Source organism: Streptopelia decaocto, assembly GCF_964273445.1.
Source record: "Streptopelia decaocto genome assembly, chromosome: 5".
NCBI classification, from domain to species: Eukaryota; Metazoa; Chordata; class Aves; order Columbiformes; family Columbidae; genus Streptopelia; species Streptopelia decaocto.
In genome coordinates, this window is record NC_138659.1 from 52,531,434 (window position 1) to 52,635,623 (window position 104,190).

Genomic DNA, 104,190 nt, shown 5'->3' on the forward strand with positions numbered 1-104,190 from the left:
GATAGAAAATTACGTATTTAGACTTGAAGAAATGCCAACATATAGCTCAAGGAAAAGGGCTCTAGCTTTTTGAAACAGTATAATCAATCTGGCATGAAAAAAGTGAGAGTCAGATTGGTATAACATCTACCCATTCATCAGGCTCCTGTGCAAGCCAGGAAAGCACAGACTCTGAGAAGAAAAATGCCTCATCCAAATAAGGCAGAGCTGTCTGCTAGTGACATAGTCCGGATGCCTTCTATATGAACTAACACAAACCATCAGGAGAGCTGCTTCTGTGTGGCTGAGGAGCTGTCATCTTTCCATCAATAACCAAGTATGATCATCTTCGCAGGATTATTCATGCTGAGTTGCACACAAATGCTTTGCTTGTATGCGTGTTGCATGAAAATCTCATGTTACAAGAAAAGCCACTTACTTATGTCCTGGGTTACCCTCTGCATCTCTTGCAGTATGAAAGAGCAGTGAAAAAATCCCAGGCATTGTGCCTGAACAGTAAGCATTTTTTTCTGCACGTGGAATATAAAATTATAGCAAATATTTTATTTATTTTTTACTCTAGTAAAATGATACTGCTTTTTAGTCTGACTTGTCAGGATCTTCCTTTGTTTAGATCTAACTTGGTATGACTGAATCCTTTAGAAATAATAGATGTGCTTTGGAACAGAAGACAACAGCTCAGAAGAAGGGCATCTCTCCAAACAGCCTTGCTTCTGCCTATTGCTGAGTGGAAGTGGCAGGCTGTCTGCTGAGTTTGAAGCTGCTGCTCCCTTATTTTGAAGAAAAGTCTTTATTTCTTGATATATTGATAACATTCATATCCACTACTTTAATGTGTTTCAGGGAAAGCCAGATCTCCCTACTGACGTCAAGAGAAGCAGCTGAAAAAAAGCCAATAACAATTTTGGGTTTTAAAGCAGGCTCTCCGGCTGTACAGGAAGGAGATTTCTTGTTACAAGCACAAATAAGAAAAAAAGTCATTTACAAAGAAGAAAGTAAGCAAATTAAATCATGTCAAAATTATTCATGTTTTACTATTTTGTTGGCAAAAAATGATCCTTCCTGCAGCAAGATTTCCAACTGAATTATTAGGAGATTTGCTTGATTAAGGACTACAAGATGTGACTTTTGCTCCAAAACTTCATTTTGGTCTATTAACATTGTGGGTTTTTCTCATTCAATTAGAAATACCCAATATATATTAAAAAAAATGAATACTACATGTACTGCATCTTACTGTTCTCTTGCAATAATTATAAACATCTATCCAAAACACAGTGACATTTAGTACTTTTGTAAAGGAGCTAAATTAAAGCAAGTGGTGACCTTTTCCTACCACCTGTAATAATCAAGTATGGCTCTACTGGCTTCCTAATCCCCCTCCATGCTCTCCTTCCAGATTTCTCCTGGAACAGGGAATTAATGGCTTGAAAGAAAACAAGGAATTGTGGTGAGGGAAGGAGAATGTGCTGTGGTGCTCGTGGGTGAATAAACAGTGCAATTGAAAATATTTTGATTAAACAGAGATGCATATCTCAAAGCAGAAGAAAGCATGAGCTTACTCAACTTGAATTTTTACGAAGTGGTTTATTTTTGTTTATCTTCACTGGGGGCTCCCATAAGTCTGGTTACAATTAATTTTCAGTTCAAAGGAGATGCTCTCATTTGCTCATCAATTTTTCAGGAAATGAAGGTAGCCCGGTCATTCACACCCAGAAAGGAACCTCTGCCACAAACCTGTCAGTTACTGTAAGCAGCTCCTTTAAGAGAAAACTTCTGCAAAAACACAAGATACACAAGGAGTGGATCAGACCAAGCAGAAATACATGTCTAAAGCAGAAAAGAAGCTGAAATTTTGAAAGTTACTTTTAAAAACCCTTCTAATTAATATATATACACAGAGCCAAGGCAAATAATGGATCTCTTTGATGTGCCATCTCCTACAGATATGTTTTTCTCTAGCAACAAACCACACATATCAAACTCTACTTGCAACGGAAAAGGTGCTGGGTCTGACTAGGGATCTACAACTCACTAACAAGGCCTCCTATACCACCTGTAGTTCTTTAATAGTTTCAAGTTGCTAGTCACATCAGTTCAACAGGTGGCAACTTCCATGCACGAATTATGGTTTCCAGTTGAAATTTTCCCATTTGAGTAGATGGAGAGACCCAGTTATTTGAACTTACAGATGTTGCAACAGTCCATCTCCCTTGGAGCAACAGAGAGGGGGCTACAGGATAGCCAGCAAAGACACCAAAAGGTGAGCAAGTGTAGGCTTAAGTGACTTGGAAGAGTGCCACTCAGATGCCACCAAGATGCCCTGCCAAGTCTTTGTAGATATAGTATGTATAGAAACCCATCTGAAATTTTCCAGAAAGTTTCCACATGACTGACATCTTCTACAGGTCAACCCCCCCCGCCCCGCAACAAACAGTTCATGATTTCATCTCTCTGTTCCCAAGCAGACCAAACAAGAATAAACGCTGACCCATCAGCTTTTCTCACAATACAGAAATTGTCATTTATGGCCACCTCTGCATTTTTGTCCTTTGGATAAAGGATTTAATTCCTCTGTACCAATATCTGTCAGCACACACCAAAACCAGTGATATATCTAAGTCTAAATACTCAGCACTGTGTGCCTGTGTACCTACAGCTGAGCAAGCTATTCATTTGGTAAGCCAAATCTGGAGCCTCATTCTGCTCACCCTCAAGAAATGCTCCATCATCATTCCACTGCTTATGTTCTCGCTCTGCCATCCACAGAAAGTCTGGTGACTCAGAAGTGACTCTTGGGCAAGAGAAAAAGGAGGGCACTACAAAACAGGAGTACAATACAAGAAGCCTCCTCAAAACCATGAAAGATCTTTTTAAAAAAATCATTTGAAATGAGGTGGCCATAGAGGAAAACTTCTTTCTTCTTCCTTCATGTTGCATGAGTTCTGTTAGCATGGGAGGGAACTCACTCATCTTTAACATCAGTTGGAATGCAGGGTTTACTAGACTGAATGCCCTCATTCTGGCTGAGAAATAGTTGTCATTTTAACCTTTCTTTACTTCCTTAAGTTTCTATCTGCTCTCTCCATGTCATTATGATGAGAGATAGCTGAGTCCAGTCCCAAGCAATCATTCTGAGTATGTATTTCAACATTGTTGTGGTTAATTAACTTGTCAGATAGCAATCCAGGAGCAGTTGGATATATAGATCCCTCAGGCATGCTGCGTATTTTATCGTTGCCGTATCTCTAATTATAACCATAGTTGTGATTAAAATTCAGAAATTCACATTTTTACACCTCGCTCTTTCCTTGCCAATCCTAACTTTCATTTCAGCCTCCTCTCTCTGGCTCCAGCAGTAAAGAAAACAGACATCAGTGGTGGGGAAAGCCTGCCAACACAGGAGTGAGCCAGTGCTGATCCCTCTTCCAGTAACACGTCCTGGCTGAGCATGTCCAGGCTAAAAAGTCATTACAGCCAAACTTACACATCCTCAAAAGCAGCTAGTCTCACTAAGTACTAAAATGAACAGCACTTTCATCAGAAGCTTCTTGAACAGACAGTCTTTAGATTAATGGAGAAATTGGAAGTAGGTTTAAAACCAGCTTTTCCTTATACTGAAGGGCATTTCTCATGCTTAGTTGCACTAATAATACATAACCCATTGAAATGCTCTTCCTTTCAGAGACTTATTAGGGACCTGAAGTGGGGGAGTTCAGACCAACAAAGCTGAAAGAAGAAAAAAATTTAAAAACAAAAAAAAGAAGAGAGAGACAAGAAAAGGATACAAAGCAACATCAAAAAGGGCTTGTGCAGAACTTAAGTGCCTAATCCCAGACTCCCCTTGCATGGTTGCCTCCTAGCACTGGAGAAAACTCAATTTGACAGATACCTACTTTTTCCACTTCACAATGCCCAGGTGCCCTGAGCTGCACCACTTTATACATCCAGAACTGTCTCTGCTCAGACAGAGCAGAGGAGCTGAGCATCCATCTCTGCTTCCTCCTGCTCTGCACTCAGAGACAGGGCTTTAGCTCAGCCAGGTGGCAGAAATCCCTCAGTCATCATACACTTGATTTCCAGGTCTCAGAGATGCAGACATATACCATGGTGGTTCCTTCCATCTTGTAAAACAAAGAATGAGGTGGAGTCCCCTAAATTCATTATCACTCTGATGCTTAGCTTCTAGCTGTGGGCAAGACAGCTGTGATTCTGAGCAGGATGTCTTTCTTACTAGGCGACAGCTTCATCCTTCATGAGGGAACACTCTCCATCGCACCAGATGAAGCCATGACACTATTCAGGGAAGCACTCAGCATGCTCAGGGCACTCCAGGGCAAGCAGGGAGTCCTGGTTCTCTCTCTGCTGCCAGAAATGCTTGTGTATATCACTGTTCAAGTGCCGAACACAACTCATCTTGGGGGCAGGAACCACAGCTCACAATTCCCATCTTCCTCATGAATGCCCTAAGCATTAACTTGTAGTCCTGCTGGTTTTTTTTGTCTCTTTATATTCATGCTTTCTCTCTTTTAATTAATTTTGGTTTGGTGGCACACGTCCAAAAGGAGAAGGGAAAGAAGGTCTTTCAGGATAAGTGATTACCTTGAAAATAGGACATGTGGATTCAAATTCTCTCACATTAAGAAGGGAACTGAATATAAATTCCCTGATTTCTTTGCAAGGGCTGTAACCACCCATTGCCATGGGAACAGTGCACACCCGACACACCCAGCAAACCATACCCTGTGCACTGAAGGAATGGACCTTGGAACAATCCCCACAGAGAGCCAGCACCAGGGTCCTGCAGGAAGGCTTCTCTCTGAAGCTTGAAGCCCACAGTAGGACATTTCACTCAGGTAATTATCCAGGCAACTTCTTGCCGAGCATGTAGACTTTGCATAACCCTTTCCTCATGCATTCTGACTGCTTATCTAAAATGTTAAGGAAAAAAAAAACCACACAAAAAAAATCAGTGATTTTGTCTAAAAATAGGTATGGTAATAATGACAGTTTCAGGATTGAGCCAATATGTACAAGTGCTACACTGACCTTACAGTGTGGGTAAAATGGTCTTATACCTGATTTAGTTACTTTTTTTGGCTGAAAGTGATTTTCCCTCATAACTTCAAGTGGTGCTAGTATTAGGTCTGAGTTACTTAGAGATAGTCAAACTGCAAAAACGTTGTCTCGGGGCATGATCTTTCTGAAAAAATGCCATCAGATGCTCACAAGCTGGGCTTAGATCACGTGCTGAATTTTGTAGGCTGCTGTGACGGTGTCAAATGATGACCACTTCAACTTCAGGCATCCATAGTGAAGGCCTAAAGGCTGAAGAGGCTGTGACCCTGCCAGCTTTTTAAGTCCTACTGTCCTGTGTGCAAAAGATCAAAAGCAACTGAAATGCCAATTATTGTGTTATGTCATGCTGATTCAATACACAAATATATGTATTTTCACTTCAGCTTTTCCTATGCTTTGAGAAAAGTGCAATTTACAATTTAAAGACCATACAAACAAAAAACTATGAAATTAAATTTTCTGTGTCCAAAAGCCAAGTTTGTTCTGGTTTGCTACTTTTCAGTTCATTTACGCTAACAGGATTTTTAGAAGTTCAACATACCACCACTGTCCTGTAATGATATTTTACAGTATGGTAAGATAAGTTGCCTTATTTTTCTTCTTGTCCCAGAGTACATAATTCAGCATTGCATGTTTCATAGTCTGAGTCATAAATGTTGAAATTGATTACACAGAGGCATTGGAGCAGTCTCTCATTTTGCTTGCTTGAAGATCCACTGAAATTTGTTGAGACATTTACAATTCCCATGAAACTCAGGCTTCTAACTTGAGGCTTTTTATTTTCTCCCACACACTGTCAGGACAGCGACTCCAAGGACACAATACATGTTCAGAAATCCCAAGAGCACTGGAAACCCCAGATGTTCACTTCTCAGAAAATATGTGATGAACATTGCTTAAGCTGGCTTTCTTCTAGCAGTGAGCAGGTATTACCAGTAAACACACATATGCTAATTCTCAGTACACTGCAAGCTCCGTGGCAGTCCCTGTTCCTCTGCCTACAAAGAACGTTGGTATTTAATTGTCGTGGTTTAACCTAAGCTAGCAATACAACCACAAGAGCCTCTCACTCACCCCCTCCTCCACCTCCCAATAGGGGAGAGAATCAAAAAAGGGAAGGGAGAAACTTGGATTGAGATAAACAGAGTTTAATAAAATAACAAAATACTAATACACTACTAGTAAATACATATATAAAATAGAAATAAAAGATACTCAAGGCAATTCATCATGAACACACTGAGCAGTCAGTCCCAGGAAACAGCACCTGGTCCCAAAGAGAGAAGGAAGAAGAAAAAAGGCAGAAAGGCTCAGAGGCCTCTGCAAAATCACAAACGGCCCAACTAAAACTCTCGATTCAAACTCCCATGGCTGTACCCCAGAGCAAGCAACAGCAAGAGAGTGCAGAGGAACAACCCGGCAGGTCCTGACTCTTCTTAAAGATTTAGTATTATGCTAGTGGAATGGAATACTCTTATTGATCAGTGTTGATGTCAGTCAAACTCCATCCCATCTCTGCCCTGCCTTCCTCAATGCCTCACACCTGTAAGCAGGGCACTCAGTGTCCTTGTCTCTCAGACCAGAGCAATTAAAAACATGAGCTCTGTGCTGGGGTATTATCTTCTTGTTCTCAAACTAAGTCCAAATAACAAGTGTGTTAGCTATGAAAGATTTCTAAATGCATGAAGAAAATTAACTCATTTTCAGTCAAACCAGCACATTAATGAAGTTTCTGGATGCTGAAATTACTTCTTTTAACTCTCTAACCCCCCTTTTTGGTAGCAGAAGAATGCAGTTAGATCCTCCCAACCCTTTCTTCTCTAGGATAAGCACCACCCCTTCCCCCTTAGCTCTCTTCTTCTCTGTCATATGATCAGCCCTCGCCTCAGTCCCCCATTTTAATGGCTCACCACTGAATTAATCTATTTGTCAATAACTGCACTTGTTCAAATATATGTATATTGCTGGTCTTCCTACTGGAAGTAAGCCCAAATACAATATAGTGCAAGATGCACGACATTAAAGTGCCTTTTTTGTTATTAAGGAGGGATTTTTTTTCCTTGCCTGTGGAACCAGCTGCAGCCAACTCAACAAGAGTTAATTGGTGCCCGTGTTGAAGTCCACACAGAGATGGAGTAAATCTACTACAGGAAATGCAGGGCTGTTTTTTGTTGTTCTTCATACAGGTGTAACTAACCAACTTGATGCTCTACACCTCTACACTAAATCCAGTGCCAAAGCAGATGAACATTTGTTATTTGGGAACAGAGATCAGAACTGATACTTGTCTGACTTACCTAAGACACCCCCAGTGCAGGAGCTAGCTAATGTATAACTAGTATCTAACAGGAAGGGTGCAGCTCAAGGTAATATGGCTAGAAGAAAAAGGGCACTAGCATCACCTCCTTGAAATTCTTAATATGCTGCCTGGGGAAAAAGTCAGTGGAAGACTTTAGGAATTTCTAAACATGCTGAGTATTTCAATACGTGTGTCGTGTTATATATGATAGTGCAGATCTTCCACCTGTAAGTAGTCTGCAAACTTTTAATGCAACGCGTAATCATTTTCTCTTCTGCAAGCTGACAGGTGCTGAAGCAGGTACTCTGGGGCAGATCGAGGGAGCTGATGGAACAACCTCAGCAGCCCACTCATTAGACCTCCTACATGACCAGGACTGGGCAGGCTTTTCTGCACAGTGTGTTCCTATTCCCCAGCCTCAAAGGGTGAATTAGAATACACCTAATGAAGACATAGAGGAAGCTTCAGCTAGAAGGAAAATCCTCATTCGTACTTCACTGGGACGTAAGTGTGATACATCCATCTTTTATTAAACCAAACACAAGAAGGATAACAATGTTCTGCAGTCCAGGGCCAGAACACAACCCTTACAGTAAATAGAGGGTTTCAATACATTTATTAGAAGGATCATCTTTTAAGGAGCTGTAAAACCCCCACTGTCCAGACCTAATGCCCTCTGACGTGTAGGGAGACACATTTTTAAAATTCTTTGTCTTATCTCCTAATGAAGGACCATCCCACACATGCCCCATTATAGTTTGCTGGGTTGCAGCTTACTTTGTGCATGTGTCACACCTCACAACTCTCTCCTTATTTGCAGCACTATATTTCAATACTGCTCTGATCAATTGGCTCCCTGTAATAACCTTGGAACTTGCACCTTTGAAAAATTATACACGAAAACTCTCATCTTCAGAGTGGTTTTGAGGTGGGCTGGAAAACACTCCTTGTCACAGATGAGACTCAGGAGTTTTTCATTTGCTTTAATGCAGTACAGTATCAGTGGGGAAAGAGAATAATGTTGGTATCAGACAGTAAATCAGGCTTGCTTTGCTTGCTGCATGCTTTTTAAAAGAGGAGTGTTGCTGGTGGTACAGATGTCTATACCACACAGTAAGGTGGGGAGGGATTTACAGTGAAAATGAGTAAATACTGTTGTAAACCTTTTACACCTTCTAGCCTAAGGTCTCAAAGCAATTCCCAGCTGCTGTGTAGCCTCAGGGTCTCCCAAGGACACAGCAGTCCTGAGCACAGTGGATCTCACAGTGCTGCCGAAGTGGCTGCTTGACCCCACAGCACGTGACTGTGAACCCCTCTCTGGTGCTGAGCTGTTTTGGTTTTAACTCTGGCAGGAAATAGTTCAATTGCCTCAGGGCAGAGTTATCCTGTTCCATGGGCAGCCTCCTAGCCTGCTGTAGGAGTTTTAAAGGCTTACTAAGTAAATATCAGATTTCATATTGTTTCATCTACCATTTCCCACTCCAGTCCCAGGGCTAAGACCAAAATCAGTGATATAACTCTTCATTTCTGATCAGATTGCTGCCAGTCTCCTTTCCCACCTCTCCCCATGTTTCCAAGTAACAAGCATTACTATTTCCCTAGCAGTCACCCCAAGTCCACATCAGCACGAAGCCAAGTGAGGCCATGGCATGTCTTCAGGAATAGGAGGAACACGAGAAAATGAGACCAAGGACACTCGCAAACAGGGAGAAGGTAGAAACTATTTGTCTGCTCCTGGATTTAAAGAGCCAGGTGCCAGGACAAAAGACTACAGAAAATGTCCTTTACAAATACAGTAAATGAGAAAGGCCAGTGGGGACAAAGTGGCTAGAGACAGTAATAGTAGCTAACTAGATGGGGTGCTGCCTAGCTGTCTGAAACCCAAGGGTTTGTCTGTGAGATATTTTAACTTTCAGGTGCATTGCTAGCCTTGTGTATTATGCTGATATAATTCATACCATACACAGATAATTATTTTCCCTCTCTTCTACTATGCATAACTTTTACACATCATTCTGTTCTTCATTAGGTCTTTTTTCTAGAAAAAGTAGGTGAAAGTAGGTAAAGGATAGAGCTGCAAAATCTTACATACCCACTACAAGTGGACTCTTGTGAACTTAAAAATATTTTGCAGGTGGACAATTGTTTTAGTGCAAATTTTTTCATTAGGAAAACCTTTTAGCATTTGAAATGGCCACTTCTAACATTTTCCTAATTGATTTTTCAGTTCAAAATTTTAAAAAAATTTCTGTTAGAGTCATTTTAGCTTGGCATCTCCAAGTCAGCATCTCCCCCCCTTTCTTAGCACATCTCTGTTCTTTCCCTGCTGGAGATAAGCTGGGGGATTTGCATGCTATTTTCTCACTGACTCATTTTCCAAATATGGCCGTTAAACAAATACTATTTCCACAGGCAGCCATCCCCTTCAGATCTTTCATAATAACAAAGTTAATTTTCACTCCCCCCTGAAGCAGCCACCCACCCCAGCAGATATTCAGAAACAGAGTCAAACAAAGCCAGAAACCTACTCAGATCCAAATGTCTCTTGCCAATGTCCTCCTGCAGCTAAGGCTGAAATTAATACTTTATCTATAGTAGGAAGCAACGGAGAGAGCAAGACCATGTTCTGCTGCTTTAATTAGCTACACTGAAAGATTAATAGAGCAGTGACAAGCCCTGGTCCATTCTCGCTATGTTTACAGTCAACCCACTTCTACTATAAATGTTGTTTTCATGTTGAAACAAATTCAAAGGTGACATTAACTAGGTGTTCCCTGTGTACAGCACAAATCACTGTGGTTTTGCAGTTGGCCCTGTGGGACAGAAGAACTTGTCTCCCTGACTTGTTCTGTTCCCGGAGGAGGTTCATGCTGGAAAGGGAGCAAAGACTTACCTGGGGATCCTGAGAAAATCCTGCAGCTGCATTACTTCAGCTTAGCTATGGATACCACTGGAGAGACCCTCAAAACTTCTTGAGTGGGGTCTGTTTTTACAAACCTGCAACCTGTGGCAAGTAATGCACAGAGCATTAATCACAGAGGAAAATACACAACAACACTCTTTTTACATGTTTTGCTTGCAATAAGAAAAAATAGGTTCAATATTGCATATACTAAAAAAAGAACCTCGAGATTTAATCTAGTCTGCTTTATGTGAACATGGTGTTTGTGGAACAAGTCCAAACTTAAAGTGAGAAAACTTAGAACTAGGTTCTCCTCCAGAAGGGTCTTACCTTTTCCAAATTCTTGCCACACGCAGTCTTATCTCCTTGATCCTAATATGTTGGCAAAGGCAGCAGCGAAGCTGACTTCAGTTTGAATTTCCTTGGGAGTTACACGTGGGGAGAAGGGGTACTGACACCCTTAAGCAGGATTTAGTGAGTGCGTTAGCTGGCCTTACATAAAGTTCGGAAGAAGACATAAAAATGAAAGTTTACATTTAATGTTTAAGAAAAAAAGTTACAGTTGTTCTCAGGCATAATATCAAGATAGGTTTTAAACAACTGAAGCAGGTCTCCACAGAGGCAGGAGGCACAGGGGAAAGCAAACAAAGAAACAAACCCACAACAAACTAAAAAACCAAAAACAGAAGAAAAAGCACTTGGTTATGGAGAAGGGGATTTCATGGGCAAAACAAACATCATGAAATGACTCAAAAATGCTGTACCAGTGTAGAGCATGCATCCTTGCAGTTGTGGAGCATAATATGAGAGAGGTGTGGAGGAACATGATCTGAAGGTAAAACCAACAGAAAAACACTGTGAATAAAGACAGAAGGAAAGAGAACAAAAAGAGAAACCAACCTATCTATCTACTTTCTACTTACTGGGATTAAAAAAAAAAAAAAGCATTCTTAATCAACTGCAGATAATCAGGCCACTTGTAGAATGAATCTACTCACACACCTAAAATAACCCTCCTGTCTCTACAGCATCAGGAGTCTCACTACCCTAGGCACTGCAGATTTCCACTTATATTACAGGTGTTGCCATTCAAGAGACAAAATTAGCCAACTCCCAGGGTCTCTTCTGAACTGGAAGGCAGAGGGGGGGCAAATCAACTAACTTGCCCCTGTCAATCAGGGCAGAGGCTGGGGAGATGCTGCAGCTCCCTGAAAACCGTCTGGAGTTTCCTGCCACCTCACACGAGGCGGGACATGAATTTTCCAGAGTAGGGATGGTCTGGGGAGGATGCCCCATGCTTTGGTGGTGTGCTAATAAGGAAGGAGTGGTTAAAGACTAGGACAGCTTTGCATGCAGAAGTTAGCAACTGCACGTACCTGCGACACCAGGTTTAGCAGCAATTTCCATTCTGCTGACAGCAGCACTAGGAGAGCTGGTTGCATAGAAATTAACCACTGTAATTTCAGGCAGAGCTGTTGCTATTAAAAGGACAAAGACATTTTAATGATGGACAGAGAAAAATCTTGTGTAAGAAGATAGGTTTGATAGGAGACATAACCTGAAAGGCTGGAAACTGGTAACACAATGCAGCTGGCTTCTCAGATGGGACTTCTAGTGCAGAGAACAAACCGAACTGTCACTGTTGCTGGTAAAATTAATAGCAAAAGCTCATTGGCTTCTGCTACTTGAAATGAATTGCTAACAGAAGATGGTGAGCAAAATCCTTCCGCAATTTAAACAAATATCTGTGACATGTATCATATATAATGAGTTTAAAAGTTGGAGGTCCAGCATATTCCGATCAATAGCTCCTGAATATAAGTAACTGCTTTGCTCCCTTTATTCTGCTTATTGCCAGAGAGCAGGCTATCAGGTCAATTTAGCTTAGTTTTTCTCCATAACCACCTAGCATAAATGCTATCAAAAGAGTCCAGCTGTATCACTGGTTAAAAGCAGAAGATTGCTGAGATTAAGGATGGTTTTAGAAATCTTTACCACATAAGAGAGCTAGAGCTGCTAAGTGGTGTTTGGTGTGTCATCCTGCCTGGGTACAGAGTCATGCTATTGCATGAACACCAACTCCTAAAGGTCAGGGCTGATGACAGACTGCCCACAGACAGAGTTTCCAGACCTTTAGATAACTCCCTACACCTCCCCCACAGCTATCACAGCTGATCTACAGCAGCTGTCTTCTGCATTTAAGCTTAGTTTTTATCTAACCACTGTAAAGGTAATATTTACAGTTCAAAATCCTGACTTGGACATATCTGAACCCAGAGAGTGGCTGCTTGACTGATCATTAACAGTAGTATATTCTATGCCAACAGCTTAGGTCTCAGCTATTGTCTTTGTGCAGGAAAAAGACCAGATATTAATGAACATGGAGAACATCTAGAAAGCCTTTTTTTTTTTTAAATTCTGCTTTCTTTGGCTTCTACTTTGATCTACAATACAGTGAGATATTTTTGAAATATTCTGTATTTTTTTCTGTTTAATAAGATATTTTCCAATCACTGAACCCTCTTCTTTTGCTGCTGTCACATTCGCAGTCTCTCCTTGCTGCTGAAGGTCTCTCAGTGCTAAGGTACAAAGTTGCCTTATGGCCTTCCAGTATTGGGTTTTACCACTAAATTTAGAAAAGGAAATGTCTGGGGCTTTTGGGAAATTGTCAAAAAGTAATTTTTCTTTGAATGAAAAGCACAAACTCTCCATATGGATTTCACCCTTTACAAAAGCACTGGGTGTGGGTGAAAGCTAAACAAGCTGTGAGCCATTTGATTCTGGAGAGCCATGGGGGAACCTTTCCATTCTACCTCTGTTTTCTCCATGTCCCACTCTGAACGTGGGTCTAGCACACATCCGCATTGCTCTGCTGGTAGCAATCAGCTGTATTGTGTTGGTGCTCCCCGTTCTTACTCAGAATTGCTCTGGCATCTGGGCATTGCTGGCTTGCTCACATATGGAAGTCAGAAGAAATCTTCTTACCACCTCTCTCTATGAATTTTGTAGAAGCAGAACTGGAGCATCTGAAGTGCTGCTTGGAGGGGATCTGTGACACTGAGCATTCTTAATGCAACCTTCACAGCTTATCATTCACCAAAGCTGGATTTCTCCTCCTTTTCTAAATGTTACTGATGCATGAAGAGATATAAATTCTGTTTATCTTCAGCTCCTCAAATTCAAAGTGTATATGTGCCTTGTGGTCTGTTGCATTAGAGGTGCTTGTACCTGTAGGCTTCTAGAGATGTGTATGATTGGTCCTGTACTGAAGTGGAAAAAACACATTTGACTCTCAGAATAGATGGAAACAACCGTCACCCTCTGTGGGGACTACATTTAGATAAGTTCTCTTAGCAGCTGGCGACAACCCACTATGCTTTTACTCTTGGGACATGGTATCTTTTCTTAGAAGCTATTAATAGTATGAAGCCCTATCTAGTGCTTACTTTCTCACAGAAATGTTTTTATATTTATAAATTTATATAATTTATATTCACAACGATGCAATCCTTACCACATTATTTTCCACCACTACCACTCCCAAATAAATATTCTTATTCCAGTGGTTGCTTGTGGGCAAATAAAAGCAGACTGGACAACATAGCTGCTTCACAACAGGTAGCTTTCCTTTCCCATGACCTGTGCTCCCAAAGTATTTAGTAAAAAGAAACCTGTGAATTCACAGACTGAGTCTTGCACTACATTTCACAACCTCAGTATCAGCTTGATGGCCACACCAAGAAGCCTCCTCTCTCCTGCCATAGCTAGGACACCTTTTTTTCTGTCTGTAATTCTATGGTAAGGCTCTAGGATGCCCTTCAAATTCTTTAGTAACTCAACACTAAGAGCACCTGGAACTAACTCTAAACTTCCTAGTAGTAAAATGTGAGGACATTTAAGAAACAGTCATACCTGCTGGTCACCTATTTTAACTTGAGGCATGGCTTGGCAGCAGTTAAGATGGGTGATATTAAAAATGTATTTGTTGGTGAAAGATAACATACTTGGAAATACAGTGTTTTATATATACCCCATGGACAAACATACTGTGCACAATGGAGCATAGCATAAAGGTAGCCTGGCTAGCAATGACTCAAGCTTGTACTTCGCCTAAAACCCACAGCCAGTGCCTATCTGCTGCCAGTTTCCACACTCATTGCACGGAGCTGTCAACAGTTTGGACAGCGCTGTACCAATGCAGCAACTGTGCTGGCACTCAAGTGGTTGCCTCGTTGCTGCTCTGTGGGGTGGCTGCCCGGTATTGCCTTGTGCTGGCACGCTGACCAATTTCGTCCTCATGGTGTTATCTTTGATGCTACATATTTGGTAATTCTTGGCCCCACCTGCTGTTGTGCAATTGAAAGAGCTGCGAATTACGAGAGCTGAAGGCTGAATTTCTTACAGGTTATTCAACTTTGGCTTTAGCCAGGCTCCTCCTGTGACTAGCAGTAGATGACCTCAGAGTGAAGAAAACTAGCACACAGCCCTCTCCCTTGGAAAGAGTAGTCTCTCCTACCATGTCCATCCCCTTCAAAAAATCCAGCAGATGTTATGAGGAACTTAGAAGAGTTTAGCATCTCTTCAGCTTCTTTAAGCAGTGATTATTGTACTTTCCTCACGTTGGGAAATGAGCCTATATTAGGGCTCATAGTGACAAAGCATCTTAATCTGTTTCCTGATGAAAGAAATGTTTAATCCTGAGAATTTATTTGCCATAGAGTAGGTCTTGGCCAGGAGCTGCAGGCAGAAATGAGTGTTTTGAGGCTGAACGCAGATGGTGAGCAGTTCACCATGTGTGGTCACTGAAAGGGTTTTTCTGGGCACTTTTCTCCAAAGCCAGGGGACAGACCTGAACAGATTTCAGGATGCATTCTGATTTCATGTTATTGTTACCTTGAAAAGTTATCTTGCAGTTGCAGCTGAATGTAGTATTATTTCTTGAGCTAAGTTTCTCTAGTCTACTTTCACCTATAACCACGTTGCCATGGCAAAGCACTCCTGCATGTGTATGTTTTAAATACATGACCTACAAAGCACTTTGGATTCCTTTGATGTGGTAGGCATCTCTTTTCCAGGTGATTTTCTTGTTTCAGATACAATCTGTAAAACAACTGAAGAACATGTTACCAGAAGGCAAATTCATATTTCCACAACAGCATCACTAAAATCCTATGTACACCTGTTGCATGTTACACATGTGAGCACTGTTTAAGAACTTGCCTTTTCCTATGCTCAGGCATCTACATTACATGTCTTTGGTTTCATGCTGTTATCATGCTGCAATATAATTCCCTGTGGTTTTCATAGTAAGTATAGAAAATGAAATTATTATAGCAGCGTTTGGTTGAAAACAAGAACAGCGCAGATTTTATCCTTCATAGTATAACTTCTCTAAGTTATAGTATTATTTATTTATTTATTTGTTCTTGTGTTAGCACAAATTTCCACTAGGCTGTCACAATGACCAAACATTTTTGATTTTGTCTATCTGTGAATAAATAAAAAAATGTCAGGTTAGATAGGTAATGGTCTGAACATGCACATTCATCCTCTGAAAGTATTAGCCAGACACCTCTTCGAAATAGCAATTATTCAAAAATTGAAAAACAAGTTACATGTTCCTTACCTCAAGCAGATAGCAATGTTCTTCCATTTATTTGTAAGGTACTCTGGAAGCAGCTTTTCACTCTAAGAAATATTCTGGCAATCAACAGAACATGAAAAGAGGGGGTAAGTTGACTGCTGCAAGTTACCGAACAATTTACCTGTACAGATCCATGCTTTTTTCCCCCTTCTTGTTCCCGGGATTTTCATTACCAGAGAACAATCTGAGCTGAACATTTGCAGAAAGACAAGGTTATAGAAGAAGTCCATGAAATTGCTGTTTAATGTTATAATGCAATCAACCCTGGAGAAAAAGAATATGCATAATAATGCAGGTGCTATTCTGGATGCTGTTTACTTCCAAGGGATACCCATAGGAAGTATATCCCTTTCTCCTTCCCTTCTAATGGACTCAAATACATTCTAGAACTTAGGGAAAATGAATGGTGTCCAGACAGTCAATTCTGGATGCTGTACCATAGAAAATCTATGGAACTATTTAATATATGCAGTATAAAAGCTCGGACATAGTCTATACACAATCCTATATAGTAGGTTTTACAATAAATATTAGGAAATCCATTATTTTCAGCTACACTAGCACTTCTTAGATGTAAACTAGAACAAGGGACATTTTTTGCAGTGATAAAATTCTTTTATATCAAGGCTGGTGACTGTCAAATTGTTCACATGAACCAGAATCAAGTTACTGTGTTGAATTTTGTGAGTCCCGTGGAATTAAACAAGTAGCCCCTTACATCCACAAGTAAATAATTTATTTCTTAGCATGAGTCATGAATTACCTGTTTCAGAAGAGGCCATTAGATCTGCTGTTCAAAGCCATTTTTCTGCTGGGAGCTCTTCATGAGTGATAAGCTTGTTTACAAATTTAACATAAACTAGCAAAGCACAGGAGCAGCAGAGAACTCCCTGAGCCTACTTTTTAAGATCTTCAGAAATCTTGATGTGGGGTGCAGCGTAAGGACAAGATGAGCATATAGAGTAGTCTCTTTACATTTGCATCACTTCTAGTAGTTTATAGGGAGAAGCATAGCAACAAAACACCTTTAGGAAGTCATCATGATTAAACATACCACTTGGCGAAAGACAGGAACAGAAAAATTAAAGTAAGAATACTGGCCAGTAACAAGCCCTGCCAGTTACACAGATGTACTGGGTCATTAAAATCTGTAGAGGCTACTGGCAGCAGGACTGCAAGTCTGCAGGGGCACTGATACATACATGTCATGCATCTTCAATCACTAGTGGATGAAATTAAACCCAAGGAATTTAAAATGACCCCAAAACTGGTGTTAAGTACAGCTTTTCTTAAGAATAGGTTCATTATTGTAATTATTTTCCATATCTATAAATGCACTGTAGTTATTTGTGTACTGCAGGAAAGGACAGAACTTTACCTATAAATAGTTTAGAAAAGGCAGACAGAGTGTTTTTGAATATAAGAATGTTTTCCTGTGTTAGTTTAATGGGATAGATGCCAATGCTTTTATGAATTATGAATGCAGCAGTCTTCTATCCAAATGAAGATGTTGGAAGTCTGCCACTGGAATGAGGTGCTCATATTACACACTGCCAGCACATTTCTGTTTCTTTAATGAAAACTAGATTTCTAAATCACTTTTATTTTGAAAAACATTACTCTTGCCTAGAATGATGTTGCATAGCATATTCTCCTCTGGAATAAAAGAGGAGAGAAAACAATTTGAATCACAGTTCTAGCAGGGAAATTCATATCCTGTGCCCCTGATGTAAATAGCTGTTTATATACCACCTACCTTCCTCCTTCTATAAAACATAATTCAGGTTTATCACTGATCAGGCATTTGTTAGTAGTCCTGTGCATGTTTTTGCCCCACAATGATTCTCTTTTTAGCTACCTGAAAGAAAGTAATTCTTTAAAATAACTTAATAAATTAAGCACCAACATTTTTAATGGACATCTTGCTTAAGAAACCATTGGTCCCTAAGTAGGAGCAGAACTTTACACTTAAATATGATTCAATTTCTGTTTTATAAAGAATGTAGTAGCATTTTTTTTTTTTTTAATCCCAACAAATGACTCTAAGTCTCAAGAACATTTTTAGAAGAAAGGAAAGTATTAGTCTATGACCTTTTACAAATCTGGAGGTCAAATATGCAACATGAGAAGGGTTCAAAGAATGCCAGCGAGGCTGCAACTGCTGCTGCTGTGCAGGTTACAGAGCAGCCAGTGGTGCCACCTGACTGCTCCTTGCCTATCAGGAAACTGCAACATTACTAACAACTCCCGCAGAAAACACATTTCATTTAATCATATGTACATCTTGCAATATACTAGACATACCTTCACATTTTGTGTTCACAAGCAACAGTTATCTTCTTCTGCTAGAATCTAGACTTTTACAAGAGGTTGCAAAATGCTATTTGTCTCAGGACGTTTTAGTTTAATCAGCAATCCTTTCTGTCATTTCCAAATCTGAACTACATTTCAGATCTCATGTGGTGGCATTGCAAGTTTCACAGCAGCATCTCAGATAAAAGGTATGAGTTTTCTTGAATAACACCTCACCATTGTTTTGTTTGCAATGACCCAGTATATAATATGAAGACAGCTAGTTCACACAAAGGGCTCATTTATAATGTTATCTTCTAGCTTCTAATTTGCATACACATTTTGCATTACCTTAGAGTTAAAAAACCCCAACAACATAATAAAGGGTAATCAGAAGTGGACAGTACAATAAATACTACTGTAACCCTATTAACTCAGAAAAACATCAAAAAGGGAGAGAACAAAAAGGAAAAAATAAATCTGACATGATGAAAAGCAGTGGAATTAGGTTTTAAAAAAACTGTGGCAGAAGCTCTCTGGCATTGTTAAGCAAAGAAACATACTTTTTAAAAAAAGCCTCAAATAACACAGTCACACTGTGTAATCCATCTGCTTATATTTTACTAATGGGGTGCCAAATACATTCAACGTTAGTGTTAGGCAGGCTTTGCACCCATGAAAATTAATGATAACCCTCTCACAACAATAACGAGAAAAAAATTAGGCCATGTGAGTACCTTATGATTTTTCTTTGAGGCAAAATATTACTGCATTCCATCTCTACTGTGCATTTTTGTGAGCTGACAGTATGCTTGCATGATTAAGATATAAAGCTAGTAAATGTTTTAATTCAAACATTATTACAAACTAGAGAGAAATCAGATAAAACCATAGATTTTTTTTATTGCACAAAATAAATTATATAGAAACAATGCAACAAAACAACTCATATTGTAGGCTGCACAACAGATGTTACAACATGAATATATTTATTGCTTTGAGAAAGGAGCAATTCAGTGCTAGTAAGCAGATTAGTTATACTTCTTGCTCATCTAGATTTTTCATAAAATTAATCCAACTGGGCTAGAGGCATCTTGCAGCATACGGGTCAGACCAAATAGTCATTTGTTATCAGCTGTTATAAAGGTGCTGTGGACATCACTGACATTAGCATGAAGCACTCAATTTAACATCACTGGTACTGAGCCATACAGGTAGTTACATAATTAGAAAGATCATTACATGTCAGATACATTTACACACAAGATTCTCAAAGGTCAATTTACAGAGTTTGCATGAGCTGTTGTTCCAAAATAAATCTTGCTTACAAATGTTGATGGAGCTTCAAAGAGGCACACTTCACTCTGTACCAAGAGGCAGGACCATGGAGTTTTGCCAGAAAACCCATAGTACCAGCATTTCCCTCCCCAATTGAAAAATTGCTCACTAGCGCTAACTCAGAGGTTTCTCGTTTTTCCAGGGCCACACTCCACTTCTAAGGATTTTAGCACACATTAAAAAAAAAACCAAACCAACAAACATTCCTTTGGTAGAACTGGGTGAACTTTACAGTGTTTTTCTAAATACTTCAAAACACAACATATTTGGTTCTTTAGAAGCTATAAGACTGCAATGCTGGTGTTGCACTCATAGCGCAAATGGATTTAAGTTTTTAAAATGCTGCTTTGTAGACCCTGACATGTTAAACCCCAATGAACTAATACAGAAATCAGCTCCTCACAAAAATTATGAAAATGGACAATATTCAAATAACAAACTACATCAAAACCTGATCACTAACAAATCTTTGTGAAGTGTGCACATTAATGAGATAGTGGCATTACACATGTTCATATTCTGAGTGAAATTCTCCCTGAATTTGACAATTATGTAAGTATTTCCTCAGCTAAGTTTATAACACTACTGGAATTCTACTGCTAGTGTACACACTTGATGTTGCAACACTTACTTACTTACTTATGGAAAGGTTAATATAGTAAGATTAAATTTAAACAATATTGACCACCTGTGAATGGAAATTCAGTGTGGAAGTGGGAAGTCTGGGTTAATTCTCAGTGACAAAGGTATTTAAACAAAGTAGCTCCACTGAGGTCAGGCTGAAGAGCTTAACTCAGCATCAGGCCCACAGAGTAGATGCCTGTAGAATGCCACTGAAATAATAGATTTTGGAATGTACAATAATAACTACAAATAAATGTGGTTGCCCCTCTATTTAATAAAATGATTTGCTTTACTGTTTTCTTTTTTTTTTCCTCTGAAACCGTGTTAATTCACTATGTTGAATTCAAATACAGTTGAGTGAGGTTTCAAATAGCCAAAAAATATTACAAGAAATGGGTTATTCTGAATTTAAAAGTACTATTTGTACAAATGCTTAGAAACTTGAGTGATGCATGTTCCAGGCATGTACCCATCAGTAGTTTCCATTGGAGGAAAGCAAATATTAAACTTGACTAATCTGGCACACTTTTTCATCTGGGATAGTGTTTTTTAAATACTGTATGTAAAACTTAGTCATTATTTTGCAAAAATATTTATAGGTATAATGAGATACAACTGAATAACCAAATATACCCTAAACCATCACTTAAAACACAAACACTGCAAAAGATTATTTTTTTTTATAATTATTATGAAGTAGAAATATGGATGAAGCTAATATCAAAGATGAAAAACAGCACCACCAGTCTAATGATTTTCAATCAGCTTTCTGACCAGATAGAAAACATATTATCATACAGATACAACTGATTAACTTAAGAAATGCATTTAGCCCAGCTGCACTAACTATACAGCTTCACACAGAAAAAACATTCCATAAATCAACAGAAAATGCATTTGAGCACAAAAAATGAAAATATGTAAGTGATTCTCTAAGCAGCATTTTGTTTTTTATTTTTTTTCCAAAACATTAACATAGATAGATATTGGACTGATTAAATATCTACAAGTGCTTTTCCTTTACAAAAATACATATATTCTTAATAGTAGGATAGACTGTCATTAACAATGACCTGTTCTTTTTTTTTCACTTCAATTTGAATGACTTAAAAGCTATATTTTACAACCACAAAAAGGTTTATTTGTAATATGATGTTATCACTTTTGACAAAAAGCTTAACACATTTTACATTTTAAAACAAATTAGCAACATAACATCACAATATATTCTATGAGCTCCTAAGTACTGTGAGGGCTGTTATATTAAGAACTGGTAACTACTGGTCAAATGCAAGGAAGCATTAGAACATGATTACTGCTCACCATAGGCTCCTTTCTTATCATAACTTGGATCACAGCTTTTATAAGGACACTTAGGCCCCCATCCCAAAAAAAAAGTACATTGAGAGTAACTCTACATCATCTATTCAGTAGCCTGGAACATCCAACAATTCAGGCTTTGCATTAAATTTAAAAACCACAAAATATTTTCCTTTCAAGAGTTAAGTCTGCAATAAGGGAAAAAATGATGCATTGCTTCAGGTTTATTCTAAGCAGCTTGTACTTGAGAAAAAAAATATGATCAGTAAGGTTTTAGAATGAACTATTTCAGTCAGCTAAATAATTAAATTGTCCTATTACTTTCCGGTTTAGTTAATCACTATCCTGGAAATCAAGATACTTGGATTTCTTTATTCTTTCTATTTTATACTGCACAAATAAAATAATCCACTTCTTGCTAATCAATAGTCTCACACCAAGGACAGCAATGCCATTTACTAAAAAAATATCTATAAAAATTTGTAAAACATACTCAATATCTTCTCATTATCCTCCAAGTCTGCCCTCTCCACCCTCCAAAATATCACTGAGCTACAACTAGAAACCCCAAAAGTCACTTGGTAACTATTTTGTGCTTTGGAAGGTTTACAGGACTGACAGCACACTGAAGTTTTTGAGTTCACAGGCCAGGTATAGCAGACCCATCAGCAATACAAGCCTTTGTGCTTTTCTTCGTGAACATGAGCTGTGACTCGAAGAGCTACTCTAGGTCTGTTAACTCAACCTTTATGCTACTCCTGTTGGTTTTTTTCCTTTTCTGTTTTGCTTTGTAAACTGTTATGTGTGCCTAATCGTTTGGTTTGGTGACCCAGACAGCTACCACTAGTTAAGTTCTGCTTGACTGATTCCAGGTGTAACTCTTGACTACTGTACTCCAGGAAAGTGTCACTGCCTTAGTCCAAGGCAGTTTCTGGGTGGCTTTACCTTTGGTATTAAATAGGTCCCTTAAAACTATTAGGCAATCAGATTATCCATAAAAATAGTTGTTTTTTTTTTTTTTTTTTCTTTTTTTTTTATGAACAAACTAAATATCTGACAACAAAGAGTAATTTTAAAGCAATTAGTATGTGACATTTTTCAGTAAAAAGGGAACAATTTTCTTTTTACCGCATCAGAATCAGGAGACAACAGCAACAATGTCTGCTATACTCAGTATAATACAAACCAGAATTTTAGGAGTGGAATACCATCATACCGTATGTGCCTCACACTTTGCTAATAAATATCTTTACTATAACTTCATTTGTAATACAAACCTCAGTGTGTTAACTAGCAGCACAAATGCTTCACTCTTGCTGCAATTTTGTATATTGTATAGCAACCTACTCTCAACTTTTACTTTGCTTTTCACTCATTATCATGAGGAAAAAGGAAAACACACAGTAACTACTTCTGTTCACCTCATCCTGTCAACTGACACATTATTAAACCTAGTTAGAAGGATTTGCTAAAAATATACGTGAAAGCTACTTCAAAGAAAAGTACGCCTAATGGCTCAGATAAAGATGCAGAGTCTAACTAATGCCTCTCTTTGGTTAAAATTAATGTAATTACAAAAACTTCCACTTGTAAACATCTTCAACTCCCGAATGTCTCCTCCATCCTGAGCCCACAGAACTGGGTCTTCCCACCCGTCTGCAGAGCTCCTCCCTTGCACTGCCACACTCCAGAACTGTACGCATCTAAATCACTTACTAGAGAATGAAACAACGTCCTTACTCAACTGTAGTAGCAAGCTACCTGAATTCAAAAGATGATTTATGGCACATACCCTTGATGGAAGAATCTGTCAGGAATTCGTCAATTAATCAACTTCCTATTCTGGAATCTGATGTTTTAATCTGACCTACAAACGGTGTAGACAGTAGTTTTAAAAAGAGAAAAAATACATCAACAGGTAGATCTGCATATGAATAAATATGTATTACCATTATAAGATCATCTTTTGGAGGACATTCCTGTAAAAGGATGTGTCAGCTGAAGTCTGAAGACCAGACTGCCCATATGTGATAAAACTAGTGGTAAATGAGCAGCTGGAAGATTTTCACATTTCCTTTAGGGTGAATCAATGCCCCTGTGTCCTGGAATTCATCCTGGAACATGCCCCGGTAGGCTTCAATCCTTCTTCAAACAAGTATCTTTAACTGAACACCTTGTGGAAGTATTACCTTGTTCCAATTGGTTCAAAATGCACAACTCTGAAAACTTTGCTGAAATCCAAGAGAACTGCCTGATAAACCAAACCTATGAGCTGATCCCTCATGTGCAATTTCTCCTTTGTAACTCCTCAATGTTCCTACATGTTAGGCATGAATTGGGGTGGGGTATGAGAATGTGCAAAGGATGTGTAAGAACCCAGAATTACATGATAGAGGGTGCCTGAACAAACATTTTAACTGAGACAAATAATAAAATAACAACACAAAGTAAAACAAAAGGGGAATATCCTGCAAGATACATGCATGATGAAATCAAATAGATGTCTTCAACCTTTCTAGGTTAAGTGAAGAAACTGGACCAAGCTCTTGATTTAAGCAATTCTGGGTATATATATTTGCTGTGGATAGGCATTCAAGTCTTTACTGCCTTTGGTCTTTTCCAGGATTAAAAATGAGTTGGATCAGTCCATGCAATTGACCAGTATTTTATGTAGCCCCTCTATAAACAGGGTTCAATCTATTTGAGACTTAAGCCTGGCTTTGAACAACTGTCTGTTCTCTAGTATTTCTACCACATGTTCTACCTGGCTGAGCTGGATGCTATTCATTTTGGTGCAAGTCCTTCCAAGAATATTTTTTCTGGGGGGTGAATGCCTCTTGGCATCTTCAGTGACATGAAAATGTAAAAAACCTAAAAATGGAATAATACAACTCAATGATTGGCTCAATTATAGGACTAAACTCTGGCCTATTTTAGAAAACAGCAGAAAAGGAAAAATTGCTTACTTCTCTCACAAAGTCATGTCTAACAATTATACATGGGGGAGATAAGATGGAACTCTGGACCATCACTTTGTCTGCAGTGGAGAACAAGAGCCTAACTTGTATCTAAAGGTAATGTGATTAATCTCTTTTCTCTTACAGATAAACTAGAACCATTTTCACTAACTGCAGAAGAGAAAATTAAAGTCAAATTGTTGGGGCCTAAGGAGAAAAAAGACCAAGCTTCAGAATTCAAGGGTTCCTCAGGCGGAAAATGAAATAATTTCGACATAAAATTAATTATTTTCATACTGAGATAGGTCTTTTCAATTTGAAATTATCTAACAACACATTTCATTTTCGGCTTGTTTCCTATGAAAGAAAGCTTCTCAATACAGCATGTTTATGAAAAAGCCCTGCTGAAAATACTAGGACCATGGATAAAATATAGAAGTAAATATTACCCTGCCAAATGCTAATAATGGGCTTAAAAGGTATTCTGTATTAATAATCAGGCACTTTGCTTTATATAACATTTTAAGTAAAGTCAAAATAATACTTTTTAGAATTTTTTTTTTGCATAATAACTGCAGGCTGGCTGAGTATGCACAATATACCCAAATTCCAGAAGCTTTCGTGTGAACAGTACCTACTATAGTGATGAGTCATTTAGATTATTGTAATAATCTAATTTGGTATTTCATCCAAATAAAAAGATATGTTTATGTGACTAGGCCCTTAGCTACAAGCAATATAGTAATGCATGATGGAAGATACACTTCTTGATTAATCATCTAATTCCATATTGTTTAGAGCTATTATAGGATCTCGCTTGTAAGTTCTGGCTTACAGTTTGTTACTAGACAAATGCAGCATACAGCTATGCTCAGCAAAAAATTGCCTATGCTTTTCATTAATGAGTTACACTAGAGTTAAAAGCAGATACAAGTTTTTCACTTTCAGGAGAAAAAAAAAGCACCAAATGTGCTAAATAAGAAACAGGAAGATTAGGTAGTATTGTGGAATTTTTTAGGTCTTATTCCTCTGCAGCTAGGTACTGCCAATATGGGAAAGCCATAGAAACACAGTGGCAGCAACCCTTATTTTTTATGCCTGTTCTTTACAACCATGCAGTGGTAACACTTTGTCATGGAAATGCTCAGAAAGACTCTATACAGTAACCTGCTCTAGGATGGCATATGGCGCAGTTTTAGTGGAATGCTTAGGTACTCATTACACTTTATCCCATCTTTGGCACACAGGAATCAGTACATGCATTCTGATATTCCTATGCTGTTCAGATATTCTTAATTGGCACAAATGAATTAAATATGCATATCTGTAGACACATGGCACATACATATCATACATAAGATAAATTTCCTGTGAAAAAGGCAATGCCTGTGTTATACAAGCTGCCCAGTTAAGATATGTATTTCACTGGCACTTCTCTGCTACAAGAGCTATTAATCTATAACAGCGCTCTGGCACCGTGCCATCAAATCAGAAATGCATGAAGTGTAGGTGGTAGATCATATGCATTTAATGCCATGATTCTCCTCTGGGAACATTAAATCATATCTGTCAGTATCTCCCATGCTTCAAATGAAGATTTGCCTTCTGTAATCTAGCTTCAAGTTGCATCAAGAAAATACCCTGAATTAAACCAATGTCCAACTTTGATCAAGAGAATTCATGGTTCTCTGAATTGTGAATACAGGAAGTCATTAAACAGTCAAATCTTCTATTAGTTGTCATTCAGAAGCAAATACAAAGCACTCCCGTTTCAGGGGTTCTGTCAGGTGGATGCAAACTTCTGTGTAAAGTAACTGAAAATGGATTAAAAATAATGTATTCTTCTCTTTTTAAAAAAAGTTCAAACTTGTCAAAATGGCAAGTGCAATTGTTGAGAAAAAAATTGTCCCCTGAACCAAGAAGAAATTATGCTTAAGAGTACTACCATTAGTTTTGTGATAAACCGAAACAGGCAAGTGAATCTACAGTGAAAATTCTGGTATAAAAACATGTGAAATATATAAAACCTGTAAGGTGTCATTTGTATGTGCATCTAAGTATTTACAATTCATATCCTATTTCTACCATACAAAACAACTGCATATACTAAAGAGAACAATGATTGGCAATTAGAATGCATGCTCTGCTCTTCCAAGCTGCTCCTTGAGGAGGACTTGTATTAATATATACACAAAGAAACTATTTTTCACTAGAGTCTCTGCAGAGAAGAGCCCTCCTTACTTGGAGTGTCTTCTTGTTTCTGTCAAGTAGCACATCACGAACTGGGTGGGCAAAAGGACAAGCGCTTCCTGCAGCCAGCACGTGCACCCCTTCCCATCTACCGCATGGGCAAACCAGCACCTGTACCAGTCAGCACACTGTGCCTAAAGAAAGGAGCAGCAGGTTCCTGAATGCTTTGCTTCCCCAGGTTCACTGGCATCTGCACAATATGTGCAACCTTGACCTGCAATGGCAGGTTTCCTAAACAGACTGCTACTGACAGCACCTTTATTTCTGTACGTCATATGGGCTTTGGAGTGCAATTATAGAAGTCAACCCAACTGTATTAGATTCCTCAAGTCATCAATGTTGGAACTCCTACTAACATTAAAGGGGCCAGATTTAATCCACAACATGCTTATTTATCCTACAGAAACATACCAATGTACATGAACAAAAATTTACAAAGGAGTCTTGCATCTATCTTTCGTACTTGATCCCAAGATAGAATTTTTACTTTGTCTTATCTAAATACGTTTAGTTCACTCTACAGGTAGCTTCTGAAAAGTTGATTTGGTTCCTTTTTGCTGTATGCAGAAGGCGTAAGAAAGTAAATAGTTATCTACAATACTAGGCATGTATTAAGTAGAAATTACATAAAGGTACTGAACTATAACTATCCTCACAAAAACTGAAATGAAAAACTCAACCGATTTTTAAGCAGAGCAAAGACAATGGAAGACTACAGAAAACATATGCATTACTACGCTCCCTGCAACATTACCAGAAACCTCAATAAACATTCTATACTAGAACCATTACACCTGCAATACCTAAGGCAACAATCACTTTTTATCCAGCACTACCAGGTCTTAGGGAAAAAGACCTGAACAATTATTTTGGTCAGACTGCTTATCTTCAGTATTGCATTACCTATAATTTTATGGAAATAATTTTATTATGTGACTTTAATTAATGAAAATTCCTATAATGGATTCTAAACTCCAGATAGTCACAAGAGATATATAATCTAATTAAAGATATATAGTGGTTTTGTCTTAGCATATTTTACACCTCCAATCAATCTTAAAAGGAAATGTTTTCTGCGCATTTTTTAATTGAAAGGCAACAATTATGTAAAATTTTGCCTTGGTTGTAAACTTATAGTGAAATTTATTTGTTCCATTTACATTATTTTAAACTTCATTATTATGAAGACTTTATTAGAAGAAATGTAATCTGACCAGAAGCTGTTTTCCAACAATAGCTAGTACCCCAAATTCCCATCTTCAGGGAAACCATAGAAAAGTGCAATCACAAAGGCTGCGATGCTTGTAAGTAATATTAGCAGAATCTATTTAGAAGATTTAAAATCGCTGCTTTGAATGACCATATTCTACATCTCTTGTTAAGGGTAAGTAATCTTCATTCACTGCAAAAGGACTGTTGCACACTCATGAGTGAGCTATACCTGGACCCATGAGAAGCTTATCAGAAAAAGGTAGTGGCCCAATGACCACTTTTCTAAATATATTTTCTATACAAAATATTTTCAAGGTATAATCCTAGTTATTTGTACAGTACTCTATGATTTAAACAACAATATTCGGTAAAATAGTGTGTGAATCTGCAACACCACACGGAATGAGCACTCTGCCATTTTGCTAGTGTAATCAATATTAGGACCAGGAAAATTTTCTAACACGCAAGCAAAAATATTCCATAGTTTTTGAATTTTGACTGTACACTTCATGATTTTGGCTATGATTTGCAGCACACTCGTAAGATACACAAATATCTTATGCACATTTCAGTAGCAGAATGGCACTTGGCTTGCTCTAATAGAAACAACAGAGATGCAACTGACAGTTTTAAGAAAGACAATGTCCTTATTTGCATGCTGAAAATCTGCTTGTGTCCCCCTAATCCAGGCACATCCATTCATTGTGCAATCTGTCGATGGGTAAACAAATAGTGCAGGATTCATCTCAGTGGGAGCTGGCCCTTTGGTCTAACCGAAGTCAATTCTAGGTCGATACTGAAGTACCATAGGGTAAGACTAAAAACAAAAGCAAGAGAAAAACAACAACAAAAACAGACAAGAAAACATGAAGATGTCATTCATAAAATTTACAAAGAAAATGCAAGTACAGATTGCTTTAAGAATAGCCAGATCTTATCCCTAAGACATACGTATATGCCAATCAGTTCTATTTACATGAATCCATTTCAACGGTTAAATCCATACCTTTACTCCAAATCTATATTTAATCTCCAAGTCAGCTAGTTGTAGTTATTCATCATTAATATAAAATCCCTGTATCTGCTTTTATGTATTTCATTATTTATGTGATTTATGACATATATACTTTGTGCGCTCAAACAATTCCTCTTATTTCTGTGTTGCTGTGTTTGAGGAAAAACAATCTTGAAATTTTATACTTTCTAAAATAAAGTCCATTTATGGATTATGTACTTGGTTTTACTCTTCTATGTAGGGAGGCTCCATAGCTATACTAGTAGTCAGCACTAGTTAATGGGAGCCAGGCTACTCTGGTATTAAAAAGAAGGAAAAAAAAAAAGAAAAAGAGATGAAATTGCTGTCAGCCGATTTTCAGAGAGGTGAGGGCTAACTTCTCCCCCAAATCCAAACTCCTCAACTTCACATCTAGTGATACATTTTTATTAGTTCTTACTAGAAAAAAAATGGCAAATCAACTGCTTTGATCCCTGAATTGGACAAAATTCTTGTGGAACAGGGGGCAAGAGTGGGTGGGTTTCCAGAAAGTGCCATGGAACACCTGGGCAGTTGTTGCTGGAAGTTCTGTTTTACTGAGTGTCTTATTTATTCATTATGTAAAGCCTGATATTTTCCTCTTAACTTCATTAGGATACTGGATAGCATAAAAATCAGGAAAATCTTATTGTGTCAGCAACTGTATGTGCCTAACTACCTTTCCACCACAGGGGAGATGAACACAGCTAGTTGAAGTCTGTTTTTATTACAAATTTGGATTTATAAAGACTTACTACAGAAGCTGTTCCTAAAACCAAAAATATTTTACCACATCCTTCAAATGCAATACAGATGAACTTCTGTAACCAAAAAAGAAAGATACCACTGCAGAGACCTATACAGGTTAATACACTTTCCATACCATGGTAATGAAATGATCACTAGAACTAAATGTGATCATACTTGCTGGGGATTTACAAAAAGTAGTGCAGTGAAATCAAAATATAAACCCAGACATATTCAACAACAGCAGGAGTATTTAGGAGGGAAGACAGGGAGCACCATGTGTAGTCTGTATGTGCAATTAACCAACACATATTTGCAGTATCATAAATTATTTGGTCTCTGATTTTTTTGCATAGGATATGACTACCATATTATTTAAATGCTATTTCATGTTTTTCACTTTGGTTATATAAATTGTCTCTAAAAGTACTCTAATTGGAAGTGCACACAGGCAGAGACAGAGCAGTCACCTCACTGAAATTGCCATGTAAACCAGAGAGGCTCAGCATTTTTGCAAAGAGAATTACAGACCAAGTGTATAAATAAAATGCACTATACTGGAACAATACTAACTATCAAAGTGGGCGTGACTTCAGTAGGTCACTCCCATCCATGGTGGGGAGTGACCCTCTATCATTAACTTTTTGCTCAAGCAAAAATATTATTTCAAACTTCCAAAGTTTCTTTTAGAAAGTAATTAAAACCAAAATTCCCAGTGAGGAAACGGAAATATTGTTTCATATAGGTATGAACCAGTTTGATCAAAGAAATTTAGAAATCAACTGCAGTTTGCAGGTTCTGGATGTTTCGGTTTGTTACATTCTATAGATGAGGCATTATTCCATTCCTAATTTTAAAATATATGAAAGGAGTACAGTATTAGAAAAAAAGACAAATTTCTTTAATCCATTAAAAAGAATATATGAATTGCCATAAAGAGATGAAACCCATGTAGTCTCTTTTGATTCACACTCTTCAGTTTTGATCCCTTGTCAGTGTCTGCCCAACACTACTAGTTAGGATGAGATGGGAAGAGGTCGATCATCTTTCCAGACTGATGCAAGAACCAGCCTACAGAATTAGACCTCTCTATCAAAAAGATAAATAGCCTAATGTAAAGTAAAAGAAACCCATAAACCTTTTGAATGAATTATATTTATTCATTCAATAAAGTCTTCTTTGAATGAATGAAAACACTTTGGCCTTGCTCATGGAGTTTTAGCTCTTTGTAGTGAGGAATTATAAAAACGCCACAACTTAGATCACAACTGAAGTGCTAACAGGACCTTAATGACTGTAGTATGTACAGTTGTGAGTGCCTCTTACCTGATAAAAAGTGCCATCCTGTGAGCAGACTTGCGAAGATGAGCAGTTCTGACACCGAAACTGCGAAGGAGATGATTTTCTGATCAGATAAGAGGCATCCACAGCTGGACATACACATTTACCGTTTGTTTGTTTATTTATTTATTTATTTACATTTTCAAATGTAAAGCTTAATATAAATTAACTGATTTAAAACAGGTAAGACTTCTCTAATGAATACATGGATGCTTTTCCTTTACTTTACTTACTCTACCTCTTGTAAGGCCCATGGGCACGGCAGTAATAGCTCATGGTGAATAGCACCAAAGATGGAGGTAACAGATTTACTTGATCTTCATCCAAAAGGAGAGATTGTTAATTAATTACCATCACAACCTCAGTGTTATAACAAGATCCAAAACAGTCAGGAAAAACAAATCACAGAAGCCCAGATGTTACTGGATTTCTTATCAGCACAATGTACATTTTACAGGTTTTAGTTGTCATGTCTGACTTCATAAAGGAAAAGATGAGCACACACCTGACTATACTACGTGCATGTAAACACAACTTAAAAATTTAATCAAGAGTTGTCAACTCTTATGTTTATTTAATGTTAAAAACGGTAGTTCTGAGATTTTTGAAAAATTTTAACCAGCACAAATAATGTCCTTTTTGTCAAGATGATAGTTACTGTTGCTTCCAGACCAATGCAACTGCCAAAAGTCCATTTGTAGGCAAGGTCTGCAGGATTAAACATCATGAAAGAATTCCATTATCACTAAAGCTGTTGCCTCAACATTTCCTAATAGTACAGCCAATGCTAACAAAAATATAGGATGACAAGCCAAACACCCACTGGTTGCAAGGCAGTATTGGAAAAAATATTACTTAAAGCTCCCTTATTGGTACAACATTGAGATTTCAGCAATCATCAAATTTCACTGCAAATTACTTTCAAATTTGATGAATACTTGCCTATATATATTAACTCCCCAATTCCCACCAAAATCTACCCTTCCCCCTCTCCTTCAGAATAAGGCAAAACTTTAAGAAACTTCTAAATTGTTAACTCCACAGTGTGCTTAATCCTCTGTCTTCTCTGTCCGTGCCCCAGTGCTTTTTATTCCAAGAAATATGAAACTTTAAAAAAAAAAAGAGCACAGAAAGTTTGGAATTTTCTACTGATCAGTGCATTAACATACATTAAGTGCTTATCCTTTGTTGCACTCCAACATAGCCTCCACTGGTAGACAAAGACCACAAATCTACATATATTACAAAGCAATGAAGAGTGAAGAACAACCAACGGCCACACACGAATGTATAAAAGAAAAGAAATGGGCATATGACTTAAAACAAAACAAAACAAAAGAATATATATACAAGGCAATATAAGGGCTCCTAAATCATACTGAATATCAGACCCAAAAGAAATGTCTTTTAATAAGTTAAATATTGCAATTCTGAAACATGTTCATGCAGCAAAGAAAATCCATTTAGCTGTGTTATCTGTATGTTAGTGTTATACAGCACATCTAAAAACCATGGGTGTAGTATTAACAGAAACAATAATAAAACAATTACATTTCTATAGTAATGATTCAGTGTCACTTTCAATTTACTGACTGAATAGAACAGATTCTTAATAAAGAACTGGTGGATGCAGATTTCCCAACTACTGTAACTCGGAATGTCACTAAAAGCAATTTTGCATAAAAAGAACAGGTGCTTTACTTTTCAGACACTTGACTTAAAGCTCAGAGCAGAACTTGCATATAAACTTTGTACACCTGCTCTTCTTAAGTTTGAGAATCTACACAATATATGTGCTGCAGGGTTTCACTCATAGAGTTTTTCATAAGAAATCCAAAAAACACGTAAAATGCATTTTTAAATAAGGGTATTTTGAAGGGTCACAGAATATATTTTGGACAAACCTCTGAAAGCATGTATACTCTCTGTAATAAATACACCAAAACATCATTTATTAATAATGTAACAGCATTTACGTTTTCGCCTCTTAGTCTCCATCTTGTCATATAGATGAATTCCATAGTATGATCCTTCCCCATGATTTCTCCATTGCATAGTACATCCAGCTTAAAATATAACAGAGCAAACAGTAAGAAAAAGGGATGCAAAATCTTAATATCTAAATGTACTCTACCAACTACTATCATTATCAGCAATTCCATCAGACACGTATGCCAAACCTCGATAAATACAACATATGGACAAGAAACTATACTGTTATTTTTAATAGTAGTATTCCACTTTATTTTTTCACTTTTGTCTTTTCAATCAAGGTGTGGACAGAAGAAAGTCTGCTAAACTAGGCAGGAAATCTCTAGTAGACAACCACTCCCCGTATTTACCAATAGTACACCCTATCTGTTTGAAGAGAAACCCTTGTGTTGTATTTTGAAGGCCTTCCTGCTCTGTCAGCACTCTTTCAAACCCCCAAAAACAAAACAGAAGTACTGTAATTTTCTTTAAAAAAAAAAAAAATGAAGTAATTTTAAAATTACTTTATCAAGCACAAGGAAAATGCATTTCTGAGTATACAAACATGATTCTTCATTAACTGAAGGCAAAAAAAAAAAAAAAAAAAAAAATGACCCTGCTGTGAAAAATGACTGGTTTAAACTGTATTGTAGCATCTTCTACTCTCTACTGAAGAATTCTTTCATTATTATAGCTATAATGCTTTTCTGGTTTTTAGAGGGAAAAAGTAAGTGGATACTACGTAACACAAGCCACCAAGGCACTAGAGAGAGATTGACATAATTAACAAAACTAAATGACAACAGAATGGCTGATCAGCATGTCGTGGTACTGTGACAAAATCCTGTGTACAGCTCTGCAATAACCTGTGTCCTAACCTAACTCAGTCCCCCCTCTGACCAAAGCTGGGATGCTGCCGTTTGTGCTGAAAGCAGTTCACGGAGTCATTGACTCCTTAAGAGAATGGGCTGAAGAAATGGTCTGTGCTGAGGTCAAAACTCCTGTATCCCTGGGAAGAAGGGGAGGCAGAAGTCTCACACTTCCCAACTCCATTCTGTATCTCAACTTCTCTCATGTTAGGAAGTCCTCCTAGGAAATAGCCTTAGCCAAGATCAAATCACTCATGGAGCAAAGACCGTCTCTCCATCGAATTCCACCTAATTCCACAGAAAGTACAAATACGTATCTACATGTTGAAAGATTTAAATGGTATTGCTCCTCACTTCATAATTACTGAATAGTTTCTTATATCTAAAGAAAATGAAACTGCAGAGTAATTTGGTGTATATCTAGTTGATCTCTCCTTTTCTTCAGTAGCTACTAGCCCAAAACTGTATTAAATGAGTTTTTTATGAGCCACATGGAAAGAGAAAGCATTTATTTTTTACATAAAAATATCAAAACCTAATGTACCTGTTCCTTCACAGGTGAGTAACAAACTGAAGTTGCTAGAACTGTATGAGTCTTTGATCAGGAACTTTAGTCACTGTGATAAAATGATCACTTCTCATTAAAGGGCAGACAATATAACTTGGAATATTGAGCACTACTTAGTGCTTGGGCTAAAAAAACATTCCTCAAGTTCAAATATGATTACATTTCATAAAAACCTAATACTTTGCAAGAAAACAAAAATACAAGCATTGTTCTTTCAAATGTACCTCATAAGAACTTGGAAGTTTTAATTTTAAGCTGAGAAACTTTTTGATAGTTCCCACGGTCACTCGAGTAGAACAGCGGATAAATTTCTTCATTAAACCCTAAAGCAACAGTAACAAATCAGAAAAAACATGTTAGAAATTTTGGAGCATGTAAGCAATCTTTAGTGCAAGAACAGCTGCAAATGATATTTTTTTCAACCAGTAACCAATTTTACTGCACTTTCTTCTAATTCATAATGACACAATAGGTTCCTTTTTGCTCACTTTTTTTGCAAAATTTACATAATAAACGAGTTAACCTAACCCATCTTTGGTTCTAAAGAAATTTCCAAAAGATACAGAAGAGAGGAAAAAAAAAAAAGAAACCAAAACCACCAAAACCCCTAGAAAAACTTAAATAATCTATGTGTCTGTGTTAGTAATATTAGGGGTCAAACAGGTGTTAAATTTCTTAGAATTTCTTCAGACCTTGAATGCAAAAGGAAGTAAAAACATCCTCAAATAATCTAGGTAAAACACAGAGAAGCTACAAACCTGAGACATCTCTACTGGGTGTTTCGAAAAGATAGACCCTATTTCAAAGATATAGTGATTTCAAATTGGGTCCACCTTTTTGAAACACCCTGTATTATCACAGATTCTGTGATCCAGAACCTAACAGACTTGATTCTACAGGAAATCTGGAAACCTGAGATGCCTACATGGTGATGGGGATACAGATTTCTTACTGTATCTAGCAGACAGTGACAACACATACATTAGCTTCTTTACAAATCAAATCAAAACTTTCTTACTGTGTAAGAATTTCCAAAATTATACAGGTAACATAGTGCAAAGAAAATATACCGTGTTTTGTTAAATATTTTTAAAAATTTCTTTTAATTCTTGTATTTGTAATTTAATAAAACATAATTACAATCTAGGTGCATTTCTAAACATTTTTTTCTAGCCTCAACATTACTAGGTAATCTCCCCTTCATTAACAGAAACCAAACATCCCTGATTCTTAAAACAGAAGTCAGCAAGTATTAACTACCCTACTTGTTTTACAGATGGAAGCGACCTACCCAAGAGCACAGACAAGCCCCAAGGCAAGTGTGCAAGGGCATCAGTGTCAGATAAGGTTTAGAGCTTAGAAGACCTGAATCCCAGTCATTCAGCACACAACAGATCTGAAAAGCAGCTTCATACTGGCATGGTAAGACAGCAATCCTCGAGGTGTGAGGCAGCTCACCTACAGATAGTTTTTAAAGTACCTCTGCGGTATTCTGTAATCTGTTGTGTAATGCAATTATATACCATCAAGGCTGTAGACTACAAAACTATAATCCAATAAGGAACCATATTTTTTTTTTTTTACAAAATTCCAAGATGCATTGAAATGTTTCAAACAAAAGGACTAAATAAGCGTTGAAGTGGAGGAAGGTCACCATGTTAAAGTTTATTGTTAGTTGTTATAAAATTATTTGGTTCCTGTAAAATGCTATTCTGCCAACAACAACCGCACAGATTATCTTGACTACTCACTTTGACTACATTGTCTCCTGACTGCCCATTGTTGCGTAAACAGTCGAGGCAGATAGCAATCTGTGGGTCACTCCTGTGATAGTCTTTGTCGTCTTCATTTTCATCACACTCCTCATCTACTTTGGGTTTATCAGCTTTTGGGCTTTCATCTGTAAAATATGAAGATCATATTACTTAAGTGTGAAATAATGAAAATTCACAGCAACAAACATGTATTTAAAGTGATACTTCATTTTCAAGAGCATACTTCTCCTTCAAATTAACTTTACACAATTTTAATTCAGTGCACTCGTAAATTAATCCATTTATAAATCTCTGGAAAAAAAAGTTTTACTACTGAAATTTTAATGTAATATATGCAGACAACAGACTTCTATGCAAGAGAAAATAACTAGGCTGATGGACCACTAATGGTTATGGCTGTCTACTTCTGTTTGTGTCCGGTGATTAAAACCCTTCAGCTGCACATGCATCAAGATCACCCAACCATGCAAACCTACTCTATGGTGTGGTAGTTCACTACTAAAAATATTGCTTTTAAATAAAAAGTGGAATAACTAATCCCAACACTTGTATATCAAAGTAACATGGGTGCTGAAGTCATATTAACCATCTATCACAATAAACCAGTGGAGATAAGTTCCTGAAGTGTTACCATAAAATAAACTAAGGGAAGACAAAATTTAACTTTCATCCACTTTTGACCTGGTCTAAATAAAGTCATTGTAAAAACTCCACATGTCTCTCTCCAGAAGGATTTTATAACTGTAAAGCCATATACTTCCTTATTCCCCTTTAAAAATAAAAAAATATATCCTACACAATCACATATACCATGATATCTCTCTTCACTGATGGTGTTACATGTTCTATTGATTCCTTGTTTAAAAGTCTAACTCTTTGGAAAATCATTTCTTACTGTTTTCAAAGGTTTAGCATAGATGAATACTTGAATCCTAAAACTAGCAAGTACATCTACATAAGGTCACAATGTATGCAAATAATACCCATACAATGAACCATAAAATGCAGTAATTTTTACAGGTTTGGAATACAGTATACAATAAGCCTATTTATATACGTTTGTTGTAACGATTTTTTTCTGTACGCCCAACTTATTTATATTGACTTAAAACAAAGGTTGCTCTCTGTTGGAATAAAACATTATCACAAGTAACTTGAATAGGCTACTTTTGCATTTCATGAGGAACTTTCAGATCAAATCCTGCTGTTTTCCCGTGCTTACCACAAACTTCCCAAGTCATTTAGAAGAATTAAGATGAGAAGAGAGAAAGAAAACTCTAACAATTATGAAGCTATGCCTAAGTTCCTAGACACAGTAATTTGCTCACTTTATTCAACTGATGTATTCAAGATGAGTTTTAAACTATATTTATTGCTCTTCTTTCCTACAATTTTGAAATATTTTAGAATTAATTTGTCCAGAAGTCCCCACTAGCTATTGACAAGTTAACTGAATGTGTATCATACATCTGTTTTATTCCTATCATCTTGCTATGAACAGAATTCACAGTATAAAACTACAGATTATTTTTTTTTTCTTTTTGTGAAAGTCCAGGAAGCAAACTCTTTCAATCAAGCAGGTGCAGTCTACCTAGCACAAGCATTTACCTGAGAAGTGTCTGCCTATGATTCACAGATTCTTTGGCAATGCAAACACATCCACAACTCTCAACAGTTATTACTGCTGAGTAACAGAGGAAAATTTAGTTATGGAGTTTGAAAAGTCTTGAAAGGCAAACCAACTTCAGAACTATATAGAAGAACAAATTCCCAATCATAAAATCATTCCAGAGGCAGGTACAGACACAAAAAAGTCACATCTTTCAAGGTAGTTTAATAGAAATTCAAATGCTCCTCTATGTAAATAGCACCAGACTATTTACTAAAAAATCCTTGTAGATGTTGTTTCTACAAGCAGCCTCCAGAAATCAATCAATGGTCCACTGAGGCATGTTATTAAAGTTCAACATGATAGAAGTTTAAAAAAAACAAAACAAAACAAAACAAAAACCTCACCAAAATGGACTCTGTTCTCCAAGTCAAAAGCATCAAATCAGGAACAGAGAACAGGAAAAACAAACCAACATCTCATCCAACTCTGTTCCTCTATCCTGTAGGTGTAAATTGGTGTCTAATTTTTTTTCTCATCTTCCTTGCAAACCTTGGAATTTACTTCCTATGCTTTTCTCAGCTATTCAACATCAAACTGATCGCCACAGAGTCAGTCAGTGTAAATCTGTTTGCCCTCTTGCTTCTCCAGTTCAGACTGGAGAGGACCAGTAAAGCTTTTTTTCTCTGTACCATCGCATGTTTCCCACCATCATCCATGAATTCTCACTAGCAACCACTCTCCTAAGGGAAGTCACCAAGGCCTGAGACATGCTGTGTGATTTTTGGTTTTGTTTTGTTTTTCTTCTGCTATGTGAAAATTTTAAGTCCTGGGATTTATTTTTACAGATCTTAGATGCCAAGGTTGGGAACTGTGCCATGACCTGTGGTACAGCACATAACTGACAGACTCTTTTAAACTAGACTGGCATGGTACTGACAACTGAAACAGTCCCTTCTTACTGAAATTCTTCTCACCAAATCATTTTTGCTAAGGGAAAGTTCTAAATACTTGTTTATGGCAGAAAATAATTTATATGTTCATAATTTGTCTCAATGAGTTATCACAACTTTCAAATGGTTTGTAGAGCCAAATTTCCATAGCCAAATGATACAGTCACTAACAGAGCTGGATACACCTATAGCTACTTAAAATGCATTTTGAGAATTAGAGCCTTCCTCTGATTCACAAAACAATCCAGTCACTCAGTAACTGATCTCCACTAGGTTTACTACAAAATTACAGAAGGAAGGTAAGAACCAGAAGAATAAATTGGTTAAAAGTAAGTCACATTCTACAAATTTGCAAATTATATGCTATTTTTTCCTATCTACATATATGGCAGCAAATAATTTTCTAAGCAGTCAACAAATGTCTATATTTCATAAAAATATTATCTAATTATTTTAAAAACTACGTAGGTATATACTATACTGTATGTTGTAGTAAATGAATGTTAATTCTTATAAACTGCCCTGGAGTTCTTAATTTAATCATATAACAGAGAAAAGAACCTTGTCCCTTGTAATGAAAATCAACAAAACTAGTAAGAAAGAAAATGAAATGTTATGAAGTTGAAAAGAAGATATTATAATCAACTAAGTGCAGAAGAGTATTCCAAGACATTTACTTGACAGTGATCCTTTACTAAAAATACCTATTCCTTAAGCTTAGCAGAGCCTTTCAAAATTCTAAAAATTACCCAAATCCAATAAGCTCTGCTATCAAAACCTTGATGTCAAATTAAAGGGGCATAAAAACAGTTGGATGTCACCTCACTTAGCACCTCAAGAGTGAGTTGTCAAAGTTCATGGGTCAACTACCAAAAAAAAAAAACCAACATTGGAATCTATATAAAACAATTGTTTAGCATGTGTGGAAAACAGTTTTACTACTTGTCATAACTAATTCTTGACATCCTCCTACTTAACAGCTGGTCAAATTCAGTAACAGAAAATAATCTGTAAAAAACTCAACTAGTATAGCATCTTACTGTATTAAGAAAATCAAGAAGTCAAGTAGAAAATTGCATGACGGTTGAATGTGAGAGCTTAGGGAAATGCAAATAAAAACAATGGTAAAATAGCCAGTGTTTGTAAAACAACTGGTTAATGGATAAGCAGCAGTACATGAATGTCCAGACTACATTTACAGAGGTTTGTTATGAGTTTCTGTAGTATCTTGGAATGAAGTAAAATCAATGTACGTGCATAAATGTTTGAAGAAATAGGACTTAACAAGTAGTGCTACTTAACATTCAGATTAAGAGAGGGAAAAAAAAAATCATCACCTTGTCCATTTTCTTGAGGTTTGTTTTTCTTCCAAAATTCAATCTCTCGCTGCAGTTCCTCTAGCAAATATCAAAGAACAGTAACATAAATTTTTAAATCAATACTATCAGTATATAATTAGAGATAGCCATGTTCCCTCCATCAAACCAAAAAGGTACCCGAAACCAAATCAGAGACTTACGTTCTCGAAGTCCAGGAACCAGCTTAAATATAATTTCCTCTAAGGTGTTATCAAGCCTTTCAAAGGGAAAAAAAATACTTCACATTAGGTAGAAACTGGCACTTTTAATATTTTTAGCCTTTAAACAACAAAAACTTTTGAATAATAAAATGAATTGCATATTTTTGGTAAATACTACATCATGTAAAACCCAACTGATTTTAGCTTGAGAGACAACAGCATTAAACTTTACCTCAGCCAACTCTTAAATTGATTTATTTTAGAAATAACCACAGAATTCATTTTTTAGAGTATAAAGACAAAAATTAAGCAAAAGAGAAAAAAAATATACTCTAAAATTTTCATTGGTTTAATTTGTTACATGCAAACAATTGAGTTACTAAAAAGAACAAACTGGAAAAGTAGTATCCAATTTTAAGGTCCAGGTCATGAGGAGTAAGCATGAAAATTATAAACTCCATTATCACATTACGTGTTCAAGTGCTTTGGTAATAAGACTGTTATAAAAAACTGAACAGACTATTCCCTACTTATTACAATACAGGCAAACCAATCTTGGCAGGATAAAGAAGACCACAGAGCACCCATGCTGCTCTGGCCAGACAGTTCTCAGTACCCATCCTAAATCATCTAAACTATTTAAATGTGCTGTGAGTTTGTCTACCAGGCAACAGTACACAGCACAGGCATGTCCTCCGATATCCTTGTATTGATGCCAGAAATAGCTATTACGGTCCCTTCTAGAGGACACACAGCATTTATCTTTGTTGTTGAAGCCAAAATATTTTTTCCCCTTTCTCTGAATTTTACCTACTCTCCTATGCATTTAATTTCTCATCCACTTTCCAGTTCCTCCCCCTGTCTCACTTATCCTTTGGTTTCTCCTGCCTCTCTGTTTCCTTTTCCTTTCTCTTCTCTGCTCTCCACATCTTCTCTTGTAACTCCCACTGACTGTCCACAGCCTCAACAATAACCCACAACAAAACAAAGTATTCAGTAATGCAGCCAGATAAATTAAGTATATATAAAAATTGCCTTAATTTTTAATCTCAATAATGATGTATCTCTCTATGTATATGTATTAGCATACACACGTACATGTATTTGTACATGTTATTGATAATACACTATAGGCCCATTACAAAATATATGACTGTTCTCCATCTTCTGCTCACTAGCAGTGGCAAAGGAGGCAGAAGGCTGAATGATTTTACTGTTGAGGAATGAATAAAAGCCATTTTAATTGATAACAATTATATGCTTATAATAAATACACGAGCATTCCAGGTTCTATTCTTTACAGAAATTGTATTTGTAATTAAAAGTTTACAATTAGACTTATTAGCCAATAAGCTTGTTTTGAGTCTAATTGCCTGTTATCTATCAAAAACCAAAACAAGAACAAAAAAACAACAAAGACAGGTGAAACAGACCTTCCCTAAATCAAAGGAGCACTCAGAGTTCTTTCTCACCAATGAGAAGAAAAGCAAAATCATTGGATATCAGAGCACTTATCTTCTGATAGATGACAATATGGGTCTACCTTTCCAAATGGTATGCTATCTCTTCTAGTCTCTCAATATCTAATGCAACTAGATGGTATTGCTTTTTATGAAGTTCTCACATCACTGGGATCTTGGGAACCTGCCTTGCAAATGAAATTAATTTCACATTGTAAGCAAGCTCCAATCTTCATAAATTACTCATTCAGAGAAAATACATGAGGACTTCAAAAAGAACATCACTACTTTATATTCAAAATCTCACTAATCATTCCTCAGGAAGGTGTAATACATGCCCTTTTTTCTACTTTTTTTTTTTTTTAATTCCCACTTGTTGCTTCCTAATTCGTCTTCAAAGGTCCAAAAGAAAAGTCACTGGTCATGCTAATATAGCAAGAAAAATTGTGTACTTAGCAAACTGACAATGCTAACAGCAAGAACTGGCTTCATGCTCTAGTCAATGACTTCATTTTCTTTCAAAAGCCAAACAAAAAGAGCTATTTTGTCCTTATGAAGTATAAATATGGATTAATACTTTAAAAAATGCAGAAAAAATAACACTTATCTGATCTTTAAGTACAGGGAAACTAGACTTAAACTACAGGGAAAAAATTAGGAAATTATAAAATTATAAATTATAAAAAGATTCTCAGTTTTAGATGCATGTTACAGTGTATCTATTATCCACATCTACGAGAACTCTAACAAAGATCACTATTTCTGTGACTCGCATCACGTCTCAGTCTAATATACTCCCTGTTAACGCTGAAAAAAGAACATTTGGATTCAAGACACACCTCCTGCCACCCATACATCTTCCAGCCTCCAAACCAGAACGCGTAGAAAGAAGAACCAAGCATTTACGTCAGCTTTGTATAGTTTGGTTTTTGACCTCATCTACAATATTGAATGACTTATAAGATCAAAGGTGTTCCCTGATAGCTGCTAATTATCTGGTGTAAAGCAAATGAAGGTTATCACTCAGGAAAAATTGCATCCAAAGAAGCATGCTACCAACAAAAAAAAGAACCCTGCCTTCACGGTATAACCACCTCAGACCCAAATGAATATTGTTGACGCAGAATTCTGCTCAACCAGGAAAGGGAATTCTAGAATTTAACGCTCTTCCTGGATTTTCATTTGCGAGCTCCAAGTTGAATTTCAGACTTAGGCTTATAGTTCCAACAGATCCTAAGTGCTGCCAACTAAAAGATACATCTAAAAAAACTTCACATAATTATGAAGTTATTAAGAATTGAGTCTATAAAGTAGTTTATAAAGTTTCTCTCAAAGATCTCAGTTTAAAACACTACCCAGAGTGTTCAAGACCATTCTGAGAAAATGACTGCATTCTTGAGCAATGATTGAACTGGTCTCTACAGTCAGACTATAAGATCTACTAAGTTATGTCAGCAACATCCAAAAAAGATAGTTCCATTACACTGCTCATATGCTCTTCTGATTATTAGTTTAGCAAATGTTTAAAACTGTTTCATAAAATACAAACAGCAAACTAGTAGTTATATGCAATTTGTTGGCAAATAAACCCAACTACTGTAAAAGGAGGTTCAGGAAATAATTGCAAAGAAAACAGCTCTTCCCACATTTCTAGCTTATGGTCTCAACTTTTCTCACGCTTCTATCAATTCCTCCTTAAAGTATATTATTATTTTACTAAACATCTACTAGATGTTTCAAAAAATGCATTTTTAAGCTCCTATGAAATAGTCCTGTCAGAATAAAACATATTTCTAAAATGCTTTTTTTTTTCCAGCTTATTAGGAGCCTGATGCACTCTGCATAGAAGCTTCTGTTCCAGCTGACATAGCACCTCAGACACTGACAGATCAGAAAAGTATTTAAGGGAAACATCTACATAAACCCTTTTAGCCTCCCCCCTTCCAAAAAACATTCAGACAACAAAGACTTAATAACTGCCTTTACAGTTGCAGAATTTACTCTCTATCCTCTTGGTATATATTAATAGCTGAAGCATGGGAATTGCTCTGCACACATGTCTCCATTACAAAAATCAAAGCAAAATATGGCAAACTGCAGCAAACACAATGACATTAGGAAATACTACAATCCCTAGTAAATGCCAGATGTAAATATTTCTTTTAACATTGATGTAAAAATATTTCTTCCTAAATTCACATCAGCATTACAAACTAGTAACAGTGGGGAGGTTTGGCGGGTGGAAGGAGTGGTGGGAGTGAGGGCAGGGACTGGCTTCGTCCTTTTAGGAAAGCATGAAATTCTTCCACTTACGATGACATTTTTTGATCTCTCTGTACTATACTTGCCAGATGGCCACCACCTTTGTTTCAACATAACATTACTACAAGAGAATCCAGAATTTCCAGAAAAAAAATTGCTTAAACAAAGATGTGTTATTGCAATACAAAAAATACAAACTCTAAAGAAAGGGCATTTTCAGTATCAAAACTTTCTTTCATGAGTGTCTTTTCTTTAATCTGACAGCAGATTTCAGTTCAGATTGGTAGATCTATGCCCTGGAAAACATTCAGTTATCTGCATGATTCATTTTCTACACTAAGAAGAAAAAAAAAGCTGCATGCAGTTTGGAATGACCTAAATAATTTTTAAAAAAGAAACTCTGTAATTTAATTTCATGTAAAGAATAAAAGCTATTTGGTTCATTTATTTGTTTAACAGAGGTATTTATTAATTTATTTTTATTTGTACAATATACCCAGCCTTTCTGTGTCTTTCCCTTATCTTTCCTCCTTTTATTATATATGAAAAAACCTCAGTTTACAATGTATTGGGACACGAAAAATTGACAGAATCTACGGCCAAGAACTGTTGAAATATGTATTATACAAATAAGTAAAAGAATTCATTCCTTTTCAGGATAAAGATATTAAGATTTTTTTTTTAAATTATTATTTTTTGTTCTTCCATTTCAACAAATGTTGTGCAATATCATCTTACCTTAACATTTCTAGTGGATTGGTCTCATGCACTTGGTTGCCACACCTGGGACAGTCATTGCTGTCTTCAAAGTGTTGAACAATACAAGTCTTACAAACTGAGGGACAAAAAAAAAGGAGAGAAAAAAAGTAACTCGGACTAAGATCTAAATAATATTGCTTGAAAATGACCTAATGATATCAGCAAACTACTTCATGCATCAAAGATAAAAGAGTGTTATTTTAAAACAAACAAATACTCTGTATCTTATCCACTCATTGTTCCTCAAAGCCATAGCTAGTTCTGTTCTGCAAAGACACCGAGTTCAGCAGAACGGGTTAGACAAGCGACGCTTTAACGTATGCAATATTTTTACTACTTACAATTCTCCCAGCATCATAAAATGCAAAGCCCATACCATGTAGCACATGTAAAGAGCAGATTCTGAGAAAGGGCATGCTGGGGGGCTCTGGCCCAGTAGAGTCAATCATCACTTCAGATTATTTGAAAATTACTTAGGCGCATTATTTTCTTTCCAACAGCATTGCTGGTAACTGAAAATGCTATTGTAAATACTCTTTTAAGAGATAAGTTCACAGAAATTGTACACAGGTTCAAAGTGGCTGTTTCCCTTTTGACAAAGCTCCTTCAAAAACAAAGACAGAACTTACTGTAAACATTTAATACTTGAATCTTATAACGAAAAATCAGGATCATGACTATGGCAGGTATAAGAAACCCATAACAACAACATGAATTTAAAATCCAATAAACTGAAATTGAACTAGACAAGGTGCTACACTAGTGTTGCTTCCAAATGATTAATTGCAGACTGTAGATTTTACTGCCATTAATGAGAAAATGGAAGCTAAGATGATGAGAACAAATATGCCCACTATTATTATTGCATTATAACATTCTGGATGGGGATAAACTCTATCTTCTGTTTATTATCACTTCAGCTAAACTGAAATGAGAACTGCAAATTCATCAGTAAATGGACTGAAAAAATAAATGGACTGCTGCAATTGCAATATACTTTCTGCTGAAACACTGTAATTTCTTTCATCAATTACCTAAAGAACTAAGAGTACCTCTAAAAAGCTGGTAAATCCTAATTATATGACAATCTTTAAAGAATATTGAAATTCCTTTAACAAATGTCACCTAACAAGCAAAACCTATATTTATCTTTGCCATAGTATGCGCAGAACGTTACTACAAATCAGCTGATGCTGATAATGCACATGCATTAAACCTCCGTGGAGGTGTATTTCCAACTGCTTTGAAACACTAACTTAAGGACATTAACTTCATAGTTTTGGTAGAAATTACAATGAAGTTTCCATTTTCAGTCTGACAGACAGACATCAGAGCTTGCTGGTTGGCTTTGGTGAGAGATGTCCCCAAGCCAAGTGGCTCTAGCAGTGCTGGGTGCAGGGCAGATTCCGATTGTCGGAAATTTTTTTTTCATAAATAGGAAGAGGATATCTTCTCCATTAATAAAGGGTGAAGATATGATTTTCAGCCATGTTAACTACTTCCATTCTTGGCAATATTTCCTTTTCTAGAGTTACCTTCTTCCTAAAAATCTCTGGCTTGCTTGAATATATAAATTTAAATGCAGCTTAGCCACTATGTTTCCATATAGTCTTCTGTTTGAAATATTTTTAATGTTTTCCAGTGATTACAATGCATATCACTATCAATTAAGAGTTCATCTGAGCTATGGCTTTCATTCGCTGTTCAGTGAACTCTCTTCAGAAGAACTCTGTGCCACAGGATGGATAACTAGCACACTTACTTAGTCAGATGATTGACTCCTCAAAACCTCCCAAATACTAAACACTTCTAAACATAAAGCCTGCTAAAATCCACAGTAACGTAACTTGGATAAATACTTACAATATAAATTAATCTATGGAAACAAACTGAATTCCTCCATCTGAATATATTTATGTGCTTTCTTCATACCTTTTTTTGAGAGAAGATGGCAACCTTGGAAGCCATGCGTTGTCCAAGAAAAAGACCCTGTTTCCCTGAAAATAAGATCTACCTTGAAAATAAGCCCTAGTTACAGTTCATAAAAAACGTCAATTTAAATAGTGTCCGGGCAGCTATATATGTAAAAAGTTTTGGAGCACAAATTAATATAAAACCCTGTCTTATTTTTGGGGAAACAGGGGTTTAATGATTAATTAAGAGATTAATCTGGCATGTAAGATAGGTCTTTAAGTAGAATACGTACAGATAAAACATCATAAGGAATCAAGAATCTTAAGCCAGTCCTATATGGATGCATTCCTTACCCCAACAAACATAGGCATCTGGATAAAGTCTTTGTGTAGCCAGCTCAAATCATGAGGTCATCTTATACCATGAAAACCCCCTTGAAATTGTAAATCAATACTGTAGTAACCTAAAGCTACTTTGCTTTTTCTCATGTAAAGCTATGTGGATTTACCTGTCAAAACTAAATGTGATTTACTAATAGCAAAGTAAAAGTAAAAAATACATATAAATTCTAGCATTCAAGAATAATGAACTGATACGTGATACTCCTAGGAGGAGTAGGATCATCAAGCAGTATTTTAAGATATGATAGGTATAATCATCCTCTGTTATTCTCAATATAAAATACCGAACATTTTTCAAAGCCTATCACTTTGAAGTTTCAGAGAATGGGATGAAGTCTAAGTATTACGTGAAAAAGGTAGGAAAAAAAGGAATCTTGAAACACAATTAAATTACAGATAAACTTTAACACTTTTGGTACAGATTAACAAAATGAGGTGGTTCCACTTTACTGTAGGCCACAGTGTCACAGCAAACAGACAAGAGAGAACAGCTTAACCAACATGTACACAGCTTGCAGAATTTTGAGGTACGTGCTACACACGCCAGTGGAAGGAGGACCCGAATTTCATGGTTACACTATGACACTTTGGATAAACCACAATAAAAGTTAAATTCACATAAGTTGATTTAATACAGCTGATAAAAGTACTTGTGTGACATATGCAAGTTGGCTGGCAACTATAACATACTACACAATTCTATGTTTTCTGATACATAGCTATCTGGTCCACACACACTTCCAGATCTCTCTAATCAGCTGAAAAATACAGATACAAGTGCTGTATGTCATTTTATGTGTATCTACACACATAATCTTTCATGAGAAGACTCTTCTTAGGTCAATTTTTAAGTGCTTATTAACAAGGTAACTAAATAAAACTTCATATTGTGTTTTTAAGCAAAATATTCTACAGAAGAAAGTTTACTTAGTTACTTGTGGGACAAATTCCTTGTCAGAATTCATCCTTTGAATCCTTCCAAGAATCTCCTCTCTCAAAGTTAAACACTCTTTGATCCAGTGAGCAAGGGAGGGGCACAGCATATGCACAGCCAGTGGAACATCAAACCCATCTCAGTGATGGCACAGAGATGTAACAAGTTGTTTGGTATGTTTAATGAAGTATTTCATTAGCTACCTTAAACCTGCTTTAAAAGCACTTACTTTTAGGGAAAGTGCATAAAAACAGGACAGAAAACTTTTATGTACCTAACCACCCTTCTCAGAAACTATACGTGTGAGACTACTTGATTGTTAATTACCATTACCGAACACAGTCAGACTGGAATGCTTCCTGTTAAAAGGGAGAGATAATTTCAGCAAGTGGTGACTAAGAAAGGATTTCTGGGTTAAAATCTTCTGTTTCAAAAATAAGCAAATAAGACAGGTCTGCTAACCTTTAAGACCTGCTGCATGCTATTGACTGAAGAAGGAGCACAAACGCAGTGCGGCTTGCTTGTCTGAGGGTGGGAAGTTTTGCTGCAGTTAAGTTCTTTTGGGATCTCCTGGTGAAAGCATACATTTTTGGACTGTATAGTAAAATCTGAAAAACACTCTGCTTGCAAGGTTCTTGGTCTGATATTAAAAATTCCATATCTGGTCCTTTTCTTCCACAGAAGGGCATTTCTAAAAGTTCCCAGATTGCATCGGTTGTCAATTTCTTATTGCAAATGCTAGAGAGGCCAACTAGAGGAAGGTACCACTTGATTTGCTGTTCATAAACCAGGAAAAAACGGTGATGAATACAGCTGCAGATGGCAGGTTGCATTGCAGTGACCACAAGATGACTGAGTCCAGGATCTCAAGGAAGGACACAAATTGAAACAGCAGTGTTAGGGTTCTGAATTTCAGGAGATGGGACTTCAGCTGGTTTAAGCAGCTGCTAGTCAGATTTCTCAGGGAGGCTATCATTAGAAAGAAAGGTACTTTTAAAGAAAATGTATTTAGACCTCAAAAGCTAACCAGCTCATTGTACAGGGAATTTTGTCAGAAAAACTGCTTAGTGCACAAGAACTGCTTGGTGCACAAGCTTCTTAATTAATATGCAAAAAGAGAGCCCATTATAAGTGGAAACAAGTATAGAAAACAAAATGATAAAATTATTGCTCTGGCACTTAGGGACAAAATCTGGAAGGCCAAACAAAGCCCACCCATAGCTACAATTGATGAGGGACATAAGGACATTCTGCAAGTATGCTAGTTGCTGAAGGAAGTTCAGACAAAATGTGAGGCTGTTAACAAATGAGGGAAACAACTTAAGGAACAGATTATATAGAAAGGTTTGAAGTCTTCAACATCTTTTTTGCCTTAGTGTTTACAGGCAGAGCCTGATCCCAGATCTCCAGGCATAGCAGCATGATTTGGGAAGGAGAAGGATGACCAGCAGCCGGGGAGCAGTTAGTTAGCACCTACAGAGAAAAGCTGGATGTATTCAAATCTCTAGGACAGGTAGGATTCGCTAAGCTGAAAGCTTCTCACCATAATCATGGTGATTATGGGACATGCCTGATGACTGGAAAAGGGTAGTATGTCATGCCCACCTTTAAGAAGAATTGGAAGGATGACCCAGGGAACTATAGTAAACAGTCTCCCCCAACCCCCTGAAAAGATGGCAGATCACTTCAGATCCTTTGGAAACAACTTCCAAGTACACAACAGACAAAAATGAAATCAGGAATAGGCAATATTGATATAACAAAAGCAAATCATGGTTGAGGCTAATATGTGATCTAATAACAGCCTGTACCATTTGAACAGCTGTTACGGCAGTGACGGAGCACAGCTCTTCTTGGTAGTGGCAAACAGTGTAACAAGGGGCAATGATCACAAGTTGTTGTTTGGCAGGACACTCAGAAATACTTCTTCAGTAGGTAAACAGCTTAGCACTAGAAATCATAATTGAGAGAGGCTGTGGAGACTCCACACTTGGAGATTCACAACTCAACTATACAGAGCAATAGCTCGACCTGGTATAGTGTTGACAACTAACCTGCCTTGTACATGAAGTTGGTCTAGACAGTGTCCAGATGTCCCTTCCAACCATTTCTATGATTGTGTGAACAGTCTGATACTTTTTGGAACACTGAAGAATGTTCCTGAGGAAAGTTCATTTCCCAAGTTTTGTAAGTGCACATGGTACTAAACAACAGAGCAACTCAGGGCACAGATAATGGGACATACCCTTTCTCTCACATCTAGCCTGCTTTGACCAGTAATTCTTAAATATCCTTGACAATAGTGTAACAGGCTAGAAAAAAGGTCTCAGCCTATAAGACAAAACCATTCTGTTGCAAGTAGCAATAGAGAAAACAAAGTACTGAAATTGGGGATTAATTATTTTGCAGTAATATAAGCATTTCCTACCCAACAGAGACAGGAAAGTTTGTACTGCTATTGCCCAAGTTGCACTTATTTTTCCCAGTAAATGGTGGAGTTGTCTGTCCAAAATTTCCAAAAATGCCATCATAAATATCTCTTATTAAAAAGGTACACATTTCTCAGAGCAGAACTTTACTACTTAACATTCTCAGCAACACAGATTATGTGAATTAAGCACTGATTTGGTTACTATTGATCGTATTAGTGATAAAAATAACTTCTGCAACACTATTTTGAATTACAGCAATTAGTAGCACAAGACACATACCAAAAGACAGTTAAAATCATTGCATTTTGTGGCAGCTTTTCTGTGAGCAGACCTATGCAACTGTATGGAAACTCAGTAAAATTAATCTGGGGCCTAGGCAGTAACAGGGAGGTCTCAGTGACGAGCTCACAATCTACAAGTGAACAAAACAAACTGAAGATTCTGAGAAAAAAAAAGCTCCTGTCATTATCATTCTGTAGTGGGAGTGAAAGTAAACAAATAAATTATCTAAACAGAAAGATAGTGTAATACAAATATTTCTCCTAAGTCTCATCTGATTTCTGATGCAACTTTTTTTCCCCTCACCAAAACCTTTAAAAAGTTACTACTGTTCATTACACTTCAACCATAAAGAAATTAACTAACGTTGGAAGCTTCCTATCTTCTTTAAAGGGAAAGATAATTTAATACTAGCTAATACACTTCTCTCACTCCTCTCTTATTCCAGGGTCTTATAAGGACACTTTGCTTAACTTCTCTTTTCCTGAACTTAAATTCCTTTACCAAGTAGCCCAAACCAGAAGAACAGTATCACAAAACACATAATCCTTAGCTGATATTAGACTTGGAAAAAGTCAGTTCAACATTATTTCTTCTCAAAAACTAAACTAAAAATATTATTATTATAACAGTAAACAATATTATCTTTGTACTATGAAAAACATATAGGAATGATATGTTTTAATTTCTACATTCTTGATATACTGGGACATAACGCCATAAAGTAAAAATTAATAATGAAGACAGTAAAGTCTGCAACAATACCATGCAGAAATGGCAGGAAATACTAAGACAAGGCTTTTAACTGATTTTTAGTAAAGGTTTAAAAATGAGAAATATACCACAAAACATATTTTCCCTTAGTCGTCTTTTAGAATAATTCAAGTTTTATTTGGAAATATGCCAAATTCTCAAAGTCCAAGCAAACCATCTTCTATTCAGGAATAAATGTAAAAAAAAAAAAAAATCAAGTATGTAAGTAATATAGCTTGTGGAAATACGATGTCTGAGTCTGACAGGACCATTTATATGCTTAATATAATGCATACACACTGATATTTTAGAAGTATCAGGAGCAAAAGACAACCTGAATAACTTTCCCTGAGTCAGTTTCATTCAAAGAAATCTCCTCCCTAAATAAATATTTTGCCAACTTTAAAGTATTTCTATGCATTGTGTCATGGAACAAATTACAGAGATACGTACGCCAGTACCAACCAAACTGGTGTATCCATCATGCACATTGCCAACTAATACACTGGCTTAAGTTTCAAAAGCATAGTTATATTATCAAAATACCACACCTGACCTAATGATCTTATTTGAGATCAGCCAGGCTGCAGTGACATGTTTTGTGCTAGAGCCTCCACACTCAGCTCTAGCTTCAGGGAAAAAAATGGGGGACCTTTACTCCACAAGGTGTTAAGCAGAGTTCACGTGCCCTCAGGGTGACCCAAATGGCAGACCAGTGTCTAGGAAACCCCACCAGAAACTGTATAGCATTTCATGCAACACTTCAAACATGTAATGCTTCAAGGAAGTGTAACTTATGAAGGAGGGACATTTTGCAAAGGATTACTTACAGGTATGGAGGCATTCAGTTACTGTAGTTGGCTTGATCAGGTAGCCTTTACAGATATAGCAGGTGATATGAGGATTGAAATCTTTCACCAAGTGCTTCCTCTGAGTAGCCATTCGTGGGGCAGGAAATGCTGGCAGAGTGCTTGGGGCCAGAGGAGCAAGTTTGAGAGGTGTCGATGCCCGTGGTTCACAAGAGTTGTGGCGCTGCTCTGTGCAGCTGGACTTCTCCAGGCATTTGCTCTTAATTCTGGAGGTCTCACAGGGACATGGCTCATAATTCCAGCACCAGGCAAGTCATTTTCCTACCTGTAACACACGTGGAAAGAGAGAGGTGTGTAAACCCGGTAGCACACCACCGGCGACGATGCCCCAGAGGACAAGTGTCGCCATTAACTTGGCGGGGGCACCCGGGCTATTATTTACATAACAGCACTCGGCAGCCGAGGTCCGAGGCAGCGCCGCTGCCCCCGACAGGCTCTGGCCGCCAGTGGGACGAGCTGCCGGGCGCAGCGGGGCAGCGGTGACAGGTGCAGGGGCCGCTGCCCAGCGCCGGTGGCTCCGCGAGCGCCCCGCTGGCCGCTCCCCCGAGCGCGCCGCGTTCCGCAGGCCTCGGCGGGCCCCCGCGGGGCGGAGCCCTCCCCGGCCCCAGCGCCGCGCAGCCCCGCGGGAGCCCGCCGGCCGGAGAGGGCAACGGGCGGCGCAGCTCGGCGGCGGCCGGGATCTCCCCGCAACGGCACCTGCGGCGCCTCCTGGTCCCCCCCCCCCCGCCTTGATCCCCTGCTGTACCTGGCGCAGCCCAGCGGCCTCAGGCGGGCAGCCGCCCAGCGAAAGAGAAAGGGAAACGGCGTGCGCCGCCCGCCCCCTCCGAGCCCTCCCTCCTTCCCTCTCCGCCAGGCTGCCGCGGCCGGTCCCAGGGCGGGCGGGACGGGCGCGCAGGCGCTGCTCCCCGGCCGAGCCCTACTGCGCCACAGCCCGCAGTGCCGCTCCGGAGCGGGAGCCGCCGGGCGCCCCTGGGCGGCCCCGGTGCCTGGGCAGCAGGCAGAGCGGAGGGGACGGGGGTCCGGGGCCGTGGAGGTAGAGCGGGGGGGCAGGCGGGAGCGGAGGCGCTGCCGGGCACAGGTAAGCGCAGGAGCGGTCGCAGCGCAGCCCGCGCCCCCAGCCTGTTCTCAGCGGCGCGTTACTCGCCCGGCTTCGGCCCTTAACTCTGTTTCTTAAAAATAACTTACGCTTCTGCCTGTGGAAGGGTGAAACTGAAACTCTTTTTTTCCAATCCTTGCCCTCCCTCATCCCCCAAAGCTTTTAAAAGCAAATACTAAACCACTGGTCTAAGTTAGGCCCAAATGCTGTAAACAGTTGTGCATCCCTCTAACAAGGACCAACTAGCCAGAGCATGATAAACACAAGTTAAAGCTGTCTCCATGGTTCAACACATCTGCTGCTTGCTGCCCTGTTCTTAGAAGTACACCGTATTACCTAGAAATTATCCATAAAACTAAATCTGCCTTAATGGTATTTTTCTGTTGCACTCTTTTTAAAACGTTTTTTCTACACTCCTTTTAACAATAACAAAAATACAAGAAAGCATTTCTTGTATTAGCTGCAATACCATCATATTACCTGTGACTGTGCTAGGTCTTTGCTTTTCCATTCTGCATTTGAAATAAAGACTCATTTTGCATTGGCCTGCTAGTGCAGTCTCCTTTTGATCCTGCTGCAACAGCAGAAGGCTTTAATAACTTTGGACTGCATCTGCCATCCATTCCTGCTCCTGGAATATTTACCCTCCAGTAGATCTCAATTTATATTAATTCAATTGCCAAACTGAGTCAGGTGCATTGAAGAATTTACAAGGCAGCGGTGAATGCACGATAAACCTGACAGAGTAATTCAACAGAATGTGCATAATTTTTCTGATAAAACGTTCATCTTATATGAGATTGTTTCTCCACAACATGAACAAAAGTTTATAATACTAAAAATCTTTTGAAGCAGCAAGTAGTACAGTTTAACGAAAGGTTGTGTTTTGATGGTTTTGGCCTTCTATTATTAGCCGTTGTTTCTGTTATTATACCATAAAATACACACTGCCAAATAAAAGATTAGAGAATGCTAAACTCTAACAAAGTAGAAAACATAGACTACATATATATCTCATTTGAATATTTTAATTAGTCACATTCTGTCAGTTTAGCAGAAGTTGACATTTTTCAGAATGAGCATGAGAGTGGCCCTGCTTGAATGTGGACTAAGCATGATACAGTGTTATTAAGCTTATACATATATACGCATTTAAAACAAGCAGCTGCTGTTGTTCCTCTGGGTGTTTCAAAATGACTGGTAAAATTTGTTTTAAAAATACAGTGGATTCTAAGTGAGATTTCAAAGCATAGTTTAACAAATGTCCCTGTTGAAAAAAACAAAACAAAACAAACCCTCAACATTTTCTAAACAAATTTATAAGCTAGGCTTATGTTTACACAATAATGGATACACAGTGTTCTATCCAAGCACATTAAAAACACATAGTTACATAATTTTTTATGCTGTGTAACCCATACAGTGGTAATTGCACAGCAGTTGTGATACTTGCCAACACACACAGCTGATTGCATCAAGCTGAAGCCCTTCTTTTAAGGACTACCAGGTAGGTGACAGTGTACATGACTGTCCTGGTTTTGTTAAAAACAAGTTTCTCTTTCAGTGAATTTTGCCTGTCAGCTAAAGCCTTCATATTAACTGCATTTTCCTGGAGAACCAGACACATGTTTTGGTAAACCTAGCAATGGAATGCAAACTTATTGATAAGCATATGCAGATGGACATCTCGCGAGAGGGGCGACGAGAAACAAGTGACTAAGAAACTGACCAACTGTGTATAACATTCCATTCACGTGAATACTTCATATAAAAGTGGGAGATCACAAGGATCTCGTGCCTTTTACCCTTTTTCCCTTTTGCCTTTTTTTTCCCTTCTGCTTAGGGCCGACCTTAGGAGAGGATCTTGCTGGTCGTCCCTGAGAACTGAGGCCTAGTGAGAGACTGAATCCAGCTCCGCTTGGTTGCAGAGTCTAATCCAGGACTTTGGCGGCCGGCTCTGCAGTTGCTGAGACTTTCAAGATTGGTTTTGTATATTTTGTATTATTTTCTCTATTCTTATTAGTAGCATTAGTAAAACATCTGTAATTTTTTCCAACTCTCTTCTCTCTGTCCTTCTTTTCCTCCCGATCGCCTGTCCTTAGTGGAAGGGGGGGGAGAGGGAGGGGCAAAGAGGGGGAAGTGGGGGGAGAGGAGGTTAACAATACATCTGCCAGGGTTTTATTGTCACCCCGCAATCTTAACCCTCGACAATGACAAATTCTTGCCTTGTCTCTCTGCCGTGTAGAAGCTCGCTCCTGCTGGTACCAAGCTGTATGTATGAGATGCTGAGTGCCCTTAACTCTCACTGAATATGATGAAAGTTGAGGCATTCAGCACCTCTCAAGACCATCAAATAGAACAAATAGGCAGTGCAGAAGTGGCTCTCATTTCATGATCAGATCAAAGTAGTATAACAAAGATCCTTACTCCTACTTTATATCACGAGGAAGCTAATTATGTTAATAAATGCTTATGAATTAATTATAATTTCAAAGGTAGTTATCTCCTAGCATTGCATACAACAGGTTTATTTAAAAATATAGAGTGTGAGCATTTTGGTCTACTTGTAGCAGTTAAAAGGTAAGAGAGGAATAGTGTTTGAATCAAACAAGATGGTCATTTTCATATTATGAAACAGAATTAACAAAATAAACTGATTTAGAGTAAATATCATGTATTAGTGACAGCAAACATGGTATTGCAGAGAGGGTGATTATAGTCCAACTCGAAGAGCTGCTCTCATTTTTCCTTGTTTCTTAAACTTCTGACTTTCCTGTCAACTGACTCATACACAGCAGTTCTCAGTGTCCTCTAACACAGTACTTAGTTTTTTTTTAAAAACTAAGTTTTTTTTAAAAAAAGTTTTTTTTAAAAACTAAGTCAATTTTTACATATATGAGCTTGTCTAACATACAGAAAATAAAGGCTGCTTTCTAAGCATTATCAAAATAGAGGAGTAGTTTGTTGAAATCCCAGAAAAACTACTGGATCATCCTAATGTGAGACAGAGTAATTCTTTGCATTTGATATGAATAAAATGGATCTTTTTAAAGGAACAGCCAGGATGCACAAGAACTTGTGAACTCCAAGCATTTCATTAATTTTACTCATTAATACAGTTCCAACATTTTTGAAAAACACCTATGTTTTATGTCAGTTCTCAGGCAAATTCCAGACTGAAAATAAACATTGCTCAATACAGCCAAGTTCTCAGTAACATTTGAAATGAGTGAATAATTTTAATTCTACAAGTAGATCCACATGAGTACAACCTTACATCCCATGTAGGAGTAGTTACATTTATACAGTCCTAAAATTACATTCGGCCCTTTGAAGGCAACGGTGAGGCTGATGTGGCCCCCAGTGAAATTGTGTTTGACACTCCTGCTCTAGAGCTGCACTGGAGTCTGTTTCTAGCCAAGTCACCAGTTGCCCTCCAGTTATCCTAAGAGTTACTTGTATTTTGTAGATGGAAGAATTACCGAGAAATATCTGAACTGGGGGGATCATGAAAAAAATACCTACTTTTCTGAACAGGTATTGTGGAGCAATCTGTGTGATACTTAGAGGGAGCCACAGCACTCACCTTCCCTGAATACTGAGTCTCTAGACATCTGATGGAAATGCCATTTTATGACTTTTAAAATCCTGAAAACTTCACAGAATTGCTTAGGTTATAAGAGATCTCCTGAGATCATCTAGTCTAACCTCTCTGCTCAAGCAGGGTCAGCAGGAGCAGGTTGTCCAGGACGGTGTCCAGTTGGGTTTTGAATATCCCCACAGGTGGGAACCACACCACCTCTCTGGGCAACCTGTTCCAGCTTTGACCACCTTCGCAGTAAGTAAATGTTTTCTTGTGATCAGATGGGGTTTTATGTGTTTCAATTTGTACCTGTTACCTCTTGTTCTATCAGTGGGCACTACTGAAAACAGTGATATCCTCATCTTCATTCCCTCCCATCAAGTATTTATTCATGCTGATAAGATCCCCGCAAGCCTTCGTTTCTCCCAGCTGAGCAGTCCCCACACTCTCAGCTTCTCCTCATATGAACGATGCTTCAGTCCCTTAACCATCTTTGTGGCCTTGTGCTGGACTTGCTTCCTATCTTTCTTGTACTGAGAAGCTCAGAACTGGACACAGCACTCCAGCTGTTGCCCCATCAGTACTGAATAGAGAGGAAGATCACCTCCCTCAAACTGCTGGCAACTTACTTGAGATTACTGCATATTTACTCAGGTATGAAAAATAGATGAAATATAACCACTTTTGGGTCTTTTACTTCCACTAGAACAGTATCTAGAATAGAACCAAACACTAATTGGCTTGGATGGGACCTTTGGACACCATCTAGTCCAATACATCTGCTCGAAGCAGGTCTAACATTAAAGTTAAATCAGATTGCTCAGGGCTTCATCCAAATAAAGTTTGACTATATCCAAGGATGGCAGTTCTACAGCCTCTCTAGACAACCTGCCTTGACCATTGGAAATCCTTATTGGGGATTTTTTTCCTTAGGTCTAGTTGAAACTTCCCTTGCTGCATCTTGTGTACTTTCCTACATGTATTATAATTTACTAGCAGCAAGTAAACTTAATTCTTACTGTCATTGTCAATGTCTTTGCCCTTATATTGGGATCATGCATCATACTTCTTTGCTTTTTAGGCAGAGTCAGAACATGGTTTATTGTATAAACAATATTACTCTGCTCTGTGTGAAGACTGTCTTTGATTTGATAGGAAATGATAGGAATTAGGCCATTCTTATCCCCATCTCTAATTTGTTAAAATGATCAGCAATGAAGTTTTGATTTTCTACTGTAAGAGCTTTTCTTCATCCCTAGTGAGCTCTATATAAGATGCTGTATATTAGCGCATAATAGCACATCTGGGATATATACAGCATTTCTTTCTTTATGCTTACTCTTCTTTTATAGGCTAAAGTAGCAAAGCAGGTTGCAAAATGCTAATATCTGTCTTATGCCAATAAGTAAACAAGACAAATGCATTCAAGATAGATTCAAGAGTAAGGTAAATTTGTGTCACAAAGCGTTCCAACTTTCTTGAACTAATTCCAAGCAAATTTTAAAAAGAGAAATCGTAAAGTTCCTACGGGTTTTACAAGAATTTGCTGCTAGTAAAGGAGAAGAAATCAAATTAGTGGCTCTACCAAGGGAAAGATGAGCAGATCTGTATTTTTAAGTATTTCCTTGGCACACTAAAATACTGATCAGCCAAAGCACATGCTGTCTCTTCCCAGCTACAGAAACACAGAAAACAAGTAAGGAGCAAGGCTGTAACAGTGGGAGAGGGAGATTTTCACCACAAGAAAAAAAAAATCACAACTGTGAAATAAAATTGACTAGAAATTGTGACTTGCATGAAGGAGACAATTTAACTTTAGCCGCTTGTATGCAGAGGTTGAAGTGAAAAAACACCTGGCTTTAAACATATTATTATCTGACTATTAAACACACTGTGGGAAGATCTCGTGATCAGCTTGGCTATCTCCCTGTGAATAACAGATTTAAGAACTGTGGTTACAGGCTTCTGGGGTACTGCGAATTTTAAAAAGCAATCTGTACAAACTTCCCAGAGAAAGTGGGAAAAACTTTTAAATATCACTGGCCAGATTCTTGGTTCAGTTACTGTAGTGTCCAGCTGTATGAACTGTAATCAGCTGTTGCTTTCTGTTTTTTGTTTTATTTGGTTTTTTTTTGTTTGTTTGTTCGGGTTTTTGTTTGTTTTTGTTTGTTTGTTTTTAAGCACAGTAAAGGTACACTATAAGCTGCCATGTAGCCACACTGATGCTTCCTCTGAAAATGACCTTATTGACATTATTTTGGCTTCAAAGGCAGTTCATCATTATGGTATAGAGCCTTGCATTGTGCCACAACAATATTTTTTATTCTTTTCAGATGTAATTGATTTTTGGTGACAAGGTGGAGAGAGAGGTGTTTGCCTTTGAACCACCAGATGTTGCTCACAGGCAGTGGAACAACAGCGGGAAGGATACACGACCTGCAATCAAGAGGCTTCCAAGAATCCATTTGCCTCTGTGCTCAGTTTCAAAATGATGATATGCAGTGGGGTTATGAACTGTAGACAACTAAAATACTGGTGGTATCCTCAACCTCCTCTGGTTTTGTCTTACAGCAAACTATAGTTTCTATGCACTTTGGTCTCCTGTACTACATCGCCTTTAGTTTCTTATAGGGTATTGAAAAAGATGTTCTGTGGTTCATGATGTTCTGTCCCTTGACATGCAATAGGCATAATTTCATGGTTACCTGCAATTGTGGGAAACCACGGAGAATGACCATATAGTCTCTTACAGTCCTATGTTTTATATAAATTTATAGCAATTCTGTATAAGTACTTAGAGCAAGTAACAGTCACACATTTGGTAACAGCTAAAAGAAGATGCATAATTTGAAACAGCCCACCTTGGTTCTAAATCAGCTGCGCTCCATGCACCACAAAGATCTTGCATCTTCTGAATTACTTTTTTGGTCTCTTGCCAGTTATTTCACTTCCACTGCATAGTTCATTAGACTTTCTCTGAACTCATGGAAATCACACCTGTGTTGCCTTTTCTATTATTTAGGATCTCTGGTCCTTCTTGGCTACTTTACCTCTATTGCTATCTGATTATATGCTTCTGCCAGTTCAGTTTCCTTTTACTCTGCTCTCTACAATAGTGTCACCTGCTTATTCTGTGGCTTTTTCCAACGAAAATCTACTTGGGAATTAGTGTTCTTTCAAGTCTCCCTGCTACTGCACCATGGGGAAAAAAGAAAACTCGATTAGTGACAATCAGAGCCACATTATCAGAAAAATTCAAGTGGTGTAACATGCACAGGCCAGCCTGAATATAGCAGTTGTCTGTGTGGGCAAGACTATGTCTCCTCCATGGATTTCCAGGATCTGCCTACTCTATGTATGTATACTTCCAGGGGAAAGGTACCTCTCTATGCCAGTATAATCATAGGTTTCAAATTTTCTAATCATGTCTCAATTAAAATTAAGTACATGCTTTTCCACAAGACATCCTAATGGCTATTTCCTATAATTCAGTTACCTTTTTTTTTTTTTCAAATCCTTGTTTCTGTCAGCATTATATTGCTTCTTCCATTCTGCATATTATATGTTATATATTATGTATTTTATATTATATATGTATATATATATTTTTTTTTTTACTCTTTTTTCCCTGAAAATATCAAAGCCACATACGTCAACATATACAGCTCAGCTAAACAATAATGTGAAGTGTTCAAATACTTTTAGAAGAATGTCATCTTACAGTCTCTGGGAAATGGAAAACTGTAAGAACCCTCCAATGACTCCTGCTAAAATTGTTACTAACAGATTTTGTTTCTTACAGTTGAAAACTGGCAGGAATGCAAATCTAATTGTATCACACATGTCAAACAGCTTCACAATTATGCAATCTACTTGCACTGCAAATTAAAAACAAGACTTGCTACTAGATCTTAAGTCAAAACAAATTTAAAACTCCAATAAGCTCGGCAAAAGCAATCCTCAAGAAATCAGCTGATGCCCAGGACCAGCAAACAAAGAGGCTTGAAAGGAAATAGAAATGTAGCAACCAAATTGCTTCATCTTTTACAAGACAAATTCAAGACATTCACAATGTCTTTGGGAGTTAACTACTTCAATTGATTTTCAACAGAAGTTCTCCTTCCAGCTCTTTCAAGAATAAGATCTTTAACTTAACACAATGTTGGATGGACTCCATTTCATTTGAACTGCATGGGAAGACTCTCATTCATTGGAACCAACACGTTGTCTGCCAATTAAAACAGTAGGCTTCATTGGAGGAAACCTAACACAGATACTTGTGAATTTCATTTTTAACTTGTAAAATAAATATTGAATGTTTTTCTGGATAAATTGAGAGAAAATAAAGGGCAGACCAAGATACTCCAGCCTTAGCTTCACATCCTCATAGGACTGATTTTGTCAGCAATTTAGCATATATAGAAAGTCAAACTCTGTGGAGCAGCATGTTCCATGTGATCCAGTCCATTCAATCATATGACCATTGTCACAGCTGAATTTGGCTTACTGAGTTAAGTAAAAGACATTATCTCCACTTTTCCCTAAGATTAAGCAAAAAAAGTTCTTTATGTATTTTGGACATAACAGTTCACATTAACAAATTAGAGTTACTCCAGGTAACATTTTACTGAAAGCATTATCTTGAAATATTAATAGTTTTTATCCAATATGCTAATGGAAGCAGATTAAGCAAAACTGATACTTTTAATTGATTCTTCATTTGAATAATATGCCAGCTTTAGGGAGAGACAAGCTCAGGATTCTGGCCAGCAGCAATTCTCAAGTGAGCAATTGCTCCTCAGCCCGTAACTTGGCATCACATGCCAATTCGGCAGTCACATTAGCTTAGGAAGTTGACAGTGCTGGTTTCCCAACTTCAGTCCCATGACGGCAGTAAATCATAAAAGTTTGCATATGCAGTGCCTGTATCTCACATTATCATCACCAAGTTTTCTAAAGAAAAGATGTATAAACCAGTTCTCAAGTATGCAAAAAAGTGTTTGAAATTTTTTTGCAATTACAAAATCATGGCCTTCAGACTCTGCCTGCATGTAAACAGCCTACTCTGGGTTGATGTGCATTTAATCAGACTGAGCACAAAATCAACCAAAATCTGTGAGACTATGTTTACGATCCTTGCATCTTGAGCTTCCTTTTTGTAATGCTTGGAAGTCTGAGTTCAGCACGGTGCTGATGAGATCATATGGCTTTTAGCTGAGTATGCTACGGCAGTTTGGACTCTCTTTTTAGGGTCTATACAAGAGCTGGGCTGAGTGCCTCCCAGAATACAAAGAATATAAACAATCCTGCTTCCAAAAAGCTGTACTGTCTGCAGAAGTTCATGCTCACGTTACTAATTTGTCCAGTCTCATCAACTAGACAGGATCATGAACTACTTTTGTAGAAAAAAATTACGGTAAAAAATCTAGACAGTTCTTCAGGAGTTTACATGCTTTTGAGTCTAAGAAATTGGTTCTTAGGCACAATAGTACAGGCAAAACCCTTCTAGAGATGCAGTTGTTTGAGAAAAACAAAATAATGTCTGTTTGGGCCCTTAAATATCTAATGGCACTTACTGAAAATGCACAAATTGGATCATTCTATTAATATCCTTGCTTTATCTTTATAAAACCAGATCTTTATTTCCTCTTCAAAAAGCTGCCATTGAGCAAGAATCAGATTCTTGCTAAATTCACTACATTCTCCTGCAGGGATATCTATACTTAAATGGCAAGTGAACTCTGTTTATATTTCCTATGTAGGCCCCCATTCCATAAACAAGAGCATTCACGCTTCACTGTCTGTGCCCACAACCCATGCAAGTTTACAGTCCAACTGATTAAAGTGCTTGACTATCAACTTGCATCAAGCTTAGTATGTAAATCCAGGTAGCAGTGTACATATATATGTAACAATTACCTCCTTATATTTTACAAAGGTGTATAAAATCAGCAGAGAGCATGCATCATTCTTTACTATTGTTTCATGCCTCACTGCTATTTCTAACTAATCTGTATTGCAAGAGTTCCAAACCCTATAGTCAGATCAAACACTAAGAGATGCTAAGATATGAGATTTATCTCAGATATAATACCTCAGCTTGACGTTGCCAGCTGCCTTTTTTAACAGTATCAACACATTTAAAAAAATAACAAAACAAACAAAAAAACTGTTCACTTTCAAAGTTTTTCACAACTGGTAATGAACTGAGCTGCCTGTTAAATATGTTTCAATGATGTTTTTCTGAAGTAAATGATAAATTATTATAAGGATATCATACAATATCTGACCTTTCTACATTACTACAACCTATATACACTTTGCTGAGTTTTTTTAGATGTTGACTATTTTCTTCAGTGCTATGTTAAGCTTAGATTCTAGAGGCTTAAAGCTAGAAGGCTTCACCTGTCAATTTACATGGAAAGTCTCACTCCATTCTCTAATCTAATATCCTTACTAGGCCTTTAAGAATAAAAGGCATAATACTCTTAAAAATATTTCCCTTTATCACAAATGCTTAGATGGGAATATGAATTTTTGACAAGGTATTTGGCTTATGAGAACTTGTTCATACATATAACACATAGTCTGCTCCTATCATCATCATGCTGTCTATTTTATAATCCACATTTAAATACAAGACCTTAGTTACCACAGCTCAGTAGGAATAAAATTAAGGAGATTTACATTTTCCTGCTGAGAAATCTGGAATGCTGTCTAGTGTTTTATCTTTCTGTCTTTTAAACTTGTCAGAAACACTGGTGCCATCATAACCCTCCATCAGTCAGCAACTAAAATATGTATTTTGGGGCTATGTCTTCCACTAAGCAGCAACTTACCAAAATCATGAGAGGAACCGTTGTTACAAAATACATCAAAAGAGATACCTTCAAATACAGACTACCAATTTACATTTTTATCTGATATATTTTAAATCTATTGTACAAATTTATTCATTGCATCTGTTGGTCTCTGCATTTGTACCAGTGAAGCAATTCATACCCCACCCCCTTTGCCAAAAAAAACCAACAACCAAACAAAAACAAACCACAAAACCAAAAAACAACAACAACAAAACCCACAAAAAAGTGAATAGTATAAAAAATGCAAAAACAGTTGAAAACCCTCAAGGTGAGGTATTGAAACTGCTTCCTAATAATCTTATTTTATGTTAGTGTCCCTCTTCAATAAGGACAAAGTAATGAATTTTAGTACAGAGAGACTCAATAATGTTCCTGAAAACTACAATTTTTGGTACAATTGATGTGGTGCTAACAAAGCCACATACCAAAGATTGTTACAGAGAAGAAAAATGGAAAGTATATAGTTTTGCTGCAGATGGATTACATACAGTCACTTTTTTGATGAAGGAGAAAAATAGCAACATAGTTTGTTTGGAGTCTAGGACCACCTGTCCAAATCTTTAGAAACATGATTTTTACTTAGTAACAAGGCAAATATTATTAATTTTACAAAAAAAAACATCCTCACTATGGACATGACCTCTTAGAGATGTTATTGTCCAAACCAGTGGCACTGATGGAAACAGGAGCCAATTTAAATGGTACTTAGTGCCCAAAGAATAACAAACTTGTAACCGCTTACAAGAATACTGTATGTTATTTAGCACAGACAAAAGATGATGAAGATCCCTACTTTGATAAGTGTATCTTCTTCAAAGCCACAGAATACAGTAACATTAATCAGACGAGATGCAAATATTGACAATAAAGAGTGAAATAAATGTAACTGCTACTCTACCACATAATTTTATCCCTCTGTTTATGATTTTATGATACAAAGTGCCTGAAGAGCCACTAAGATGATTAAGGTACTGGAGCATCTGTCATACGAGAAGAGGCTGAAAAAACTGAGGTTGTTTAGCCTTGCTCAGGGGGGTTCTTATCCATGTAAATAAATACCTGATGGGGGAAGTAAATAAGACAGAGCAAGAGACCTATCAACAGAGAACTCCATCCTTGGCAACTTGTCTAATTGAGCCTGCTTTGAATAGAGGGGCTGGACTATACAGACAATGAGGTGGCCTGAAAACTGGCTGAACTGCCAGTCTCAAAAGGTTGTGATCAGCAACACAAAGTCCAGCTGGAACTCAGTCACTACTGAAGTACCCCGTGGGTTGATAGTGGGGTGATAACTGCTCAGCATCATCACTAATGACTTAGTGATGGGACAGAGTGCATACTCTGCAATTTTTCAGATGATGCAAAACAGAGAGGAGCAGTTAATACACCAGATTGTTGTGCCACCACTCACAGGGACCACAAAGTGCTTGAGAAATGGGCCTATGGGATTCTTATGAAGATCAGCAAAGGGAAATGCAAAGTCCTGCATTTGCAAGGAGTAGCCCCCACACCAGTATATCCTTGGGGACTGGCAGGCTTGAAAGCAGGTTCATCGTAGAGGACCTGGGTGTCCCGATGGACATGAAACTAAACATGAGTCAGCAATGCATCCTTGCAGTGAAGAAGACCAACAGCCACCTGGGCTGCATTATGAAGAGCATTATCAGCAGGTTAGGAGAGGTGGTGAGACACATCTGGAATGCTGTGTCTAATTATGGATTCCCCAGTAAAAGAGACATGGACATATTGGAGCAAGTCTAGTGAAGGGCCACAAAGATGACTTGGGGATTGGCACATCTATCACATGAGGACAGACAGAGAGTTGGGAGTGTTTGGCCTGCAGGAAAGAAGGCTTAGGGGAGATCTTGGTCATTGTCTGTACATTCTTGATGGAGAATGGAGGGAGGCATAAAGAACACTGAGCAAGAGTCTTCTTGGTGCCCAGTGAAAGGACAAGAGGCAATGAACATGTATTGGATTGCAGGAAACATTTAAACATCAGAAAAAAAAAAAAAAAAGGTTTTTACTGTAAAGTTAGTTGAACACTGGAATTGTTTGCCCAGAGCAGTTGCGGAGTCTCCACCCTCAGAGATTTTCAAAACCCAACCAGATAAGGTCCTGAGCAATCTGCTCTAGTCAATCTTGCTTTCAGCAGAGGCAGTGGACGAAGTGATCTCCAGAGATCCTTTCCAACCACAGTGATTCTGGGATTCTGTGAAATACTAACCAGAATTACTCGATAGGTTTGGAATATGCTCACTACATGCAGTTCTAGGCTACCTGTGAACTGAAAGTGTTAGTAATTCCAGTTAAGTCTGAACTGTAGCAGAGGTGTATGCCAGGTGAATGTAGCAGAGGTGTATGCCATGGTGAATGCTGGGTTCTTGTCTCACAGCCATAACATTGATCCCTGGTAAGTGTGCAGCATGGATACCAGGGATACGCTCAAGCATGCAATTGCTCTGTCGCCTCCTTGTCTTCATTGTCCTATGGGATCCATTGTTGTAAGCACCACAGTGTAAACTAAACAAAAGCTACTGGGTTTTCCTAAAGATCATTACAGACCAGTATAATTATATTACACAGCAGTTCTATGTCCATTCCCATTTCTCTGGACATGTCTAAAAACTTGACATGGAAAAAGCTTGCTTCTACAGGAGAACAAATCAGAAGAAAATCTAAAGGTTGAATTTAGTTAAGAACTAAAACAAAAGCTGATCAAAATACATTTTTTGAAAGAGAAAAGCAGATCTACTTTTAATGTAGCTGACTCCAGTAATTATGGAAGTGAACATATAGAATATACAACAGCATAACCTAGCCACACAAGGGTCCAGGGCAAGCTGGGTCCCATTTACTGAAACACCTGACTCTATTTTGATTGCTATTTAATAAAGCTGACTAGATTACACTTAGCACAAATATATCCAATTCAGCTAATACACCTTCAGCTGCAGTGGAAACACACCCTTTGAGAGTCCATCTAGTCTAAGAAGCCTCCAATCTAAAGTGTGTGAAGAAAAGAATACATTACTGAGCATGTTTTACACAAAGAGTAAAATATTTCTAGCTGGTTTCCTAATAAATTTCTGATGTCAGTAACACAGAGAGACATGACTGCCTAGGAATTAAACTTCCAGCTCTCAAATTCCAATACAATGTGTTAATCACAACTTTATTCTTCATCTGAATGTTCATTTGACATGCATTTAAACCAGACACCTAATATCTGAGGTGAGAGATTTTATTTTGAAAAAAATTGCCATATTGAACACTTAACCTACATACTACCTCATATCGCTGTTGATACTAGCTCCTGAAAATAATCAAGATATCTGCAGTTAGTTTTAGAACAGGATTGATAAGGAATTAAAAGGTTAAGTCTCATATTTTCAGCATATGGAGGCAAGTATAACATTTTGCAAACTAAAATGCTTGAAGATAAAAAGCTGGACTCTTCAGAATTTCATACCTTATATAGTATGTGTCTATGTATTTATAGATATGTAATTGGACACACTTGCAAAACGGGAATGAAACAGGATGTTGTGTCTCAATTGCATTTTTGCATTCAGTTTTAAGCAAGAGTAAATGACCACTTAAGATGACAAAGAACTAAACACATCAACTCATCTTTCCTTTTCATATTAACAAACATCTCATGAATGTGAATATCAGTGTTTCCACAGCCTAGTTTCAGACGATAACTCCATGACTTCCTGAAACAAGTTATTTTTGTGTCTCTATGATGTAATTAAATGTACTTTTACCTCTGCTGTGATGAAGAGGTTGTTGGTTAATACACATCTAGTACTGATAGAGTGTTTTACAGCTACACATTCATTATTAAAAAGGAAATAAAAATGCAGTTATGCTCATTTCCAAAGCAGCAGTTAATATGAACAATCACTGAAACAGAAATACTGTCTCACTTCGTATTTGTAATTAACTGAAAGTATTTTTGGTTGCAAATAAAATAATGTTATTACAGATTCAAGCACACACACATATTATATTCTGCAGTGACATTTAAAGAGAACATCTCCATCATTGCATTCACAGAATCACAAAATGGTTAGGCTTGGAAGGGACCTCTGGAGATCATCTAGTCCAACCCACCTGCTAAAGCAGGTTCACCTAGAGTAGATTGCACAGGAATGTGTCCAGGCAGGTCTTGACTGTCTTCAGGGAAGGAGACTCCACAACCTCTCTGGGCAGTCTGTTCCAGTGTTCTGGCACCCTCAGAGTAAAGAAGTTTTTCCTCATATTCAGATGGTACCTCCTGTGCTTCAGTCTGTGCCCATTGCCCCTCATCCTATCACTGGGCACCACTGAAAGGAGTCTGGTCCCATCCTATGGACACCCATCCTTGAGATATTTATAAACATCGATGAGATGCCCTCTCAGCCTTCCCTTCTCCAGGATGAACAGACTCAGCTCTCTCAGTCTCTCTTCATAAGAAAGGTGCTCTAGGCCCGTAATCATCTTTGTGGCCCACCACTGGACTCCCTCCAGCAGTTCCTTATCCTTCTTAAACTGGGGAGCCCAGAACTGGATGCAGTACTCCAGATCCAGCCTCACTAGGGCAGAGTAGTGGGGGAGGACAACCTCCCTCAACCTGCTGGTCACACTCTTCTTAATGCACCCCAGGGTAATGTTGGCCTTCTTGGCCACAAGGGCACATTGTTCACAGAATCACAGAATGTCAGGGATTGGAAGGGACCTTGAAAGATCATCTAGTCCAATCCCCCTGCCAGAGCAGGAACACCACATCCCTTCTAATACAGCCCGGGATGCCATCGGCTTTCTTGGCTACAAGGGCACAGTGCTGGCTCATGGTCATCCTGCTGTCCACCAGGACCCCCAGGTCCCTTTCCCCTGACTCATGGTGAACCTGTTGTCGACCAGAACTCCCAAGCCCTTCTCTGCAGTGCTACTTTCCAGCAGGTCTACCTCTAACCTCTACTGGTGCCCGGTCCTCCCCAGGTATAGGACCCTACACCTGCCCTTGTTAAACTTCATCAGATTCTTCTCTGCCCAGTCCTCCCGCCTGTCCAGGTCTCGCTGGATGGCAGCACAGCCTTCTGGTGTGTCAGCCCTTCCTCCCAGTTTGGTATTATCAACAAACTTGCTGAGGGTGCACTCAGTCTCTTCATCCAGGTCACTGATGAAAAGGTTGGACAGGACTGGACCAAGCACTGACCCCTGGGGAACCTCACTAACTACAGGCCTCCAATCAGACTCTGCACTGTTGATCACAACGCTCTGAGCTCTGCCATCCAGTCAGTTCATGATCCATCTCACCATGCATTCATCCAGCCTGCACTTCTTGAGCTTGCCTATGAGGAGTTTGTGAGGGACAGTGTCAAAAGCCTTGCTGAAGTCAAAGTAGACAACATCCACTGCTCTACCCCTTCTTTGCAGCACGGTTAGAAGTGTACTTGTAAAATACTCTTAATTCCACACATGCACAAGTACTGCAGTTTCCCAATAACTAGGAGGGAAGATGTCAAATAAAGGATACTGCTGGTGTCCCTAGTGCATTGGTAAGTGGGAGAGCAAAGTGCCACTCGTCCTAACTCCTGTAAGCACTCCTATGTGAGAAAATTCCAGCACTACATTATCTAATAAAAATGTTCTAGAAGCATGTGAACACTATTAAGAACTAAAGTGGACTTGTGGTCTACTGCTCTATTACACTTCTTAGTCTTGAACCCACAAAGATTGCATTATAATCCCATGGATGTTTCGTTATCTTTGGTTAGGTTGTGATGACCACTGCACAGGCAGAAACTGCTCATATAAAAATGCCAAATTTCATTATTTTTTCTAGTCCCTTCCTCACACCTCCCAAACCCAGGATGGTTAGATACTGTAAATACCTTCTACTCTGTCTGAAGTAGTTTGACACTTCATAAGCATTCAAGCGAACTCTTTACTTCACAGTGGAGTCAGTGACTCATGTCACTAATGACATGTTAGCAGAGATACAGAAAGAATAAGGTTTCAGTGCAATATTCAAACATTGTTATGGAAAGGAAACTGCCCACATGAGGAATGCTAGTCTGCTTACATCCCTACAGACTCCATGTCAACAAAAATAACAGCAACCTTTTTGCTCTATTCCCAAAACAGCAGTGCTAGTAAACCTGCAAAACTCTCAATAGATTCCAGCAAAATTTCAGTTTCACTAGAGACTAATGCCAAATGTGATCTTTCAGATCTCAATTTCTCTATAAAAGAAATGCATTATGTTAGACAGGAGTGGGTGGAAACATAAGACATTTAGGCAAAACATCCAAAAGACTCCTGCACAAGAAAATAAACACTCTTGTTTGAGAAAGTTGAGCATTACGCAATGTACAGAACTGTAGTCTGCTTTCTGCAGTAAAAGGAATGAAACAGAGCACTTACTGACCTAAGTAGAAATTTGTGTCCAAGACAAACCTAAACTCTTAGTTTTCAATTCATTCAAATCTTGAACAACTTCAGTGGGACACTCTGCTTAAATATACACCCTGAATATCTTTGATGTGTAGATTTCTTTGTCAATGTTAGAAATATTCATCATGCCCCCCATCATAGAAACGATGTGTTCAAAAGCACTAAGGTTATCTATAAAAGACTGTCTACTTCGTTCCTGACAAATATTTTGTTATTCAGATGCTATCTATTGCTTTTTATAGTTTAAGTCTCAAATTCTTCCTAGGTCATCCTGCTAAATAACTATACTGGGCCTGACTAGGCTAGAGTTAACTTTCTCCATAGCAGCTCGTATGGCGCTGTGTTACATTTGTGACCAGAACAATGCTGGTAACAGACTAATGTTCTGGCTATGTGTGTTTGCACAGCATCAAGGCCTTCTCTCTTTCTCACTACTTTCTCACTACCCACCATAATGAAAACTGAGGGGTGCCCAACATGTTGCAAGAGGACACAACCAGGCAGATGACCTGAACTAACCAAAGAGACATTCCATGCCACATAATGTCATGATCAGCCATAAAAATGGAAAAGAGGGGAGTTCAGGGAGGGAGAGGATGTGTTAAAAACATGTGACAGATGTTACGCATATTGTTTAACACACTGCTGGGAAAGGTTTCATTTATATGGCAATAAACACTATGTAAGAAGCCATATAGAATAATGACATGATCTCATAACAGATACATATTTATATCAAGATATTAACTTTTTTTTTTTAAATGGTAATTTACTAGATACAAATGATAGTATTTTTGAGTGCCATCTCATGGATACTTCTTACTTTTACTGCATTCATAGTAAAGCACCATTTGTATTACTGAATATTCTTAATGGCCTCTCTCTGAGCATGAAAATGCTGTATTACATCAAAAATAAAAAACCTCTTAGCAGTAGATTTTCATACAGAAATTTTAAGGATAAAATAGAAATAAAAATGTACAGGCTATAAGTTAAAAGTTGTTGCAAGCAATTTTCCCTATTGACTTCAGGGGGATTTGAACCTGTAGCTTTTGACTCTTAAAATAAACACTGCATCACAGTCACACATGTGAAAAACACTATGTAAGGCAGAACTAGTGTAATCTAGTTCTTAAACTGAGTATCTCTTACAGGGGCTTAAAGATTACTGTACATCTGAGGCAAAGCTTGTTCTTGCACAGCACTGGAATATAGTACAAAGATGACTTAAAGAATGTGGTTATTGACAAAGATGTTTATCAAATTTAATAAAATATTCATTTTCTAGCAGTGGTATGAAAAAATCTGCCAAAATGAAGAGAAGAAGCCTGAAAGATTGGAATTCTGGGAATTTAGGATTCCCAAGCATCTGTTACTTCTACTTACACAACATACACCCTTTTGTTACCTTATGGAAGCTAAGGCATACACTTTCACACAATATTTATTTTCTCTAACCTTATTACTTGCAAAATAAATATGAGACATACACTCAAGTCTGGCGTTCTTCTTTCAGAAAGAACTCTTCTGGAACACTGATCTTGGACCGTTCTTCACTTTAGCTAGTTTGCTTTTATCAGTTGTTAAAACAACACATCTTTTCTATGTTTATTATTAAAGAACATAAAAATATAAATGGAGAAGGGTTTAATACAGAACAAATAGGAAACAGTATTTTTACAGAAAACTAAGCAGATATCTAACCTACTTTAAGACCAAGATGTTATGCAAGGACAGTACATAGCTCTCCCTTGTACCCAAGGGCTATCTTTTGCAGAGCTACAGGGCTAGCTGTTGCTTTACTTCCCGTGCACATTTTGAATACTACCGACCACAAAAGAAGCTACAAGGTCACTTAAAATTTAAATAGCCAGGTATTTCACAAGGGATCCTGCCATACCTTTATAAAATGCTGACAAACCACACTTGAAAACATCTTATCTGTCTAATACATCTTACTTCCTTGATATACATGCCTCCTCTTCCGCTTTTACTGAATTAGCAAGCTGAATTCTGCCTATTGGCAGTTAATTGCATGCAGAACATTCTCTGCCACAGCTGGGCATAATTAAAAATCCAAATCTTACAGTAAAGACTGACTGCCCAACCTTTACTGTAATACATAATAAGTCAAAAAAGACCAGAGTGATCATCTAGTCTGAGCTGCACTAAAAGCAAACAAACAAAAAACCCCACACACCACAAACCATAGGACATATTTGTACTAATTCCCACCTGAAGTTCAATGGATTACTTTGACTAAATCATCCTTCTTAATTTTCAAAATTACCAGCGCCAAGGATTCTACCACAATTATTAGTAGTTCCAATTAGTAAAATAATAAGAATAATAATAAATCCTTAATTGTGGTCTGAATTAGTCTGTTTTTTATTACCTCATTTGCTAAGCTACAGTCATTTGATTTTCTTTTAATCTGAAGGATCTGGTTTTGAATATCAGTTACTTTATCTCAAATGTTTCCATTTAGTTTACCAAAAATAATATTAAGAGATGGCTTGGTTACTGGCTGGAAGTGCCACATTAGCTTTACTTTTACTAAGCTGTGTCTCTGGTCTTTCATGATAAAGCATGTGTCCCAAGTCCTGTATCCTTCTTTTAGGTCTTCCCTTTTCAATTTGTCTGCATCCTCCTTGAAGTGCAATTACGAGAACCAAGTTCGGTATTAGAGTAGTGATCACAGCATTAACAAAAACAGAGCAATGTAATTTGACAACTGCTAGATATTCCCTTTGCCCATTCATCCAAGACTACCTTCATTCTTTTGTCTCCCCTTGACACCGGCAGCTGATGATACTATGACCCTTCAATACTCTTTCAGAAGTCTGTGCTTTGGAAGGGAAGAATAAGGCACTATGAAAACAGAACATACGAACAGCTTCTACGTTGTGATTTCTCTTTTGCTATTTATCCTGTCCTTCCATTTTATTATCTCAGATCTATGAGGGCTCCGGAATATGCCCATGGAAATGTATTAAACTTCTATTTGAACTCATCTTATGTCGGGGAGCTTAATTACATTTACATGGAATATATTGATTTTAGAAATAGCCCCATGGGTTGTTTTCTGCTATTTGCATCATGAACACCTAAACACCACATACTTATTTCTGCAGTTTCAAGTGAGGAAGGATATGAATGTCCAGCCCTCCCCATATGCATTCTTTGGCTTCCTTCTCCTTTGTGATGCTTTTTTGATTCACAGTTAAGCTGTTCTCTAGCCTAACATTTTAATCAAATGTCTATTGTAGGGAAATCATTATTATATTACCTTAAGAATATTGCCAGATTTTATCTCCATTTCATTTCTGCTGATGTACTGGTCCTCATTCGAGGTTTTGTGTTACCTAGTTAAAATACTTTTGTAATGAGTTTCCCCTCTCTCTGGTCCCTGTCCTTTCTTCTGGTCACCCTGAACACAGAACTAACAAACTTCTACCTGCAGCATTTTATACCAGCCAAAGGGAGTGGAGCACCTCCCTTATGAAGAAAGGCTGAGGGAGCTGGGTCTCTTTAGTTTGGAGAAGAGGAGACTGAGGGGTGACCTTATTAATATTTATAAATATATAAAGGGTGAGTGCCACGAGGATGGAGCCAGGCTCTTCTCGGTGGCAAACAATGATAGGACAAGGGGTAATGGGATCAAGCTGGAACACAAGAGGTTCCACTTAAATTTGACAAAAAACTTCTTCTCAGTAAGGGTGACAGAGCACTGGAACAGGCTGCCCAGGGAGGTTGTGGAGTCTCCTTCTCTGGAGACATTCAAAACCCGCCTGGACATGTTCCTGTGCGACCTCACCTAGGCGTTCCTGCTCCAGCAGGGGGATTGGACTAGATGATCTTTTGAGGTCCCTTCCAATCCCAAACATACTGTGATACTGTGAAAGTTGGTACTTAGCGACAGCGAAATCATAACTTGAATTTCAGTTCAGTGGGCACTAAATGGGTGTTTCTATATAACAGTACCTAGGATATGGGCCTAGAAAACATATGGGGCAACTTTCCAGTCTTCTGACTGGCACTTACAAAGAGAAAACTTTTGAAATAGTACCTGTAAGTCCATCTATAAAAGACTAAAAATAATTAAGCTATTTCTCTTGGATTAGGTGACAGATTCCAGCCAGTCAACTTGTAATGCAAGTATACCTGGTTTTAGCCTGACGAGCTTTTACATCGCCAAATTCTGGAAATAATTACTAGACAAAAAAATGCAAATTTAATGCTACAGACATGAAAAAAATCTAGTACTAGAAAGTTGTCCTGACTTTGTGGCTAGTTTTCATATAAACACGTTTTCTTACATATAAGACACTTCAACATTTGGATAAAGCATGAAAAATATCTGAGTAGATACGCCATACAACAGAGTAGGAACTATGCTAGTCTGAACCTATTTAAACCCAGTTTTTCTGGTAAGAAATGATCTTTGTCTGGCAAGCACAGACTCAATGGAACTATTTTACATGCTATACTCTATACTAAGTGAGGTTTATCTTCTAGAGCAGTCACCTGAATTCCAAAGAAAATATTTAGAATTTCATACCAGAACTTGTACTCCAGATTCTTCTCCACAATCCTTCTGTGATTTCTTTTCAGTGTACACAAGTTTCTTCTTATTCTGAAATTTATCTTCTACCTGGAGTTTCAATCAGTGCTTTGTGCTTGCGAGATAAGCAGGAACATGCAAAGGAAGGAAAAGGAAAAAAAAAAAACAAAAGAGACAATGAAATAATAAAACCCTGAATACAGAACCTCGCTAACTCAGAAACAGAAGTGTTGCAGAGAAGAGCACAAGGATAGGACCTAAAAACCAAAATACTGAAAACATATGTTTACATGGACAGCAACTTCAGTCCCCCAAACTGAAAATATTTAGCACCTATTTGCTCACAGGAAAATTTTGAAAAAGACTCTTAGTTGTTAAGCCCACTCATATCTTGTGCAGATAATTCTAATGCAGTTCACTCCTGCAGGGACCTCCTAATTATGTAGGTACTTTGAACTGGTACCCTGCAAAGATCTATCTATGGCCTTTCCTCCATACAGCCTAAACATCTCCTCCTGCATCTGTGCATGTTCCCCCCCACTCCCCAAAAAAGTACAATCTGCTAAAGTAACTATACTATCATACAGGGTTTTTTTTTATGTTGGTAGCACTCAAAAAAGTTCTGGAGCTCCTGCTCTACGCTCTGTTTATGGGTATACTACAGTGACTAATTTTGGTACATGGTGAGACAAGAGCAGCAACTGCACAGTGAGCAGTTGGATTTCCTTGGCCTGTTTAGCTCTGTAGCTTCTATGGAATTGCTGCTTTTGGTGATCTATTTGCTATAGGTCCAGGCACTGATGCATGCAGATCTGGTGACTTCCAACTGAGTATTGCTCGTGACAACATGTTAAAATGAGCCATCATGGAGTATCAAGTTTTTTAGCCACTACTTAAAACCTGTGCAGCCCACAAGATTCATAGAAAGGAGTGATTAAAAAGAAAGATAGTATAGTTTAGCAGCGAAATTGACATGAGATGCAACTCCTGTCAGACATCTGACTGACTAGTCAAAATCACTAATGCTAACATTTTACTACTCACTTTCTGAGTAATACCACGCTAAGTTGTCTGATCTACTCTTGCCTACAAAGAGCTCCTGCAACACAAGCTCCTGAGACATCCAACAATACAGGATGCTCGGCAATGTTTATGGTTTACTTACTGTAGGAAAGCACGGGAATCAACATTTAACTGTCAATTACCACTTTCAATGAATGTGCAGTTTACTGCTGTGGACAAAGTAAATCTCACCCACTCCAATAAGCAGGATCAGGACCATCCCACTCACTGAGGTATGAAAGAAGAGAAGGTTCTGCATTGTCCAGCTTTAAGAATTGTGGGCTTATTTTTCTACAGTTACACTTGTTCTTTCCTAAACTCTGCCTCTCTTCCCACAAATACAATGTTCAGAACACATCCATAAGATCGCTGTCACAGCTTCTGAAATAACAGTTTGTTTGTTTTAGTAAAGTATTTTTAATGAATCTTGTTTGTTTTAATGACAAGAAAAGTTGCAGGCTGGGTCTACTAGCAGTGAGATATGTCTGTGCTGTAAGCTGACTAGAAACCATATTCTGGTGTTACCATGGCACTGAGGCACAGCTAATACACTGTGTCTTGATACTGCACTAACCACAGGCACATACCTTCTCAGTTTCTTCAAGCACAGACAGCAGGAGCTTATATCTGCTTAAAATCACATAGATGTCCCCAATGTATATTTAGTTTAAGAAATAAAATAGCACCTTTGTACCTCCAAGCAGCACGCCCAAGTACGTTACAGACAAATACACCTGTATGACTAGTGCCTCTCCCTGAGCCCAATTTGTCTACTACATTTCTTTGTCTAAATATACAACCTTAGGCAAAAACAATCTCTCATACATCTCCATGAAACCAAACTCAACAGAACTCCATATCTAGATAGGGCCTTCCAAGATTAGTACAACTTCAGTAAAAGTTACAGTCTTCAGAAGAGTTGAAGAAAAAAATCTGTGCCTTTATATACATGAACTATAACATCAGTTATATATTAATACTATAATATATATTTCCTATCAAGCAATCTAGTATAAAAGGCAGTTATTATTTTTTAAAAAAAAGTTACCCTAGGTGTTTGATATCATACACACACATACCCACTCATTCCTGTAGTATTTCAATGCTCCCCAAATAGTAAAAAAAAAATCTTTTCCATAACCTATTCAACAAGACAACACTGCTAGCCATAATTTACAGATACAGAAGAAGGAGACATAGAAGTCTAGGTCCAAGCTGTCCCAAGTACTCTTTAGTTCCATACAGCTGATGCAAGTTTTAAGATTCAACTTTTCAGAATGCTCAGGACTCTTAACAGTAAACAGCTCAGTTTCACATCATTTTACCTGTACTGGTGATGTCAGAACACCAGCAAATTTGGCTACATGTGTCTCACAAATGTTAAAAAATCAATGGCCACCTGTGAACTCCTGACCTATATTACCTGCTCAGCATAAAATAGTCATTTCGCATCCACGATGAGCAGAAACAGTCCTCCAAGGCAGTGTTCAGCTCTCCTAACCTGAGACCATTCTTTGTCTTCCTGCACTGCTCTGCACCCTTTCTACACCCTTTCTACACCCTACTGCAGACAACTTCTACTGATAAATCCCCAAACACTTTATAACTGTGCAATGAATAAGGGGCTGATGGGAAGAAAACCTTTTAAGAATAGAACTGAAGAGCACTACAATGGATAAATTATGGTCACACCAACAGCCTAAAATAAGAAATGTCCTAACATTTTAGCCATTTAGCCTTAAAATAGCTACATTAGAACAGTCTAATTTCTATACTTAACTGTGCCCAAGATACTGGAATCCTACTTCAGTCAGTATAAATCCATGCAGTGTGAGGTGTCAGCAGTCTGAATTCTGCACCTGCCAAACAGACCTCACATCTATGAACAAACTGAATCAATACCAAACCAGCAAGCACTGAGGGGAAGAGATGTTCTTTGCCTGTTGTTCTCACTGCTATTTGCTTATAGTAGAGAAAGGAAGGAGAAGGAGAAAAAAAAAAAAAAAAAGGTTTAGGAAGTATGCTCTTTACTGGTGTTGGACCCCTACCCCCCCCCCCCCCCGAGAAGGGAACCCCTCCAGATCACTCAGCATCCATCTCCGCATTTCCCTGTGCCCAGACTCTCCCTGAGGATTTTCTGACTTCCTTTAAGCTCTGCTACTTGCAAACAAAAGACACTTCCAATTCTCACTCCTCTGCAGAGCAGTCACGTCTTCTTTATCCTTCATTATATCTGTGACTCTAACAGTCAAAGCAGACCTAATCTCTTCCTTTTTAATACTTATATCAGGGTGCACATCAGGATTCAAGGAGGACAATGACAGGGAAACTGTTGCTCAACTACGTGGCTGCAGATGCTGTCTTTGGAAAATGCTGCTGCCAAACTCGCACCAGCCTCTTCTAAGAACATACATAAACTTAGATTTTTTTTCCTCAGAGGCTTATACTTAGAGCAAACACTTCTTTTTTTTGTTCAAAAGAACAAGAAAAAATACATTCATAATACAAGGGCAATCATGAAGTAAAATTTGAAGTCATGGCTTAATGATAAGGTTACAAAAAATTGTTTGACTGGGCAAAATGACAACTTTTCCCTAATCTTGTTCTTGGAATTATTTAAAACCCGACAATTTTATAAGCAATTCAAGACAAGGTCTATGGTAACTTAACTATGGTAAGTACAAGCAGTACTTGTGGTTAGGCTTTCCTCTATCTACAGCCATGTTAAATAGTGGCATGAAGTCAAATAGATCAACTGAAGTTTAAGTTACAGCAGTTTTCATCAGCTAAGGCTAAATTCTAAATTATTTTTATTTTTATGGATTCTACCTTGGATTTGCGAGACCCAAGACACTTCCTTGGAAAATATACAGTAAAAATGACATAGTAAACTGCTATCATCACTGGTCAGAAATACAGGAAATTTATTTTGCCAGCACATTGCCTATCAGTGTTATCACATATTAACTCCCCCACCCAAGGAGATGGAAACTGTAAATCCAAAGGCCCAATGTTCAGCAGATCTTTGCAAATATTCTTTATATATTAGAGATGCTTGAGAAATCTAGGTATAGGATAGTTAGGTGGGGAAAGCAAGGAAGGTTCTCTACTGCCAAGAAAGAAGTCAGATGCAGAGTCTGCACCTACTACTCCACAACCAGCGAACATCAAACTTGCTCCAGTAACTCCATGTGACCCAAACCCATTTCTAGTGCAGCAGCCTAGTAACTATCCAAGAAAGGAAGACCAGAGATTACCTTACATAAATATTAGCAAACTACTTTCTTAATGTGCACTGTTCTATTCATACTGTTCTTCTGTCAGTGTAATTGCACACATAGTAGCAGGATGTCTAGGTGCCAGAATGAATTCCATGACAACACTTTTCACCAGAAGATTTCACCTCTCTCTTCTCAGTCCTGATCACTAAGTCAGACCTGGAAACAAGGATTCACAGATCTTGTAGATATGAAAAATGAGAGACTTAGTGGTGATACTGTCTCTACCGCATGATGACACTCCAGCTAAAGCCTTCAGTCGTCTGGTGGTAATGACCCATTTCCTTTATGCCTGTGATGGAGCACTAACTCACAATTTCTCCCTATAATAATATTCCCTTTGCTTTACAGATGGTAACCACACTATTTCCCACAAATTACCTATTTGATTGCCATAATTACAATAAACTCAAAGCAGCTATTCCCAACTTGTCCTAAATGTACAGTTAACTGAACAGCAGAGCTGATCTAATGGACCAGTTGTACCAGAAAAGGAAAGCACCACTCTGGAGCTTGTCCATTTAACACAGTGGCCCAGCAGAAAACTGGGTTTTATTAGGTTCTTGCTGGGTAAGCTAAACTGAATTTATTTTGGGGTTCAATGACTGCCAGGGCTCAGTCAGCATTAGAGACAGTAGCAGTACTTCCCCTGTTCAGTAGTAGTGCCTACAGATGCCTTATGAAACCAAATCCTTGGTTCAAGGTTCGCTGCTGTTGTTCGAGACCTGAAGAAGGGATTGTATGCCCAAGAGTTCATGTGGTTTTCCCTATTGTATTAGTTGATGTAATAAGAGCTATTATACCTTGAGAAACCAGATGTTATAGAAAAGTGCCTCTGTTACAAGTTTGTGATTGGTTTCATCCAGCTTCATACTGAAGTCACTGGGAAAGCTCCTCTGCAATTAATGGAAATTTTGAATTGTAGACTAATCCCACATAAATTTACGTTCTATATTTTCAGCAATGAATTCACAAAAGTTACACATCAATAGCAGATTTTAAACACTTGCCTGTGTGAGGCACCAACTGTCACCGAGTACTCTATTTCAAATAAATCCATTTGCATTCTGTGATCATTGTCCACACAAAACATTTGCAAATTTTGGTAAATACATATTTAGCATGAAAGCATGAAAATTTACTTTATTTATGATATATCAAAAGAGTTAAGATGGAAAGCTGAAAAATATTGGTTTGATTAAGCAGCTCTTCAAAATTACTTTGTATGCAGGAAAATTCTACAGCCAGAATCAACCAAGAGTACTTAGTCAAAATATCATTTATATCATATAAAGGATCTTTTCTCTCAGCAGCTAGTACTGATGATTCTTCAAAGAAGTAAATAACAATTTTATAAAACCATGAATGAAAGAAACATCTTTAACTTCATTCAATCCACACATTCGCTATTTAAGAGCTGATCTTCCATCTGAAAAAAGAACTGTGTTTTCATTATGAAATTAATCAAGAGCCTGGTTTCTTACATATTCCATTATTCTTCTTCTTGAGGGAGGAAATAAATATAATTGCACTTGCTTTAATTACTGGTGGTGCTTCTCTAAGAATCACTCAAGACTTTTATCTCAAGATCAACTACTTTTTTGTGGTAGAGAGAATTTATCTGTCTGTCAGGTCTGATCAGTAGTAACTAGCCCTGAAATCTATCTTCTTAATATTAGGTTTGTGCAAAAGGAATCACTGGTTTTGCATTGTTGAAATTTGCCCTTTGATATTGGAATACATTCTTAAATAAATGTGGTTATGTTATACATAATTTTAATGAGCTTTTCTTGTTTTATGTTTCTAGCTACTGACATTACTTGCTGTTTATTTTATATTTATTTTGGACTATGGAAATCATGTTAGACAAAAAGCAAATTTGAGCAATTTTCTTATTAAAGTTCAAAATGGGTCGTAAAGCAGTGGAGACAACTCACAACATCAACAGCGCTTTTAGCCCAGGAACTGCTAATGAACGTACAGTGGAGTGGTGGTCCAAGAAGTTCCGCAAAGGAGACGAGAGCCTTGAAGATGAGCAGCATAGTTGCCGGACACCAGAAGTTGACAATGACCTATTGAGAGCAATCATCGAAGCTGATCCTCTTACAACTACACAAGAAGTTGCCAAAGAACTCAACATCGACCATTCTACAGTAGTTTGGCATTTGAAGCGAATTGGAAAGGTGAAAAAGCTCGATCAGTGGGTGCCTCATGAGCTGACTGAAAATCCAAAAATTCATCATTTTTGAAGTGTCATCTTTTCTTACTCTATGCAACAACAACAAACCATTTCTTGATTGCATTGTGACATGCGACAAAAAGTGGATTGTGTGCAACAACTGGTGATGACCAGCTCAGTGGCTGGACTGAGAAGAACCTCCAAAGCGCTTCTCAAAGCCAAACTTGCACAAAAAAAGGTCATGGTCACTGTTTGGTCATCTGCTGCCGGTCTGATCCACTCCAGCTTTCTGAATCTGAAACCATTCCATCTGAGAAGTCTGCTCAGCAAACCGATGCAATGCACTGAAAACTGCAATGTCTGCAGCCGGCATTTGTCAACCAAAAGGGCTCAATTCTTCTCCACAACAATGCTCAACTGCACCTCGCACAACCAACACTTCAAAAGTTGAACAAATTGTGCTATGAAGTTTTGCCTCATCTACCATATTCCCCTGACCACTTGCCAAACAACTACCACTTCCTCAAGCATCTTGACAACTTTTTGCAGGGGAAGTGCTTCCACAACCAGCAGGATGCAGAAAATACTTCCCAAGATTTCACTGAATCCCAAAGCACAGATTTTTATGCTACATTAGCAAACAAACTTATGTTGGCAAAAAATGTGATGATTGTAATGGTTCCTATTTTGATTAATAAAAATGTGTTTGAGCCTAGTTTTAATGATTTAAAATTCATGGTCCAAACCCGCAATTACTTTTGCACCAGCCTATTTAATTTTTTTATTCTATTACTTTAATGTGCTTTGTTAGTACACAAAGATTTTAATAGATGTAACACAATGCAAAAAGTCATCTGAAAAATTCTGTCTAAGAAACTTACATAAACAGATAACACTGAGACATTTTACATCACACACACACAAAAAAGGAATAATACAATACAATACAATACACAGATTTTGCACTCATAATTAATAAGGTGATATTTTTCCAGTATCACTAAAGAGAAGAACCAGAACTAGGAAGCACAACGTGAAATCTTCTGCTATCAAAAGGAGCTTCAAATCAGAAAATTAATATCTTGTTATAGGTCACATCATCAGTGTTATACTGTATAATTACGTCAGCGATTGCTGAGGAGACTCAATGTTAAGACTTGGAGAGCTGCTTTTATGAATCAAGCCCTGCTACTGATCAAGGCCCATAAGTGCTATCACTGTACTGACAAAGCTAAAATAGGAATTATGACCATAGAAGTAATTTCAATCTGCAGGTACTTCCTTTCTGCATCACAAATTCACAGACTATGAAAAATGCAGGGATTAGAAGAATGCCAAGACTGGAAATTAAGACTGTTACATAACAGGAACTTTTTCATGGGTTAGGACACTCAGTGAAAGCTACAAACTAACTGGGGCAGAATACATTTTATGTTCTTGTCTTAGGGCTTCTTTTTAAAAGCTCTTATTTACATAAATTATCACCATTTTAAAATGACTGAAAACAAAAATGAAATGCCTATGGGCAGATGAAAACAAGAATTAATCCCAGTGTGTTCCCGTACACACATACTACCTGTATTAATACATATTAAAATACCTTGATTTCTTATATGATGGTACAAACTCTTAAAAAAATGTAAATGTTAATGCATATTAAAATGTTTCATTTTATAGTTCTAGAGAGAAATCTCAGCTATTCTACTTCTGCAAATTAATTTGTCAGCTGCAGCCACTGGGAAACACATTTTACTCTCTCATCATCTATATGATCATACAACTACTGGATCACAGCTCTTCCAAACTAAGTTGGGTATTTTCTTGTTTCAGTAAAATAGAATTCATTAGTACTGACTGAAATTGCTACATAACAACTATATTAGTCCTGAAAAAGTAATCCACGAACATTAATGCTTTTGAAGACCATTGCAAAGAGAAATTAATATAAATGTACCAAATAACACTACACTGAAAATCCATATATTTCCTATACTCTGATACAGTGCCAATGTGAAATCACCCTCACAGGTGAAGATAAATTGCCTCCCTGTCATCAAGTTGTAACCGCATTTGGTTACTCGTGGAAGAAGTCAATTGTAGCAATCTCGCCTCTCAATAATCCGTGTAAGCTGTCTCTAACTCCACATCTCTGTGAAAGGAACCACGCTCAGGTAGAAAAAGAACTGTATGATTCCAAGTCCAGAATCTCTACTCAGGGTGCCACAGAGTGTTTTGGCTACACAATAATTTATTTATTTATTTATTTATTTAAAAGAAAGAAAGAACAAAACATTCTCAGAAAATTACAACCAACCTGTCCCTTACAGAAGTTCATCACATTTGAGAATTCCTGTGATATTTTTCCTGCTGAACTATGTTAAAACAAAACTGAAGTATTATTTTTCTTAGGGCTTAATTTTGCTCTTTTGTTGGTATTCATGGTCTCCCTCACAGGAGCTTCACATGAGTCACAAAAATGTGAATCTAGATTTGTTATTCTCTTTCATTCATACTGTTGTCTATCTAGAGTCATATTTTACTTATAGTGTTGGGTTTTGGACAAACTTCTATTAAAACTGCAGAAGAATTGTTTTGTTTTCTTTGCACTGGCACAGAAACACAGTAAAGATTCAGGCAAAAACATCTAAAATGAAAGCTCTTATTTATTACTTATTTCCATAGAGACCAGAAGCCAAATCAGTCAGGATACTGAAGTGCTGCAGATTTTACAAATACAGAATGAATGACAATGTGTTCCCCAAGAGCTCATTATACAAAAACTAAGCTGTAACAGGTGAACTAAACAAGTGTGCAGGGTGGAGTTTGGAAGATGGGAAAAATAAATGGGTTGCAAGCAATTCTACGGCAATTACAAACTACAAGCCTCCCTGCTGGTATCAGATTGTACTCACTGATTTCAGTTATCTGCTATCCACAAGCACAGAGACCTAGTTTTCTGAGAAAGCAGATAACTGCCAAAAAGTTGCCAGAAACAATGTATCTTTGTCTGAAAATAATTTTGTAATGCTGCTATCACTAATATGCATAGAACGAATCATACCCATGAATGAGGGAAAAAACACAGCTTCACCATTTAGGTCCCAACCCTATTTCTTGGTACATCTACATGAGTGATTTAGTGTGTAGGAAGGGGTTTTTTTAACAAGAATTTGCTTTGCGTAGAAGTGCTATGAGTACGAAGCGAGTTTCCTCCTTGTGGAAGAACCAATACTGACGATGTGCACAAGGGGTCACCAAAAGCATCCCACTTAGGTGTGGAGACCTGGTTCTTCAGCAGTCGCTGCTCCATGCCCACGTAGTACACTCTTTAAAACAATCGGCAAACTCATCTGCCAGTGAAGACTCAACATAGGAAACAAGTTCTCAAACCATAACACATTGCAGCAACTCAAAGCCTGGTGCCTCCCTCTTTGCGATGCATCAGTCAGCAGTATGACAGAGTCTTAAGGAAGTGAAGATCCTCCTAATAACTTTTACTCTCATCTTTAACCTCTTCTGTGAAAGTAAGTCTTCCCATCTTTTCCTAGTTAGGTGCTTAATGAAAATAGGATTATTATGGCAAATAAGCAGGTTGTTGGTTTTTTCTGTTTTGGTTTGGTTTTTTTTTTTTTGTTTTTTCTTTTATTTCAGCCAAACCTCAAAACACATATAAAACAATGACAAACAAAGGAAGAAAATCATTCCATTATAGGAAAGAAATGACCAATGCATAGTTGCAAATGAACAGTTTAGCCAGATGTTAGGAAACCTGCTGAGACATGCATGAATTGAACTATTAATAACGGGATAAATGGTTTCAGCTTTAGGTAACCAGTCAAAATTATTTGTTTCACATGTAAGAACTAATAGTGATGGCTATTGAGATCACAGTGCTCAAGTAACACTACAGATCTTTAATTTTAGGAGTGTCCTACACTTAGCAGTGGATAATTTTTATTTTATAAGCAATAATTAAGATGGAGACAGTAACACAGATATTTCCCACGTGCACACATACAGGCAGATATACACACTCTAGTCATAGCATGGGTGGAGCTCGCTGCCAGTGCTACACCTGCTCTGCTCATTAAGGGCTTCGATCTCAAAAGTCTCCAAGTCTGTCAAGCTGGTACCTTTCATGACACTACATTTACTGGAAAAACATAAAGAGAAAACCACAATGAGTGGAATAAGCTTCATTGTAGGAAATGTCTGAGGCACTACCCACCAACATTCAAGAACAGATTAGTTACAACTCTAATATACAAAGCAATATACTTTGGTATAGTATGAACTTTTTCTAACTATTTTCTTAACAGAAAATTTATTGAGACCAGTAATAGAAATTAAACTTCCCACACAACTGCAACAAATACTTCTAACTGAGGATTTGGGAGCAAACAAGCCTCAGGCCAATAAGTACTTTGTGCAAAGTTTTCAGCAGTTGAAGAAAGGATTCTTTCTGACATGAACAGTATGTCTTTCTACAGGAATAGTTCAGAACTTTGCTTGGGACTGCTGCATCTGTCTGGAATGGGTCTTTAAAGCAAAACCTGTCAAAAGGAAGGAATCTATTATTTTTTTTTTCCATTGGGAAGTTAACTATTCATTTCAGTTGAGATACCTGGAAGAACACATGAAAGTGCTGCTGGCACCAGTATTTCAGAGCACAGACTCTAAAAAGCAGGTGATTAAAAATTTTTGAACAAAGCACTATTTATTCATTTCAAATAAACATTATAACTTCACCTCCTTTTTTTTTTTATAAAAGGCAGTGTAAGATTTGATGTTTATTCATAAATTTATCATGCTAAGAACAGAGCCTATGTATCTCAACATAGCAAAAAACAAGATACGAAGTTCAGACATTCCACTTTTATCTGCATTGTCCTCCACTGTTCTAAAAGTTCTGCTGTGCATCCTACAGTAATCTGCTTATCAATACTAAAAATGGAGCTGCACAGAAGCAACCTTAAATCTATCCATTTTATCTCACTTTATTTTGCACATTCTGCAGGCTTAAAAGTGAAACCTAGAATTTTTCACTCCTACTTTGAAGCCCAGAGTGCATATAGAGTGGGAGAAAACAGCTGGAGCAGTGGTGAGCCCACTTTCAGTATTATTTGTGTTACTGCTTTCAGCTGAGGTCTGGGTGCATAGAATGCCATACACACTGTATGTTCTATCTTCTTGGTAAGGAAACTAAATAAAAACACATGAATGCTATTTGACTGTTGATTTAAATGCACAAATAAAGCAGCATTTTTTCCTGTTTGTTAACTTGACCACTCAATATCCCTAACTTAAGAGAATTTTTATCACAATGTGTTCACAGTCACATGCAGTCTTAACTTGGTTGACTTTAGAACCTTCCAATAGTGAGGTGTTAGAAGACACACTGTGAACCCTGAAGTAATACATTGTTCCCACACTTAGTTGTTCCAATCTGTAATTAATGCTATAAAATTGGTTTTGAAGTGCCAGTGCACTCAGTTCTAAACAAGCAAAAATGGTAACATGCCCTTTCTCCCAACACTAACAAATACCCAAACTAACCCTTTTCCATAACTGATTTATTTCTCTATTCCTGTTTGGAGAATGACTAGAGGTACAAAACACAGGCAGCAAGATAAAGGATACCTGATACCAAAGAACAAAGAGTAGTTTACCAGTGAGATATGCAAAGATCCGCACATACTTTTATATTGTAAAACCAAGTGCTAGTATGTGTAAAGCACTGCCTTCCTGTTGTAAACAGTGATTTAATTTCTCAACAGTGGCAGGTATGCTGACAAAAAAAAAAATCTTGTAAAATTCATAGTTCTGCCTCTGTGCAGGAAGAGACAGATGTGTCAGGAAAACATGGAGGATGGAAATTCCACTTTGGAATCAAGTCGAAGTTGAAAGAAAAACTACATACAGGACTCAGCCTCAATTCCATTTAAAACAGCAACAGGCAAGAGGATCAGCAACGGAAGTCTACCTAGGTACAGCGCTAATGTGTTTATTAAATAAACTAGCTTGGTTTGTTTTCCAAACATGTAGTTATATATTTTTACTATAACACAGACTAACTATTTTTGTTTAACAAAAATAAACAAAACAAATCTCATATTAAAAGCATCTAGGATCTGTCTCTGGCTTCAGGGTATGGACATAGTGCGATACCATTGCAGGTTTTTTGTTAAAATTTTATTGTAAATTAATACACTTTGAATAACTGAGTTACTTAAATTTTACCATTAACATTCCCCTTTTAAGCATTTGACTAAAATAAAGGGTATCAAATTGATACAGAAGGATGTTACCATTCAACCACTGAGCCAGGAAAACAGAAATTGAGTGTTGCAAAACTTTCACAGCTCACAAACCAGCCCCAGGAAGCCTAGTGGGTTTCTGATCGCTGTCTATATTTCTTACATCCTATTGCGTACCAGAAACTGACACTAACCTTTCACTATCTACAGCAATAACTATACTCCCCCACAGTTGTGTGTGTGTGTGTATGTGATGATTCACTTGCTTTTATTCCATGGAACTGATGATTCATTCAATCGTCTCCAGATCACATTAACATACTGAACATGCACATAAAGGAAGCAAAAATCAAGTTCTTAAACTTCGTGATGATTTTTTTTTTTTTTTTGAGAAAATAAGAAATCAGACATGTAGAGAGGAACGAGAACAGGTTATGTTTCTGCTCAAAGGCAAGGTTTGGGAAACACACCCAACCCACGTGTAAAATGAACTGCCGTATTTGACCGGCGGGCTGCGAGGTGAGCTCCCCGCCCTGCCCGGGCCGGGCTGCTCCCTCTGCTCCGGTACCTGGTGCGGGAAGGCACGGCGGACCGGTGTCCCCAGCCTCCCCCGCCCCCCCGCCACAATGAGGAGTTGTGCCTCTCCTCCGCCGGTGACATCTTACATAATAAGCCAAGCTAATCACGACGGAAGCGAGCCAAACTGCCACGGAACATTAGCCGGGGATAACTGCCGGCAGGACCAGAACAGAACATCGCTAACTAGCCGCCCCGGCGCCTTGCTAGAAAAATCCTCCCCGGGGTGGAAACGGCTCCCGCAGCAGCCAGACACGAACCGCCCGTCACCAGCCGCGCTGCGCGCCGTCCCCTTCAGGAAGCAGCGAGCATCGCGAACAGCATCAGCCTCTCCCGAGCGCACTCTGCCGTCCCCGCGGCCGCCAGCACCGCCGCCCTGCCCGCGCCGCAGCCGGCTCCCTCCTTAGCGGAGAATTCGCGGAGAAAGTTACTCGGCGGCCCCTGCCCCTGGCGGCCCCGCTCCCCGCCGCCGCCGCAGCGCAGTTCAAGAGCAATGTCACGTTCAACAACTTGTTATGACACATGATTCCCCTTCCCGTACACATCCACACCCCGCCGCCGCCCGCCTGCCCGGCGGCCCCCGCCCGCTTCTGCCGCCGGCCGGCTCGGCGGGCCCCTTACCTTCCCCCTCGAGAGGCCACGGGCACCCGCGGGCGTGTGCGGGAGTGGGGTGCGTGTGGCAGCGCGGGCGGCGCCGGCTGGGCGGGCGGGGGGCGGGGAGGGCGGTTGGGCGGCGGGAGCGCGCGCCTCGCCGGAGTTGTTGGCGGGCGGCGGGGGAGGCTGCGGGGCGGCGCGGGGAGCGGGCGGGAGCGGCGCGGAAGGGAGAGCGGGGGGCGGAGGAGTTACCCGGGGCTTGTTTACGCATTGCCGCCCCGCTCGGTGCACGCACTTCACTCTCTGATTGGACACAAACTGGGGCACAGCCTGGCTCGGGCACTGCCGGCCCGGCAGCGCGGGGGCCCCCGGCGCCACTCGGCCGCCGCTTGAGCCCCCGCTGGGTTGCGCCGTGGCAGGACATGGGGCCGCTGCCGTCCACTCGCCCCTGCCCGCCGGGATGCGCCGCTACCCGCTGCCGCCAGCAGCCCTCCCTCGGAGGCTGCCCGTCCCCCGCCTCCGCGCATGCTCAGCGCTCTGGCGGGGGTGCGGAGGCGCATGCGCTCCCGCGGCTGCGCACGCTCACTGATGCGGCGAGGCTGGCGCCCAGCGGATGCCCGTTCATTGCCCTGGTCTCCCGCCGGAGACCGGTGGCGGGGCCGCCGTGCGAGCGGAGGCGTAGTTTCGGGGAGCCCGGCTCACGGATCAGAGGGGCTGCCAGACCGGTGTCCGCCTGCCTCTGGCGGAGGGAAGACGTATCGAGTTGCGTGGCGGCCGCGGCTGCCGCGCTCCCCGGGACGCGTTATGTAACGCGCGGTGCGTCTTCGGGCTAACCGCTGGGAAGGAGCGGCTTCTCCTCGGGACAGCTCTTTATGTGGCTGCTTTTCTCAGTCAAAGAGATGAATTTACTCTCTCCGGCTCGTGCCGAAGAACCGGCTCCCGGCAGGTAGCGGGAGCAGCCGGGGAGCGCCGCTGCCCCTTTCCCGCCCGTCAGCGGGCAGGTGCATCCTCGAGGGGTCTCGGAACAGGCCGAGCACAGCCGGCCTGGAGGTTCATTCAGATCATTACAAGAGCACAACATTACCAGTCAATGAGAAAAATGACCCTTTCACCTCATGCCTTTAGTACATTGGATCAGGAGAACTACCAAGGTTGAGTGGTACATGAGCACGGCATATCAGGTGAGGAACACACACCTTCAGCAAGGTTTACTGCTCTGTGAACAACTGCGGCACAGAAATACCATATTATTCCGGTTCGTGTAGGCAAAAAGGCCAGTGCAGTAATGGGTATTTTCTCCTTCCTTTATTTCTGCCGTGACTCATACTCAGTAATTTCTAGTGAAATAATACTAACAAATGAATTAATGAAAACATAACACAATTGTATGACATTACTCATGTATTCGTTAACTCTAAGCAACTCGTGACTCTTCCCCTTTTATTCCCATCCCACAGTCAACAATGGCAATAAATGCAGTATCAAAATATAAGCCATAAGAGCTCTTTGCAATAGGAATCTCTAATTTGCATTCTCAGTACGCACTACACGGATTTCCCTAAATTTTAGACAAGTAAACTTTCTCAATCAAGTATTCCTGAGATTTAGTAGTAAAGCACTCAATATCCTCATGCTGGTAAGAGTCAATATTCCCTGTAACCTGCTTTGTGTTCCTGAAACCATTTCCCAGCAAGCCAGTAGGGCAGCTGGTCAGCAGTCAGGACTGCTGACATTTATAGCCAAGCATTCACCTGCAAGCTAGCACCTTTCACAAGTTCAACTTTCATTCTCAGATGGAAAGCAGGAGAGTGTTTTTGAAAAGTTCACTTTAATCTATCCATGATGCTTTCCAAGTAGCAGGGCATTAAAAAAGACCCAAACCAAACACCAACACCTTCCCTCCGCACCCCATTATCTAGGGAAGCGTTCTCTTTTGCCTACTTACATCTTTTTCACTTTTAGCCACTTCAAGCCTTCCTTGGAGCACTTACCAGGATATCTGAGCTTAAGATGCATCTGACCAGGTTGCAGCATCACATTTAGACATCAATGTGCACTGTCAGTAAATGGATATTCTGAGGCTTTGCTGGTTAAACTAATGTTCATCTTGACTGTCAGGTCAGCTGCTGTTTGTAATTGAGTTTCTGATAATCAGCTAGATTTTTGATAGAGCAGTACATTCCTTTGAGTTTATACTCAATGGAGGTCACACAACGCACAGAATATTTTTAGAGATTAAAATGAACTTTACTGAAAATAAACTGCGCTGTCAATACTTCCAGCTTTTGCATCAGGCTCACTGAAAACTCAGACATCCCAGACTTGTCTTACCTGGGTCCTATCCTTAAAGGTTTAGGGAGGGCTGAAGGGGAGGGGTGTTGGTAAGTAAAACATCTGACTACAAGCTTTCATTGGCAGAAAACAAAGAAATTCTGGATCATGAAAGAACAGCTCCAGAGAGAGACAGGGGTTCTCACTGGGGTGTTTATCCAAAAAAAAAGGGGCAGAAAAATAACATTCCTTCTGTACATAAAGATACTTGAGCACACCATAATTTTACTGGAAAACAAATCCTGCATAAAACTTCTGAGAGCTCCCCGTTCCTGGGAGGCATGATGATAGTACCAGATTGTAACACATAGAAAGAGGGCTGTCAGTGGGGAACAACTGATGCCTACACTGGAGTCACAGAAGAAACCATACCAGAAGATATTTGAGGAATTGTTGCAAGTAGAAAATGTAGCTACAAATGATGGTCTAAACATGGCAGGACAAAGCTCAGAAGAGATTGGCTTTCTTCACTAAGACAGCAGGGAAAGCATACAATAAATCCAATGCAAAACAATTCAGTATTAAGACATATTTCAACCAATGTTCTCTGTCTATCTCAATGATGGATGTGGGTTCCCCCTTTCAAGGTTTTGTTCACTGCCAAGAGGGCCAGAGCTTTCAACATAAGTACATACATATAATACATAATTGTAAATTTAGATTAAAGCTTATCTTCCCACATGTTTGCTTGGCTCCCAGGAGACACCAAATAGTAGGAGACTAATAATCAAAGCACAAGAGTTGGTACCACTCTCTTTGTATGTCACAATGTGAAACAAAGGTCTAAATCCATTAAGTGGCTACAGATCCTCAACTACAGATTCCAGTTTTATTTTATATCTCAGATGATACTGAATTTTTAGTGTAAATAGCTTATACAGCTTCACAGTAGATTTTGCAAACAGCAAAAAAGGGTTTGTCTGGGTCGAGACTCAGTTTTCTAATTATATTTTTTCACTTCCTCTGCTGATTTCTAGTGGAGTGAGGAGCCTTAAACTACTCCCTGGGGCTCTCTTCTTGATCCCAAGCTTTTCAACATGTAGATATTTCCTCAAGATGATGGCTTTTACAAGCTGTCAGTTAGTTGTGACTGGAGCAACAGCCATATCTGAATCTCCTCTTCTGATGATGCATCTTTGGAGAACTACAAAAAATGTGGTTCTCAGCTGTAAAATGTGTGGTTGGGAAATATTTTTTAAAACTAAAAATAAGCAAAATCAATGTGATTAACTTGTTTTTCAGCAGTTGCTACATTTAGTATTGTAAGTTAATTTACAAGTCATTAGCAGATTCTGCCTGTCAAATAAGCCCACATAATTTCTACTGAAGGACAAGCTATAACCTTTTGATTTATCTTTCAGATCCCTGGCTCTCAATTTCTGATTTAATACACATAAATCTCAGTGGGTGCCTTCCCTACCTCCTCAGGAATATTGCCAGAGTACATTTTTCCATCTCCAAAGCTTACATGGGAATCAAAATACATGGCTTTAAAATATCTAGCATTAATTATGCAGCTATCTTATGAGCTAAGACTTCTTGCCAGAGTGACTGATGAGTCCCACTCTCCCTTTCATCCACAATTTGACTACTAAGCTCTCTTGTTCAGCAGAGTACTAGGGCACTCCATGACTACTATTTGAAAAGAGAGCATCACCCCTACTAACTCCCTATTTAGAATCAATATTCTATTTTAAATACTATAGTATTTTACACCAGAACTTTACATTTCAGTTTCATTGGTGGTACATGTTACTGTGTCATATACAAAAGGTCTCCAAGCAAGGTGTTTACTGGTCAGTTTTAGTTTTACTGAGCACAGCTTAGTGGTACTTTGATTCCAGAGGATCTCATAGAATTTGTAATCTATTCTCACTGTTGCTACTTTTTAGTGGATATGTTCAACTTAAGTATTGTTTTATTTCTGTTGTATACATACTGAAACACAGTAACATATGAATTACATGGCAGAAAACAAATGTTCTCTTGCTTTGGGAGTAGACAGAGTTTTCACTCAGTTGCAGAGGGGAAGGAAGAGGTAAAAACACCTGCTCAGCCTAGCTTCAGCTCCAGCAGAAGAGGAGTTACCAGATAGTCTCTGTCTTCTGTCAGATGGAATACCTGCCTAATTACAAAGTTGGTAAAGAGCCTACTGTGAGAAAATGTAAGAGTTTACTTCCTCCTCAAGACAAAGGTGTTGAGAACAGTGGGTAAATGGCATGTTTAATATAATTTATTGACGCATTGTCAATATGCGAATAACTGACAAATGTCATCTAGCTACCAGCCAGCATCTGGTACTAAAGACCAACATCTCCAGTGTGGGGGCAGATCATAAGCACAACTACAGCAACATCCAAGACTAGACCCTCCCTCGGGCTTTCAGCACTCCTGCAAAGGCAGCAGGAGTTTCCACAGACCTGCTCGAGCACTTTGAGGTAACTCACATCTCATCTCCAATCGCACCACTCCAAAAAACTCTCTCTACTTCCTTCCATTTCACTATTTGTTTTTAAATGAAATCATCCTCTACAGCTTAGTATTATTGCAAAGCATTTTAGTTTTAGCATCAGAAAGGTGTTTCCTAGTAGTAGTTTGAATTTCATAATTTTATGGAACATGAACTAAGGTATAATTACATTACATAAGAGACTATGACAACATGTCATTTTGCAGGTGCGATAAAATACCTATGAGTGACTACAGGCAACCTCCCTCCAAAAGAGACAAGTGTATAGGCAGGTTGTCTCCTAGTAATGAGCTGTGTTGTTTCACACTGGGGGGTTCTGCTCATAGAGAATTGCAACAGTAGAATGTAATAGACTAAACTGTTAACATTGTTTGAGTGGGTTGACAGGACAGGACTGATTCCTGTGCTTGGTAATCACAGTGGCTGTTTCTCAGAAAGTGTCCCTCCTGTCATTGAGAAGACAATCCCTTATCAAGAGATTCAGAGCATAATAACTGAATAGAGCCAATCCTTTAACAGCCCCGCAACCACACTAGACAGTCACTTTTACACTGCTGAATGGGATGGATGAAAGAAAGGAGGTTGGCAAAGTATCCAGGAACACTTTTCCTCTTCATTTACAGATGAACTGATGTCCTGCACTTCCCTTCTGTAGCCTGTGGTGTGCAAAACAGCTCACCAGTCAGTCAAAAGAAGCTGCTGCTCAGCTAGATACCTGGATTCAGATCATGTGCATACCATGCCATGTAAACATTTTTAGATTATCCTAAAGAAAAATTTTCCTGATTTGAGTCTTTATTTTCTTTTTATGCTGTTGAATTTGTTTTGTGGGGGGTTTTGTTTGCTTGTTTTAAGGTCCCTAGAAACCATTTTTTTTTTTTTAGTTTCTAGAGTTTCTACTAAAACACCTGCAGTGGGTCTTGCTGGCAAGGTGAACAGTAACATCAATTAAAACCCATCACATTCATGTACTACACCAATTTCTAAGTTAGAATTCAAAATCCTTAAGGTCACAAGTGTTTCACCTGTTATGTTTTGTCACAGTCCTCACTGGGGCATCTGAATATGTTAGTACTAAAACAGCAGATTTATTAAGTTTTAGTTTTTGTCAGCTGGATTGTTGAAATAAAGATTTTTAAGAGGTAGAGAGAAAAGTGTTCTGCTTAAGCAGTATTTATTTTCAGTCTAGCCTGTGGACCTTGTTGAAAACAAGCAATTTGTAAGGGAGTTTCATGTGTTTAGGATTGAGCAGTTGAGGTTTCCATGCAGATAACTAGAGCTGTGGATATCTGAGATTTGCTTTACGATGGGATGCAACAGTACAAGGAGAAAAGGAAAAAAAGATTTGTGCGACAAAACCATCCCACAGATCAGAGATCTTCCTTGAATTTCTTTAAAAAACAAGCAGCCACTAAGAATTCCCACAGGATGGAGCACAGATGGATTGAAAAGTCCCTATATGAGATGGAGCTTTTCTAGTTATTAAGGCTCAACCTGTTCCCTAGCAAATACTTAGGATGACACAGCCCACATGATATTTTATTTAAAAAAAAAATCTTTTTAGTACATACTCAAATGCACTATATGAAACTGCATTTTTGTGCCCCATAGTATGAATATATTTTATACATTTTTTTTATCCGTTCTGTGTGTACCTGATAGCACCATCACTTGCAACACAGTAACATTCTTTATAAACTTCCTCCTAGATGGCAGGAATCTAGCAGTTTTTATTCTTGAATTATTTTTAAAACTATTATAAAAAACATATTTGAGCAGTCCAAACAGTTACTATTGAGAGCTTAAATTTTTATTAGGCAATATACATATATTTTAAAATGAGTCAGTGAAAGATTTGCTTATCAGGCAGTTGTGCACTAGTGTATTTTCTTGGCAAACAGGTATGATATTTTTAATGAAGAGATAAGGAAGGAAAATTTGACAACCTGCTCTTTATACTTCCAATCAGAATGGTTACCAGGATATTTTGGTTTATCAAAATAAAATTCTCCCACTATGTGCAATTTTTCACTCATTAAAACATGAAGATTCTCTAGCTGCAAATCCATGCAGAAAAAAATACAGTGCTTTCATAATTTATCACATTCAAAACCAGGTACTGCATAGTTCCATAATGGTATTTTGAGCATTATTTATTTTTATTTAATGAAGTACACAACCTCTTTATTTTTGCGTTCTGCTATTTACAGGTGAGTTTATAGCAAACTGGAAGTGTTTCAGTCACGTATCCAATTGTTATTTCTCCTGACTTCACTCTGCTTAGGCAGGGCTGCCTCTGACTCAGGAGCAGGGCTAGAGCATCATGGTAGGCAAGGAGAATATTCACAGGAGGCTTTTATTTGTTCAAGGCAGACCTGTCAACACCTCGCACTGCTGTATTGAATACCTCACAGAAAGCCTTAAATATCCTGTCCTTTCAATTAATTTTCAAGTTTGCATATGAAAATCCAGTATAAGTATGGCTGCTGGGAAACATGGAGACACCCTGGCATTCCTCAAACTGCACACAGGCAATGGCCTGTAAGATATCCAGAGAGAAGAGGAATAGAATTGCAGAAACACTCTGTCCATTGGACAAATGGAAAGAAGTTTCTTGCCTGAGACAATCATCTCTCACTGCTGGGTAGTTAGTCTGTAAAAGACCAGGGGAATGAGGCCATGCAAAAGTACTTCTCTCATCACATACCCTTTTCCTGCTGTTTTTAAATATTACTTTCCTTGTAAGCCAGCAAGTTTGGTGTGGTTTTTTTGTTTGGGTTTTTTTTCCAGGTTTTGTTTGTTTTTTGTTGTTGGTTTTTGTGTGTGGTGTTTTTTTGGGTTTATTTTTGAGAAGCAGGACTGTGGCCACCTGCTCCCTACCCATTTTTGTCTTACAGACTAATGCTGCCCCTTTTCCCAACGCTCCCAGATGCCCATTTCCCCTCCCAACCACAACACACAGAGCATAACCCGCTGTCATGCGTCCCTTACAGCTGACCCTCTTGGAGCTAAGCACATATCAGGGACTAGCTGACTAAACTGCCATTAATTGTGGTGGCGTTAATTTGGGTCCTTCTCCTCTGCCCAGTTGCTTTTTTCCGTGAAGCTTCGTGTTCTCAAAGGCTCTCTGTCAAATATAGCTGGAACTTGTCAAGTTCATTCAAATATCATTGGGAAGGGAAGCCAGCAGATGGGCAAACAGCAGGACTGTAGGTCTTATTTCCTTCAAATACCCAGCTGAACTCCAAGTTAGATGCAGCCTTCAGATGTTCTCTTAATACTAACCAAACACTTAGCTATAATGCTGGCTAAAAGCTCAAACTACATTTTCAGTAACCTTACAGTAAACATATTTTTTTAAATTGAAATTCAGAGTTTTGAGGAAGAGATTTAAGCAACCAAATTTACTGACATCCTTAGTGACAAATCAGTGGAAGCAGGTGGGCATTTAAACTTAACATTTAAACTATTTATACACAGCCAAAACTGTAACTAGGAAGAATCTACAAGGTGAATTTGTGAAACAAAGACTTTATACCTCTAAATTTTATGCAATGGAAATTTCAAGATCTCATCTAAATTCCTGCCAAATTCATGCACTGTTATGGAGCTAATTTGAATTTGGAATTTAACGTGTTACTTCTTCACTAGTGTATAGCATGTACGATAAAGACAGATTCATAGTTGGAGAGGTGAAATGAGAAAGAGCAGCTGAGCATGAGGAAATAAAGATTGAGAAAAAAAGAGCAGTAGAAAGAAGACACATGTCAGGTGCCTGTATAATTTAAGTTCTCAGCTGCACCAGCATCTCTTCTGCCCATTGGAGAGCTAGCTCTGGGAACAGGGGCAGCAGTGGGTTTTTCATGCTGTTAGGAGATGCCATTCACAAACTGGAGCAGGAAGAAAAAAAAAAAAAATAAATCAATGCCACTTTTTGCCCACAAGATCTTGTGAATGAAATCTGCCAAAGATGCTCAATGGCTTGCCAGGCTGGATGACTGTAATTACTGCAAATTCCTTCTTCCTCCCTCTATGTTTGGTTTATGTTTGTTTCCTCTGCTACATTCTGTCCATCTCCACATATCCTTAGTTACTTACAGAAGTCACTAATTTTAAACATACTAATTAGGTGCATTATAGAGAATCACGTAGACCAATCAGAGGAAAGGAGAAGCCTTCATAATTGCTTTGATATAGACATTGGTGGAAGAGTAAATAAAAACATGGATGCACAAACCATTGGCTGAACTGCACAGTGAGAAGGGAGCAGGTTCAGTCTACCTAGGATACTATCCTCATTTGCAGTCTTATGCCTCTATTGTGATGCTCTAATTCAAAGAGACATTTTGGAAACACAAGGAGCAAGGGCACCAGTTAAGTATAAATGCAAGTTTTGCAGAAGGCTTTCATCCTTTAAAATGGTTATGTCTATATATCTTCCTAAAAATAGGAGGGAAGCTATTAAATATCTTCAAAACCTATAAAAAAAAGCCCCCATACGTTAAAAATTAGAAAGGAACTATCTTGTTCCTGACTGATTTTTATTTCCTACTTGGAACTAAATTTTCATAATCCTGTTGTTGCCACCACACAAAGTAAGTGGCTCAGACCTGGTTTAGTAGCTGACAAAGGTAAAGCTTCATCAAGTCTATATATGTATAGACAGAAATCCAATAAAATCAATTTTTAGACAAATATCCAAAGACAGATTTTTGAATGTTAATATTTTCAGTTTCAAATAGCTTCACCAATATTTTAAGATTTGCTTTTATAGATGGAAGTGAGCAAATTTAATTTTGCTGTGACTACAGCACTTTGGACTTCAGGTTTCAATGCTCAGCCACCCCTAACTGGGCTCTCATTCAAAATGAACACCCTGTATGATACAACCAAGTTTTAGCTTTTATTCAAGATGAGTTCTTTCAATTGTCAAGTATAATACTAGGCTCAAAAAATAGTCATAGTATCTGGTGAAATGAATAATGGAATAGGATGGGTGTCTAAAAGAGACCACACCCTGACCAGTAATAGTATTTAGTGAAATCTGACTGTTTATCATTTGATATTTCAATATCTCCAAAGCCACAGAAACATAAGCAGGCCTAGCCTGAGGCATCCTCTTATTTTTCTATTTGGAACAGGAGTTCTTAATCCATTAGATGGAGCCCCTCAGTGATGTACAGACACCACCAGTGTGGCCCCTGCTGCACCACACCAAGCGACTAGGAGAACTTGGAGGATTTTGCAAAAGACACCTTCTTTATTATAAAAAAGTAGTACCAATCTTCTATTTATTAGCACTTTGGACTGCAAAGCTGCTTAAGAATGACAACTGAAGCTAGATCTGTCCTTGCTGTGGTATCATGGCTGCCTCACTCAGTGAGGTGAAGGAAGAGGCACACTCATGTGACAAAATACACTTACACTGGCATGAACTATGCTAATCCTGTTTGGTAGATAGAAGCCTTCTGTCTCCAGCACAAATTTTAGGCACATTTCATCAGCCCAAGTTTAATCCCTCTTGACAGCATGCCTACTTTAATGCCATCTTTCTTTTCAGAACATTTTGCCCATCTTTCCTCAACAACATTTACCAGAGTTCCTAGGTAAGTAGACCTAGAGGTGTGAAGGGTGCTGGATTGTTAACAAGAGAAATCGGATACCTTTATCCAACAGATTTGATGCCAGTTCCACACAGTCAGCTAGAGGAGTAGATTCAAGAGTAGTGCTGATTAAGAGATGCAGTTTATACAGGCTTTATGCTTAGCCAGACTCCTACAGCTGATCATCATTCCTTATAGCCATTACTGATGATTTGTCTTCTGATAACATCAATCTACTGTCAACCTTTTCCCAGTTGCAAGAGACACCAAATGAGAACTAGTATTTTTTCCTCTTATTAGAGTCCACATAGATAACAGCGTAGAGTTTGTTTGTTTTTATGACTTACATAATAGCTCTGGCAATTTCAGTAAGTTCCAGCATCTTGCTTCCTTCTCCCACTATCCCCACACAAGTGTCACTGCAGCACACACTGCTGGTAACCCACCCCTCTCCTTTTCAATCCCTGCAACAGCTCCCAATTTGTTCCTCTTTACTCTCTGCAGGGGAGGTATCTTAGCTGCCTTACATTCATTCAACAAAATGTGAAACAAATGTTCAGTGACAGCCTGTTGCACACCAGTTTAATCGTGCTTAAAACAGAAAGGCTACTGATAGCAGCTTTTGGAAATTCAGCATTTTGTATTTAAAGCTATTCAGCTTTACAGTAATGTGATGGCTCATTCTGCAGTTAGATCTCCATACATGTGCAGCTTTATGTAAAGCAACATTACTGTATTTTTAAGACACTTGGGCTTTCCAGTAGAGTCCTTTTGTAAACTCCTAAGAAATAAGTTTGTTCTAGATATTGCAACAGGAGCAGTTAATAATGCAAATATCCCACTAACCTCAGAGTACTTTATGCTCCATGTTCTCCAGGAAGTCACTAAAAGACTTCTGAAGATACAAAAAAAAACAAACAAAAAAATCATACCAATTTAAACCAATAATAATAATAATAATAATGAATTTCTCTGGTGGATATGTATTTCTACTTGATGGAAAAGTCTCAAATGCTGTTTAAGCACTTCATTACCAGATCACATGTCTTCTGACCACCAGTGAAACTGTGTTACTGCATTAAGGAAAGAGGTGTTTGTGTTTGAGGGGAAAACCACAACCAATTTTTCAAAATTCATATGCAGACTTGGAGGTACATAGTCCCAAATTTCCTTCTGTTTTCCTCCCAGGCTCTTCCTCTGCTCTTTGTTCACTTTCCTTTTTAGGACTCTAAGCAGCCCCATTTTTTCAGATTTCTCTCTCCCCAACACTGGTCTTACTTCACTGTTAAGTTACTTTCCTCCTACATTTCTGTTGTCCTGCCATTATCTTGGATGGATTATACATTTTCTTTCCATAGCATCCCTAGTTGCTGTATGGATTAAATCCCTCCATCTCTTCCCATGCAACTGCTGAGTGGGTTCAGTGCAGGATGAAGAGGACTAGAAGCACCTTTCATACAAGGCTCTTTGGCATCCCCATGCCTGAGTTTCTGCCCTGGCTGCTGTAAGCAGACTGTGGGATACCCTATATTGCAGGCAGAACATGGGGGAAAGAGCTCTGTTTTTCCTGGGGCTGAAGGTGGCAGTGCAAACCTACTCCTATCCCTTTCTCTTAAAAGGCCTTCATAGATTTTTTTCCCCCCTGCCTCCCCCATCAAGTGTAGCTGCTTTCCCAGCAGACTGTACCAAAGGCAGCAGAATTCAGGCCCCTCTCCTTGCTTAAAGAGCATCTCTGGGATTGCAAGAGAACATATCTTGTCTTTCCAGTTGTTCTCCCTCCTGTTGTACTAATATTCCCATTGGCAGCCAGCTCTTTTAAGCCAGCCAAAAGAAATTCTTGTAAACAGAACAGGAGGTAAAGAGCTACAGAAGCCAAGAGCATACTTTTACACATAGTACTTAGTTTTATGAGAGCATTTGGGGGTCAGGCATCATTCCCTGCCTGTATTCAATTCCTGTGAAAATTTTTAAGCATCTTTGAAGACAGCTCTTAGCAGAGCCTTCCTTTTCAACTTGTACATTAAACATAAGAAATGACATTTGAAGAACTACTTTTGTATTTGGTTAGTCTCTAATCTTCTAAAAATAAGCCAATCAGATGCAAATCTATTTCCCAACCGCATATAATATGTCATCTTAATATAGACATCTCTCCAGGCAGTATGGTTTCCCTAACAGCAAAAAATAGAAAGCTGTCCTCATGGAGGGGGGGTGTGGAAATAATTCAACACTGCTGAAGTAATCCTATTGCAACACAGTTAAAAAGCCTTCATATTCTAACTTGCCATTGAATCCCAGTTATCACCTGCAGTTGGTAGCAAATCTAATAGTGCACCTCTGAGAAGTGTCCCACTCTGGTGGTTTACCTCCATTTGCCTCTGGTGCACTGGCAGCATTGTTGGAGGGACACAAGTTGTGATACTTCCAGTCCTTTGTGATCACAAAGGAACTATAGACAGAATGAAAATGTCTCAGCTCAACTTTCATCCATGCCCAGAGATTTAAGTGAAGCAAGAGATAGGTGACAGATCTTCAGAAGTCCCCACCTACTAAAGAAAACCAGAAGAACCCGAGTGACTGCTAGATGAATGTTCTTACCTTCCATCAGTACTGTAAATGGAAGGTGAACAACACAAAGGCGAAATGTTTTCTGTGTACAAGATTTCTTACGGTGGTAGGCAAGAACAGTAGTTTTGCTTCAGGTATAAACATTGTAAGTATAAAACTGAATATGTTCTCAGTTTTCCCTTTTAAGACTTTTCCTCAACAAGTAATAGATGTTTCCTCAACTATAGTAGAAACGCTAGTTTTGCATATAGGAAAACTTCACAATTATCAGCTTTATAACACTGTAAGACATTAAACATTTTATAAGTATAATCTTTTCTTTGACTTGATTAATGTAATGAAGAAGCATCTTAGGATAATCTCAGGAAAATAAGACCCAGCAGCTCAATAGTAATCACAGTGGTCCACCAGTTATTTTCTTCAGAACTATCAGATTGCTGACAACAGGATGAGAATTTAAATATCGAGAACATGCCAAAAGAATTATTTCATTTGCAGTTTATGCAAAAAAAAAGCAACAAATTACTCCCATCAAGACAAAAACGATGCACAAGGTGCAGGAAGGAGTCCATATTTCTACCTTTGTTCATCCAAGAAGAGCAAGGAAAGGTTTGGAAAGTGCATTTTGGTCCACCAAAAGCACTCAAAAATGTTTGAGTCGGCACAATGCCTGTGACCTGGAATGCCTACCACTTTTTTGTGTTGATTAAACTTCACTAGAGGTGAAAAAGCCGCACAATGTTGCAAGGGAGGGGAGAAGGAAGCACTAACAGGCCACTTTCCAAACAGATTTCCGAGAAACAGAGCAATTAATAAAGTGCCCTAGAAATGCTTTTTGTGCACTTCTATTTGTTATGTCATGAAGTGTCAACTGAAAGCTTAATGAATCATAAAATGCAGCATTTTTGTCATTATTTCTTCATGCCTAATCCAGATATTTCTAACTACACAGGGTATTAGCAATACACAGGCATTTGGATCTAGCTTCCCCTTGACCAAGGTCTCATATGAAAAAATAGTTTGAGTAGAGGAGCTAATGGAGCCTGGTGTGTTACGGATTTTGTCTGGGACCTGAGTCCACTGGTAGCAAACCGGTGTGAATTCTAAGTGAATATTTTCTTGGATTTGAGATACTCATGACCTAGCTCCTCTTGTGTGGAGTCTCTTGTGTCTCGTAAGAGTTGAGTCCTCAGCAGAAGGGCTTTCCCTTGTTAGGGATGCTCCTAAAGCCTCTTTCTCCTCTGTGATGGGCTCTTGATTTTCATGAATTTGTATGACTGTAAGTTGCTTGGAGACTGCTGCTGCTTCTCTCTAATTTGGTTAAAATTTGCTAGTGGGTTAAATGCTGCCACAGCAGGACAGACAGGTGTATGTCCATGTCCAAATCACATGATTGCATAAACCTGGTTTCCTTAGAAAACCAGACTAAGAATTCCCAGACCCACAAAAAGGAAATTATAGAGAAAGAGCAATTTAAACAGTAGATTGACAACAGCTAAAAAGCACCTCCTAACTCCTATCCACAGCAAATCTACACACATGAAAGAAAGTTCCTGAGGCAAATATTGTTCATAGATTAAAAACACCTTAATGGCTTTCATTTACCAAAATAGTTTCACTTTTTCATACAGTTAAAACAACTGAGCTACCAAAGGACATCCTTCACCATCATAAGTAAAGCACTGCATTGTGTTAAAGAAATGTTATCTAGTAAATGACATTTCTTATTGTAGAAGCAAAAAGACATCAATAAATGTCCATCTTAATTTCTAAGTTTTTTGTTTGTTTGTTTTTCAGAGAGACTTAAGTACAAGAATTTCTGTTCAGACAAATAGGAGAATGAGGATACAATTTTTTCAATAATTTCCGCCCCCCCCCCCCCCCCCCCAATCTTGTAAGCCATACCTTCCCCCAACCCTACAGTATTTGTTTCTAGAAACTTGATCAAAGCAAACTTTCAGAACATACCTCCTTGGTTCTGCAGAAGCTCTGCTTTGGAAAATTGTCTCCTTTGTTTCCCTTCCTTTTCCTTTCCCACAAGCTATTTTCAGTACATCCAAGAATTTGTTAGTCATAACAAGTTTGCAGACCTGATACCCTCCAGGTTTGCTATGAAGTAGAAAGAAGTCATAGATGAGGTTATTTCTGGATAGCTTCATCATATGGATAACAGGAATCATAGCACCCTGGGCACAGTGATGCAACTTGGAACTGACAATTTGATATTTCTGATGAAAACTTTAAATGGGCATCTCTTCCACAAGAGAGCTTTGTTTTTCTAGAAACATTTACTCAGGTGATAGAGGACAGGGTTTTACGGCACCAGGAAGGCACGTTTGCCCCAAATTAACAACTGT

General features: G+C 38.4%; 1 protein-coding gene and 1 long non-coding RNA gene across 9 annotated transcripts; both read right to left on the reverse strand.

Moving 5' to 3' along the window:
• Window positions 1-1,574: 1,574 nt before the first annotated feature.
• Window positions 1,575-11,790, reverse strand: LOC309440229. 2 transcript variants are annotated; one of them, XR_014184151.1, is made up of 4 exons: window positions 11,657-11,790; window positions 10,611-10,772; window positions 10,272-10,382; window positions 1,575-1,776 (listed from the first exon to the last, which is right to left on the reverse strand). It is a non-coding gene; the product is annotated as an uncharacterized lncRNA (long non-coding RNA). The 2 variants fall into 2 exon arrangements; XR_014184152.1 differs by having other exon boundaries at window positions 10,611-10,767; window positions 11,657-11,786.
• Window positions 11,791-19,094: 7,304 nt separating this feature from the next.
• PCGF5 (polycomb group ring finger 5) lies at window positions 19,095-89,364 on the reverse strand. Of its 7 annotated transcripts, none has more exons than XM_082052628.1 (10): window positions 88,889-89,364; window positions 52,327-52,630; window positions 44,763-44,859; window positions 40,303-40,358; window positions 40,121-40,180; window positions 36,198-36,346; window positions 34,671-34,769; window positions 33,015-33,104; window positions 31,024-31,083; window positions 19,095-28,734 (listed from the first exon to the last, which is right to left on the reverse strand). In XM_082052628.1, exons 2-10 carry the CDS (start codon window positions 52,436-52,438, stop codon window positions 28,687-28,689), a joined length of 771 nt encoding a protein of 256 aa, XP_081908754.1. In that variant the 5' UTR covers window positions 52,439-52,630; window positions 88,889-89,364; the 3' UTR covers window positions 19,095-28,686. The 7 variants fall into 7 exon arrangements, with proteins under 7 accessions (XP_081908754.1, XP_081908753.1, XP_081908752.1 ...); XM_082052627.1 differs by lacking the exon at window positions 88,889-89,364 and adding an exon at window positions 74,913-75,033; XM_082052626.1 differs by lacking the exon at window positions 88,889-89,364 and adding an exon at window positions 53,111-53,246.
• Between the last annotated feature and the right edge of the window lie 14,826 nt (window positions 89,365-104,190).

What these genes read in the sequence shown, in the direction of transcription:
- PCGF5 (XM_082052628.1), bottom strand. Translation starts at nt 52,438, where the DNA reads ATGGCTACTCAGAGGAAGCACTTGGTGAAAGATTTCAATCCTCATATC. An exon ending in ACCTCAAGAAAATGGACAAG is followed by an intron (nt 36,347 to 40,120) that starts GTGATGATTTTT and finishes CATATTTTACAG; the next exon opens with ATGAAAGCCCAAAAGCTGAT. An exon ending in CAGGAGACAATGTAGTCAAA is followed by an intron (nt 34,770 to 36,197) that starts GTGAGTAGTCAA and finishes CTGTTGCTTTAG; the next exon opens with GGTTTAATGAAGAAATTTAT.